This window comes from Zootoca vivipara, chromosome 13 (genome assembly GCF_963506605.1).
Source record: "Zootoca vivipara chromosome 13, rZooViv1.1, whole genome shotgun sequence".
Lineage (NCBI taxonomy): Eukaryota > Metazoa > Chordata > Lepidosauria > Squamata > Lacertidae > Zootoca > Zootoca vivipara.
This window is the reverse complement of record NC_083288.1, coordinates 17,225,892-17,370,070: the sequence shown is the minus strand read 5'-3', so window position 1 is coordinate 17,370,070 and position 144,179 is coordinate 17,225,892. Positions and strand designations below refer to the sequence as shown.

Genomic DNA, 144,179 nt, shown 5'->3' with positions numbered 1-144,179 from the left:
TTACTTTTGCTAGGAGAGTAATTGCAGACCAGCTACACTCAGAGTGCCATGGAGGCTGCACTCAGACAATTGGCGGGCTAGTTCAAATCCATGTGAAATTCAGCCCCTCCTTCTTCTTTTTCTTTTCGCCTTGAGAGTTGATGCTGCTGCAATGACAGCAGAAGCAACAAAAGGCATATCCCTGACCGGGCTCTAGAATTCAGCAGCTATTAACTTTAGGAATCCTATCTCTCTTGATCAGCCCTGCATCCCCATCCCCATTGCCTAGATCTTCTTGCCTCAATACCTTGCTAGCATCTGTCGGAGATGGAACTATAAACTGTTGGTTGTGCGTGCAATTTTCCCCTGTGGTGAGCTGTCAGAAATGCAGTTTGGAGCACTTTCCTGGCTGCAAATAATCTTAGGCTTTGGAAGAGACCTTTTGTCAATGTGGCCCGGTTATTGGACTCTCCTAGACAGGAAGAGCTATACGGATCTTCCTGTTTGTTCTGGTAACTTGCCTGAGCAACTAGATTTATAGACTCTGGTGTGTTTCTGTGAGTTCCTTACTCTGATACTCAGTTTGACTGTCACAGCTGCCTACTGCTATATGCCCCCTAACAATTTCCTGTAACTTCCTTTTACGGCGGCCTACCTACACTTTCTTCGGCTTCTCCCCCACCCCATATTCTCCCTTCCTCTTCTTCCTCCTCCCCTATTTCTCAGTACCTTTTCCTGATCCTCAGCCTAGGCCTGCATAAAACTTTTGATTCCAGACAAACTGACAGTTTCCCCTTCCTTCACAGAAGCTAGACTGAAAACTGCAGGAGCAACCAGCCTGCTATGCCATGCCAGCCTGTGCCAGAGGTTTCACTACCCCCAGCATGTTATAGATGTGGGGAGGGGGATCAAAGGGCAAAATGGGTCCCTCCAGGCTTCTGTAGCTGACCCTCAGGACTCTTCCCAAATCACCTCTCCCCAATCTATGCCCCACTCTGGCTCACCCCCTCCATGAGTATTTTTGCCTGGCTGCAATGTGCCCTTGGACTCTGATTGCGCCTATTGCTTGCTGGGAAAGAGGGGTGTACAAGTATGTACAAACTACTTACTGTACAAAGGTATTTTAATATATATATATATATATATGGTTGCTCTGCCTGCTTTTGTGCTGTCCAGCACTGTTCAGCTGCTCAGGGGTGGGTCCTCTGGCTGGAAGTTGTAGACTGACATTGATACACATACCTGACTTTGCTTGCAGTGGTTTCATCAAGCATTATGCACCTTTAGCAAGAGATCTTTCCGCGCTCCCTTTCATAGTGGGAGATTCCCTGATGCAGGCATTCATACTACTGCTAATACATAATTCATATTCCCGTTTCAAGGGACCAACGAAGGCATGAAGAAGCAGCGGCAGCAGCCAGCAGTTTTGCATTTTTATTTTTAGAACGCCTTTGTTGTCATGTAGTTCATGCTGGAGTCTTAGCGTCTTAATGATGTATCCCAGCGCAGAGCAAGGGTTCGCAACGGGTAGGCGAACAGAACTGCCTTGCAAGATCCACCTCTGTCTTTGAATAATGAAAAGGGATACCAAGCTAGAAACGGGTGTAGCCCCATGGCTTGCAATGAGATTAAAAACAAGCCCATTCAATAGATTCTTGGATTCTGCACAAGCTTCTTGTTTCTTTTTAATAGCCCTCCATAGATTTGACCTTCCACTTCTCTACAGCGTTCACTCATCCAGCTCCATCATCCTCTGCCATCTGGGCAGCTCTCATGTTCCCTTCTGGCCTGAAACTTTCTGCCAGGACTTTCTGTGATGCAGCCTCTCTTATGTCCTTAAACCCCTCCCCAAAACCAACCATGAAGTCTTGGGTACATCTGATACACACACACACACTTACCCTACTACAGCTGTTAAACCAGCATACATGAACTGCAGCAATAGCATCTTGGTCTGGTCACTCCGATCTTCTTTCTCCCCTTTTATCATTTCAATCGTGACATTCTTCAGATTGCAAGCCCATTGGGGTTAGGGACCTGCTCCCACATTATTGAAGCACCATGTACCATGATGGCACTAACATGCATAAATCATAGTAGCACAATGCTCCTTTTCAGCCCAGTTTTGGGCAGAGGGGAATTGCACAAGTCTTAGTCGTGCATAGAGTTCTCAAGCTGTTGGAACAGAATTTGAGGCATCTTCTTATATGGGTTTCTGAGGAGCTCTGCCATCCAGCCACCAGCCAGACCAAATGATGCTTTGCTTCAACAAAGTTGGCAGATTGGATTCTTGGACCATGCCCTATGCCAACCACCAGTCCTAGGGATAGCATCTACGAAGATGGCCTTGAAAAACCACAAAACCAGTCCTATTTTAAATTGTATTTTGAGAATTGCATTCAGTTCTTCCATGGGTGGGGGAACCTCAGTTTTGAGTGCTGAATGAGACCCTTCAGGCCCACAGAACTTTTCTGAAACCAGCACCACTCCAGCAGTGTTTCAAATTCTGCATGTTTTTACCTACCTTGCTTGTCTGATTGGAGAATGAAGAAGTGTGCGTGTATACAGCAATTGGCATTCCATACAAAGGTAACTTTTGCAGTTAGTCTTCCACCTGTTTTGGTCTCTGGCCCTGCTATATCACAGGTCATACAGACCTTGGAAAGTTGCCCAGAATGGAATGTGGTTCTCTGGTTGATTTCCCATCTTTGCACTACATCAAAGGCTTTGGGTTTCCAACCCACCCACCCCCCACCCATTTTTATTTATTGGTGATATCCTCTTACTTTAGGAGTCTGCTGGCACTGACAGCAATAGTTGGAACTGAAGCTTGATTTCTGATCTGTGAACATCTAAAACAGAAGATCCATAAACATTCTTATGGCTACAAAATAAAAAGATGTGGTATCTTGAAAACTAGGTTTGAGATACCTGTGTTCTTGCAGCTTCCCCATATGGTTCTGGGATCAGCCTCTCACTTCCCTATTTGTAAAAAAGGGAAGTGTTATTAAATCCCCATGTACTGTGCATTTAAATCAAACTGCTTACATCAACATAGCCAAAATATGGCGAGCTGTGTCTGAAAGGGGAATAATAATAATTTATTATTTATACCCCGCCCATGTGGCTGGGTTCCCCCAGCCACTGTTTTTTTCTTTCTTTTTTGATGGGTTGCGTGGAAGAGATTTAACACTGCCAAAAGCCCAAATCTCTGGTTTCTACACCACTTGGCATTTTCAAATACGCATATAAAAATGCATGGCGTTTCTGGACGAAACCAGAGACTGCAAAGCACTTTTATGTTAGCAATTGAACTGTAAGAACGTGCCACTTTTGATACTTATCAGTCTTGCAGTTGGAAAAGAAAACAAACCTGCCAGGGCTGAAAGATATGAGCTTCTGCTGTGGCCCCCCTAGCGGTATCGCTTAATCAAATGCTGGTTTGAGGCTTCTTCCATCCCCAAAGTTTTAAAACCAAAGCGATCAGGATGTCAAATTTCTTATCCACTTTCATGCAGCTGATGCAACCTGCTATAATCAAACAAGTGTTCTCATTCTGGCTTTATCAGATTTGCTCTGCAGTCTCTCAAGTAAAAATGGAATTCATTTAGATTGCATAAAATGGATATGTAATATGTGCCCTTTAGCTGTGAACGGTCAACACCAGCTCCCTCCTGCGTGGACAAGATTTACTGCCGAACTGAAAGTTGCTTGTCGGCGTGAACTCAATGAAGATGGTTATGAAACTTTCCCACAAGCCAAATAAATCCCACTGCCTTCAGCACTTACCAGCAGAGCAAACTGGTGTTTTTTGTGTGTGTGTTTTAACCCCTTCAGAGAATAGGGGAAAGTGTGGGAACTGGTGCTTACTAGTGGGCTGCATTGTAAATATTACAGTGGCGACTATCCTTGGGCCTGATCCAGAACTGCCACTGAAAACGGTCGAGACGTGATGAAACCTCCAACACCCTGCCTCCATGCCATGCATGTGTTTTCAGAGAGATGGCCTCCTGGGGAAGAGATCAATTTCTCCACTTGTTTAAAAAGGAAGTGATAACACACACAAGACCACAACCAGAGCCGACCAAAACGTACAGCTCACCCACTGCACAATTTCAGTGATTGCCCAGGAGCATATATGAAGTAAGGCATGGTTTGTATTCTGAAGCCTTGGTTTTCTGCTTGTCACTTACAGTCCACTGGTGAGGGCTGAATTTACTGTTTAATTTGCAGAATGGAAATGTTAACTAACCTACCCATACTAAGCGAAATACAGTAGTACCTTGGAAGTTGAACGGAATCCGTTCCCAAACTCCGTTCTACTTCCAAAACATTCGAAAACCAAAGCGCTGCTTCCGATTTGCTGCAGGAAGCCCCGAAAGTCCTGTCAGACATTCAGCTTCCAAAAATACATAGTTCACAAACCAGAACAGTCACTTCTGGGTTTGTGGAGTTTGGGAGCCAAAACGTTCGAGAACTACCGGTAAGCTGTTTGGTAACCAAGGTACGACTGCACCCAGCAATGCATGCCCGTTTATGGAAGGATGGATCTGATGTATCCAGTGTGTAAAAAAAGCGACATCCGGCAAGTAGCCACCCGAGTTACTACATACGGAGATAAGAGAGCTCTTGCTGCCGTGCGAGATTTCACGGGAGGAGAGATGTATCCACTGACACTCCAATATTCTGGTTCTTGACCCCAAATTCAACCCCTCCTTCCTCAAACACAACCTGCCCTTAAAGACAAAAAACCCACCAACACAAATGCTTGCTTGATGGTTAAAAAAATTCTGGGTTTTTATTGGTTTTGCTAGACAATGCTAAAAAAAAAATCCCTCCATTCTGAAAGGCAGGGCTTGAATTATTTAAATTTTGATCCATTTGTTTAAAAAAAAGGGGGGGAGGGGGAAAGAGATCATGGCAAAAAAATATATAATCATTTGTAAATTCACCTTTATGCCCATGTTCAAGAGTTATTTACTTCCGAGAACATATTTCTAAGGCAAGGGTGTTTATGAAGGACAGTGAGAGCAGCCAGACTGAGAGATGAAATGTAGACAACAAATCTAAAACTGGGGTTTTTGAGGTTAAGGTCGATAGGAAAACTCCAGAATGCATTATAGCAATATGGTTTGAATGCGTACAATAGAATTTAACACCTCTTGGAAAGCAGGCAGTATTCAGCAAATAGTTACTGCACTACTCACAGGGATGAGGCGAATCGTTACCCCACCTGCCCCCCCCCCCCAAAGGAGCAGCACACCAGCATATTTGAATCCTCCACACAAAACAGCTTCTGCACCAGATCTCAATTACAGTCAAAACTGAGAGGTGACAGCAAACAGCCATTTTCACAGTGGCACTTACAGCTCTACATCGCTGCAAGGATTCAAATATCACATGGCAATGCCACAAGGGAAATTTATTCAGGAGCACCACTCAAATCCAAAAAGGATTCACTTAACTATGCTGCATGGTAGCATGGTAAAAGACCCCAGGGAGGCTGACTGTTTCCTAAATGGGTTATTTAAGACCAGAGCGAGGAACCTGTGGCTCTCCAGGATTTATCGGACTCCCAATTCCCATCATCACACCCAGCCAGCATGGCTAATAGCAAAGGATGATGGGAGCTGTAATTCCAACAGCATCCGAAGGACTAGACGTTCCCCAGCCAGGATTTAAGAGGAAGGAAAGAGCCAGTTCAGTTAGACTGGGGGCTGAGCGCTGCCATGTGTGGACTCGGCCCACACCCCTTCAAGTGCCTCTCCAGCCCTTGGTTGGGCCGCAAGGGTGCCAAGCACGCACCATCACTCATAAGCTCTACCCAAGTAATTTTTACCTACGGAGCGCCAGGGATGGTTTGGAACTACCCAAGGAACCACCCACGAAAATGGCGTTATCTGATCTCCCAATTGCCATGCCCTGTGGGAAGAGTAAAACAACCCCAACGGTTCTACCGTACAGAGTTGTTGGTCGGGGACAGTGCCGACCCGGTGGTATCACTAGAGGCCATGTATGGAAGGGTAACATACAAGCTCAGCTTGTGACAAGACCACAAGGAGGAAGCCTGCGACTCAAGTGCATGCCCCCCAAAGAGTATATAGCCTGCTGAAGCCCTCACTTCAGCATACATCTGATTTCCAGAGTCACACATACGAACACTGACAACGAAAGGCTTGATTGTTCAGCATGGAGATATATGTGTGGGGTTGGGGGGTTTTTTCTGCCATGATCCCAGTTCAGAGTACTGCAAGAAGCAGAAAATATTTAAAGGACATTTTATATATATATATATTTATTATATATATACTTCGAGATAAGAAAAATAAGGCTAATTCAAGCCTTGCCCTGTGCAAACAAAAACCAAACGAGAGATCGCCACTCACACAAAGGTCCCGATTACATTACCACAGTCAGCTTGTTATTTTCTGTTTTCTCTATTATTATTTTTAATAGGACAACTGGGGAGCTGAATTCTCCTATGGTTCAGGAGGAAGAGGGGCGGTATGGAATTGATTTCAATTAAGCTATATATTTTTTTAAAAAAATGACCTGGGAGGGAGAAAAATCTCAAATACAAGACAGCTGACTGTTCTAGGGTTTGGGGGGAGGAACCGGGTGGGCAAAAAAAGTAAAGAGTCTGTTAGTCAAGTAATGAATGAGCTTTTAAATTATTCTCTTGTTTTTTTGAAGTCTAAAGTTCAGAAGCTGTGGGTCCCATCATTACAGGGCCGCAACAAAATAGAAGTGGACCCCCCCTGCCCTCCCCCGACCTCGTTTTGAAGACGTCTGTGTCATCTGCTGCCGCGTGTTCGAAGGGCTCCCCCCCCCACCCCCCGCAGGAGCAATCTGTAGCAACCAGGAAGGGCAGGTGGGACTCAGGACGAGAGGGCGCTTTCCTTCTGTGTTGGCTGGACTTGTGAACGCTGCATCACCTTTTGGCTTTCGACATCTCTAAAATGTTTCTCGACCTGGATGGAGAAGGAGGCAAGGGAGTTAGTGCTGGCCAGGCGCAGCAGGTCCCATATCAAGAAACCTAATAGTGGGTGATCTTAGCTGAACTGCAGACTACGGCGGGATTTACAAGGTAGCCTATAGCCAATGACGACTCTTCTTCCCGCGACTGCACAAACAGAAAAGTCCAAGGCCTTTAATTCCACCCAGGGCCTGAGCGTACATGCCTCCCCACTCCACTGCCACACGGGCAAAAGTGCACTCTAGGAATATGCACAGACACATGCACACAAATGACACAAGGGTGCCAATATGATGTTGTCACTGTCCGAAGTTAACTCGAATGGAGCACACTGGAAATTCAACTTTTACCAGAATGGAAATTCCATTATGTTTTATGGACAGAATCAATAGTCCAAGTTTTAAACCACTTTCCATCTCACCAAAGAAACAGCATGCACTTGGGACAAAATGATATCTTTAGCCAAACAAAACCTAGCAGCGAATGCTGAAGGCAGGTGGGGGACCTGGGCAATTCAATGCAGAGTATGGATGCTGGTACAACTTGAGTCAGTCTTTTGAGTCATACCTCTTTCCTCCTGCCCTCCCACAATCCACAGGCATTGGTCTACTTACTATTTTGCGTACATGACTTAGGGCACTCCCCTCTTTGCCTTTACAGTTTTCCACTTGGTATGGAGGGGCAATGACAACTTCTTCCATCACGACTATATTCTTCTCTTGCCATTTACAATCTTTAATGCTGCAGGAAGCAACAGAGGGTTTCATTTTTACCAACAAGAACAACACAAAAAAACTTAAGTTACTGAAAAGCAAAACTACAAAGAGGGAAGCAGGAGGTGGTTAAGAGCTGCCATGCAGCTACCCCAATGCCTTCCTCGTTTGCATTATTGTAGTGCCAGTACCATGAAGACCACTGCACAGAAATGGGTGCTTGAACAGGTCAGGGTTTACATTAATAATAAGAACGCCGGAGAAGGCAGTGGGAGACCATGAAACTTTATATGCAGAGGGAATGGGGCCAGGACAAAAGACCAAAGAAATCAGGCTGTGGTAGACCCATAAAAGGATCCTGAAAATGTGGATTTCAAAGAGCAGAGTACAACATCCCTCATCCACCAGCCCTAGTCCAATTAAAAGCACTTCATTTCCTATAGTCCAGGGATCAGCAAACTTTTTCAGCAGGGGGCCAGTCCACTGTCCCTCAGAGCTTGTGGGGGGGGCATACTATATAATTTGGGGGGGGGGGATGAACGCATTCCTATGCCCCACAAATAACCTTGAGATGCATTTTAAATGAAAGCACACATGGAAAAAACACCAGGCAGGCCCCACAAATAACCCATATATGAAGAGTTTGGATTTGATATCCCACTTTATCACTACCCGAAGGAGTCTCAAAGCAGCTAACATTCTCCTTTCCTCCCCCACAACAAACACAGTGGGGCTGAGAGACTTCAAAGAAGTATGACTAGCCCAAGGTCACCCAGCAGCTGCATGTGGAGGAGCAGAGACGCGAACCTGGTTCCCCAGATTATGAGTCTACCGCTCTTAACCACTACACCACACTGGCTCTCTGCCACACTGGCATTTTAAATAAAAGGACACATTCTACTCATGTAAAGACACGCTGATTCCCGGACAGTCCACGGGCCGGATTTAGAAGGCGATTGGGCCGGATCCGGCCCCCGGGCCTTACTTTGCCTACCCATGCTATAGTTCATTGCTGTTGCTAGGTCTAAGTGCCATGTTCAGATGGCAAGGGAACAAAGGAGTTTCCAGTGGACACCTCAGTGGTGGAAATGCCTCCCAAACGAGTCTCCAGAGCCCAAGACTGTGCATTTTTTGGCATTATACAAACAATAGATTTAGGAGGCTGTTGGGAGGCCCAACAACCTATTTTTGTCCCTGCTTAGTCAAACATTACTCCACCCCTGGCATCACGTCCCTAGGCTGGTTCCATCCTGACTTTTACACACTGAGTTCAGGCATATGACATGGAGCCCCTATTCACAAGCAGCTGTTTGTGCGCGGCAGCTCCTCTGACATCTGCACTCAATGCAAAGATGTCAGGCAGCATGGCTGGCGAAGGGATGAAGTGCCAGGGGCAACACACCAACGCAGACCTGCTTCATCATGCAAATGTCCTACACCCAGGTAACACATAAATAGGGCTAGGAAATTACTTCTCTGGTGATCAGTCCCGAGCTTTGTTCAACAGTTATTAGTATTCAATTTGCCAAAGTTTCCTCCTGCCAGCAGGGGAGAGTTGTTTCCTTGAAATCATCTATGTGAACTTATTTCAAGGACCGTCAGCAGAAAAAAACTGATTATCAACAGACATATCATTCCACGAGTAAGGAATTTTTTTATTTAAAAAAAAAACGGGTTTCCAGACTAATCCACAACAAATTGAATAACTCAATTTGCAACAAGTATTTAATATAATAAGCAAAGGTGAAAAGGGGCCCATACTTCCTTTCCAGCTTTATAGCCTCAATTAACTGATTTTTATTTAAAAAGCTCTTAGATCCTAAGTCGATGTTTCAAAATATGTTAGACTAGTCTAAGCAATCCTCTTGCTCCCAATCAACTGAATTGCAATACCCATCTGGAACGGATTAATCCACTTTCCATTACTTTCAATGGGAAAGTTCGCTTCAGTTTATGAACGCTTCAGTTTATGAACAGACTTCCGGAATCAATTGTGTTCATAAATCGAGGTACCACTGTATTAGCTGATATACGTCTGCAGAATTGCATTATTTTGCTCAAAACTTTGCAGAGCTACAGCGATCAGACCATATTAAATTATTCTAGGGGGGAAAGGAAGTGTGTAAGGTATTTTAACTACAAACTGTTTTATAAACAGTTATAAAACCTTCACTGGTAATGCATTTCAATAACTTTTCAGAACTTATCACACATGAGCACATGTCTAGAAACTGAACACTATTTCTAGCATGGCCTCTGTTATGATTAAGATGCAATTCTAGAAGCCTGTCAGATAGGAAAGTGTATTTTGGAATCTATGAATAATAAGCACGGTACTTAGGAATATTGATAATGCTATTTCTCAGGTTACAGTTGGTTCTTTTCAGATGTACCTATTATATTTGTAGTTACAGGTAGGTAGCAATGTTGGTTTGCCGTAGTCAATAAAAAATAAAAAATTCCTTCCAGTAGCACCTTAGAAACCTACTAAGTTTGTCATTGGTATGAGCTTTCATGTGCATGCACACGAAAGCTCATACCAATGACAAACTTAGTTGGTCTCTAAGGTGCCACTGGAAGGGTTTTTTTATTTTACTATTATATTTGGTTTGTTTACAGATGTATTTTACTGCTTAATGGAAAAGCATTCTTACTGAATCCACCAACTGTTCTACCATACTCGGTGATCCATCTTTCATTGAATTCCAATGAATTAATGAGCCGTATTTATTAACATGTATTAAACTGCATTATTTACATGCATAGCAGATTATGAACACAGCATCTGTATATGTAAATACATTAAAAAGTGCACGTGATTCAAGTTATTACACTGTGTATCACTCTTATACGCTTTTTGCAATACAGGACCCCTCCCCCCCCCAAAAAATACAAGATTGATTTCTGTTCGCTGGGTTACATTTTGTAGCGGGAGTTTACACATAAGTCATGCATATCAAGATGTTAGACACGACACTTTTCATTAGTGAAGAACTATAAGCTTCATGAAGCGCTATTCATATCATCCATGTAGCTGGGGGAAACCGCAGAGCAACTTTAGGGGGCATGTAGGAGGAAGAGAAAGTTCTGTTGTGCAAGGAGAAACCCTCGCACTGAGAGAAGATTCACATGGGCGCTACACCAAATGCAACCCCAAGTGTTTTTTCCCCCTGGCTCAAATGTGACCTTGAACTCTGATAATGTATCTTGCCTGCCTGGATAGAGGATAGTGTTTGTGTGCATGTGTGCTTGTACAATTCCCGTAATCCCTGCCCACTGGCCCTACTAGCTAGGAATGATGGAACAGCTGGAGACCCAAATCTATGGAGTATTAGTCTTCTTGGGACCCCTGATGCAAGCCATATGAGCCAGGACCATGTTGCATTAAAAGGACAATCTACACTACAGTAATCAAAGTTATTTGCACTCTGAATAAATTATCTACCTGGCACATTCTACTTTGACCAGCCACAGGGAAGCAGATTTTCAAAGAATTAAAAAAGTAAGGAAAATATGGAAAGAAACTTCCATTACCATCTGGTGGAACCACATATTTTGGCAAGGGGTGGATGCATTTGACAGCGATTTCTGCATTTAGTAATTGGATTCAGGCCCCTGCCCCTCCTCCCCAGCTGCCTTCAAACTCCACATGTTTCCTTCCCATCCCTAATACTTACGTCTTGTGTATAGTCTGGAAAAGCTGCTGTCCTTCCAACGAGACCCCAGCACTAATTGCATATGCCTGGCTCAGCTTTTCTTCCTTCTCCATCCGTGCTTTGTTCGCAAGCTGCAAAGGAGATACCAGAAATGCAGAGATCTTAATCTTGGCAGCAGACACCCTAAGCCTTAAATAGAGGTTTTTTTGTAGGAAAACAATTTTTGCATGACAGGGGATGCCACATATTCCATCTCATGAGCCGACACATCCCAGCTACTTGAGTACCCTGCCCTCAATGATGCAAAGCACACAGTAGCTCTATGGCAGGCACCCCCAAAACTCGGCCCTCCAGTGTTTTGGGACTACAACTCCCATCAACCCTAGCTAACAGGACCAGTGGTCAGTGATGATGGGAACTGGAGTCCCAAAACACTGGAGGGCAGAGTTTGGGGGTGCCTGCTCTATGGAAATCACAACCTTTGGAAGTAATTACATTTTTATTAATGAAAGAAGAGGAATTGGGTAAACATGAAAGAAGAGGAATTGGGTAAAGTGACTGTTACGGTTTGCGAACTATTTTTGGAAGTCGAATGTCCGACAGGGCTTCCGCGGCTTCTGATTGGCTGCAGGAGCTTTCTGCTGCCAATCAGAAGCCACAATTTGGTTTTGGAAGTCAAACGGACTTAATATCTTAATTACTTAATATCCCCAAGTATAGAGAATATACTTTAAGTTGGCATATTCTGTTTTTTGAACAGCAATGCCAGTGATGAGGAATCCTCCTTAATGGGGCAGAGGTTTTCCTCCAACAGCTACAAGAACCAGGAAGGGCAAATACACTTAGCAAAATTATAGCACTGTACAGACAAGTCTGAAAGGCAGTAAGCAGAGAGAGAGAGAGTGTGTGTGTATTTCAGCATGATACAGCACCCATTTTGTTTGGTTTTACATGATGCCATAACTCCTCTTTTTGGAAGGCCAGGTGGCTTTGCTCTTAAGTAAATGTGATATTTCTACTCTCATGATACTCAAAGTCCATTGCCTTTTAAACTATGTACGGTGAGATTTACTACAAGAGTGAGCAAGATGCATGTATATGGGAACCTTCTTTCAACCTTCCACACTCCAGCCCTAAATAAACCATGTATAGAAGGACAAAACTTGGGGAATCTCTAGCCACTACACAAAACCTGAGTCTCTTCTCATGGCTCTTGCAATTCTTTTTCAATTGCTTCCACACCAAAGTAACCAGAGCTGGGAGTTTGTAAGGGGGAGTGAAGAGGCTCAATACTGGGTCACCCTGCAGGAGACAATCTTACACAGGAGTGGAGAAGGGGTGCTAAGAAAGAAACAGTAACTAGAATCTTGTAGACGTGAGGCTGCCCATGATGGGAATACAGGTAGATGAGAAACCTGTTTCCAAACTTAACTTCACCATTGTTTAAAGCAAGGGCTGTTTTATTTTTATTTTCATTGTAACCAATTACAGACACTCCCTTGACAATTCTGAACTCTCTAAAAAAATGTTTGAAATAGTACAAAAAGGGGCATATGGATGGCTCATTGCATCAACCAAAGGACCGCAATATGGCTAACCATGCCATGCTGGAATTCACAATGCAGCCAGCTTGGTTAAATAGAGAATGAGAGAATGTCATCCGCAAAGGATTCTTACCTTGCTAACATTGAGAGAAGCTAAAGGTGGGGGCGTTTCTGTACGGTCATTGATTATTTTCACATCTGAAACGTACTGTAAGTTTATAAGCAAGATATCTGCGTGGTTAGGTTTGCCACTTGAAGAAGGGCATTCTGGAGGAAAAGATCATTAAGGAAACAAATCCAAAAAATATATAATGTTAATTAAACAGCTCAAAGAACAAATACCATTTGAAGAAAGTGTGTTTACACATGTAATGCCTAATTGCAAAGATCCACTTCCAAGGATGTCCCTGCATGAGTTTTATGCATGAAGTTTATGCTTTACAGGCGCAGTTGTTGTAAACTTTCTGTGCAACAATATAGGGAGCATGTTACAATAGGTAACATATTACTGTAACACGTTACCACAAAGCAACAGTATCCTGTCTACAGAACGGCCAGTGAAGGGCTGGCTCACTCCAAATTCATGACAAATTTACATCCCAGGGATGTGAACACAAAACTAAACATAGGAACAGGTAAAAATATGAATGTTCAATGTACTGGGCACTTTTTTTAGGCACCCAGAAGGCTGCTGGTATTAGTTACTTTTGCAGCTTGCTAGTCTTGCCATTCAAAGTGCCCAGAGATATACTGGTGCAAATGGCTTTGGGGTGTTCTTATTTGCACAGCTGCGGTCAAATAACCCAGGACACGCATGCCAGTGTTACTTATAAGGCAGACCCTTGCTGCATTCAGGACACAGACCTTTCTAGTCCAGCATGCCACTTCCCACAGTGGTTAAACAGATGCCTACACAAAGCCCACAAACAGGACAGGAAGGCAACAGTTCTCTCCCACCCTTATTCCCCAGAAACCAATACTGAAAATCATGTTGCCTCTGAACAATTCCGCTTCACTGGATGAACCTGGGTGTAAGCCATTAAGATTAGTAGCCACCGATGGGCTTACCCACCATGAAATTGTCCAACCCCGTTTTAAAGCAAAGCTGGAGGTTACCACATTTTATGTTAGAGACTTTCCTTAGTTAACTATACACTGTGCAAAATAGCCCTTCCTTTGCTCTGTCCAAAGCCTCAGCTTTCCATTGGATGACAGCAGGTTCTCTTATTGCAGGGCAAGGTGAAAACTTTTTTCATACCCGCCTTTCCCAGAGCACGTAGAATTTTATCAATCCAACTTCTAGAAACGGAGGACATATGCCACGCTCAAAGCATGAACACTTAACTGGGCTCTCAACAACAGACACACATATGAGGCACCCTGCCCTGGCACAATGCCATCCCTGGGAGAACCCATCAATTTGCAAAGTGATGGATTCTTGCAATTGGGAAACCAACAAAAGCTTAAGTACCTGAGCCCAATATGCTTTATAGCCTAGGAATCTACTTTTACTGCCAGCATGGAAAAGAAGCTCCATGGATCTTAACATTTCCCAGGGATGCTATTCAAAACCAAGGCGCTAAAAAAAAAACAACCCCAATAATCATGTGCAGCAACATAATCCAGCATCAAAACTTCCTCCCTGCCCCCAGGCACATCAGGTTCACCAAATCCTTATCTGTTCCAGAGGCATTTTTGGGGCCATCTACATTTCAGGCCCTATTTATTGTTGCTGCCTGAATGTGCTCAACACAGACCCCAGGGGCTTTGTAAGGAACACATCAACTCTTCTTCAGCACTAACCTTATCTCAACTGGCATCACTGTGGGCATGTTTGTAACATACACACTCATCACTTTAGGACAGCCACGTTAAGTATTTTAGATTAACCTTAACATGTGCAAGCCATTGTCTAGCATAGAAAAGGTTCATTTCATTTCAAACACCAAATTTTTCAGCGGGTTCAGGCCACACATTCAGGCTATACTACCCACCAAGTGTTGAGAAATCACCTGAAGCACATGCCTCCATGCGGCAGCCCAGAGTCAAGTTCAGAGGGGCTTTCCCCGTCTTTTGTAATATGGGGATCTTCCTACATATCCTGCCCTGGCTTCTATTTTTCTACACACTAAAAAGCTGATTTCTGACACGCCCCACCATCCACCCCAGCCCCCATTCCTGCTTCAGCCTTCCTCCTCTCAATAAGGCCGCCACAAGCTTCCATTTTCGCTCCTGCCCACGAGCACCCTTTTAAAGTTTCCCTTTCCTAGATTTCACCTAGCAAGCTTCCCTAATCCTCCATTGGAAAAACAAACAAAACAGGATTGTTCCCCACCTCCCTCCCGTCTTGAGATCCCTGTGGCTCACGAGAGGCAAGATATACCCTCCAGGCAGCAAAATATACTGTACCCATATCTATCTAGACCTATCTAATATAACACACCTATACTGTACATACATATACATACATATACATACACACACACACATATAGATAGATAGATAGATAGATAGGTACACACACACATATATATACACGCGCGCGCTCCCTTTCATGCTAACAAGTAGCCCCCCCCAAAAAAAATTCTATTTCCTTTCCCCCTCCCCAAACAAAAAACCAGGCCGGCGGTTTCCCTCCGTCTCTTTGGTTCCCTACCCCAGCCAAACCTCAACCTTCCCAAACACAACCCCACCGACTCCCCCAGATCAGGCCGACCTAGGAAAGCTCACGTGCCTCCTCCCTCCACCCGAACATACAGCAGCCCCATTTCCCTGAGCGCCAGGCCAGGGCCCCGGCAACCAGCTCTCGCCATGCCCCCACCCCACCCCGCCCCGCCAGCGCCCGTCCCCCTTCCCACCACTTCCACGCAAGCAGCAAGGATACTGAGCGCCAGCATCTTGCTGGAGTAGTCGAAGGCCACCACCTCGCCCTGCAGCCGCTGCTCCTGGCAAGTCTGGCACGACACCTGGCTGCCCACACTGAAGTACTCGCCCGGGGCCGCCATCTTGTTTCAGGCCCAGGCTGCGGCGGCGGCGGTGGAGGCGGCGGCGGCACCCTTCGCGCCCCCGCTGCGCCTCAGCAGCCTCTGCCGAGGGGGGAAGGACCGCAGGGAAAGGAAGGAAGGAAGGGCGCGAGGGGAAAAGGGGGCGCCGAGAGTCCACCCGGCGCGCCAAGCCGGGCCCAGGGCGCCTGCTCGCCTCCTTTCAGCCCGCCTGGCTGGGTCAGCCTAGGCGGAAAAAAAGGAGGCGGAGGCGGAGGAGAAGGAGGGAAGACGAGGAGTGGCCAAGGCGACGGAGGCCCCGCCTGTGCGTCGCGTCGGTCGGACCCCCCTCCCGCACCCACGCACGCAAGCGACGTCACCGCGTAAAGGGAAGGCGATTGGCTGGTTACGGAGAGGGAGGTTCCACTAACGTTCGAGAGAGGGAAGACAAGGGAGTAGAACTCGAGTGCTGCGTGCGTGGGTGGCCGGGCGGGGCGGGACGAGGCGACGTCAGGAGGGCGGGGGGGGGAGGAGAATCCTAGTCAATGGTAGAATCGGGAAAGGTTGGGGGTCTCCCAAGTGTCATCTAGTCCAACCCCGCCGTGCAATATTGCAGCTTTGGGCCTCGAGGTTGCGTGTGGGTTGCCAAGGAGGTGCGTGAGGAGGTGGAGCTGGGAAGAGGGAGGGTTAGAAGCGCGGTGGCCCACCCTGAGGTCAGAGGCAGGATTTATGTTGGGGGTTGGGGAGCTTTGCTTTAGTTAAGTACAGTATTTTTATTTATTTATTTATTTATTTACTTGATTTAGGGGAGGCAGCTAACCAAGCTATAGCTTAGGGCCCCACTCTTGGTGGCCCAAAAAAAATTAAAGGGGAAAACTGGGTGTACATTTCCAAAATATAAGATAAAAAACAAATGAAATAAAACCTACATGCAGCAACAGTGTTTTGTGTTGTAAGTCATGGTAGCCTGCTGCCTAAAATATCACTGGTTTGCTCATTTCTATATATGGGGTGCCTACATGCACACGAAAGCTCATACCAATGACAAACATAGTTGGTCTCTAAGGTGCTGCTGGAAAGAATTTTTTTATTTTGATAAAATACATATTGTCTTATGTGCAAATGGCTTTAGATACCTATTAGGTCCATAAATTACCATATAGCATATATTCAACAAAAAAAAACCCCAGCAACAATATGTTTGTTTGTTTGTTTATAAATTTCTATACCACTTTATATTTTTAATAAAAATCTCAAGGCAGTTTACATAATATTAAATTAATCAATAAAACTAGCCGGATGGTGTTCCTCTGGCCTCATGAGGAACCTCTTTGTAGGGCTGGGTGTTGACAAAGGACAGCTGGATATATAAAGGGCCCCATTACCTTCAGTATCTTGGGGCCTCATCAAACCTAAATCCGGCCCTGCCCACCCTGGCTACACCTGTGCCTCGAGGGATTTTGCAGCAGGGCACTTTAGGTGTTTGATAAGAAGCAAGTGTGAGTAGGTTGTGTGACACTCTGGCTGCACCCCTAATACGGTAATATTCATTCATTCATTCATTCATACCCCACCCATCTGGCAAAAGGCATCATACACAGGAAGAGGTGGTCTGCAGCAGAAATTTGAGGGTGTGTCTTGTCTCCTGTCTGACAAGATTATGGTCATCTCAAAAGGATGGCTACTGTTATGTACTGAGCTGAATCCTAGAACAATAGGATTCAGAATCTCAGCTACACTGGCCAGGAAATGCAATTAATTACCTGGCCATTGTAGCCATCCTTTTGAGATGGTAAATACCTCAGTTCTTGAATCCAGGTCACAGGCCTACCCTATTCAACACACCCTCAAGACAGGATTAGAACTATTTGTAAATGAAAGGACTATTGGGAAAGGTTCCCCAAATATACTTTATTTGAAGAGGAAACATTTTAGGAGAGCCAAGATGGCTTCAGGATTGCTCTCCTGTCCTATTTCAGACGTGGTTTATCTACTTACACATGTGTGTTTACCTTATGTACTTATAAAACATATATTTTATTTTTGAGACCTTAGAATTCTTATAATGATACTGAGGCTTACTTCCAAGAAAGGTGGCGCAATGGGGCAGTGCGTCTGGCTGTTAACCAGAGGTTTGGTGGGCAGGATTCCTGCATTGCAGAGGGTTGGAGCAGAGGGTCTTTGGGACATGGGTGGCGCTATGGGTTAAACCACTGAGCCTAGGTCTTGCCGATCAGAAGGTCGGTGGTTCGAATCCCCGTGACGGGGTGTGAGCTCCCCTTGCTCAGTCCCAGCTCCTGCCAACCTAGCAGTTCGAAAGCACCTCAAAGTGCAAGTAGATAAATAGGTACCACTCAGGCGGGAAGGTAAACGGCGTTTCCGTGCGCTGCTCCGGTTCGCCAGAAACAGCTTAGTCATGCTGGCCACATGACCTGGAAGCTGTACGCCGGCTCCCTCGGCCGATAACGCGAGATGAGTGTCGGTCACGACTGGACCTAATGGTCAGGGGTCCCTTCACCTTTAAACTGAGGATCAGGCTGCAAAATGGCAGGGCTATGCACAGTTATAGAGTAATGGTACAATCCTAGCCATGTTTGCTTGGAAGTAGATCCAAGGAAGGGCCAAATGTGACGGGTGTACAGGTTAAATCCTACTCCTTTGCCTGCGTGCACCAGTTCCTAGAAGGCACCGAAATGGTACAGTTAAAGCAAAACAGGCAGAAGGAAAAATGCAAACTATAAAATGCCGTAATATAATAAAATATCGATCAGAGAAAATTGAGTGGAGGCAGGATCCAGGGAAAGCAAGGAACATCTTTATTTTTCAGTTGCAACAGCATCTCCACCCCTTGCAAGGGGGTGAGGACTCAGAACAAAGGTGTGCAAGAACTTTTAACGACTTTAGAAATTCCCCAGCCCCTTAGCCAAAGACCACCCAAGAGGCATCATACATGTGTCACAGAAAGATAACAGAAATTTGAGAGTGTGTCTTGCCGCCTGCCTGACAAGATAATGGTCACTGATTGCATTACCTGGCCAGTGTGGTAATTCTTCTGAGATGTTAAACACCTTAGTTACTGAATTCAGAGCACAGGCATACTCTATTCAGACACAAAAATGTGCCCTTAAGGCAGGATTTGTAAGTGAAAAGAAATACAGGGAAAAGGTTTCCCCAATATATTTCCTTCTGCAGAGAAAATATTTGGGGTCATTAAGAATGAAGATGGCTTCAGCATTGCTCTCCTGTACTATTTCAGATATATGGTTTATATAACCTGTTTCCGTGTGTTTTACCTTGTGCACTTATGACCATTTATTTTTTGAGACCTTAGAATTCTTATAACAGTAATACAGATTGGGGGGGTAGGACACACCTGTAGTCATTTCAAATCGCATTTTAATAAAACGCTACTATCTATCTATCTCTCTATCTCTCTATCTCTCCAACTCTCTCTCTCTCTCTCTCTCTCTCTCTATCTATCTATCTATCTATCTATCTAGCGTAAACGATGCACAGAGCGATCTAGAAAGACACCAGAAAATAATGCATGTTGCGAGATAAAACGAGCCAAAACCCCGCGAAACCTGGAGAGGCCAGCGTGAGTTCAGATGAATGTCCCTTACCCCGCCCGGTAACCAAGCCGGATGCCGGGTCCTCTGTGCCTCTGAGGTTTCTGGGAAATGTAGTTTTTATCATTCAAAGTCGTGGGCTAAGCGGATCCCGGCAAGTGCAGGTAATGGGAGTGGGCGTGGAGCGAATGGGAAATGCGATGGTGGTGGGAAGGGGCGAGCTAGGAGGGTCGGAAGAGGCAGCGGAGAGCTATAAGGGAAGGGCTGCTGGGGGAGGAAGGGAAAAGAGCAAAAAAAAGGGATAGGGAACTTTCCCTTTCCAGCGTTGTTGTTGTTGGTTTGCTCATTTCTATATATAGGGTGCCTACATGCACACGAAAGCTCATACCAATGGCAAACTTAGTTGGTCTCTCAGGTGCTGCTGGAAGGATTTTTTTTATTTTGATAACATACATATTGTCTTATGTGCAAATGGCTTTAGATCCCTATTGTTGTTGTTGTTTAGTCGTTTAGTCGTGTCCGACTCTTCGTGACCCCATGGACCAGAGCACGCCAGGCACTCCTGTCTTGCACTGCCTCCCGCAGTTTGGTCAGACTCATGTTTGTAGCTTCGAGAACACTGTCCAACCATCTCGTCCTCTGTCGTCCCCTTCTCCTAGTGCCCTCAATCTTTCCCAACATCAGGGTCTTTTCCAGGGAGTCTTCTCTTCTCATGAGGGGGCCAAAGTATTGGAGCCTCAGCTTCACGATCTGTCCTTCCAGTGAGCACTCAGGGCTGATTTCCAGGTAGCTAAAATGATTTGCAAAGGCATCCTTTTAATGGAAGCAATGAGGCTTAGCTTTTTTAAAAGTGCAATCGATTATATGTTTCCTAACATCACCGGCCCAAGACTTTGGGGGAACATGGAGGGAGGGGGGGACCCAGCCATGTTAAGTTTACAACAAATGTAACTCCTGGCATCCATTGAAGAATATTTTGGGGGGTTTGTCGTGGGTTCGCCGCTTTTTCCTACGAATTTTGGGAGTTGTAGTTGTGCCAGGAGGTTAAGCCTATGGTAGACTCCTGGCCATTGCTATGTTGCTATTTCCAGCGTCCCTTGCAGGAATCCACCGGGGTTGGACTAGTGTAGTGTCTGCCAAGAGCCCATAACGGACCAGGAAGTGTCTGGTTTCCTTGCTGGCGGCTGCTCTCGCCCTGTTGCTTTAGCCAGAGGGAGTGCCGGATTTACGTACGTATAAGGTAAACAAGCTATAGCTTAGGACCCCACTCTCTTGGCCCCCCCAAAAAAATATTTAAAGGAAAAGAAAACGGTATACATTTCCAAAATATAAGATAAACAACAAATAAAATAAAACCTACAGACAGCAACAGTGTTTTGTATTGTGTATGGACCTATTAGGTCCATAAATTACCATATAGCATATATTCAACACAAAAAACAGTGACAATTTGCTGTTGACAAAGAACAGCTGGACATATAAAGGGCCCCATTACCTTCAGTAGTTTAGGGCCTCAAACCTAAATCCAACCAGAAGTTTCCAAACTTCTTTGAGTCCACAGCTCCTTTGACCAGTTACATTCTTTCTGCGTCACACCCTTTGGGGATCAGGAGCCCAGTTACAGCCCAGGCAGCCTCTCACCCTTTTTCGAACACTCCCCCCTGTGTAGGGTTCCCTCAGCCTCCTCTCCTTGGGAGTCCTCTGGGCAACTCCTGGTCTCTGAGATGCCCCACCCCACCCTCCACCCCAAGGAGAGATGTCCCCCAAGGCACCATTCACCCGCGGAGCTTATAGCTTATAGGGTGCCTGAAGTGCATGCCTGGGGAATACAGTGGTGCCTCGCTAGACGAAATTAATTCGTTCCATGGGTCTTTTCTTATAGCGAAAAATGCACTGATTTTTTTTCAACTTTTTTTGCCCATAGGAACACATTAATTGAATTTCAATGCATTCCTATGGGAAACCGCGATTCGCTAGACGAATTTTTCATAAAACGCATTCATCTAGCGAGGCAAGCTCCGCTCGAAATATCCTTTCGTTAAGCGGAAATTTCATTAAGCAGGGCATTCGTTAAGCGAGGCACCACTGTAATTGAATCTGGAACCTGGAAGTGCATGGCTGGGGAATCATTGAATCTTGACTGTTGTCACACACTAATACTGCAGAATTCTATCCGTTATACTGTATTTTATCTGCACAATCGGAATAAATTTCAGGAATCAAAATGCTTTTTCTGTGCACCCTGAGCGGGAGCAGTGAACAGCGTTAAACTTAATTGTTGCAGTTACAGGTAGGTAGCCGTGTTGGTCTGAGTCGAAGCAAAATAAAAAAAATTCCTTCAGTAGCACCTTAAAGACCAACTAAGTTTTTATTTTGGTATGAGCTTTCGTGTGCATGCATTACCAAAATAAAAACTTAGTTGGTCTTTAAAGTGCTACTGAAGGATTTTTTTTTATTTTAATTGTTGCAGTTTGTCTTCACTTATCCCAGCCCCACTGCCCTACTCAAAGTTGTGAAGAATATTCTTAAGTTATGAATGGTCCATGTCCCCATTAAGAAAAAGAGGTCAGAATAGGCCAATATATATGTAGACTGCCCCTAGATCAAGTGGCTTTTCTTCTTATAGTTCTCGGAGTTCTTAACCTAGCTCAAGTTAGATCTTTGAACTAGCCATATGTTTAACTGAGAATCAATCACAGTCAGTCCATCATTTGAAAAACAAGACTTCAGAGCCATCTTGCCCCCCCAAATGGCAACTAGACATTCCGTTTTGTTTTGTTTTTAATTATTATTTTATTTATGATTTTCAGTTTTAATACATTTCAATAATTTTACAGTCATTTAACATTTCAAAACTCGTCTTCCTCCTCTTTCTGCGGTTCCTTAAATTTATTTTTTAATATTTTATGCATATCCAAATTAACTTAATTTGCTCATTTATTCATCTACTTTGAATATATATTCCTATAAACATATATACTCTTATTACAGTAATCCTGCCAATGTTCTTTATCTGTTTACAGTTTAATTGTAAATATTTAATAAACCATTTCCATTCTTTTATAAGACGTTCTATTTTGGTGACTATACCCTTGGTTGAAGGAGCCATTTGGCGCCTAGTTTATATATCTGAGTTTCTAACACTGGCTTGGGGATTATGGGTGTTGGGAGTTCAACAACAGCTGGAAGGCCATAGGTCCAGAATGTAGATCTGGGGGAGATCTTCAGGGATTCGGAGTGACGTGTCATCAATATGCTGATGACACCCAACTTCTTCACTCCCCCTGAGTCAGGCATGGTAGACTACTAAGCTCACCAAGATTTCGCAGTACAGTAATAATAATAATAATTTATTATTTATACCCCGCCCATCTGGCTGGGTTTCCCCAGCCACTCTGGGCGGCTTCCAACAGAAAAATGAAATAAAATAATCTATTAAACATTAAAAGCCTCCCTAAACAGGGCTGCCTTCAGATGTCTTCTAAAAATCTGGTAGCTGTTTTTCTCTTTGACATCTGATGGGAGGGCGTTCCACAGGGTGGGCGCCACCACTGAGAAGGCCCTCTGCCTGGTTCCCTGCAACTTGGCTTCTTGCAACAAGGGAACCGCCAGAAGGCCCTCGGTACTGGACCTCATTGTCCGGGCAGAACGATGGGGGTGGAGACACTCCTACAGGTATACTGGACTGAGGCCCTTTAGGGCTTTAAAGGTCAGCACCAACACTTTGAACTGTGCTCGGAAACGTACTGGGAGCCAATGTAGATCTTTCAAGACCAGTGTTATGTGGTCTCGGCAGCCGCTCCCAGTCACCGGTCTAGCTGCCGCATTCTGGATTAGTTGTGGTTTCCGGGTCACTTTCAAAGGTAGCCCCACGTAGAGCGCATTGCAGTAGTCCAAGCAGGAGATAACTAGAGCATGCACCACTCTGGCGAGACAGTCTGCAGTCAGGTAGAGTCTCAGCCTGCATACCAGATGGAGCTGATAAATAGCTGCCCCGGACACAGAATTGACCTGCACCTCCATGGACAACTGTGAGTCCAGAATGACTCCCAGGCTGCGCACCTGGTCCTTCAGGGGCACAGTTACCCCATTCAGGACCAGGGAGGAGTCCACACCTGCCCGCCTCCTGTCCCCCACAAACAGTACTTCTGTCTTGTCTGGATTCAACCTCAATCTGTTAGCCGCCATCTATCCTCCAACTGCCTCCAGGACCTTCACCGCCTTCACTGGTTCTGACTTGAAAGAGAGGTAGAGCTGGGTATCATCCGCATACTGATGAACACCCAGCCCAAATCCCCTGATGATCTCTCCCAGCGGCTGCATGTAGATGTTAAAAAGCATGGGGGAGATGACAGAGCCCTGAGGCACCCCACAAGTGAGAGCCCAGGGGTCCGAACACTCATCCCCCACCACCACTTTCTGAGTAAGCATATCCTCTATCCTGTATGCTAACCCTTCTCCCCATCTTTTCCAGCTTCACCACTATGGACGTATTCTACACCTCTGGAATCTGGTTTGCAGAGGTGCTTCAGAATGGCCTGCCTGGGCTGGAGGATTTCTGGCTTTGGATGACCTTCCTGGGTGACCCAAAGAGCGTCGTCATCATTTATTTCCCTCTCACTTATTTCCTGCTCGACCGGAAGGTTGGCGTCAAAGTCCTTTGGCTGGGCTTGATCTCGGAGTGGCTCAACTTAGTCTCTAAATGGTGAGAGGAGAAGGCAAAGGTCACAAAACAAACGTTCCAGGCTTTAATAACCATTGGGACTTGCTCTTGGTTTCAGGAAAAGGTTGGAGAAGCTGCCACCACGCAAGGCCAGTTGTCTATAGGTCCCAGCTGCTCCTGAAAGTGCGCCAGGCCTCAGGAAATGTTAACTGCATGGCTGCCACCCCCTCTTCTGATGTTAGTAGGCTAAAAGCATCCCTAAGAGCAGGGCCTGTTTCTGACACTGTCTCCTTGGTCTCTTTTCAAAACCACCGCTCTAATTAGTAGTGCGCAGCTGCCATTTTAATTTCCCACAATCCCCTGAAGCCATGTTATGTCCAGGGCATTGTGGGAAAACAAAATGGCAGCTGCAAATCAGTGCTCTAAAGTCACTTCACCTTAATTGGGGACTTTTGGTTTGTGATCAAGTGTTTTCGTTAATTTCGATTCCTTAACAAAGTTCGGTTCCCTAGGTTTTGAGGACGCTGGTTAGGCCTTGGAGCTACTTCGGCCAGAAGGGGATGGTGAGTTAAGACACCTACACCCACCAAGTGGCCTGGCACACATCGCCAGCTTCTAACAACTGCCACTCCTTCCATGGCAATGCTGATTTCAGTAAATATTACCAGGGTACCAGAGTTGGCAGTGTTTGTGGACGTACGTAAAGGGAGATAACCTGCTGGAGTTGCTGCCTTCCATTCATTTGTTTAAATAAGCTACATCCCTCTTTACAATTCTTAGGGATTTTCCATACTAATTACTAAAATGTTATATACGTGTGTGTTTTAAAAGCTCACAATGGCCACATAAGCCAGCCTTCTGCAACCTAGGTTCCCGCCAGATGTTTTGGACTACAACACCCATCAGTCCCACTCAGTGGGACTGGAGGAGGCTGAGGCTCATGGGAGTTGCAGTCCAAAATATCTGGAAGGCACGAGGCTTGCTGTGGGCTGGAAAAGCAGCTGTCGACAGTAAGAACAGCAAATAAAATGAAAAGTAAACTTAAAAGCTCCTTGAACTCGGAAAGCATCGAATCCATTTGTCCCTTGTTCTCTCTTAATATTTTGATCTCCCTCTCCGCAGGTTTTTGTTTGGTGAACGACCTTTCTGGTGGATCTATGAGTCTGGGTTTTCAAGGAAGAAGGAAGTCATCCTCCGCCAGTTCCCTCTAAGCTGTGAAACAGGGCCAGGTCTGTTGCTCGAGAGACGGTTCAAAACTTCAGGCAATCTGGGCTTTTGTGGTTGAAAAATGATTGGGGCCCTTAATTCCTTGTGTGTGGCAGTTGCTTTAGAGAGACAGGCAAGCAGTTTGTCCCACCAACTTAATTCAATGCATTATACTGGGGCAGCATCTTTTGATTTGTTCACCTGCTGTCTTGGGGGATGAATGAAATGTTGAAGTATGGTAAAGGTAAAGGGAAGCCTGACCATTAGGTCCAGTTGTAACCAACTCTGGGGTTGCGGCGCTCATCTCGCGTTGTTGGCCGAGGGAGCCGGCGTACAGCTTCCAGGTCATGTAGCCAGCATGACAAAGCCGCTTCTGGCGAACCAGAGCAGCACACGGAAACGCCATTTACCTTCCCGCTGTAGCGGTTCCTATTTATCTACTTGCATTTTGACGTGCTTTCAAACTGCTAGGTTGGCAGGAGCTGGGGCCGAGCAACGGGAGCTCACCCCGTCGCGGGGATTTGAACCGCCGACCTTCCGATCGGCAAGCCCTAGGCTCAGTGGTTTAACCCACAGTGCCGCCTGTGTCCCGAAATGTTGAAGTAGATGCTGCAATTCCTCTGCCTGCAATGCAGAAAGCGTAGAAAGCAGGTGTGGTGTAGTGGTTAGAGTGTCAGTCTAGGACCTGGGAGACCAGGGTTCAAATCCCCACTCAGGCATGAAGCCCACTGGGTGACCTTGGAGTCATTCACATCTCTCAGCATAGCCCACCTCACAAGGCTGTTGTGAGGATAAAATAGGGATGGGGAAAAAAACTGCCCAGCACATTTTTGTTCAGAAGTAGCTAGCCCGATGGTGATGGTTCAGCATTGTTCTGTACCTGTTGAGGCCCACGATCCATCTGCGGCTCATTACTAATCCTTGGAGCCTCCTGGCTCTGTTATTCCTTGCTGTTGCTGCCTATTCACTCACCCGCTCCCAAGTGAGCAATGAGAGGAGCAAAAACGACCTCCCTGTGCCTTGTCCACTTTGGGCGATGGCACCGATTGGATGCCAGAAGGAGAGGTCAGCAAATGGGTGGTAGCAGAATCAGTGGAGAAGAGGAGATAGACCCACACAAGGAGGAATGGGGCAGTGAGAACAACTTGCCCAAGGACCCCAAGAAAACCTTGAAGCCACGCTGCTGAGGACCCTCACACATTGCTTGTCTCAGTCATGTGGTAGTGATTCAGAAACTACAACTAATCCAGATTGCAGCTGCCAGATTGATAACTGGGAGCGGCCGCCGAGACCATGTAACACCGGTTCTAAAAGATCTACATTGGCTCCCAGCAGGTTTCCGAGCCTGTTGCCTTTGTCCATGGAGTTTTCTTGGCAGGGATACTGGACTGGCTTGCAAGTTCCTGCTCCAGGTGGATCACGTTTAGTCAAAACTCTCCACTATGACCTGTCCATCTTGGGTGGCCCTGCACGGCATAGCTCATAGCTTCTCTGAGTTATTCAAGCCCCTTCGCCACGACAAGGCAGTGATCCATGAAGGACTGCAAGAAGATCAAACCTATCCTTTCTGAAGGAAATCAGCCCTGAGTGCTCACTGGAAGGACAGATCCTGAAGCTGAGGCTCCAATGCTTTGGCCACCTCATGAGAAGAGAAGACTCCCTGGAAAAGACCCTGATGTTGGGAAAGATGGAGGGCACTAGGAGAAGGGGACGACAGAGGACGAGATGGTTGGACAGTGTTCTCGAAGCTACGAACATGAGGCAGTGGAAGACAGGAGTGCCTGGCGTGCTCTGGTCCATGGGGTCATGAAGAGTCGGACACGACTAAACGACTAAACAAGAACAACAAGGTTTCCGAGCACAGTTCAAAGTGTTGGTGCTGACTTTTAGAGTCCTAAATGGCCTCAGTCCTGTATACATGAAGGAGTTTCTCCACCATCATTCAGTCTGGAGTGAGGTTACAGGAAACCAGGCAGAGGGCCTTCTCAGTAGTGGCGACCTCTCTGTGGAACACAGGTGCCAAGGAAATAAACAACTACAGTGGAACCTCGGTTTATGAACACCTCGGTTTATGAATTTTCGGTTTATGAACGCTGCGGACCCATCTGGAACGGATTAATTCATTTTCCATTACTTTCAATGGGAAAGTTTGCTTCTATTTATGAACGCTTCAGTTTATGAACAGACTTCCGGAACCAATTACACCCATGCTTCCGTTTATGAACGCTTCAGTTTAAGTACTCCGCGGACCCGTCTGGAACGGATTAATCCACTTTCCATTACTTTCAATGGGAAAGTTCGCTTCAGTTTATGAACGCTTACTCTGCGGACCGTCTGGAACGGATTAATTCACTTTCCATTACTTTCAATGGGAAAGTTCGCTTCAGTTTATGAACGTTTCAGTTTATGAACAGACTTCCGGAACCAATTGTGTTCATAAACCGAGGTACCACTGTATCTGACTTTTGGAAGATATCCGAAGGCAGTTTTTAATGTTTGATGTTTCACTGTGTTTGATGTTTTTATTTTAAAAAAATTATTTGGTTTTTCAAATTAAATTTTTACAGAGATATATCAAACATAAATCATAAAAACAAGATCCCAAGGAATCTCCTGGACTTCCATCCTCCCCTTTGTGAGTCCCATTATTACTCATTTCCTCCCGCATATTTTATGATAATCCAAACCCTTTTCTTCTTCCATTATGTCCAGAATGCAGCCTTAAACCACAAGCGATATTCCAATCCTACTAATGATTTTAATTGTCTACAGTGGTCTTTAAGATAAGTTATAAATTTCCCCCATTCCTTATTAAAATTTTGGTCCTCCTGATTTCTGACTCTTCCAGTCATTTTAGCCATTTCAGCATGTTCCATCAACTTCATCGTTTGATGTTTCAATTTGCTGGAAGTCACCCCGAGTGGTTGGGGAAACCCAGTCAGATGGGTGGCATATAAACAAACAAAATATAATAATGAATAGAACATGTAAACATAGGAAACTGCCTTATGTCATGACAGACGTTGTACCATCTAGGTAAGTATTATCTACCCTGGGCAAGGAGAATCTGTGGCCACCCAATGTTATTGGACTCTCCATCTTCCCTGAATGTTGGCCGTATTAGGTGGGGCTGATGGAAGCTGTAGTTCAGAAAACTCTGGAGGACCACAGGTTCCCGACATCTGGACTAGATGAGATCCAAAAGTCCTTCCAGCTCTATGATATCCTTGGCATTAAATATCACACATACCCCGCAAAATGCTGGTACAGCTGTTTTGTGGCTCAGAGCCATGGGGTTTAGGACACATAGGGGCTAGTTGGGGTTTCACAAAATAAATTGCTTTGAAGGCCAGTTGCCTGCTAGCCTATTAGCTTTGCACATCCAAGCAGAGGCAGGTTTGATTTCTACCCAAAGCCTGCTTTCAAGCGCAGAGTTATTAGCTGTGTAAACATTGGCGAATTTTTCTAGGCTCCTTAAACTCTGCGTACTGGAGCCATCTCAAGAAAAGTCTACTTATCGGCCCATTTAGCTGGGAAATGTGGCTGAAATAACAAATCAGTATAGCTTCTGATCACTGCAGATGGTGACAGCAGTCACGAAATTAAAATACGCCTGCTTCTTGGGAGAAAAGCAATGACAAACCTAGACAGCATCTTAAAAAGCAGAGACATCACCTTGCCTACAAAGGTCTGTATAGTTAAAGCCAGGCATTCCCAAACTTCGGCCCTCCAGATGTTTTGAACTACAATTCCCATCATCCCTGACCACTGGTCCTGTTAGCTAGGGATCATGGGAGTTGTAGGCCAAAACATCTGTAGGGCCGCAGTTTGGGGATGCCTGGTTAAAGCTCTGGTTTTCCCAGTAGTGATGTATGGAAGTGAGAGCTGGACCATAAAGAAGGCTGATCGCTGAAGAATGAATGCTTTTGAATTATGGTGCTGGAGGAGACTCTGGAGAGTCCCATGGACTGCAAGAAGATCAAACCTATCCATTCTGAAGGAAATCAGCCCTGAGTGCTCACTGGAAGGACAGATCGTGAAGCTGAGGCTCCAATACTTTGGCCACCTCATGAGAAGAGAAGACTCCCTGGAAAAGACCCTGATGTTGGGAAAGATGGAGGGCACTAGGAGAAGGGGACGACAGAGGACGAGATGGTTGGGCAGTGTTCTCAAAGCTACGAACATGAGTTTGACCAAACTGCGGGAGGCAGTGGAAGACAGGAGTGCCTGGCGTGCTCTGGTCCATGGGGTCACGAAGAGTCGGACACGACTAAACGACTAAACAACAACATAGCTTCTGTTGGGGGCCTTTTTGTTTTTTGGTTTGCTTCCCTGACCATTGGGCATGCTGGCTAGGACTGATGGGAGGTAGAGCTCAACAACATCTGGAGGTCCCACAGGATCGCCATCCCTGATCTATAGATCTCGTGGTGGCATGCAAGCTCCACCCGCTTCCCCGTTTTGATTGCACAGCAACTGTGTGAAACTGATTAGATTGATATTGCGTTTGCTCAGCCCGTGGGCTTCATGACCAGGTGAGCACTTGAACTCGGACCCCATCCGTATTGTACATTTGAAGTAGGGTTGCCACCTTTGTTCTGCCAAAATACAGGACAGGGTGAGGGTGGGGTGTCTCTGCTTAGAAGTCCCACAGGTTCCCCATCCCTGCTTTGGAAGAATGGCGAGATAAACATGCCACAACTCAATAAGCCCCCCAAAAAAGAGCTTAAACAAATAAATAAGAGGTCCTCGAAGGGAGCTTAGTTGGGCTCTGAATGAAGAAAGATTATGTCCTTGCGGTTCGAACAGAGTTGAGTTATTGGCACATTTACAAATAAAAAAATTAAAATCGCATGCCCACTTGTTGGACAGGAATAGTTGGCCAGCTCTCTCTCTCGGCAAAATGAAAAGCTGGCCTGCGGTGAAGAAGATTGAATGCCACATCTGTCAGGAAGTTCAAACTCTGACGTAGAACGGAGCTGCTTGTTTGTGTACTTGGCTAATAAACTTAGAGGTGCTGTGAGGGAGGCAAATAGTTGAGGCCTGACAGTTTCATGAGGCAGCACAAACATTGGAGAAGCCAGCAGGCTGACTGTTCCAGGCTGGGTGGTGTTGTTTTTATTTATTTTTTTAAAAAAGGTTTCGGTAAAGGTTTCTGTGGATGTCCCATGTTTGCTTTGCTGCATTGTGATGGCCAAGCGCTGCATGGTTCTGAGGTAACCGTGGACCTTCAGGAATCCGCCTCAGACTTTTCTGAAATCGCCTGGGCTGGCGGTTTTCACTGGGACGCCTCCTGGTAATTCTCTGCTGTCGTTTGATTCGCCCCAGACCAGCTGCCAACAGTGCAAGGGGGAGAATCTCCACTTAGACCACCAGGCCTGCCTCCAGCCCTCCACCCCACCCAGGCCATGCCTTGGGTTACAGAGTTGGCAGGGACCAAAAGGTCGCCTCGCCTGTGGTTTGTCTGTTGCAAAGCAGGGCAGCCTCCCAAGCATGCTGATTAAAAGAGAGAAAGAGAGAGGGAAAAACCCCTCACCCAATGCCTTTTTTTCCCTGCAGGAAGCCCCTCTGGCCACTGCATGATCACAGGCACGGCTCTGTGGCCAGTGGTGACCACTTTGACCGCACGGATATCGCAGCACTCCCAAAGGTATGTTCTCTGTATCTCGGCCACTCACATTCCCAGTCCTCCTTCCCATTCCCCATTCCCCTCTTACTTTACAATAGCATTGTATACTTTCTTTCTTTCTTTCTTTCTTTCTTTCTTTCTTTCTTTCTTTCTTTCTTTCTTTCTTTCTTTCTTTCTTTCTTTCGTTATTTATTACATTTGCATTTCGCCTTTCCTCTAAGGAGCTCAGGGCAGCATCCATGGGTCTTTCCACTTCCCCTCTCCCCCCCCCCTCACAGCAACTCTGCAAGGCAGGTTAGCCTAGGAGCGACTGGCGGTCCAGGGTTCGAAACTTAAGATATTTAAGTCAGGTGGCCAAAAGGTTGCAGTCGCCAAAGCGGAATATCTAGTTGCCATTTGGGAGCATGAGACAGATCTAAAGTCTTGTTTTTCAAATGATGGACTGGCTGTGGTTGATTCTCAGGTAAACATCCGGGTACAGTGGTGCCTCGCTTAACGAATGCCCTGCTTAACGAAATTTCCGCTTAACGAAAGGTTTTTTCTAGTGGAGGTTGCCTCGCTAGACGAATTCGTTTTACGAAAAATTCGTCTAGCGAATCGCGGTTTCCCATAGGAATGCATTGAAATTCAATTAATGCGTTCCTATGGGCAAAAATAAAATTCAAAAAAAAATCCAATGCATTCCTATGGGATTCGCTAGACGAGTTTTTCGTTATAAGAAAAGACCCGTGGAACGAATTAAATTCGTCTAGCGAGGCATCACTGTAGTTCAGACGACAACCTTGAGCGAGGTTAAGAGCTTTGAGAACTTAAAGAAGAAAAGTCACTTGATCCAGGGACAGTCCACATACCATATTGGCCCGAATATAAGCCGCACCTGAATATAAGCCACACACCTGAAAGTCGGGGGGGAGAAAAAAAGACAATACCCGAATATAAGCTGCTCCCTACCTTGCTCTCTTCCTTCTTGGGGGAGAGGACTGCGGAATATGCGCAGGGCGGGCGCCGCTCCTGGTTCTGTTTGCCCCGAGCTCCTGGCTGCATGCTGAATAATTTTTTTAAGGTCGCTAATATAAGCCGCACTTTTCATGGTCAGCATTTGGGGGGGGGGAGAGAGAGGTGTGGCTTATATTCAGGCCAATACGGTATATATTGGCCTTTTTCCGACCTCTTTTTCCTAATGGTGACACAGACCATTCATAACGTAGGAATGCTCTGCACAACTGTGAGCAGGGCAGTGGGGGTGGGGTTCGTGAAGACAAGCGACAGCAATTAACAATATAACATTGCTGCTGCTCAAGCATTTTGGTTCCTGAAATTCATTCTGATTGTGCAGATAAAAATGTAACGGATAGAATTCTGCAGGGTATGGGTGTAAACTGTCCTGATCCAAGGATCCCCAGTCATGCACCTCCAGCTAATTTCGAACACTGGACTGACCCAAGGTCAGCCAGTGAGTGAGCTTCATGTCTCAGCGCGGAATATGAAGCCAGGCCTCCTCCTAATTTTACACAAATAAAAAATAGGGTTTATGTTCCTACACTTGATTACATTATGTAATGTTGGTGCATAAGATCAAAACAGGTGCAGTGAATTTTTGAGCTGACATTGGGTGGGTCGGTCAGTGGCATGTGTCAAGAGGTGGTCAACTTGGGCCCTCTAGACCAGGCATAGGCAAACTCGGCCCTCCAGATGTTTTGGGACTACAACTCCCCTCATCCCTAGCTAACAGGACCAGTGGTCAGGGATGAGGGGAGTTGTATTCCCAAAACATCTGGAGGGCCGAATTTGCCTATGCCTGCTCTAGATGTTGTTGGACTACAACTCCCATCAGGCCTAACCTTGAGCTTCCTGCAGGAAAATAAAGGCAAAGGATAAATTTGAATAAAAATAAATAAAACCCCACTCCCCTTCCCCCTTTTTTTGCCTCTTTCAGCTGGGTCGTGAAAGCTGGGCCCTTTACATCTTATCTCGTCTTCCTGCTGGCTGTAGGCCTCTCTCGTATCTTCATCCTCGCTCATTTCCCCCACCAAGTCTTTGGCGGCATCTTGACAGGTGGGTACACTGTGGCAGCCGGCGGCCATCTCAGCTGTCTGTGCTTTGATACTCCCAGCATCCTTTGCAGAAGGGCCTTGCTTTGTGCCTTCATGAGGACCGTTAACCGTGCTATATGTCCAGTTTAGAGATGCCAGTGAACGTTCCCCCCCCAGCCAGGCTCAGAAATGAACCGCAGAGTCTTGTGGGAAACAATCCTGAATGAGGGAAGAGGTGACCTTTGACCGCTCAGAATTTTTCCCCAGATCCGAAGATTTCCCAGTCTCGATCATGAAAAGCTTTTTCCTTCCCTCTTTAATTAGGGCGCTGAAATCAAGAACGCTCGAGGGGCAAACAGGGGTAGGCGTACATGTGCCAAAGGATCTGTGTATAAACTCCAGTTCTGGTACTGGGGAGGTGGGCAGGAACCCAGAGGGACATTCGGAGGATGGATGGCGGCTAACAGATTGAGGTTGAATCCTGACAAGACAGAAGTACTGTGTAGGGGGGACAGGGGGCGGGCAGGTGTGGAGGACTCCCTGGTCCTGAATGGGGCAACTGTGCCCCTGAAGGACCAGGTGCGCAGCCTGGGAGTCATTTTGGACTCACAGCTGTCCATGGAGGCGCAGGTCATTTCTGTGTCCAGGGCAGCTGTTTATCAGCTCTATCTGGTACGCAGGCTGAGACCCTACCTGCCTGCAGACTGTCTCACCAGAGTGATGCATGATCTGGTTATCTCCCGCTTGGACTACTGCAATGCGCTCTACGTGGGGCTACCTTTGAAGGTGACCCGGAAACTACAACTAACCCAGAATGAGGCAGCTGGGCGCTTGGTAACTAGGAGTGGCCCCCCAAGACCATATAACACCGGTCCTGAAAGACCTACATTGGCTCCCAGTGCGTTTCCGAGCACAATTCAAAGTGTTGGTGCTGACCTTTAAAGCCCTAAACGGCCCAGTATACCTGAAGGAGCGTCTCCATCCCCATCGTTCAGCCCAGACACTGAGGTCTAGCACTAAGGGCCTTCTGGTGATTCCCTCACTGCGAGAAGCGAGGTTACAAGGAACCAGGCATAGGGCCTTCTCGGTAGTGGCACCCGCCCTGTGGAACGCCCTCCCATCAGATGTCAAAGAAATAAACAACTATCTAACTTTTATCTAACTTTTAGAAGACATCTGAAGGCAGCCCTGTTTTAATATTTGATGAATTATTGTATTTTAATATTTTGCTGGAAGCCGCCCAGAGTGGCTGGGGAAACCCAGCCAGATGGGTGGGATTATTATTATTATTATTATTATTATTATTATTATTATTATTATTATTATTTCCTCTTAATTATTTAGCTTCCTGAGCCACTACTTTGCATCTGGCTACCCTCGGGGGCTCCTCTGGGTTCTAGTGAAAGCCAAAGTAGATCCTAAAATCTGCCGACTCCTGGCTTAAATACGGAGGGCAATAAGGAGAACCCAGCCATAGAGTTGGTAGCTCTATGTTGCGTTTCCCCTTTTTCTCATTTCTCTCCCCCCCCCCTTCTCATTGCCTGCCAGCGATCATCCTGGGCTGGCTGCTAGAGTCCCGCGTCCCGCTAGAGAGGAAACTCAGCTTCTTCATGTGGACTTCGCTGTCTCTCTTGCTAAGCGGCATCGGGACCTATTGGGTGTTGGCCGCTCTCGGCGTAGATTTTAGCTGGTGAGTTCCTTCCACCAAGGAGGCGGGACTCTGGGCTGCCGGGGCATCTACGTCCTCCTCCCTCCCCCCCCCGGGATGGCGGTTGCTGTTTTGTGCCTGTGACTCCACATTCCACACACTTCCTGTGCATGCTAACCTTTCATCTCATTGGCGTCGTGCATGGAGGTGCAATCGGCATAGCAAAAGGATACCTGCATAGCTGGGAGCGGGTGGTTTTTTGGGGTCACGTAGCTGGTTTTCTAAACACCCTGCGCTGCTCCATTTCTCCTGCCTCTGAAAACGTCCCAAAATATGGCTACAGTCACCGAAATCAAAATGGAGTTGAAGAAAACCACCTTCTGGCTTCAAGAAATCTTAGGATACCTCTTAAGTTCTATCCCAGGTGCTAGTTCCCTTCCATCAGTGTTACATCCCAAACCTGGTCCCCCCCCCAAGCTGTTTTTGGACTACAATTCCCATCACCCCTGACCACTGGTCCTGCTAGCTAGGAATGATGGGAGTTGTAGTCCCAAAAAACTGCAAATCGTAAAACAGAATTACTATTTTCAATTACATTTATATAGTGCCCTTTGCCCGAAGATTTCAGGACAGTTCACAAGATAAAAAGAATACAGGATAAAAGCACAAAATAAAATAGTTAAAACAAAAACAAAACAAAAAACCCACCTCCCACAAACACATTTTAAAGAATAGTAAGCTATCCTATGTGAGGGACGCGGGTGGCGCTGTGAGTTAAACCACAGAGCCTAGGGCTTGCCAATCAGAAGGTCGGCAGTTCGAATCCCCGCGATGGGCTGAGCTCCCGTTGCTCGGTCCTTGCTCCTGCCAACCTAGCAGTTCAAAAGCATGTCAAAGTGCAAGTACGGTAGATAAAAAGGTACTGCTCTGGCGGGAAGGTAAACGGCATTTCCATGTGCTGCTCTGGTTTGCCAGAAGCGGCTTTGTCATGCTGGCCACATGACCTGGAAGCTGTACGCCGGCTCCCTCGGCTAATAAAGCGAGATGAGCGCGCAACCCCAGAGTCGGTCACGACTGGGCCTAATGGTCAGGGGTCCCTTTACCTTTTTAAGCTATCCTATGCACTATGCAAATAGGTACAGTGGTACCTCTGGATACGCACACCTCTGGTTGCGTATCCTTCAGGATGCAAACACGGCAAACCTGGAAATATTTTTCCGGGTTTCGCCCCATGCGCAGAAGCGCTCTACCATGCTGAACACACACGCAGAACAGGCACCTCTGGTTGCAAATTCCTTGGGATCCGACCGGAGCTCCGGAACAGATCCCATGGGCAACCGGAGGTACCGCTGTACTTCCTTTTGCCTGCCCTGAATCTTCCAACATTCAGGTTCATTATGTGGCCCAGAGCTCCAGTGATATACTTTCGGTGTGCCATGCGTAATTCCATTCCCCTCTGCCTGCCTGACCCACGTGTTCCTCTTCCTTGCTCTCCCCCCAGGTCGATCGGCCTCGCCACCAAGTGGTGCACAAACCCAGAGTGGATCCGTATGGAGACACGGCCCTTCTCGTCCCTGTGCCGCGACACGGCCACGGCCCTCGGCCTCGGCCTGGCCTTTCAGTCATCGTACTACACCCAGCTCAAAGGCGAGAGGCTGGGCTGGCCCCAGAGGCTCTGCTGCGCCATGCTGTCTGTCGTGGTCCTGCGGCTGCTGAGCGACGTGGCCCAGCCGCAGAACGTGGCTCTTTGGTACGCGCTGACTTTTGCAAAGTATGCCATCTTCCCGTGGGTGGTGATCGCGCTGCTCCCCAAAGCATTTCACGCGGTGACCTCCGGCGCAGGGCTGCCCCACAGAGAGTAGCCGGCAGGAGAGACATAGGCAAGGAAGCCCACAGCAACTCTTTCCTTTATCCTCGGGGCTCTGTTCCTCCCAGCGTGCGGTAAGATTTTTCCATCAGAGGAGAGATTTCCTCCAGGAGTAGAAAGAGTATGTTAATTCAGGCTGACCTAGTCTATAAAACAGCCCTACCAAAAAACCCCACCACCTCCCCTTGGATCCCCCTTTGTCGGGCAGAGAATCCCGTTTTTAAAAACCACTGCACGCTTTTCTGCCGCTTAATTGGTGTTGAGGCATTTTAACACCCCCAAAGATTTGCTGTGACTGCAATACAGTGGAACCTCGGTTTATGAACACCTCGGTTTACAAATTTTGGGTTTACGAACGCCGCGGACCCATCTGGAACTGATTAATTCACTTTCCATTACTTTCTATGGGAAAGTTCGCTTCAGTTTACGAACGCTTCAGTTTATGAACAGACTTCCGGAACCAATTACACCCATGCTTTGGGTTAAGTACGCTTCAGGTTGAGTACTCCACGGACCTGGGCCGTCTGGAACGGATTAATCCACTTTCCATTACTTTCAATGGGAAAGTTCGCTTCAGTTTATGAACGCTTCAGTTTATGAACAGACTTCCGGAACCAATTGTGTTCATAAACCGAGGTTCCACTGTAGCCCTTTCTAATACATACCTGTGGAAATAAGTTTCATGTACGACCGCAAGACATAAACATTGGGAGAATCGAACTCCCTGATTTCCCTCAAATGGGAAACAGGCCACCTCATCACCCATTCCTTTCCACCCAAGTCCCAGTTGCCTAGGAAGCATCGTAGTCGCAATATACTGGCACAGCCTTTAAGGCTGGCTAGCTAAGCCTTTGCCTCCCTTCAGTCGTGGTCGGCAGATTACATAGCAATCATGACTGTACGTGCATTAGAAAAATAAAAGAAACCCACCAACTTGCTTGCGCACAACGGATTAGCACCCCATGTTTCTGTTTTGCAAGCAACAGCCATGGTTTTAAAACAGTGCTGGCAATCGTGAAAAGCCATACCTGCATGGGCGGGGGGGACTGACTACCTTGGCATTTTGGGTCCAGGGCACTAGAAAAATTGTCTGAGTAACACTGCCTAAGGCAAGTGTGTGAAACCTGTGGTTCTCTTCCTGTTGCAGGACTACAACTCCCATCATCCATGACCTTTGGTTGTGCTGGCTGGGGTTAAGGCCAACATAGGTTTCCCCATCTGTAGTCTTAAGACTTCCTTCCCTTTGTTTCCTCCAGTTTTTGCCAAAGCTTATCTATCTATCTATCTATCTATCTATCTATCTATCTATCTATCTATCCATCCATCCATCCATCCATCCATCCAGTGCTTTTTTTCTGGGGGGACGCATACCCCTAAACATTTTGTGAATCTAAGTTTGGCCCCATTGAGGGGCAGTATTTCAGCAGGAGTAGGAAAATGAAAGTACCCTAGACATTTTTAAAAGAAAAAAAGTACTGTATCTATCTATCCTAAATATTGGTATCATAATAAAGTTTGCTGCTTAATTGGTAATTGCTGCTTAATAAAATTCACAGCTTGTCATGTCATTTGTCAGCACATGCTTTTGAGATAGCAAGAAACGGAATCTGAAGGAGTTGCTATACTTTTTTTTTTAAAAAAAATGAGCACAGGGTATAGAAGTATTTTATTAAAAAGAAAGCTGTTGTTGCAAATAAGTTTTCACAGCATTCAGACTGTGTTTTGCACTGCCTCCCTCCGCCTCTGGCATATATCCACTAGCGAGAACTGTGGAAAAACAGACAAAGCTTGCAGCCAAGGAGAACCAGTGGGGATATTATGGGAGTCCTGGGGCAAAACCTCACACGTGTACAAGTTTTGGGGAAGACTGGTGATATACTAGCAGTGCGCCCGCCCTCCAAATGTGAATACTTCTATATAGACAAAGTGGCACACGCAGATGGATGGTATCGGCAAGACTAAGCTTGCTCATTGGGCACAGAATACTGGATGACTGGGAAAAGGTGGTGGGAGAGAGAGAAAGAGGAGGAAGGAAAATGGAATCGGGGCGGGGGATGCATGGATGGGTCAAATCCTGAAGTTCAGCACCCCCACCTTGCACTCCGTTGTTTTAGGTCCCATTTGTATTCCTGCTTTGTGAACGTTTTGATTTTTTAAAAAATCCCAAGAGAGGCATAGGTTGCCTCTTTTCTAGTACAGTGGTGCCTCGCTAGACGAATTTAATTCGTTCCACGGGTCTTTTCTTATAACGAAAAATTCGTCTAGCGAATCCCATAGGAATGTATTGAATATTTTTTTTGCCCATAGGAACGCATTAATTGAATTTCAATGCATTCCTATGGGAAACCGCGATTCGCTAGACGAATTTTTCGTAAAACGAAAATTCACTAGAAAAAAACCTTTCGTTAAGCAGGGCATTCCGTTAAGCGAGGCACCACTGTATCCCTAGCAAATAGCTATCTCGGTTTTGTCCCCATTGTTGCCTTTGGAAGGTCCACTTATTAAAACGGCGCGAGTTCAAATCGTCGTCATTTTCCAGGATCCAGCTCCCTCCACAGAGCCTCCAGCACAGGGGGTAGGTAGCGAGGCGTCCTCCGGGTGCTACATTTCTCCCATCAGCCCCAGCCAACATGGCCAATGGTCAGGGATGGTGGGAGTTGTGATCCAGCTAGATCTGTAGGACACCATGCTTGCATACACACCATACATTTAAAGCACACACCTTCTACTAAAGAATCCTGGGAACTGTAGTTTACTTGTTGGCAGAGCTGCGATTCCTGGCAACTTTAGCAAACGATGTTTCCCTGGATTCTTGGGGTATGTGTGTGTCATGTGGCTTAAATGCATGGTTGTGTACACAGTCCCAAGTTGGCTTTTCTCGTTCTAGAATGATATTCAGGACAGACATTCACACATTTTAGCCGCTGGGTCCTGCTAGAAGTGGACACAAGACTCACATAGAAAAAAAAAAGCCCAGACAGTTCCTCCACACACCAATTCTACAACGGGATATTGCCAGAAACAATTTTATTTACACAAGGACAAACATTGGAACATATTACAAAATACTCAACTGAAAATTGTATCCAGAGCGAGATAAAACAGAGAGAAAGAGAAAGAGACAGAAAGCAGGAGGGGGAAAGCAGGAAAAATAAAACAAAATTACAGTTATTCCCACTTGTGGGGGCATCTTTCAACAACATGAGAAGGGGGCTGGTTAGAGGATTGGGGTTGTTGTTGTTGTTGTTTTTGACGAAGTCCCTCTTCCCCTCCATGAAAACAGCCCCCTTGGCAACTTAATACTGGTGTGGAATCCTCCACAAAACAGGAGCTGTAACACACACACAAACACACAACTTGTTCCATGCTGTTGTCCTAAAGACTCATGGCTTTTCGAAGGAGTTGCTACTCTTGGCCAGTTCTGACTTCCCACCCTCCTCCCCCTAGAAATAATTTTTTTAAAAAAAAACCAAGATGAAAAATACGGCTGGTGGATATTCGTCTTCCCACCCACCCTAAAAAAACAAGGTGGAAAAATGTAGACGTGACAAGCCCTACCTGCGAGTTCTGCGGAACACACACTGCCTGACCTCAGATTTAGCTGGAGTCTCTATTGCTCTAGGTGAATGAGCCGTACAATCCCAACGGTGGGATTTCATTTTATACCTGCATTAACAAAAACTATGAACGTAAAGCTACGTCGGTGCAGAAACAGGCGTATAGGACACAAAACAGATGCAGCGTGGAAGGGCGGGGGGGGGGGAACGACGACCGCATCGAGCAAGCTGGAAATGCACATGAAAATCCATGGCTCACCCTCTCCCCTCCAACATGCCGCTGTGCTTCACATCCACATGTGGAAGCCCCAGTTTAGCCATAGGGACAAGCAAGCAAGCATGCAGCCTTGCACAGAGCTCTGGGCCTGCACAGTGGCTTTCCACAAGCCCCTTGGTGGATAGCAGCACCTGCGAAAAGGAGATGTGGGTCGGGGAACTACATGCTCACATGAGGACAAAGGAAACGCCTGCATCTCCTTTGTGGGTGGACAAGGAGGACTTGAGCACTCTGGGCAACTGCCTCTCTCTATGACCTGCCGCAGACCTGACCACAGCAAACCCCACAGCCTTGCTTAAAATAAGAAGCTTCCTCGTTGTCCCTGCTCTTTATTTCACCTCTGCTGCCACTTCATTCTGCACTAGCAGACATCATGGCACACCTTGGGTTGTGTCAAACCAGTGAGCTACCTTGACGACACTTTAGCTAAGGACACTCATTGGGTTCGATCGGCAGAGGCGAACTCGCATCCCTCCGGGTGCTGTTGGACTTCATCTCCCATCAGCATAGCCAGTGGTGAGGGATGATGGGAGTTGTAGTCCAATAGCACCTAGAAGGCTGCAGGTTCCCTGTTGCTGTGTTCAATCCACTGAAGCAGTTTCCCAAGCTTGGACTACAATTCCCATAATTCCTGACCACCGTGTCCTGCTAGCTACGGATGATGGGAGTTCTAGTCCAAAAACAGGCAAGAGAGCAAAGTTTGAGGAACCCTGCACTAAAAGCCTCACCGATTTCAGCGGGAACTATGTCAAGTCATGCCAAACAACCTCATTGCAACTTGAGTCTGGATTCATGAGGATGAGGTTTCCTCAAACACCATGTTTGAGGTTCCTCTGGCTCTTAACAAACTTTTTCTGGTGCCATCAGAAAAAGGAAGGCGTGTGGGATATTTCAAGGTTCCTTTCTGGAGGAGTGGGTGAGGAGGAGCTCCTCACAAAAGAATTTTGATTGGCCAATGACAGCAGCATTCAATATTGGTCATACGAAGGCCGTCTGCCATTGGGGGAATGATGTGGTCTGTACACACATACCACAGCCTGGTCAATACAAATTTTGATTGAGGGCATTCAGGAGCTAGGCCTGGCCTAGCCAACCGCTCCTATCTTTGTAGGGCATCATGCCTCACACCCAGGAACTTGGATCTCAGGTAACCTTCTCTATCCACAAGCACAATTCAAACTTGCAACTGGAGATGGGAGGGCAGACCAGCAACATATAAAGTGTATGTGGTTTCATAGCTTCATTCCAGGCCCCCAAGGAAGGCTTCCTCAAGAAACTGACACAGCTCTTTAAAGATGATAAATCCTCACTTTCTTCTTACATTTCCCCAAATATCACCAAGAAAGTTCCTTGATCCTCCAAAGGGGCATTTATGGGGGTATTTTAAACTGGAAGTGTGATGGATCTATCCAAGCAAATTCTTGCATATACACTGATCCGCTCCACCTGCCCTGCCCTGCCCTGCCCTGCCCCGCCCCAGCCCCAAACCCCCACACTTTTGCTGCTGATAGCAAGTGGTTCAAAATGTTAACTAGAGGGAAAACAGGGAAGTGCACTTATTCCAGGATTGCAAGGGAGAACACGGCAAGCACCCATCAATCAATTAATCGGTAGTAATTTATTTAACTGCTTTTAATGTTGAAGTTTAGGTTGCTGAAACTTATCTAAAAGGATGGGCATTGTTGCTGTTATTTCCACTGACTGAAAGTTGGAAGAGATCTAGTAGGCTGTCAAGTCCCAACTCCTGCTCAAAGCGGGAGAATCAAGAACCCAAAGCTCTTTTGAGGTACAGTGGTACCTTGGTTCTCGAACTCAATCCGTTCCGGAAGTCTGTTCGACTTCCAAAACTTTTGAAAACCAAGGCGCGACTTCCGACTGGCCCTGGAAACGCCAACAGCCGAAACAGATGTTCGGCTTCCAAAAAACATTTGCAAACTGGAACACTTACTTCCGGGCTTGCAGCGTCCAGAAGCCGATTTGTTCGTCAACTAAGCCATTCAGGAACCAAGGTACCGCTGTATTTGAAGTGCACTTACAATTAACTAAGAAGTTTAATATTCAGCCCAAATTTACCCACTTGTAAGAAGTCCGTTAGATATTTGGGGGAAGCCAATAACAAGTATTTGCCCTCTTCTGTGTGACAGGCCTTCAGGTATTTGTAGAGTGATATCACAAATATCTATCCATCTATCTACTGTGAAGCTAGTGAAGATGTAGAGTGCAAGACCTTCGTGACAGGGGCGTGCAGATGGGCGCCTTGCGGGATGCACTGCATCAAATTTCTGCAAGCTACGCAATACAGATGCAAAGCCTGCATGGATTTCGCTGCTTCTCCACACAGCAGAAATGACAGCTTAGGCAAGCCATTCAGGGCACTTTGCTGAGCCATCCGCACTGGGGAGGCTGCAAAACCACACACCACATTGTACTCCCCTTTCACATCTACTGGGTGTTGTACATTTGACTAAGCATAAATTAAGGACAGGTGAAGACGTGCGTTACTGGAGCAGCCGAGTCATAACGGAAGCACAACCACTGTATTGTACACAGATGCAGAAGTCCTTGCACAGAATCGAGCTCACGGCAATGCTGTACTGTGGCGAACAGTGCCGATTGGCCTGTACTTGGGATGTCACTAACCTTCCTTCTCCCCCCCCCCAATTGCCATAGCTGCTTTTCAGATGCGGTTCTTTTCAAAAAAATAAATACATGAAGCGAGAGATTTAAGCAGTGCTTTTTTTTCTATGAAAAAATGTTTAGGGGTACTCTCATTTTGACTCAAGGAAATCACCATTTTATAGTTCAAAATTGTGGGAAATAAATACAGTAAATGGACAGATTTAGGGGTATGTGTCCCCCTGCATCCCTCCAGAAAAAAAGCACTGCATTTATATGAATAAATGTTCATGCTGCTCTCGCTTTATTTCTTACAAAAAGACTCATCCGAGGACTGGAGGGAGAAACAGCACAGCCAACTTGAGCTCACTGTTCAAATCACTGATCTGTCAATGACACTTGGAAGGTATTTGGGAAATACCAGGCTCACTCGGGGGGGGGGACGCACCCACCCACCCACCCCATGCAAAGTCCTGTTTAAAGGTGCACCTGTCCACTCTAAAAAGGTACCAGTTGGAAATGTGGGAAGCTCTCAAATGAACCTACCCTCAGGAATTGATCCAATCCCTGTTCTGGAGCAGTGGTGGCTATTGCTCACTGAGGCTGGTAGGGCAGAAGGCAGAGAGGTCAGCAGAAGGTGGAGCCACAGCCAACTCATTCTCGTTTTTGCCCTGATCCCCTTGCCTGCTGAGTTTTACAAGGGCAGCACCGAGGCCAAGGAGGAGCAAAGTCGGGAGCACGGTGCCGCTTCTTGCAGCAACGAAGGGGTGCTACCATGAGAAAGATCTCTTCTGAAAGCCCAAGCAGAGCTATCTATGGGTGCTGAGGGTCATCTTATGCGATGGCCTTTTTAAAAGGCATGGGTCACTCACGAGCCACAGCGGCACATCTCCTGCTGTTGCACTTATTGGCTCATTATTTTGGGGGACAATTAATTATATACCGGTTTCATTTAGTTTAAGCAGTTTACAACATATGTTAAAACATCTTAAATAAACAGCAACGGTGATAATAATGGGTCTGCCTGGTGCTTCAGAAGTAGAGGGGGGCATCACCTGTCTTGCAATGACGGCTGAGACAAATATAAAAGGGTTTCTTAAGGGCTGTACCTTACGTCATACGGTACCTAGACCATCCGATGGCCCTCACCGGCGAGAATACATTTCACTGCTTTCCCCTTCTCCCCATATGGCTTATTTTTCCTCACTATTCCTGCAAAATGTACACCTGTGCATATACATGTTTTTTTAAGAAAAGGTATGAAATTAAGAACTGATCAGAAGTTAAGGGGGAACACTGCCATATCTCTCACCGCTCAGCTATCTGGATTCATGCTTAGATGGTCCTCAGTATCTAACATACCACGCTGGGTAATTTAACCACAGAAGTTTCTCTTTTGCCAAGGAAGGGAGGAACCCATGGTGCTCCAAATGCTGTTTGCTGATGACTCCCATCATCCCCGGCTATTGGGGGAACCATGCTGGCTGGGGCTGATGGCAGTTGTACAGCAACACCTGGAGGGACGCAGGTTCGCTCATCCCTGCTCTGCTGCATGAATTCTAAACCTCATCCACGTGAGGATTTTCTCTCCCACCTTTTATTTTCCAAGTAGACCTCTTGCTGGCTTTGCACGCACACACACACACACACACACACACACACACACACACCCTGCCTGTTCCTGCCTCTCGTCATGTCAGTGCCGCAGTCTTTGAAGGGTGGACCGCAACCTGCAAAACCAGCAGCCAAACAAAGACAAGGCAAGCTTAAATAAACAAAGAAACCCAAAGGCAAAAGCTACCTCGGGGTGGCTCTAATTTAAGGGGGGTCCGGGATGTTTCGGCCCACAGCTACAGACAGGGGCCTGCTCCCAGCCTCAATGCCTTTTCCGTGACTTATCTCTCATTCTTGTGTCTCTAGTCAAAACAAAATAGGAGGGCAAAAAACTGCTGTATGGGGAAACAGACCACGCCGAGCCATTAATTTTTTCCCCACCTCTTAGCCTGCTTTCTCCGCTGGAACTCGGAGACCCAAAGCAGCTGAAAAGACTCCATACACGCAAGAGCAGCAGCATGGCAAAACATGTATAACCCTGGGCTTCATCCCACAGGCAGTAGTGGGTGGTGCTCTGCTTGTGTCAGGGAACAGGAGCTTGTGGCTCTCGCCGGATATTGCTGGGCTCCACCAGCCCCCAGCCAAGCATGGCTCAATTGTCAGTGGGAGCTGGGAATCCAACCAATTCCCCCATCCCTGAGCTTAGGTACTCTGGAGACCAACCCATGTTTGTTTGTTTTTAAAGCAGCAGAAGGCTGGGCACATGTACATTCACCCACCCACTGCTGCACCTATTACTAAATGCTTCCTAGTAGTGGCCAGAATTTCCATGTTGATGGGTCAGGTCTGCTGCATCCCCACGTCCCTTCTCCCTGGCATGGAAGGCTTTCTGCACGCTGGGCACTGCAAGGACCTCGCCTTCAGGCATGGGCAGTGCCTCATAGATAAACCAAGGCAATGAATGTCTTTTCCGCCCTGTGCAAGTTCTATAGCTCCCTCTACTGGCTGTCTCCCACAGCGCCAAAGGAAGGAAGGAAGGGAAGGGAAGCCCCGCCTACTAGGCACGCTCTTTTTGTTCATCATGGCTAGGTGTGTGGTCACCTCCATCATGGGGTGGAGCATCCCTGCAACCCTCCACCTCTCCCACACGGGACCCTTGGATGCATAGCTGCCAAGTTCCGGCCTGAGAAATAAGGGACTGGACCGGAAGTAGCAGGCCGGAAGTAGCGCTGCCACCATTTTGGAACTGACTGGGCGGAGCACGCTCAGAAGCTACTTTTGATGCTGCTCTGCCCAGTTCCAAAATGGCCGCCGTGCCAGAATAAACCGGGGGGAAACAAAAAAAAATCTGTTTTTTCGGATGGGAACGGCTGGAAAAACGGGGGTTTCCCGGGGAATACAGGAGACTTGGCAGCTATGCTTGGAGGGACTAAACCAAAGCAAACCCAGAGGATCCCGAAAGCAGGCCCTGGCAAGGATAACAACCGTAAGTGCAGCTAAAAAACACATCACAGTCTCACATTCCACACAATGTCCCCCCCCCCAAAAAAATATCCCAGTGCCCTCCCCCACCACGCACAGCTTAGAAATCCCATTGCCCTGAATTAGTGAAAACAATACCAAGCTCCATATTCTCCCTTGTTGCCTTATCCCTGCTAGCAACTTTCCAAAGGAAAGGGGAGTTTGGTGGTACAAGTTAAAAAAATACTATTAAATAATACATCTGTAATAAAATTATATACCTTTTTTTTCTTTATATCCATTTCTTTTAAAAGCTAAAATTGCTCTATGGTTTTTTTTATTCCCCCACCCCAAAACATTTTTCTTTTCTTTCTTTTTTTGGCTGGTGAAGTGACAGCAAAGAAATTCTCTCCTTTTTTTCCTTTTCTTTTTTTCTCCTTTTTTTCTTTTTCTTTATGAATGGACAAAAAAGTTTCATCGAAACAAAGTTTGTGCACACGATACAAGAAATCAAATTATTTACAATAAATGACGAGGAATCTTTTGAACGATGACGAAGGGAAGTAGGAGGGGAGAGAGAGAGAGAGAGAGAGAGAGAGAGAGAGAGAGAGAGAGAGAGAGAGAGAGAGAGAGAGAGAGAGAGAGAGAGAATCCTCAAGAAAGCATTGGTCATGAAACAATCAACATAAGCAGTTATCTTCATTACAAAAGGGATTTAATGACACACGGCATGATCCAGCTAAGGTAGATGCACACTCGTAAACAGGCCTGTACGGAGATATCGCTTGCCAGATTGGGAATGTAGGCACCAAATCAGATTCTGCATTGCATTGCTCTGAATGAACATCCTAGTGCAGAGCTTTCCAAACTTTTCAAGTTTGGCGACACACTTTTTGGACACGCATCATTCTGTGACAGAATCATTCACTTCTGCATCGTTTCGTGACACGGTAATTCAGTTTTACTAGCAAACCGGAGGTTAAACGAACCTCTTTCCAGCCCCGGGGGGAGCGCTTGTGCAACACACTGCAGCCGACACACTTAACGTTGTCGCGACACACAGTTTGGAAAGCTCTCTCTCAGTGTATGTTTGAATCAATACAGCCACCCACATTGTCCCCAGACTAGTTTGCTTGATAACCATTTGTTTACAGCTGGATCAGGCCCAATGCGCATTGGTGCTGGGGATTTACACATGATTCCTTCCCACTTGTACAGGATGATCTCCCTTAGAGATGGTTAACTTAAGCAGGGATGGTGGGAGGGAGGGAGGGATGGAGGAGGAGAAGCAAGCCTCACAGGGAATTTAAGGCATTAACAAAAACGACTTAAAGGCACACTTTTTATTTTCCTTTCTCCTCAACCTCGGGGGGCTTCTTCTCCTAGAGATTAATTCAGGAGGACTATACAATATTGAGGAACACCTTGTTTTTTACAGCTGAAATGGGTCAGGAGAAAGATACGCGATTGAGGCAACATAGGTAGGATTTAAACCCAAAACCATTTGGATCTAACGTCACAGGGGATGGGGAAGATGTGAGAAACTGCCAAAGGGTAGGAACTGGAGAGGCAGGGGGAAAGGCATTTGGGAAGCGGGGTGGGTTTGCTTTCGGATGCCCATCTCAATGTGCAAAAACCCGGAGGAGAGAAATGGCATTTCAGGACAGGTTCGGCAAGAAGGGGCAGGTCCGGCCCAGCCCAAGAGGCAGTACAGGTGGCTGCCTAGGGCAGCAAGAGTCCCAAGGGTGCTCCAGGCGACTTGGGAAATCCCTAAAGGGGGATGCGCAACTCCCCCCCTCCTGCCCTAGACCCTTGAGAGGTGTGGAAGCAATTGCATGCTCCCTCCCCAGATTTCCTGACTGCAACCTATCACGCCCCCTCACTCCACGAACAAGTGAATGGAGCAAAATAATAACAATAATAATAATAATAATCCACTTGCATGAAGTTAAGGGGAGAGAATCTGAAACTGGGACAACCTCCAAGGAAGAAATGTAGTGTGTGTCTTTGTGTGTGTATATATATGTGTGTGTGTGTCAAAATTATTTTTTTGTTACCTAGGGTAGCAAAATGGCTTGCACCAACCCTGAGAAGGGGGTGAGTTTAGCGGCCAGGGAGGCAGGGGGAGCAGGAAGGAGAGGGAATGATGTCTTAAGAATGGAACAAGAGAGGAGATGCTTGCATGAAAGCCCCTACCTCACCACCATTCCCCTCACAAAAATCCTTAAAGAGTTAGGACAAAATGGTGATGCTGGTGAGAATAAATGCCAGGAGACTGACGCGATCACGCACACACACATACACACATGGGCTCGTTTTGTCCAGTGCAACTCTTTTTTTTCCTTTTTTTTAATAGATTAAAAAAAAATCAATTCGTAGTTGTTGTTGCTGCTGCTGCTGCTGCTGCTGCTGCTTTTTAAATGGACTCACAGAATTACCAATTAACCCACAGAGTGACAGCTACACAAATCAAAGTCTTGGCACTTCACAACACGGGCTCGGCCTCCATTGGCTCTTCTGCTGGCCTGGAGGGAGAAGACAATAGGACAACTGGTTACTGGCCTCCCATTGGCCCAGAGGCGGACGCAGCTATTGGGGCTTTACAGCTGTGATGTCAGAGAATGCTCAACAAATTATTTCAACTGCCGAGGCGGAAGGGGCCAATCGCAACGTGCTGAAAGTCAGCATGGTGGTCAGGAAAACGGAAGGCTTGTTCAGGACGAAGAAAACGGCCTTATACACAGAAACACAGGAAAGCTGGCTTATACTGAGTCAGACAACTGGCTACTCTGGCTGGCAGCAGCTCCCCAGGGCTTCACCTGAAGATGCTGGGGGCTGAAGCTGGGATTTTTATTTTTATTTTGCTTACAAACCATGTGCTCTACCACTGAGCTATGCTCCCCGCACCCTGGAGAGACAGATTTGGAGGTAGGAAGCAGTTAGGCAAGGCCAGGAGTTGGGAAGCTAAGTGGAAAGAGCACTCAGAAGTCAGAGGCGCTAAGGACAGAGACAGGGGAAACCTGTGGCCCTCCAGATGTTGTTGGGCCCCAACTTCCACCAGCCTTCATCCAGCATGGCCAATGGCTAGGGATGATGGGATTTGTATTTCCACAGGGCACCGCATTGACTACCCTTGACCGAAAACACTTGTGATAAGATGCCTGCGCCCTCTGATACGCTTCCCCCCTGATCTAAAGGAGCGAACGTACCGGACATCGCCGTCTGCTTTGCCCTGCTCTGTGTCCACTGACAGCGACGCCATGGCACTGACTGTCTCGGCCTCTTCTGCCTCACCCTTCTGCGCCTCCAGCAAGGAGCAGCCGACCATTGCTGCAGAGCACTTTACCGAGTTCCAGTGCTTACCTGGGACGAAAAGGAGCAATGCGTCAGGCAGGAATTGCCTGTCCCATTTGAACTTCTGGAGCTGCCCTCCCAGAACACTCATGCAATTCCAACCTCTCTTTCCATCTATGCACAAAAGCCTCCCTCCCTTCCTCTCTCCCTCCCTCCCTTGCAAAGTCTTTGGACACAATCCCTGAACTCCCCCCAACCACAATCTCCTACTACAGGGGTAGCCAACTCCCAAGAGACTCTGATCTACTCACAGAGTTAAAAACTGGGAGTGGATCAGATGTTTTAGCCTACAACTCCCATGATCCCTAGCTAACAGGACCAGTGGTCAGGGATGATGGGAATTGTAGTCCAAAATATCTGGAGGGCCGGTTTGGGGATGCCTGCCTTAGACCAAAAACTGGGAGTGGGGGGTTCAGGTCAAAGCTGTTGAGTTTTTTTTTAAGGAAGGGAAGCCCTGTTTTGTGGGGTTTAGGTCAAACTTGTTGAGCTTCTTTTAGGAGGCAGGGAGACCCATATTTGTTTAGGGCTTCAGGTCATAGTTCAGCTTTTTTTAGGGAGGAGGAAAATTTTGGGTGAGCTTCTTTTAGGGGTGCCAGTGATCTAGCAGTGATCTACCACAGACACCCAGTGATCTACTGGTAGATCACAATCTACCTGTTGGACGTGCCTGTCCTACTATAACCAAACCTGGGTACAGCAGGAGCCATCAACTTTTTGAGCCTGTGGGCACGTCCGCAAGCTGGAGAAACTGTTGTGGGTGCACATGTTTAATGCCACAACCTTTACTTAACTTCTGTCCTTGATATCACTTGTGGGAACAGCTTTCAACAAACTGTCCCCAGAGTCTCGCCATACACTGAACAATGGCAAGCCCATATTGGCCACAGAGGGCGCTGCTGTCACTCGTCTTAGGGCCATAGTGAGAGGATCAGGGCTGTCTTAAGCATATGCGGTGCCGGGGTGCAAAGATCCACCTGGCACGCCCCCCCCCCAGGTTGCCCAGTCCCAGGAGGGCAGAGCCGGCCGGCCGTCTCAGCGTCTCGCTGGCTCAGTTGCCCCTGAACTCATGGCGCAGAGCCGCCTGCAGCAGAAGAGCCCACCACAGCGCTCTGACCGATAGGTGGGCTCTTCCCCGGACTCAACTCTCGGGCCCCGGACTCTTCGCCTGGGGCCTGGGTGCCCCACACCCCTAGCGCCTATGGGTAAAACAGTCCTGGAGAGGATCAATTCAGTCGTACCTTGGAAGTCAAACAGCTTAGTTCCTGGTTACAGGTAGGTAGCCGTGTTGGTCTGGTCGAAGTAAAATAAAAAAATTCCTTCAGTAGCACCTTAAAGACCAACTAAGTTTTTATTTTGGTATGAGCTTTCGTGTGCATGCACACGAAAGCTTATACACCTGTATCTGAAGAAGTGTGCATGCACACGAAAGCTTATACCAAAATAAAAACTTAGTTGGTCTTTAAGGTGCTACTGAAGGAATTTTTTTATTTAGCTTAGTTCCTGAATGTTTTGGCTCCTGAACGCCACAAACCCGGAAGTGACTGTTCCGGTTTGCGAACTATTTTTGGAAGCCAAATGTCCGACGGTGCTTCTGTGGCTTCCGACTGGCTGCAGGAGCTTCCTGCAGCCAATCAGAAGCTGTGCTTTGGTTTTCGAACGTTGTGGAAGTTGAACGGACTTGCTGAATGGATTCCGTTTGACTTCCAAGGTACGACTGCCAGTGCTTAAGCAAACCCCTATCTGCAACGTTCCGTCTTTTTGTTAATTTGATATCAGAAATACAACAAAATCTTACTCTGGATTTCAATGACGTTTTCCAGTGTGGCCACAGCATTTGCATTGGGCTTCTGCCGCAACAGAGCTTGATTCATCTGTTCCAGCTGCGTCAGAGAGAGAGAGAAAAAAAGAGAGCGCTCGGTTTCTATGCCGAAAGATCTGAGGACTCAAAGCTGACCGGAAGTTGTGAGTGGGGAAGCAGGGGAAGGAAAGGAAGGCAAGAAACAAAAGTGCAAAGCAAAGAACAGGGGAGGCCGCAGGTGAAAGGTCAAAGAGCAAGGCCTGATGGAGCTTCCTTTCCTGTGAAGCCTTAGACCAGGCACCTCCAAACTGCGGCCCTCCAGATGTTTTAGCCTACAACTCCCATGATCCCTAGCTAACAGGACCAGTGGTCAGGGATGATGGGAATTGTAGTCCAAAACATCTGGAGGGCCGGTTTGGGGATGCCTGCCTTAGACCAATGATGGGGGGCCTGCGCAGCTCTCTCGTTTTAAGAAATATAATTAAATTCTTTATTTTGTACAAAAAATTACAAGAATTACAAGGGGAAAAACCCAAAATACAATAAAAAATAAGTAATCAATGCATAATAGGAATTAATTTTCACCCATCCCACCACCCACCCCGTAGTGCTTTCCAGCCCATCTTATATTGCGCTTTTAAGTTCTTTGTTCATATATATACACCTATATCCATACTACCCATTTTTGATATTCATTTGTTTGAACCTTCACAAATCTGCTGAGAGATCAGCATTCTCTACAAAACTTGCTGTGCAATTTTGTGCAACACAAAACTTGCTGTGCCTATGCAGCTCTCTAGATATTGCTGGACTCCCAACCCCGCCGGCCAAAGGTCAAGGCTGATGGGAGTTGTAGTCCAACAACATCTGGAAGACTGATGGGAGTTGTAGTCCAACAACATCTGGAAGGCCGCCCAGGTCCCCCACCCCTGCCTTGGTCCCTTTCTCCTTCTGTCAGTACTCATAACCTTATAAGGGGGTTCATGCACTCGGAGAAAAAGGGCAAGTAAGGGTTATAGGTGGGCTGGTTAATTTTGGATAGGGTGCTTGTCCTGCACCTGCAAGCATGAGTCAGCAAGTATGTGAGAGTGACTCAGCACAATCTAAAGTATAATACACTTGAGTTTGAAGCAAGTTTGCTCTTGGCCAGAGCTTAGTCTGTGTTGGAAAGCGGCAAGGAGTCTGTATGCTGCTCGAAGGATTTCATATAACCTATAAGCTGTGGAACTGCATTATACTGTTACGAAAGGGACTGACCCTACCTAGAACTGTCTGGTGTTTATCTGTTCCTTTGGCACACTCTGCTGCTGTGTTGAATGAGCAACTCTTCACACGCCCCAAAACAAGGCGTATCCTTCCCCTTTTTACCTCTGCCCTCCTCCTCCTTTGCTCACCCCATGTTGAATTATTCCCATTATTATTTTAATTTGTGAATCTCCTTCGACATACATCTCCCAAGGGAATTTACAGAAACATAAACAGCTTTAAAAAATGTCACAAACCATACTAGTATAGGTTTAAAAACAACACATAACAACACCTCAGGCAGAGGCCTTTTCATCAAGCTGGAAAACCTTCAGATTTGCAAGCTCTGCCTGTCCTCAAAACACTAAGTGGCACTGCACAATCTTTTTTTTCTCCATGCAATTTTTGGCTGTGTCCTAAACTGCAGCAGTCAAACACACAGCTCCCTGTTTTCTGCCACCAAAGATGGGCAGAAAACTTCCAGCTGTGCCTTGTGGAGCTGCCATCAGCAGGACAGACGTCCGAATGCATATATAAACAGAAACTGGCGGGCATTCATGTGCCAGGACAGACATGCCTTTCTCTGCCTTTCCCACCCCACGAAGCAAATCAGTGCCAGGCCTCTTTTCAGAACCTCGGCCAAAGATTGCCCCAAAACCTTTGGGCATCGTCCCAAGCCAGCAGGTTGAGGCTTCGGGACTGCTTCTTCCCCCCGTGCCAGCTGCACTCACCTCAAGGCCAAGCAAGGCGGAAACGCAGGCTTCGGAGGCATCACAAATGGCTGTCAGATCGTGACCTCCTTCCAGCGCCAGGACGACACGCCCACCCGCCAGCTTCATCAGCTGCTTGGTCAGGTGCCCAAAACCTGTGTGGCCGGGAAGAAAGCAACAGAAAAAAACAGAAAGATGAAAAACCATCATTTTCTGATTGAGATGCAGCACTCCTCCTTCTCCCTCAGTTAAAAGAGACTGGAGGAGGCCACTAACGCTCACCTTGAAATCTAAAACAGTGGTCCTCAGAATTTAACAAGCCATTCATAGCAAGGGAAGAGAAGGTAGGTGGCCAGTAAGGTCCACTTTTGACTTGCATTCATAGGCTACCTCAAAATATTGGGGAGGTGGAGGCTAAGTGGCTTGAATGGATAAATAATAGGTGAGTTGGTGCTCCAGCTAGTGCAAACACAAAGAAGCCTTAGGTCACTCATTATATTGAGTCCCGTGCAATTCTCGGTACAATTCTGTGGCCGTTGGGATGCATTTTGGTTTGCCTGCTGATGAAACTGAGTGTATGATGATTGATAATATTGTCATTTATCTGTTTTAGACTACAGTGGTACCTCGCAAGATGAACGCCTCGCACAATGAAAAACTCGCAAGTCGAAAGCGTTTTGCGTTGCGTGAGGGACTCGCAACATGATGAGGTTTTCTATGGCCGCTGCTTTGTCTTGCGAAGCGCGGCCATAGAATGTAGCGCGGGAAGGCGGCAAAGGAAGATCAGCTGTCAGCGCGGGAAGCTGACAGCTGATCTTCCTTTGCTGCCTTCCCGCGCTACAGCTGGTTCCCCGGGGCTTGCAAAGCAGGCAGCGACAAGCCCCGGCAAGCAGCGCCCGAAGCTGAAGTGCAGCAGGCGCTGCTTGCTGGGGCTTGTTGCCGCCTGCCTTGGCAAGCCCCGCCGTGCTTCGGCACTGGGGGACGGAGCCGAAGCGCGGCGCGGCTTGCCGGGGCTGCCGCCACCTGGCTTCCCCTTGACTCGGGGAAGACAGGCGGCGGCAGCCCCGGCACCACCACGCTTCGGCTCCGGGGGACAGAGCCGAAGCGCAGCGGGTGCCGCTTGCCGGGGCTTGTCACCGGGTGCCTTCCCCGAGCCAAGGGGAAAGTAGGCGTTGACAGCCCCCGCACCGCTGCACTTCGGCTCCGGGTGACTGACGGCGGCGCTTGGTCGCTTGCCGGGGCTGTTGCCGCCCGCCTGCCTTCCCCGAGCCAAGCGAGCAAGTGCCGCCGCCGCCAGTCCCCCGGAGCCCATTGGAACGCATTGATTAATGCGTTCCTATGGGAAACCGTGCTTCGCAAGACGAATTTTTCGTAAAATGAATTGACCGGTGGAACGAATTAAATTCGTCTTGCGAGGTACCACTGTACTAAGTAGTAGTAGTAGTTGCCTGGACATTGTCTTGTTCGCCTCTGTATACTTCCATCCTTATTCAGACACTGTGGTAGATTGCAGTGTTTGGCTGGTGATATTGTGAGGCTTAGCTGCTGATAACATTGCAGTGTTTAGCTGGTGAGTTACCCCAATGTTTAGCTGGTGAGCTATTGCAATGTTGAAAACCAGATATCGCCTAACCCTTACACACATTGTGATTGGCAATATATTGCCAGCTCAAATATTATGAAACAATTATCACGATGTGAACCTCAAACCGGTTTTGGATGATACAATATATTGATATATTGCCCAGCCCTAGGCAGTGATTCCCAATTAGCTAAGTACTTTAGATCGCCTGTTTTTCCTAAGTCAAGCCATGGAACTGTTGTATATGAAAATGTTGATATCTCTGTGGTAGTTTATGTCATGTGAATGGTGCCACGGACCCGCTGGGTAGGTTACGCAGAACCCCTGGTGTCTGCAGACCCCCAATTGGGAACCACTGCTCTGTGTGAATGGCTCGTTCTATTTACAAACCGAGGCGAGGGGGCCTCCCCTCCCACATGACCCACACTCACATTTGGCTGTGACAGAATATCCACCCAGTGGGGACAGGTGTCCCTCCACAGCATCGAAGCCAGCAGAAACGAGGACCACGTCTGGGGAGAACTCATTGGCTATTGGCATCACCACAGTCCTGGGAAGACACAGAACAGCCCTTAGAGGTCTCTTAGGAGGAAACACGACAGCGACAGGGGGAATTCGAGCCATGCCCACCTTCCTACTTTTCTCGTTTCCCCAACACACTGACTCAATCTAACACCCATCTCTGCTGAGTCAGGGGGTTGTGGGATTATCATGGAATGGGGACAGAAAGGTCTACTGCTTTCTAGCCCCAACAGCAGCTTCCTCCTTGATGCCTCCCTACCTAGACTCCTCCCTTATGAATACACAGTGGAAGTGAGGAACAGGTTTAAGGATTTAGATTTGGTGGACAGAGTGCCTGAAGAACTATGGATGGAGGCTCGTAACATTATACAGGAGGCAGCAACGAAAACCATCCCAAGGAAAAGGAAATGCAAGAAAGCAAAATGGCTGTCCAACGAGGCCTTACAAATAGCGGAGGAGAGGAGGCAAGCAAAATGCAAGGGAGATAGGGAAAGATACAGGAAACTGAATGCAGATTTCCAAAAAAACAGCAAGGAGAGACAAGAGGGTCTTCTTAAATGAGCAATGCAAAGAAATAGAGGAAAACAATAGAATGGGGAAAACCAGAGATCTGTTCAAGAAAATTGGAGATATGAAAGGAACATTTCGTACAAAGATTACCATAATCAAGGACAAAAGTGGTAAGGACCTAACAGAAGCAGAAGACATCAAGAAGAGGTGGCAAGAATACACAGAGGAATTATACCAGAAAGATATGGAGGTCTCGTACACCCCAGGTAGTGTGGTTGCTGACCTTGAGCCAGACATCTTGGAGAGTGAAGTCAAATGGGCCTTAGAAAGCACTGCTAATAACAAGGCCAGTGGAAGTGATGATATTCCAGCTGAACTATTTAAAATTTTAAAAGATGATGCTGTTAAGGTGCTACACCCAATATGCCAGCAAGTTTGGAAAACTCAGCAATGGCCAGAGGATTGGAGAAGATCAGTCTACATCCCAATTCCAAAGAAGGGCAGTGCCAAAGAATGCTCCAACTACCGCACAATTGCGCTCATTTCACACGCTAGCAAGGTTATGCTTAAAATTCTACAAGGCAGGCTTAGGCAGTATGTGGACCGAGAACTCCCAGAAGTGCAAGCTGGATTTCGAAAGGGCAGAGGAACCAGAGACCAAATAGCAAACATGCGCTGGATTATGGAGAAAGCTAGAGAGTTCCAGAAAAACTTCTACTTCTGCTTCATTGACTATGCAAAAGCCTTTGACTGTGTCGACCACAGCAAACTATGGCAAGTTCTTAAAGAAATGGGAGTGCCTGATCACCTCATCTGTCTCCTGAGAAATCTCTATGTGGGACAAGAAGCTACAGTTAGAACTGGATATGGAACAACTGAGTGGTTCAAAATTGGGAAAGGAGTACGACAAGGTTGTATATTGTCTCCCTGCTTATTTAACTTATATGCAGAATTTATCATGCGAAAGGCTGGACTAGATGAATCCCAAGCCGGAATTAAGATTGCCGGAAGAAATATCAACAACCTCAGATATGCAGATGACACAACCTTGATGGCAGAAAGCGAGGAGGAATTAAAGAACCTTTTAATGAGGGTGAAAGAGGAGAGCGCAAAATATGGTCTGAAGCTCAACATCAAAAAAACCAAGATCATGGCCACTGGTCCCATCACCTCCTGGCAAATAGAAGGGGAAGAAATGGAGGCAGTGAGAGATTTTACCTTCTTGGGCTCCTTGATCACTGCAGATGGTGACAGCAGTCACGAAATTAAAAGACGCCTGCTTCTTGGGAGAAAAGCAATGACAAACCTAGACAGCATCTTAAAAAGCAGAGACATCACCTTGCCGACAAAGGTCCGTATAGTTAAAGCTATGGTTTTCCCAGTAGTGATGTATGGAAGTGAGAGCTGGACCATAAAGAAGGCTGATCGCCGAAGAATTGATGCTTTTGAATTATGGTGCTGGAGGAGACTCTTGAGAGTCCCATGGACTGCAAGAAGATCAAACCTATCCATTCTTAAGGAAATCAGCCCTGAGTGCTCCCTGGAAGGACAGATCGTGAAGCTGAGGCTCCAATACTTTGGCCACCTCATGAGAAGAGAAGAATCGTTGGAAAAGACCCTGATGTTGGGAAAGATTGAGGGCACTAGGAGAAGGGGACGTCAGAGGACAAGATGGTTGGACAGTGTTCTCGAAGCTACGAACATGAGTTTGACCAAACTGCGGGAGGCAGTGCAAGACAGGAGTGCCTGGCGTTCTATGGTCCATGGGGTCACGAAGAGTCGGACACGACTAAACGACTAAACAACAACAACAACACCTAGACTCCTATCAAAAAAGGTGCTAGCTAGGATAGGGCAGCCGCCCACAACCTGGTACCCTCCGGAAATCCTGGGCTTGAGCTCCCAGCATCCTCAATCAGCATGGCCAATGGGGTCATGGATGATGGGAGTTATGGTCCAAAACATGTGGAGAGCACCAGTTTGGGGGAAGCCAGTGACAAGGGAAGGACCAGACTTCTGAGAGGAGAGAGAGACTGTGCTGGCCATCAGGCAATGGCTTTTCCCACCTGCTTTATTGTTTTATATTATAATTTATTAAATTTGTATACCGCCCCATACCTGTAGAACTCAGGGTGGTTCACAGCTTTGCCCCACCCTCCAGCCCTAAGAGCCTTTCCCAGACCATGAATTTAAGAACAGCAGAAGCAGCTGAGAAGAGAGAAGAGGAGTTCAGGGATTTTTTTTATAAAAAAGTTGTGTGTCTGTTTCTCAATTGGATCCTTTTGCATGGTTTTGTATGTATCGTGGTATTTTACATGTTGCGACTTGCTGTTATTTTTTATTGATTATAGCTTATGGTGATTATTAAAGAGTGAATTTCTGTTTAATTATTGCTTGCTGATATTTTATTGTGCAGTATGATAATCTAATGGATTATTGAATGTTACTTTGATATAAGTTGTTTATTTTAAAGTTATGTTTTTATTACGACTTCTTTGTATTGGATCAGGTTGTTGTAAGGTGTGTGGTCTTATGTTGGGTATTTTGTTTTTTTCTTCAGCTTGTACACCGCCTTGTGTATAGCAATATAGAAAGGCAGTATACAAATTAGAAGTGAAATGATTATTATTTCTACCCTGTGTACCCAATAGCAATTGCAATCCTCCATGTGCCAGTCCTTTATGTGATCATAACAGGTAAAAGTTAAAAGGTAAAGGACCCCTGGACGGTTAAGTCCAGTCAAAGGCAACTATGGGGTTGCGGCGCTCATCTTGCTTTCATGCCGAAGGAGCCGGCGTTTGTCCACAGACAGCTTTCCAGGTCATGTAGCCAGCATGACTAAACTGCTACGGGTGCAAAAGAACACCATGATGGAAGCCAGAGCACACGGAAACGCCATTTACCTTCCCGCCACAGTGTTAGCTACTTATCTACTTGCACTGGTGTGCTTTCGAACTGATAGGTTGGCAGGAACTCACTCCACCATGGGGATTTGAACCACCGACTTTCCATTTTTTTAAAAAAAATAAATAAACTTTATTTCTCGTCTTAAAAGAACAACATATCAATAAACAAAAAAGAATACAAACTTATAAACAACAAAAAAAATGGACAGACAGATAACTAATACAATTTTACAATCCTGCAATAAAATCATCCATGCACTCCAATTAAAATTTCTTCCAAACCCTTTATATATCGCTTTCCTTATATTTTCTCCTTTTACTTGCATTACCCTTTTATTATTATTCTACTATCTCTAACTTTCTCCATCCTTACAAAATATCGATATAGATATAAATATAAATGTAAATATATCCCCATGTGGCTCTAGTCCCAACAAATCGCTAACTCAGTTTTTATTCTCTTTTTCCTAAAATACACTTCTACACATTCCCATTCCATTAGAGATTTCTGTTTAGATATGTTTCTGATTATTGCCGTCATTCTTGCTAGATTAATAACCACCGACTTTCCGATCAGCACGCCCAAGAGGCTCAGTGGTTTAGACCACAGCACCACCCGCGTCCCTTGATCATAACAGCACCACCTGCATAAAAGGAGCAGTCTGGGCGGCAGGCCTGTGAGAACGCTGAAGTTTGCTGGTGCACACAAAACCCTTCGGGGGAAACCCTCTCAATGTGGAAACCCAGTGTGTGGGCACCCCTGGCAGAGAAAGCCCCATTCCCAGTTAGGGAGAGTGAATGCCAGCAGGCCTACCGGAAGGCAGTCAGATACTCCACGTCACCAATGGGAGGGTCCACTCCACCAGTCCAGGCAATGTTGATGTTGTAACCTGCACCCATCCCACTGCCAACCTGGAAGAGAGAAGCCTCGTAAGTAACAAATGCTGGCTCTTATTCGCAGCTTGGATCATGCACCGAGCTGCCAGTGGGAAGGGGCAGTGAGAGTGGCAGAGAAGGATTTTTGTTGGATTCAAGACTCTCCAGATGGAGACGAAGTCTGGGGTTCTGGCCTGTCAGTGAGAGAGGGAGGCCAGACCTCAGTTAGAGACAATCAAATTGTGGTTGAAAAAGATGACTGGGACTGGTTTGGTGTCTCTCTAGTGAGAGAGGAGGGACACAATCCAGTCAGAAGTCTCATGATAATGGGGGACAAGGAAAATGAAGATATGGGAGGGAGACAGGCTGAGCATTTAAAGCAACAAAAGGGGAAAAGTGGAGAATGGTCTGGAATGGAGTGGCTCAGGGAGGGTGTGGGGTAAAAATGTATTTTTTGTGAAGTTTTATTTAAAGGACGGCTTATGAAGTTTAAGAATTGGAAAGGATTAAGGTTCAAGGTCTAAGGATTACGGATCTGGGGGTGGCTCTGAGGGAACTGCTACCCAGGAGAGGAAGGGGGGAAGAATTAAGAAGTATTGTAAAACTTTATAAAGAGGGAGGATTTGGGAATATGATATATTTCTTAGAGAGAAACTAGAGGCTAAAGGATGTAATTAGAAGAAGTTAAGAGGGTTACCAAAGTTTGAACAAATAATAGTAGTGATGTAAGATTAAGAATTGGAATTGTTTAATTATTCGTGAGTATCGTAAAAGCTGTATAAGAGAGAGAGAAAAAAAAGAGTCGGGCAGGGGGGACGGGGAAGTCGATGATAAGATGTTAATAAGATTATGTGATGTTTTTATATTTTCTTTTTTTTTTTACTTTTTTATCGTTTTTGTACCTTTTTTTCTTGTTTTTCTTTTTTAATGTATCTTTTATAAAATCAATAAAAATATTATTAAAAAAAAGAGAGAGAAAACAGAAGAACGACAGAGAAGTGAAAGAGAGAGAGAGGCATGGGTAGCAGAATGCAGGACACCTGCTGGAGAAAATGCCGGTCCGTCTCAAATGATTGGGGTCAGAAGAGACAGGACACACATACAGGTGAAACTCGGGAAATTAGAATATCGTCGAAAAGTGCATTTATTTCAGTAATGCAACTTATTATTTTTTATTTGTCTTTTAATTTTTACAAATGCTTTCTTTTGGAAATTCCACAGCGATAAAACAAATAGTTACAATAATACAAAAATAAACACCGCTATTACATTTCATTAATTACATTCCATTTATTATTGACCCGCCTAACGACAAATTATGACAATTACAACAAATGAAGGCTTGACATACCTTGCTTTGCATGTCATGCATCTATCTCATATATTGGTTTCACCTTTTAAGTTGTGTTACTGAAATAAATGCACTTTTCGACGATATTCTAATTTTTCAAGTTTCACCTGTACATGCATGGATTTCTGTGAATTCAGCACCCTCGGCAACATTCCAACCTCTGCCCGTCCCAAGCCATTTCCTGGACTACAAAACCTTTCCCTGAACAAAATGACAAAGTTAACTGATTAAAATCTTCTCTCAAACAGTTCTTGGGGGATAAACCTCTCTTTCTACCTGCAATTCTTCCCTCCTCTACAGAGCTGCTTTAGGTGCATTCTGATGTAACTCCTTATAGGAGCCAGTGTAGATTTCTTGGTCGCAAAGCAACCTCTGTTCGCGCCCTGCTTTTGCATCCTTTACTGATGCATCTACGAATGCTTCAGGGAGTTAAAAAGAGGGTGTTAAAAAAAAAACACCTAGGGAGGGATTTCAAGCTAGATTCAGCACCAACATCTTGATTATTGCAAAACCAAGCTCCAGAGGTGAATAAAGGTATGCCATCACCCAGGGCTGGATTGAGGTTTGATGAGGCCCTAAGCTACTGTAGGTAATGGGGCCCTTTATATGTCCAGCTGTCCTTTGCCAACAACAAATTGTCACTGTTTTTTGTGTTGAATATATGCTATATGGTAATTTATGGACCTAATAGGTATCTAAAGTCATTTGCACATGCAGAATGTAGGCACCCTATATATAGAAATGAGCAAACCAGTGATATTTTAGGGAGCAGGCTAGCAGGCAGGGCTCATTACTTACATCATAGGAGCCTACACCAGCGTTTCTCAACCACTGTTCCGTGGCACACTAGTGTGCCGCGAGACGCTGGCTGGTGTGCCGCGACGTGCGGCGACGAGAAGGGCGATTTGCATTGTCACGTGCCTGGCGGCCGCCAATGAACAGCACTGACCCACCGGAAAGCAATATTTCTCCTCCTCTTTCCCAAAGCTCAGTGCAAACGAGCCTGGCGGCCGCCAATACACAACACTCACCCGCCGGAAAGCAATATTTGGCAAGTGTTTCTTACAGTCATAATTATAATATAGGGCGGCACAGAGTTAAATTTTTTAACTTTTTTAATGGTGGTGTGCCTCGTGATTTTTTTCACGGAACAAGTGTGCCGTGGCCCAAAAAAGGTTGAGAAACACTGGCCTACACAACACAAAACACTGTTGCTGTATGTAGGTTTTATATTATTTGGTTTTTTATCTTATATTTTGGAAATGTACATCCAGGTTTTCCCCCCTTTAACTTTTTGGGGGGGCTCCCAAGAGAGTGGGGCCCTAAGCTATAGCTTGTTTAGCTTATACGTAAATCCGGCACTGCCCTCACCTCTTCAGGAGCTCCACTGCCTGGGAAGAAATTGCCATTGTCGTAGCGGTGTAGAGAAACATAGAGCACATTGGGGTCACTGTAGAATGCCTGCTGGGTGCCATTGCCATGATGGATATCCTGCCAGAGAAGAATGAAACCGGGAAAGAGGTTAGCCAATAGGGACACGTCAACCCAAGCCTAAGCAGCAGCTTCAGGCGCGGCGCGGAGTGAGAGACCCTTACCCAGTCCACGATGAGGATTTTGCTAATGGCAAGCTTTTGCTGGAGGAGCTTGGCAGTAATGGCAACAGAGTTGAAGAAGCAGAAGCCCCTGGGAAATGAAAGGGGAGAAATGAATTATCAGAAATGTCAGGGGTGATGATGATGATTACTTTGCTTCATTCACTTGTTTGTGGAGTGAGGAGGAGAATATGTTGCAATCAGCTACACATTAGGAAAAACGTCCTAAAACACACAACCAAAGAATGCTTTTTGGGGGGGGAAATTAAAAACAGGTATACATCCATGCACATGAGCATTCCACAATCCCATCACATCCTGTTCACCACTAAATTGTTTACGCTGGCCCAGATACCAGACTTTGCTTACCATAAAAATATAAAAAAACACCTTCAGTAGCACCTTAAAGACCAACTAAGTTTTAATTTTGGTATGGGCTTTCGTGTGCATGCACACTTCATCAGATACGATGAAGTTATCTGATGAAGTGTGCATGCACACGAAAGCTCATACCAAAATTAAAACTTAGTTGGTCTTTAAGGTGCTACTGAAGGAATTTTTTTATTTTGTTTCGACTCAGACCAACACGGCTACCTACCTGTAACATAAAAATATAGAACAGCTTTGCCACTGGCTTTTTTGATAATAAACACCATGCCCAGTATCAAGAGAAGGGTGGGCAGGAAAGCAACAGCACAGACAGCAGGCTTGGCCACCCCATTCATGGACTCGGGCATGTCCAGTCAACTAAGATACTGTATCTCCGGGAAGCAGTAATGCAAGTTAATTGTTGCATTATTGCAACATTCAGTGCAATAATTGTTGCACTGAAATCAATGGGACTTACAGGTGAAACTCGGAAAATTAGAATATCGTCGAAAAGTGCATTTATTTCAGTAATGCAACTTAAATGTGAAACCAATATATGAGATAGACGCATGACATGCAATGCGAGATATGTCAAGCCTTTATTTGTTGTAATTGTAATTGTTTGTCGTTAGGCGGGTTAATTATAAATATAATGTAATTAATGAATTGTAATAGTGATGTTTATTTTTGTATTATTGTAACTATTTGCTTTATTACTGTGGAATTTCCAAAAGAAAGCATTTGTAAAAATTAAAAGACAAATAAATAATAAGTTGTATTACTGAAATAAATGCACTTTTCAACGATATTCTAATTTTCCGAGTTTCACCTGTAAACTAGTCAACGTGACCAACATTTCACATTGATTCCAGCAGGAATTCAAAGTCCGAATCCAACTCAAAGGTTTGGTCCAGGTCCTTTCTTTTCTGAACTACCTAATCCACTGGAAAGGAGGATAGAAAAACTCCCAGATTACACTCAGTGTAGCAGTGACTCAGCAGGCTCTTTAAAGAATTGTGTTGGTGCAGGGCATAAGTGGAATTAAAGGGGGCGGGGTGGAGGAGGTGAGCTTCTCCCCCCCACACAAAACGGGCAAAGCTTTGACAAATTTGCATAGCCCTACTCCTCGGATCTAGTCGGAGGAAGTAACCCACTCAGAATCAGCCCCGGGTGCTCACTGGAAGGACAGATCGTGAAGCTGAGGCTCCAATACTTTGGCCACCTCAGGAGAAGAGAAGACTCCCTGGAAAAGACCCTGGTGTTGGGAAAGATTGAGGGCACTAGGAGAAGGGGACGACAGAGGACAAGATGGTTGGACAGTGTTCTCGAAGCTACAAACATGAGTTTGACCAAACTGCGGAAGGCAGTGGAAGACAGGAGTGCCTGGCGTGCTATGGTCCATGGGGTCACAAAGAGTCGGACACGACTAAACGACTAAACAACAACAACAACACTCCTCGGATCTAGTCTGAGGAAGTAACCCACTCAGAATACCCTCTGCCACAGATGGAGGGAATCTGAGTCTCAGATAGGCAGGAAAACTAGTAGGAAGCTCCCCTAAGAAGCCCTGAAAAGAGATGTGTTTAATTCCATGATGAGAACCACACTCAAATAGGAGAGGACAGGATTTCAAACCAAAGCAGCTTATACAACACAAACAGAGAGAAACACACATAAAATAGTATTCATGCAGTGAGAAAACCACCCCATCTCATCTTAACCATTGTTTTTAAAAGAGGAGGATTTGTTTGTTTCTAGTTAATAACATATATCCCTCCTCCTCATTTATGCTACACACTCACATGGCTGTGGATTCTTCTGCATGGTGACCTGGTGGCCGGATAATAGCAAATCCATTCTGCAAGAAGAAAAATATACAAGTGCACAAGTTCACACATGTATTAATCTTTGCTTTTTGTTCTGATTCACAACACTTGGACCTCAGGGTGTTGAACAAAGTGTGTGTGTGTGTGTGTGTGTGTGCGCACACACACACACACACACACACACACACACACAATCTTCCTAGCAACCCTATGAGGTAGGCTAGGCTGAGAAACGATGGTCGGTCCTAAGCCACCCAGTAAGCTTCAGAAGGGTATGTAAACCTGGGATAAAAAAGCCCATTGATTTCAGTACCCAAAGTTGGGTCTGCCATCCCTCCACCCACAGAATGAGATCATGGAGTGCAGCAAAAATGGGATTCGGGGAAAAGATGCACACCAAGATGCCTAAAGGAAAACCAACTTCCAACCAACGGGTATTCTACGCATGCTGCTGAGATACCGGTGCTTACATGAGCTCTTTTTAGCAGCTGCTTCTTATCGGAGCTAACTGACATTCTGCCCAAGCTCAGAAACACACAGCTTAAATCACTGGGATTTTTGTACACACAGCAGCAGCCAAAGTGAGCTGGAACCAAGCAAGGTTCACATGAGCGTAATTCTTCCATGTCCAACCAGCTGTGCTTCAGAACAAGAATTAGAGTTGAGGGAGGAGAGGGCCAGGGGCTGCAACATGGAGAAGCTGCCCATTCATCGGGCCTGACTTACCTTAAGCTCCCCAGACGCCACTTTAAAGGCCAGCTCCACCAAGCAGCCAACAGCCATGCGGACCGCGCTGGACGAGTGCATCTCGTTCCACACTGTGTCGATGTCAACCTGCCGTGGAAGGTACAGAGCAAAGCATTGGCAGAAGCTAAGGGCTGCAAGAGGGGAGAAGAGCAGTATCGTTCAGCTTGCCTTGGTTTGGCGGCAAGGGAATGGGGCCTGAAGGAAAGGCACACACTCCACACACACACATGGATTGGCAGCAGCGAGCCTTTGCTGCGGGAATGTACAGTCAGCTCGAATTGGGTGTCTCCGCCAATGCTTCATTTAATGTCTTAAGCATGATCAGTCATTCACCTGAACATGCTTGAAGTGTGGACAAGGAGCAGAGGTGAGCAATTTAGGGTGATGACTTTTTTACAACCTCATTTCTCTGTATCATAATTTGATGAGCTTTCATTAAAGATTAGATAAAATCTTACTTTCAAAGAGATTTGATTAAAAAAAACTCACGCATAAAATGATTTTTAATTTTTTTTAATCAGTTTTTTGACCATTTTTGAAGTCACTGTAAGCAGATATAAAATTGAACCCAAGCTTTAGAGTCACATATATACAACATTATATAGGGTCGTCAAACACACAAGGAAGCTTTTTTTAGCTGCAGTAACAGTATAGATGCCACTAGAGGACGATGTTTTGCTACCTCTCCTGTAGGTTCTTTTCCCAGCATGCCCGGCAGGGTCTGCTGGCTGAGTTTTGAGGTCCCAAAAAGGGGCTTTTACCTTGCGCAGGTGTGACATTTGTATACCCTATGTTGCTAAGAACACTCCCCATTGTGGAATGTGGGGGTTGTGTCCAAATTTGATACGAAATATATATGGAATTGTTAATACAATTTTATGAAATGGTAAAACGGCATACAAAAAAAAAACTGTTTGTGCGTAACCTTTTTTAATATTTCAATGAAATATACCTCATTTTAGTCATTGATAGGCAAAAGTTCATCCATTTGTGCTACAGGAAATAATTTTTGAGGGGAAAAAATGAAAAAGTCATCACCCTGGTGCACACACAAGTCCCACCCCCAATGTCCTCCTGCACATCAGCTCCCAACACTCCCTGGTTGCATGGGAAGATCTGCAGGAAGTGTCCAATCATGTTCACTGGAACGTGAATAGACTCCTCCGAGAGATCAGAGACCCTGTTTGATCAGTGTCCCCGACTGCACAGAGTTCTTTCTTCTCATGTTCAAGTGAATGCAAGTAGAATCCCCTTGCAGACCTTCCCGGGGACTGAGCACGGGGGGCAATGCAGGGCTTACCTGTGTGCCTTTGCTCCCTGTTCACAGATACAGCATGCCCATGTGTCAAGGCAAACACCTCAACACACCTTTCGATTCATCTCTATTTGCCACATTTTTGTTCTCAATTTACTTTTTGTGTTTAAGAAAGAAAAAAAAACACCCAACAGGATCAGGGTTTGTTTCTTCTCCTCCCCATCCCAATTTTTAAATTCTAAAGACCAAGAAGAAAGAGCGAGCTAATATCTTAAAGGAAATCCTGAACCCTAGCACGCCTGCCAGCATGCTAACCATGTTCACACCATCGCCCCCTCCAGAAAATATAACTTGCCCACAAAGTGATTTACCAAGGAAAGGTGGGCTCTTATTTAGTAGTGCCTGAAAAAAAACGTAACGTGTGAAAAAGTATAAAGGAGTGTTTCATCAGGATGGTGAGAGGGACAACGTCATCCCTTCCCTTCCCTAAGCATCAACTGCTGACTGCCAAATTCCTTTGACGGCCACATACTCACCCCGATTCCACCACATGGGAGGACGGCATACATCTTCGGCGTAAGGGGACCTGTACAGAGAGGGATGGAGGAGAAAATAATAAAACACACAAAGCAGGTAGCGAACATGTCCTTCATCCGCATTCACTTTGGAGAACCAGGTCCTTTCCACCAAATAGATTTACTCATTTATTTCACATGATTAATCAATGAAGCAGTTTGCATAGCACGTACATTTTACATATGGTAAAAACAAACTTACCCAGCCGTTTTGGATATATACATGATAAAAACCAGCAGTTTTAGGTATATACATGATAAAATACAGTTGCACATTAAAATCCATGTCAAATTTAGATGTCTAAAGGTAGGCTTGTTTTAGAGTATTTTCGCAGGTGCCAAAAACAATACAACAGATGTCCCTGCCTAATATCAAAGGGCAGGGAGTTCCACAGTGTAGGGGATGCCACAGTGAAATATCGATTCCTTGCACATGTGGAATGAACTCGTAAAAGTGCCAATTCTGTGGATCAAAGCAGCTGAGTGAACATATATACTACTAGTATCTTGAGGCCCATTAAAATAACGGGTGCTAGAGCGTGTGTCTCGGCAGCGGCCGCGGCAAGGCCGGATCGCAGCCCCGGCGCCCGGCTATAGGAGAAGCCGACGACGACGACTCATGCCGCCCCGCCCAGAGAGGCAGGCATAACGGGCGGCCGGGCAGAAACGGAGGGAAAGCCCTGGGACCACGCAGGCGTCGCCTCCATCGCCGCCTCCACCGGCGGGGATGTGCGCACCGAGGGCCCCAGGCTCCCCCGGCAGACCACCGAGCAGCTGAAGAGGCCGAGCGCTGAGCAGGCAGGAGAATGGGGTGCGGGAAGATGGCGGCGCCGGCAGGGCTGGCGGCTTCGTTGAGCATCTCGCTGTCCCGCAGCAGCAGCAGCCGCTCTCGAGTGGGAGGCGTGAGGAGAAGCTGCCAGTGGCTCGTTTACTGGGTTCTGGTTCTCTTCATCGGTGGGGAGAGTGCGCGGTGTGTGCGTCCAGTTTCTGCGTCCAATCCCTGTGTCCGTGGGGCACATGCGCAGTAGCGCAAACCCAGGGGCACAGGGAATACTGGACGCAGAGACACAGGGATTTTATTATATAGGATATGCAGTAGGCTGGAATCAAGCTGCTAAGGGTTTTATACACCAACACTTTCAATTTGACCTGGTAACAAACTGGCAGCTGGCACAGATCTCTGAGCAGAGGTGTTTCTATGCAGACAGGGTTTCATTTACATCGGCAGTTAGGCTACAACACTCTGCACTAAGTGCAGCTTCCAGATCAAGGACAAGAGAAGCCCCGCGCGGACTGCACTGCAGCAATCCCATCTTGAAGTCATTAAAGCCTGCACTACTAAACAACAACAACTGTGACCAAGCTATCCCAGTCCAAGAACAGCCACAGGTACTGTACCAGCTGAAGCCGATAAAATTACGCACAGCAAACTGCACCCACGCAGTGCATGTATGCATTCAGAGATGACTATTCATTGCCATAATCACAGGGCAATTCCCATTTCACCCATCAAATTCAGGGAAACTTGCAGCTTTTATATGAAGAGAAAGTTTCTAGTCCCTAAAGATGCAGAGGAAAGGTTTAAAGCGGAAATCACGTATTTTTCGCTCCATAGGATGCACCTAGTTTTTAGAGGAGGAAAACAAGGGGGAAAATGCTTTCTTGAATTGTCCTAGGCATAGCAGCCAACTCCTAGAGGCCTAGGTGCCTTTGCCCCCCATCATATATTTGAGGAAGCTTCTTTTGCAAAGGGGGAAAGCTCCATTTTTTAAGGATCAGCTCACAGCTGTGCATCTTTTTTGCAAAGGAAGAAAGCCCCATTTTTTAGGATCAGCTCAAAGTTGCTGAGTTTCCTTGCAAAGGGAAAAAATCCTGTTTTTATGGGGTTCAACTCATAGTTCTGCAGCTCTAGGAAAGGAAAGGGACCCATTTCTACAGTTTCCAGACAGATAATCTAATCAACCAGGCACATGTCTCCCTCTGCAGACAACAATTGAGGCCTAGGCAAGGGGCCGGGAAGGGAGCTAGCTCTCTTATCTCCCTCCCTGATCTCTTGCAACCAGCTGCTGAGCGGATTCCTTTCATTCCCTCTTGTTAGCCTTTAGCTCTTTTTTTTTAAAAGCAGGATCTGCCTTTAGCCCCTGGGCAATTCAGCTCCAAGGACCACACATTCGCTCCATAAGACACACAGACATTTCCTCTTGCCTTTTAGGAGGAAGAATGGAATGAAAAATACAGTAGTGTTTGCTTAAAGCTTTGATATTAGAGGCCTTGCAATGGACTGTACGTCTTCTTCCCCAGACTTAAGCCAAAATCTTCCGCCTTTGCCTACTACACAGAGAAATACAATATCATGTACACATCATGGTTAAAGAAATCGTTACAGATTATGAATCAAGAAAAACAGAATCATGTGATCTGCAGGATACTGTACCTAGCAATTTCTTGCTGTCGAGCTTTTGCCGGTTAAGCGGGCTAGTTCCATATAGTAACGTGTGATGTTCCGAATGCACTGTCTGGATCTCGTCCAATGTGGCTTTCCGACCTCGAATCCTCTATTAGCAAAGAGAAGAGGCAGAGATTAGTGCAGAAGGCACCTTCCAGAAGCAACATCAGGTTTGCTTCTGAAGATGCTTTTCATCAACGCGTCATGGTTGGGATGTATTAACTGTATGCCAGTTTCTATCTAGAGAAATGTCAGCCTGGAGTACTGTTGGGGAACCTGTGGTGACACGAGCCAAGCCAACACAAGGAAACCAGCAGTAACAGGAGACAGGGACAGAAGGCGGAGCAAGCCAATCGGGCACCTGGGGTGGCATGTGTGCCCTGCGCCCAGGGGTGGGGCCAGTCGCCTGCAGGAGCGGGGCGAGCCAGGACAGGACACTCTGCAGGGCCTCCGAGTCTGCCTGCCTCCTCCCACTCCGCTGTCCTACAGGAGGAGGAGGCGGGCGGACTGTTTGGGGCAGCACGGAACCTGCGGGCGCCCAAGTTGCGTGGCTCGGGCACACTGCAGGCAACCGTGATGAGTGCCACCCGGCATTTTGTCACCCGCCTCAGTGATGACACCCGGGGCGGACCAACCCCTCTGCAACCCCCTTCCTCCGCCCCTGTACAGGGAGACTGAGTCTAGCCAGGTGTGGTGCAAAATAAAAAAATTCCTTCAGTAGCACCTTAAAGACCAACTAAGTTTTTTATTTTGGTATGAGCTTTCGTGTGCATGCACACTTCTTCAGATACACTAGTTCTTCAGGTCTTGTCAGCCACACACTGATAGTGTCCCATAAACAACACTAGTTGCCAACCTGAGCCCAAGATGATGAGGACGGCGATAATTTATTATTTATACCCCGCCCACCTGGCTGGGTTTCCCCAGTCACCAGCAGAAGCATCTAACAATGATTTAAAAACATAACGCATAACACTTGGCAGAGCAATTGCTACTTTAAAGAACGACAAGCAACCCATCTGCAGCCAAAGACTCTCCTACTAAGTGGCTGAGTCCGCTGAGTTACATTCCATGCAATGGAAGAAAAGGCAAGGACCCAGTGAAGGGATGGACAGGCAGGAATTCCACTGCCCTTGAAGAACTGCTGAATCCCGACCAAAGAGGCCTAACTGGAACCTGCTTCTATACAACTGATTGTCTATTTTCCCATTTCTACGTCAAGGAAGGTTAACAGCATCAAGTCAGTGCAACTAGGCAAACTGCTTTTTATGTGCGTAAGCATGGAAGCATAAAGCATCAGAACGGCATGGCAACAGTACGCAGCTTGCATCTTAGCATTCAATAGCTTTCCTGTAATATCCAGAGTGAGTACAATCTGGATCGTAAATATTCCACCACAGATATTCAAGTATGCATTTTTGTTTTAGTTGGTCATAATAAAATGCATTTGATTGTGTTGCTTCTTGCATTGTGTCCTTTCACCAGGCAGAATAAGGTTGGTGAAGACGGAGCTTGCTCATTACCTTAAGGTTGTTGGTGAAATAGATACCTGTGCACCACCAATTCTCTGGGGGAGTCACGATAGGCTGCAATCCTAAGCCAATTTAGTTTGGAGCAAGCCCCACTGAGTTGAATAGGGCTTACTTCTGAGCAGACATGGCTAGGATCGCTCTGTGAGCCATGAAATCTAAACTGATAAAAGTAGCAGAATCCGGAGTGCCATTATCAGGCTTATAAGAACACCCCTATGCTATAAACTGTGGGGACCCAGGTGGCGCTGTGGGCTAAACCACTGAGCCTAGGGCTTGCTGATCAGAAGGTCAGCGGTTCAAATCCCTGTGACGGGGTGAGCTCCCGTTGCTCGGTCCCAGCTCCTGCCAACCTAGCAGTTCGAAAGCACGTCAAAATGCAAGTAGATAAATAGGAACCGCTACAGCGGGAAGGTAAACGGCGTTTCCGTGTGCTGCTCTGGTTCGCCAGAAGTGGCTTTGTCATGCTGGCCACATGACTTGGAAGCTATACGCCGGCTCCCTCGGCCAATAATGCGAGATGTGCGCGCAACCCCAGAGTCGGTCACGACTGGACCTAATGGTCAGGGGTCCCTTTACCTTTACCTTTATGCTATAAACTGAAGGTGCTTTCACAGAAGAATACAAATGCAAGTACTTTTAAAATGTCTCATTTGCCCAGAGTGACTTCACACCCACTTGCATCATGCACCTTCAAACATTTAACGCCTTCACACTCTTAGAAATATTGCACCTTTGGAGAAGAGGTCAAGTCCTTAGGAAGAGACCCTACCGTTGCTATGGTGAAAACATGGAAACTGACAAAACGATGATGTCTAGTTTGTGGCAAAAGGATGACCCAGATCACCTGAACTGAGTAACAGCCACATTTCCAAGGACTGTCGCTTTAACTTTAAAAATGGATGTTTATTGTTTCAAGCACTACATCAACCACATTCACAGGGTTGTGGTTATTGTTTTTCCATAAAGCCACTTGGAGACAAGAGAGGTATTCTTAGCATCACTTGTGATAGCACCCTGACATTGATTCCAAAACGCTTCAAGACTCAGAAGCAGCCAAATAACCTGGTTTCGATTCCTGTGCTTCTCTCATCCATTTTGGCACACTCTCATGGTCTCTGATCCATTTGAATACACGGACACAGGAGTCAGTGACGGTGCTATGCTATCGCCCTGCATGGGCACATCAACACGACAAACCTGGGTGCTTTCACATGTGGCCTAAATTAGTTGGCTACATGTGTCATGCCACTGGGGAGGGAGGGGCCATAGCTCAGTGGGAGAGCATGTCCCAAGTTCAGTCACTGGTTATCTGCACCCAAAAAGGTCAAGTTTACAGCTTGCAGGAAAGGAAGAGCCCTATCTGAGAGCCCGGCAAGCCACTGCTGATGGAGAGCTAGATGGACTAACAGGCTGATCTGGTATAATGCAACTTCAGTGGTACCTCTACTTACGAATAACTCTACTTACGAATGTTTCTACTTACGAATGGAGCTCCGCCCGCCATCTTGGATGTGGTTTAGATAGGATTTTTTCTCCTTACAAAATTTTAGATAGGGTTGCTTCTACTTACGAATTTCTTCTCCCAATGCATTCCTATGGGATTCGACTTACAATTTTTTTCGACTTACGAATGTGCGTTCAGAACGCATTAAATTCGTAAGTAGAGGTACCACTGTTCTTATTTTACAATCAGTTAAAAAAATGATTCAGGGGGGGGTGTTTGCTTGAGCCACAGGCTATAAGAATACAATATAATACTGAAGCACAATGATCTATTGCAAGTACTACGTAATGGTGCAGATCGGAAGCCAAGAATGAGTGCTGACACTCCTTCCTCACCCCTCACCCTCCTCCTCCTGCTTGCTGGCTTTAGTGCAAAGACCTGGCTTGAATTATTGGAGTACGCTGTTATGCATGAATCAAGGAACTCTCACTTATAAGTCATGTTAAGTGCTGGGACTAGAACCTGGGTGGGCAGGAATTCAAATCTTCACTCAGCCTAAGCTACCGCACAGGGTGTTTGCAAGGATAAAAGGGAGATTCGGGTAGGACCCCCCCCCCACACACACACCACATTGAGCTCCTTAGGAGAAAAGTGGGATGTAATCAATTAATTATTTTAGCAAACTGGGAAAATAAAGCCTAGCTCTTTACGTACCAAAATGCAAAGACAGAATGACCAGCGAGTGAACCATTAAAAAATTATCACACTGTAACAGCACCTGGGCCTTGTGTCAGAAAGACTTAATGCACATATTTGTGTGCGATCGTGATGCATGGTAGCTGAGAAGTCAACAAGAAGCCAGTCAATTCACCCGTTTTAAAAGCAGATTTGTTCATGAGTATATATGGTCAAATAATGCATTGTGCCACATTTGCACCTAACACCACATTTCCTAAGATCCACAGTTTCAACTCATGGTCTGAATCCATAAACAACATATTAGTCTGACCTGGAGTCTCCGTTCTTCCTACCAGGAAAACTTGTAACAAAGTGGGTTCTGTTTTACAAGAGCTGATGCCACAATAAATCGACTAGTCTCTGCCGCTTTGTGTGTTTGATCTTTCCACAAATGGGCAGATCTGATAACAAAAAAATACCCAAACAGGGCCCTACGCAATTTGGCCAACAACCTCCCCATCACTGGATTTAACCCAATTTCTCTCAGGAACTCAAGGATCCTGTTACATGCAGAGACATCAGTTCTACACAGCTTCCCCCCACACCACCGCCCCAGTTTGCAAGTGTTAAGGAAGTAAATGAGCAAAAAGACTCACCCTCATAGCTAAATTTGAAGATGTGGCAGACATGAAGAGATTGCAAAGATGTTTTCCCCAGGAACGTTCAAATGCATAACTGATGTGTTCAGCCCAGGGGGGGAAGTCAATACTCTTATAAAGTCAATACACGTTCCTGCATGAAAAACGTAACAAAGTAACCTGCTTGAAAATTACTGGGGGGCAGGGAGCAATGGGGAGGGGGGGGGAGAACATATATGTTTTTCATGCAGGAACGTGGGCTTTCATATCGTACAGAAATGGGTATCATAGGTTTGTTCCTTCACTCTTAGGTATCTGCAGAATAATGCGCATGAACTGACGTTGTAAGAGTGTTGAGTTTCCCTGGGACGCACTGGACCATTCTGGAGAAAGCACTGTGTCTATAGACAGTGGAACCTCTACTTACGGACATAATCCGTTCCGGAGGTCCGTCCGCTGGTCGAAACGGGACGCTAGAAGAGGCGCCTTCTGCGCATGTGCATTCGGGGGTAGTGTGCTTCTGCGCATGCGCAGACGGCGGCACACACAGATGACAGAAGCCGCTTCCGCGTGTGCGTAAATCGCCGCAAACCCGGTGTCTGCGAGACGAGACGTATGCAAGTCGAGGTTCCACTGTACATAGGACCTATCCTTGGGGTGTGTGATATATATTTACGCGCACACACACACTCGTTTGTACCTGAGATGTTGGTTGTGATTTTGCAGACCTATGTTTCTTTGTTTCAGGGTGGGGAATGATCTTCTTAATCAGACATTCCAGGTTTGTGGGGGGAGGGGGCGCCTCCTGACGCTGCAAAACCATTCCCTAAAGTAGTGTTTCCCAAACCTGGGCCTCCAGCTGTTTTCTTGGACTACAGTTCCCATCATCCCTGACCACTGGACTTGCTAGCTAGGGATGATGGGAGCTGTAGTCCAGGAACAGCCAAGAGACCCAAGTTTGGGAAACACCTGCCCTAAAATTTGCTCACCCTTTCAGCCCAAGGCCTTGTTAGGTGCCTTACCATTTGCTGGCAGAAGGTTTCCATTCTGAAGATTCTTACCTCACACTTGCTTAGCAACCCTGTCTCCTGTAATCTGGACCAGATACTCTGGATTCTCCCAGCATGCTCTGGGTGAACATTAGTGTTTCCGCATGTGCACTGATGCTTCAGCATGAAAGTGTCATAAACTAAGCCTGTGAGAGAGGACAGGAAAGAAGGATAGTGGGGCGGAGCGGGGGAGAGAAAGAGAAGGGAAACTAGTGAGATCATGGCAATGCTGGAATGATTCACAAACCACCAGTGCTTTGATTTAATCTGAGTGGCTTTTGGAACTAAAGGTGCAGGAGTTCAAAGGAAATTGCACTCTCCGTGCTGAAAGCCGTTCTCTCCCCCCCCCCAAAAAAAACACCTGGGGTATAGGAGGCAGTTATGTCCTTTGTGTGGAAGGAAACACACTCTGCACATGCTCAATTGCATTCAGTATTCCATATGAGTCAGCACAAAACACAGGGCAAAAAAAAAATGGGGGGTGGCTGGTTCAAAATAAATCCTGCTCCTTCGACTGCCCTGCCCTACTGAAGGAGCCCAGGTGAGCTCCGAGTGAGAAACTTGCTGTGACAAAAGTCAAAAGCAAACTGAATATTTTTATGCCTCTGCCCCCAAGACCACCTCTCTCAGGCTCTACTCCCCTTTGCTGACCAGGGGAGAGGCGCTGTTTTCTACTTGGCCTTGGTCACTACATGTTTTCGGCCTGCCCCAATCACTGACCAATCCTGGCAAGGAACTCCCTGGGCCGAAGAACAAGGAAGAGACCCCCCAAGGAACCTGAAACATCCCAGCGTTCCGTACTAAAGCAAGGCTCCTCCTACAACACCTCAAGCTGCCCCAAAGCACACCCAGGCTCAGCCTGCACGGCGGTTGACAGAGTTGCGCCCTGCAGAAAGGAATGAATTTGACGCAGACCTCAGCTCCAGAGCCGTGAAACAGTGTTTCTCAACCTTTTTTGGGCCACGGCACACTTGTTCCGTGAAAAAAATCACGAGGCACACCACCATTAAAAAAGTTAAAAAATTTAACTCTGTGCCGCCCTATATTATAATTATGACTGTAAGAAACACTTGCCAAATATTGCTTTCCGGCGGGTCAGCGCTGCGTATTGGCGGCCACCAGGCTCGTTTGCACTGAGCTTTGGGAAAGGAGGGGGAGAAATATTGCTTTCCGGTGGGTCAGTGCTGTACATTGGCGGCCGCCAGGCACGTGACAATGCAAATCGCCCTTCTCGTCGCCGCACGTCGCGGCACACCAGCCAGCGTCTCGCGGCACACTAGTGTGCCGCAGAACAGTGGTTGAGAAACGCTGGAGTAAACAAAAGAGTATTCCCAAGCACGTGCAGAATGTCTTTTCCTTGCACACCCAGAACAGGAGCTTTCAGAAAAGGGAATGTTGCTTCTTGATGGGCAGGTATATCCCCCTTTGTATACCCAGTCTCCGCGAGAGGGGTCTATATCGGCTCCTACCTGTAGTGAAAAGGTGCTTGACCAAGGGCTCAGCTGTACTGCTCTTCAGGCTAGTGCTGGCAGGCGATGACTGGGTGCGGCCAAGGGCTTGGTGGGGCAGAGTGCTGATGCTCAGGGGCGTCTGGTAGAGATGAACGGGCCGCAGTTGGTGTGCATCTGCAAACACCTGCCAGAGTTGTGCACAGGAGACCAGCCAAAAAAAAGTGGGGGGGGGGAGAGAGAGAAAGAACATTCAAATGGCTCTGTTACCTTAACACTTAAGCAGCTTAAAATGTGTGGTCAGGTTTAGCCAAACTGTACGGGCACCTACGAGGCAGACTGTGCTCACTGATCCATTTGTGCGAAAACTTCCTCCCAGTACATACAGAACTGCATACATTCTGCACTTTGAAGCCTCAGATTTCTGCACACCAAGAGCGACTTGGACGGTGTGTGCTCCGAACAGCTGTAGCTTGTAATAAATTGTACATGTTGCAAACATAGGCATATGACTGCTTGCTTTAACTTCTTTCCCCTTTTCAAACTATTGCTGGGGAGAAGCACGGAGCCAACTTGGGTAGCGAGATCTCACTACTCCCAGCAGAAATCCTGCTTGCCCTGTGCCCGCCCCCATCCCCAGGTGCTGTTCTGCACACCCAAGTCTACCTCCGCTGCCAAAAAGGAGGGCAACTCGCTTTGAAAAACAAAACATGAAAGCCGAGAGTCTCAGGACGCCGAATTCTCTGTCTGAGATGGGATTCTAAGGACTAAGCTTTTTTGGCACACAAACCAGCTGACCGCAACCTATGCAGCAATTTCATGCAACCCCCGTGAGCCGGATGGTCACAGACCCCAATGTGCAAACCTGAACTGGGGTTGTGGGTAGAATATGCATTCACAGTATGAGCCTACGATAAAAATGCTCTTCCAGCTAACAGTGGTTTTATTTATGGTACACATCTCTCATTAACCCTAAACACTGGACTGCTGTAGACATGTTTTCCCATAACTGTTACATCCAACAGACCCCTTGCAACACTCACATTGCTCTCCTGGCTAAGCTTCCAAGATTACACTCTTTTCAACCCACACTACCCTCTTCCAGTTTCTTTACAAAGCCTCTTCTCCACCCCCACCCCCACCACCCCGCTCCACCCCTGCAGACAGAGCCTTTCATCTGCCTGCCAAACACACATCCCTGTGTGAGGCTGATGAAATAATTAGGTGCGCAGAAGAAATGAAAGAAGGAAAGACAAGTGACTCATCCTTAAGGAGGACGTAGAGAAGCGGAAGGGATGCACATAAGCAAGGGCAGAAGGGAGGGTGGCGGAGAGGTGGGAAATGAGTCACTTTCTCTTCGGGAGTCTTCGCCACCGCTGGCGTGGATGAATGGGGGTGAGGGATGTGGGTTGGAGGCGGCCTTCCGCCTCCTTCTCCAGGCTCATGTCCTTTGGCAATGCGCTTCCCCGATGCTCTGGGGCTTCTTCTCGCCTGCTGCTCCTGTGCCACCTTAGCTCTATGCCCTCTTTTGCAGAACAAGAGAGCTGAAAGGATTGAGAGGAGGCGCCATCCAGCCCCTGCACACAAGGAGAGGCTGGCTATCTTCTACTCACTCGTAAGAACTTAAGGGCAGCCCTGGTGGATCAGCCCAACGAGAAAGGTTGGAACAGGCAGCTTCCTGGCCCGGTGGGCCTATGTGGAATTCTGAAAAAGTCCCGAGGCATGGGTGCGAAAAGGAACAGAGCAGGAAGTCTCTCATACACTGTGGATGTTTGAGGGGGCAGGCACAGGTGACCCCTGATTCATGGGGCGCGATTTCAAGCCACCCTTCCTTTTTATACGCCTCCACCCTTTGAAAGAGACTCTTCCCACACAGATTTCGACAACAGATTCGTATGGCGGCCTCACCTGCCTGTAAGTCACTCCCAGCTCCTCAACCTCCTGCTCCTCTTCGAGCCTGTTCTCCCCAGCTTCGTCCTTCAATCGGAGACAGCCCTGTTCTTCCACCACGCTCTCCTGTTCCTCCTCTTCCTCTCCTCCTCCGCCTCCTTCTTCCTCCTCTTCCTCTTCCAGGTCATCCTGCGTGCCCTCGCTCTCTGTTGACCCGTCTACCACAAAGGGTCCGTGGCTGAGGCCTAGGCCCAAGGGCTCTTGTTGCTCTGTCAGCTCCTCTTCGGTCTCTTCCGGGTGGGTGGTGGGGGGCGGCGGCAGCTCACCAGTCTTGGTGATGATCTGCAAACGAAGCGGGCGAGAAAAGGGAAAGAGGACTTGAACCTGCTGAGCCGTGATGGCCAATTTGCAGCTGGTGGAGGGTGGGAGGGCATATCGAGCCACCGGGGAACCAGCACTCAGACCGAAAGGAGTCTCTGAGCCCCAGTCCAGCCTCCTCAGCTGGTAGCAGAAAGGAAACTTGACAGAAATACCTGTGCATCTCAAATCCCCTATACTAGAAAAGGGAGATGCCAAGAAGGGTGTCACAGTCCCGGGGAGCAGGGGGTACTCTGCTAGCCTAGCATACAGCTGCCACTATATTCACCATCGTTCAGTCCAGACCCCGAGATCTAGCTCCGAGGGCCTTCTGGCGGTTCCCTCACTGCGAGAAGTGAGGTTACAGGGAACCAGGCAGAGGGCCTTTTCGGTAGTGGCGCCCTCCCACCAGATACCAAGGAAGAGAAAGAACTACACAGCTTTTAGAAGACACCTGAAGGCAGCCCTGCAATGGGAAGCCTTTTTAGATGTAATTTTTAAATTAAATTTTCTGTTTTACAATTTCAAACAAACATTTTACATACTTAAAATATCAACAACTTCCCTTCTTCTCTTTCCACGGTTCATTCTGCATATCTCATAGGCCTGCATACGTATTTTACAAAAACTATTCCAATCGGTATTCCATTATTACATCTGTCAAAGATTATTTACACTGCTGAATTTATCTTAAAGCTGCCAGCGTTTTCTGCTGTACACAATTATTTCCCATAAATGTTTTCCAGTCTTCTTTGAACGTATGTTCTTCTTGCTCTCTTATTCCATACATACGTTACGTCTGCAAGTTGCGCATACAGTGGTGCCTCGCTTAACGAATGCCCTGCTTAACGAAATTTCTGCTTAACGAAAGGATTTTTCGAGCGGAGCTTGCCTCGCTAGACGAATGCGTTTTACGAAAAATTCATCTAGCGAATTGCGGTTTCCCATAGGAATGCATTGAAATTCAATTAATGCGTTCCTATGGGCAAAGAAAATTCAATGCATTCCTATGGGATTCGCTAGACGAATTTTTTCGCTATAAGAAAAGACCCGTGGAACGAATTAATTTCGTCTAGCGAGGCACCACTGTATTCTGTCAACTTAAGCTGCCAATCTTCTTTCAGTTGGGGCTTCGCTCGCTTTCCAAGTATCGGGGAGTTTTAAATGTTTGACGTTTTATCGTGGCTGGGGCGACCCAGTCAGATGGGAGGCGTATAAATAATAAAATTATTGTTATTATTATTATTATTATTATTATTATTATTATTATTATTATTATTCAGGGCCACCTGACGTGCAACTGTGATAAGTGAGCTGTCTCCTCCTCCTGCTCTACCCACCTTTCCCAGCTGGATCTGCTGCTGTTTCTGCTTCTCTAGGAAGTGCTGGTGTTGTTGCTGCACAACCAAATGCTGCAATGCTTGAGGGCTCTGCGGCAACGGCGACGACTGGGTGCGGCTCAGCGGGCGGTGCCGAGGTAGCTTGCTTACCGTCCGCAGGGTGGAGGGGACACGCTCCCCTGTCACCAGAGGAGACTGGCCGTGCAGAGGAACTGTGGGGGAGGGGGGAGAGAGAGGGAGGCGATCGTTTAGGCACTTTCGACAATATGCCATCGCAGTCTGCTTCAAAAAGACAAGTTGCTAGTCCTCAGGGTTTGTTTTCATTCGTATGAGTGGTTTCTGGCAGTGTTTTTTTTTTAAATAAATAACATTTTAAATCAAATTTTCAAATTTTACAAATTCATCTAAAATTCTCTCCCCGGCAGAGAAGGCCCTAGGGCTTTTTAGCGAGGCAAACACTTCTGTGATTCGTTAAGTCGCCCTTTTTTGCTTTGGTAGCCAAAAAGATAAGAAAGGAGACCCTGGACAATGTAGCAGTGAACTGTAAGGGAGAAGCAGAGATCTAAATATAGAGACTCTTATTTGTGGTGTGGCACCCGTTTTGCCTGTATTTATTTTTCATTCAGATTTGTCATGGCCAATGGCTAGTACAATAAATTTATTTGGCTTGGATTTACATACAATCAGAACAAATCTCTCCTATCTCTTGACTTCCCACCCACAGTGTTCTTTTATACCCTTACAAAGCTGCTGTGCTACTTATATTTTATCCATTATATACATTAATTCTTAATGGTTAAACTACAAGTTCTCATCTGCTGCTCTACTGCAAATCCCGCACACCTTTCAATGTAACTGCGATATTTTTTTCCAACTATCCCACAAAATATTTCCATTCTTCAGAGAAACCTCTCCCCCTCCCCTCTCATTTTGTTCTCTTAATTCTCACAGTTACATCTAGCCATCTCAGCATATTCCATCATCTTCATAAGCCAGTCTTCTCCTGCTGGGACTTTCCATTTTGGGGCATAGACCAGGCATCCCAAACTGCGGCCCTCCAGATGTTTTGGCCTACAACTCCCATGATCCCTAGCTAACAGGACCAGTGGTCAGGGAAGATGGGAATTGTAGTCCAAAACATCTGGAGGGCCGAAGTTTGAGGATGCCTGGCGTAGACTGTTCTTGCCGCAGTTTCTGCAGCAGCGCGGGTGCACAAATCAATTTGTGAGCTTGAACTTCCCTATTCCTCACAACAATTCCCGCTACAGTATTTACCGGGGGTGGGGTGTGTGTGTGTGGCAGGTGACATGGAAACAGCAGTTAGAAAGTTTCCCTTAAAGTGCACCTGCAGACCAGCTGCCACCTTCTACCAAAGAATATAGTACTCTGCTGCCTCCTCTGATGATGTCAGCTGCCTCTTCTGATGACGTCACTGACTTCCACTGGTTCAGCCCTGCTCCTGCAAAGCAACGCTCCTGCCACCCCACCCATAGCTGCCAAGTCTCCCGTTTTCCCTGGGAAATCCCCGTTTTCCCAGCTGTTCCTAGCTGAAAAAACAGATTATTTTTTTTGTTTTCCCCCGGTTTATTCTGGCGCGGCGGCCATTTTGGAACTGGGCGGAGCATGCTCAGAAGCGACTTTTGATGCTGCTCTGCCCAGTTCCAAAATGGCTGCAGTGCGACTTCTGGCGCGGCGGCCATTTTGGAACTGGGCAAAGCAGCATCAAAAGTCACTTCTGAGCATGCTCCGCCCAGTTCCAAAATGGCGGCAGCGCTACTTCTGGTCTGCTATTTCCGGCCCGGTCCCTTATTTCTCTGACAGCAACTTGGCAGGTATGACCCCACCTCCCAGCTGGTTACTACCAACCACAGTGGTTAAATGCTACATTCCACCCTGTACAAGCTTGCCTGTGTGTTGCACCAATATGTTGCCGTTATCACCCCCCCGCACTCACCAGCAATTAGCGTGTTTTGCTGCCGAGCCTGTTCCAGGAGGAGGACGTGCTGGAGCAAGGAAGCATGGCCGTGGTTGTTCGTCTCACCCTCGAGGGCCACCCCCAGAAGGCAGCTGGGGATGGACGACATGCTCAGGAACTTGCTGGTCAAGGCCCCGCCCTGGCGCAACTGGATGGCCTGCCGTTCAGCTTCCTGGTGCGTAGAAAGGTTCGGGGAAGCCTAATGGAAGAAGCAGGGTGGATAAAAATCAATGGTGTTTTTTTTTTAAAAAAAATAAATCAGATTTTTTTATTAAAAATTTTTTAAATCAGATTTTTAAAATGAAATGCTTTTGGATGAAAAATCTTTCTAAAGAAAGTTTTCTATTTAAGTTACAATAGAGTCCAAAGGATATTCACCAGGAAATAAGGATTTGTTTTAAATTTTTCATGTTTGCTAAAACTCAGTGTTGTTGTTTTTTTTTTTAAAAAAAAGTTTAACCACATCAGTTAACAAACGTGGATACATATGCTATAATGTTATTGTTTTAGTTAAATAAATTGTTTAAATTGTTATTAAGGGAAATTATTTTCTCCTTCCAATAAAGTACAGCAGAAAAGTTGCCCAAATATAAACAGTTACCTTGTTAAACCTCACAATAATTTCATACTTATCTATGTATTTCTAATAGTATAACCCAAATCAGTAATTTTTGCTATAACTGTAAAAACTACATTATTATTATTATTATTCCAAAAATGAAACCTTCTTCTAGTTGTAAATATTAAGATTATACCAGCAAGAATGAGTCTTTCTTTTTAAAAAATTAAAAAATTAAATCAAGTCATACTGAGTAGTGATTTAAATCGTGATTTAAATCGATTTGATTTAAATCGGATCCACCCTGGGAGGAAGCCAAGAGGGTTTGCTTTAATCATAGACAAGAGTGCGGCAATGGTCAATAGCCTCCCTGAGATCCACTATCCACCACCACCATTTTGAATGCTAAAACCGTGACAAAACATTAACCTGGCTTCTATTGCGTCCAGAGTTTACAAAGGCAAACTGATTTCTTTCGCTGCACATGCAATGGTTGGGAGTGTGTGTTTTGTTTTAGTTTTTTGGCCCACTCCATCAACCTTCCCTCATATATCGATTTAGGATTATACCCAGATTCTCCATGATTCTAGGCTGATCCTGAAATGGTTTGCTTTGGCCTATGCACACAAACACCACACACAAGCCCTTTCTGTGATTCCCCTTCCCAAAATCAACAGAAGGTGAGAAGCGGCTATGGAGTGGGCTTGCAGGAGCCACAGATTGAGTCCTGGAGATGGTTCTATAGTAGTAGCAGTAGTAGTAAGTAGTAGTAATAGAAGCAGCAGCAGCAACAGGGCTTAGAATGGTGGCGATTATATATTGCACTAAGGCAGAGCTTTGCATAATGCAGGCATCCCCAAACTGCGGCCCTCCAGATGTTTTGGCCTACAACTCCCATGATTCCTAGCTAACAGGACCAGTGGTCAGGGAAGATGGGAATTGTAGTCCAAAACATCTGGAGGGCCAAAGTTTGGGGATGTCTGGCATACTGTGTGCCGTGACACACTAGCGTGTCCGCTGAAGTTTGTGGGTGTGTCGCACAAACGCCCCTCCCAGGGCTGGAAGGGGGTTAGTTTAACCCAGGTTTCCTCAACCTCGGCCCTCCAGATGTTTTTGGCCTACAATTCCCATGATCCCTAGCTAGAAGGACCAGTGGTCAGGGATGATGGGAATTGTAGTCCAAGGTTGATAAAACCTGGTTTAACCTCTGGTTTACTAGTAAAACCGAATTACTGTGTCGTGAAATAATGCATGTCTAAAAAGTGTGTCACCAACATGAAAAGTGCACTAAGGCATCCAGCAAATAGCCTCCGAATTACTCTCTTTTTTTCCTATACGGTGGTACCTCGGTTTTCAAACACAATCCGTTCCGGAAGACGGTTCAAGTTCTGAAACGTTTGAAAACCGAAGCGCAAAGGGCCGGCTGCAAATGCAATTGAGAAAATTGAAAAGCATGCCGCAAAAGCCGTTTGAAAACGGAAGCATTTACTTCCGGGTTTTCAGCGTTTGGGTTCCGAAACGTTCGACAATGGAGACGTTTGAGAACAGAGGTATCACTGTATATTATTTCTCTCTGTGTATATGTGTACACACACACACACACACACACACACACACACACACACACACACCACACACTATAGGATACAAGCATATCAAAATGTATTCAGACCCAAATAATCTGAAAATAACCACCAGTAACAAGTAAATACTACAGGCTAACTACTGTAAAGAAACTCATAAATTCACCAGGTATTATGTTACACCTTCCCCTTCTCACAGAAATACCTCCAGCCCAAAAGAAGGCACTCAAATTCAGTTAAGATCCCACTTTAGTGGAGACAGACGGGTTAGACAAAATTCACACCCATTTTAAAAGTCCCGCTGAGAATCAGAGGAAGGAGAGGCCGTTCTGCACTGTCTGGCGCTGTGTTAGGGGAGCAGCACTCAACAAAATCAAAACATGGCTGCTCACAGCACGCACATGCACAACTGTAAGCTCGTTCCTACTCTGGGTTGAGGAAAACAAATCACAGCAGAGACCAGCAGAATGCGAAGTCTGCCACTCAGCTATTTCCAACTCCTTAGGCTGAAAATAGCCAAGCTGTAGACTGGGCACGAGTCCTGCGTGCCTAAGCCTGAGCCAAGTTTGGTGCTTGTCATCAGAGGAAAGCAATAAATAGGTTACAGCTGGGAACCAGTTGGTTTAGGAGCTTGTAAAAAAAAGAAGAAAAAAGAAAAAAAAGTGTAACACAAAGCAGAAGAACCCATGACAAGGGCATTTTAAATACTCGTTAGGGTGGACTCCTCAAATACTGGGGCCTCTGCAGTTTGTGGGGTGTCTGATAGGGCAGGGGAGAAATTAAGGTAGGATTGGAGCAAGAGCCAGGGAGGTTTTAACATCTTATTTTTTTTATTTATGTTTGTAAGCATACGTGTATCACCAACTCTCATAAAATATCAAGACGGTGTTGCATAAGCAGCATGTTGGATTGTCAGAGTGGTTTAGCAAGAATAAGGTGGAGGCAGTGTAAGTTGCAATTGGGGAAACCACTTGAAACATCTGTTTCAATTGCTCTTGTTTGATTTGCTCACGGAAAACAGCTGAAAGTTTGCAGATTTTTGATAATAACAAGCCTGATTTGCAATGGTGGGGGTGTCGAATAATTCCGATTGCAACTGTACATGTAACATAAATGACCCCTGAAGCCATTTTATTTGGCCTCTGTCACTCCTGCCTGCTTCCCCCCAGCTACCCCCACACCCATCAGGGTACGACAGAGAAAGTTTGCCCACATATTTGCTTGTAAGAAGTGTCTCCAGGCCTTGTAAGAAGGAAAGAAGGCAGGACTGGAAGATCAAATGCTTCACATACAAATCCCGAGAGATGTAGTGCTAACACCACAACTATGCACCGTTGCGCCTGAAAGCAAATGCCTGTGTGAATAGGGCACTCCGTAACTGTGAGGCTCGTGCTGCTAAATGGCGCTAACTCTGTTATAGAGCCTGAGGGAGTCCGTCTTGTCCTAAATGTGTCTCAGCCTGGCATGTGCACGATGAGGCGACTGAGGAGAGAGGAGTGACGCCTGTCCTTTGCTCATAACTCTGCAATGGTGGCACTGGCAACTAGAAATATTCAGGGCCGGTTTCCCCCAACCTGGCACCCTCCAAATGCTTTGCACTACAGCTCAGCGTGACTGTGAAATGCTGGGGCTGGTGGAAACTGCAGTCCAAAACATCTGATTTAGAGAAAGTTAAGACGTGAAACCCAAACCCCGCCTGGTTTCCTTTGCCGTTTTGTGCTGGGGGCGGGGGGGGGCAACTGGCACCTTCCCCTTCTATAGGAAAGCCAGTTCCTCCGAGGTCCCTTCCTGTTCTACCATGTCCCCACTTAACCCCAGAACTTGAGCCCACTCTTCCACTCCTAAAGCCTTGCTCTCTCTTCTCCCACTCCAGCTCCGCTATTGCTGCTCCCATTCCCAGCTTCTTAAGTCTCACGGTTTCTTTCCTCGGTGTTCCTTAACCTCTGTATTTCTTCCCCCTTCCACCCCCTAGCCTGACTCAGGCCCGTCCTAGCCATAGAGGCTAGTGGCGCGGAGAACCACAGCGCTGGAGGGCACTGGAAGGGCGCCAAGTGAGTGCAGGGTTCCGGCGATCTGGCCAGGACTGCGCTTCACTAGCTGAGAGGCTGCGCTGCGTCTCTCTCCTTCTCCGAGGACTCCGCGCTGCACCTCCTTCTCGTTTCCCCAGCGCTGGGTTCCGCTCAGTCAAGCCTCGCCACCAGCGCGCGCACAGCGCCCAAGCAGCTCTTGCTGGTCCCGCGGTGCGTGCGCTGGTGGCGAAGCTTGACTGAGCGGAACCCAGCGCTGGGGAAACGAGAAGGAGGCGCAGCGCGGAGTCCTCGGAGGTGGCCTCCCGCTGCTGCCGCGGCCCACTTGGCACTCCCGGGCCCTTGGAGAGGTTCTAGAGGGGGGCGCTGGAGGGACCTAGCGCCAGGGCGCTGGATGGGCTTAAGACGGCCCTGGCCTGACTCCAGGCTTTCCCAAACTTGGGTCTCTCTCCAGCTGTTTTCGGACTACGATTCCCATCATCCATGACAGGTGGGTTTTGCTAGCTGGGGATGATGTGAGTTGTAGTCCAAAAACAGCTGGCGAGACCCAAGTTTAGGAAACTGCTAGCTAACAAAGTGAGGCTTCAGCAGAGGGTCTTGAATATAAAGTGAGGGGCTCGGGTCATGAAGCATACATACAGAACTCTCAGCGGCCTGGCAGAGATGCTGGGGCAGATCTTTCCACATCTTCCCTGGAGTTCTATGCGACTTGAGGGAAGGGGGAAGTGACATCAGCTCACTGTCAGCCTGAGAGGACTCTTGTCATTCTACATTTTATATAATGTAGTTGTTTTAATACAGTCGTACCGTGGATCCCAAACGCCTTGGTACTTGGATGTCTGACAGGGCTTTTGCAGCTTCCAATTGGTTTGTGAATGTTTTGGAAGTTTAATGGACTTCTGGAACGGATTCCATTCGACTTCCAAGGAATGACTGTACCAAGACTTGGGTCTCCAGACTACAACTCCCATCATCCCTAGCTAGCAAGACCAGTGGTCAGGGACAATGGGAATTGTAGTTCAAAAATAGCTGGAGAGAGAACCAAGTCAGTGACGTTGGGTTTCTTTGGCAGAAAGGTGGTATATAAATCCTACAGCTAAAATTAGTGTGCAACTGGTGCCTAGTTGACGTGTGTTCATTTTGGCACCTGCTTAAAGCACTTTTGTTTAGGCAAGCCTATCAGGACATGTGGAAGTGACGTGCAATTCTTCTCTTTTGAGCTACTGTTGATTTTAATCATCTTCTGGATGCTTTTAAATAGCTGTTTTTAACTGTTTTTCTACCGATAATTTTAAGGTTTGATTTTACACTGTTGCAAAGTGCTAAATAGCTGCCGTTGCTTCTTAACAATCAAGCGCTACAGAAATGCTATTTAATTAATTAACCAAAATAACTACTTCAGTACCTGAGTATTTCTGGCTTTCAGCCTCTGGGTCCTAAGCAGAGGCTTGACTTATTACAATTGTTCTTGGTTAGTTGCCTTCCCTGCAGTAACACGGCTCACCACTCTTGCAGGACAAAAATGCTGTGCTAGGTGGGCTGTTGGCGCCTGGGCATCGGTGGCCAGGTGTGGTGGTGGTGTCTGAGCCAGAGCCACCCACTGTATGGTTTCTGTTACGTTTTATGGATAGCATGTACTCACGCTGAGGTGTGAATTTGTCACCGTGACGGTAGCCTGTAGTCCTAAGGAGATGTTGGGCAGAGACGGGGAAGTGTACAAGCTGAGCTGGCTAGCTGACCCATCCATGGTGACAGCTCGGTGTTGGGGCAGCATCTGCTGTATATAATTGCAGGGAAGGGAGGATATAAGAAGAGACAGAAGGGTAAGAAACTGCAACAAAATATGAGAGGAGGGGGGGAAACACAGCCATGTTCTCCCAGCTCTATTGGTTTGATCACCTCTCTAGCATGGCAAGAGACGTCTGGGACGTATGCTTGTTTTTTCAATTGGTTTTGAAATGTATACGCCAACGAAGACTTCTGCGGCACTTTAAAAGACTGAATGTATCCACGTGGTGTGTCCGAGAGGCAAAGGCACCACAAAAATTACCAGCAGGTACCCAGCCCAATACTGTGTAAAACCATGGATGAATTCATGAGTCAATCAAAGAAGGCAGGCCCCCACTTCCACATCAGCAAAAGGCAATTTGTATTCAGTCTGCATGGCTGTGGAAGTGGTAAAAGTACCTTAAGACGTAAATTGCAATCTGTGTTCAGACAACCACTCCCAATTAAGTCCATGTATCTATTTATCCACCCATCATTTGCGTACACAGCCCCATCCTTCACCCAAAGGTGTTTATAAAAAATATTGCCATTAGAATAAGAACAATGTACATTAAATGTACATTAAACTGCCTCACATGAAGAAGAAGAGTTTGGATTTGATATCCCGCTTTATCACTACCCGAAGGAGTCTCAAAGCGGCTAACATTCTCCTTTCCCTTCCTCCCCCACAACAGACACCCTGTGAGGTGGGTGGGGCTGAGAGACTTCAAAGAAGTGTGGCTAGCCCAAGCTCACCCAGTAGCTGCATGTGGAGGAGCGGAGACACGAACCCGGCTCCCCTGATTACGAGTCTACCGCTCTTAACCACTACACCACACTGGCTCTCAATGTACTTTTACATTGTCGTTTGTATGAAGATATACGTTTGACTTTTAGTACACCTGTTTTGCAAAAGTCCATGAAAGAATCTGAACATCATAGTTTAAAACTACTGCTAGAGGATAAGAATCCCAAGACTACATTAAATGTAGCCAAATTTTGAGCGTCTGCAATCAATCACAGGAAGCAAGTGGTATCCCATAATGATCCAACCCCTAAATGTTAACTACAGGGGGTTCGTTAATAAGTAATTTTAATTTTATATTTAAATCCTTGTTATATTTACACTGCCCTTTGCGTTTTTGTTATGTTTTATGATCTGTGATATTGTGCGTGTTGATGCTAGTCTGCGACCATATTAATAAATTCATTCATTCATACATTTTTTAAAAAAAGTCACAAAAAGGTTGTTACATCTGCTAACAAATTCCAACTCACTTCACAGCTGAACCTTTAAACGTAGTGATCTATGGTCAGTTAGGGAACACCCTCAGGGGTCTCAAATGGACTCACATGGTTTTCTGAACGTTGCCATTTTTAACGTCTCATCTGAATCCTTTTATTTATTTTTTAATTTTCATACCAAGTGACCTTTTTTAACTATGCAAACAGCAACAAGCTTTGACATTACGCAGCTCTGGCCATGTTTGTAGATATAACAAAGCAAAATAAATGCAGATGTTACCCCGAAGGCGCGCGGCGGCACTCTAGAACAAGGTGAAGGTGACATAAAATAGGAAGAAGGCACTGCCCAGAAACTTTCCAGGTTTGAATCAGCTGAATCAAGTTAGTTACAAAGATCCCATTGAAATCTATGGGACTTAAGACAAACTTTTCACATTGTTTGCAATGAGAGAGATGCACTGCATGTCCAACCTCAATCTGCACAACATGAAATCTCTACATGGTGCTTAGTAAATTCTAGATGCTTTGTAAGTGCATAATAATAATAATAATAATAATAATAATAATAATAATAATTGTGTCCCAGCCATTCTCAGCTGCTTCCAACAGATATAAGAAGACAATAAAACATCAAACATTAAAAACTGGGCTGCCTTCAGGTGTCTTCTAAAAGTTGTGTAGGACTCCTGATTTTGCTCAGAGCTTGATAGTAATAGAGCTCCTCAGATATTCTTGGTGTTCTGAGTTCTAGTAATTTAGTTGGAGCAAAGCCATTAACAGATTTATCACAAGAAAAGAAGCTGGAACTGTTAGAAGAGCTTGACATACATACAAGAAGAAAGTCCCAACCGGATGGCTTTCTCTGGAATAGCGCTCTCTCTGGAACTTGTCAGAGAGGCAGTTTAAGGACCATAGATTCCTGGAGCAATAGAATAAAAAAAGTGGCAAGCGGCAAGCTGCTGTGTTAAATGGAAAGCTAAGGTGGGAAAGGAAATCCAGCTTGCAAATACAAAGGTTTATTCTCTGCTAGACTTGATATTTCTAACACTTGAGCCCCATTTGCCGAAGAACTGAAAAATATCTAAGTGGTAACCAATTACTTTACAAAATATGCATGAACCTATTCTACAAAAGGCAGCAGCTACCCTGTTGTGAGAAAAATGGCCATAATGACTAACAAAGTTATTAGTTGTTACAAGACTCAGTAAGGTGCAGTGCACAGGGGTGGCACTGTATAAATGAAATGAATAATGCGAATTCCCCAGACAAATCCACAGTAATCAAGAGGCTAATTCTGTGTCTCAATCAATTACTGAAATATGATCACTGAGGCTAAATCATGAACCATCCCAGTCCATCCTAGAGGGATTCCTGGTGTGAGAATGGATCACATTCTCCTGGATACACTGGGCACAACTACACAAGCCATGATACAACTGGGGAACCCCAATGTGTGTTTCGCAGGCAACGTTTACTACCAGTTGATCTATCTCTTGGAATCACATGAGTGGTGCGCACCAAGAGAACAAGCATGTATTTTCTGCAATTTATATGCCTCCTTGCTGCAAAACACTCAAGATGGTTTACACCAATAAAATAGGGATCAAAGGGACATGGTTTTTTAAAAAAATGGAATGGAGAGAGAGGAGGGAAACAGGCAAGATAATGTAGGTACCAGGAACCTGGTAGAACGCTCACTGCAAGACACACTTATGGAAGGAGAGGAGCCAAATGGCCACGGGGCCCCAGCCAGACTAAAGCAAGGGGTCTGGCTGTGTCACCTCCCCCCTTGATGCAGCCAGGTGGAGTGTGCTCTAAGGCAGGCATCCCCAACCTTTGGCCCTCCAGATGTTTTGGACTACAATTCCCATCATCCCTGACCACTGGTCCTGTTAGCTAGGGATCATGGGAGTTGTATGCCAAAACATATGGAGGGCTGGAGGTTGGGGATGCCTGCTCTAAGGGAGGCATCCTCTGCTAAAGAGAGTGAAAAGCACCAGCTGGTTAATAAACCAAGATGGGATGCTAAAGTAGTCATGTCCATCATTAAATGAGGGGTTTAAGTAGGTAACTTGAACCTGCCTGAATCAGAGACAGTAGCTGAGATACACAAAAGGCTTTGCAAAGCAGGCAGAATGGACCAAACCCAGCAAAACACAAATATTAGGCTTCAGACTCTGCCAGGTATCCTTCGTATGAGTGATCCTCATTTGACACCTCTCATTTGCTCTCTGGTTCTTCCAAGTTATGAAAACTGCAAGCTAACTGATGGGGTTACAACAGCCATGTATTTCTTTGGCTGCTGCCAAAACCTTTTGGATCAATAAGGATCCCCAAGGCGAAATGCATAAAATAACAAAGTACAGTCAAACTTAGGGCTGCTTCCAATACACAGCATTGCTTCTGATACATACGGTAGCACTGTGCTTGGGCAGTCAACACTCCTATCCAAGCTCCCAGTTCTCATGAGGCCATTGTGGCTATTTACATCCCCTTCCATCCCATCTCAGACCCCTTGGCTGCCAGCTTATAGTGTGGCTGTATGGTACTTAATACTATGGCTGCAGGTCTTTTCACTGCATCAAGGGAAGGCAGGCACCCGGTGCTACAGCTATGCATCAGGTGTGACACCGAGTGATTGCAGTTAGATGTTTGGTTGCCTGGTTGCCCTCTTCTTACATTCTGCCTGACATCCTGCCACTTTTGGGACATCACACTTCTGCTAGCATATATCAGGTTGGAGGAACAATGCATGGCTGATGTTACTGGGGCTGTTGTTGTGTTGTTCAAGTAGGAAAAACAGGGCCTCTTGCACTGTTTGGTTCCTAGATTTGTTTCTCTCTTTGATAGACCCTTGAGAAGCCATTTCAGCTGAGCAAAGGAAAGTGTCACCCAAAGCTATGCAAAGAAGGTATAGTTTTCTTGCATGTGTTATAGATTCATATGGCTCCAGTGGAGAGGTTGTATCTGGGAACCAAAGGTGACAATAAGAAGTGTTATGTCACTTTCTCCACTGATTGAATATTGCATAGCAGATAACTCCTGGCCTTGTAATCACCTTCTTCTTCTTCTTCTTCTTCTTCTTCTTCTTCTTCTTCTTCTTCTTCTTCTTCTTCTTCTTCTTCTTCTTCTCTGAATAGGGTTGGTATATCAGTTTATTAAATGCTTGAGTCAAGTTCTTCGAACATGGATCTTTGTCCAATAAGTTTGAAACAAATGCAGTTGTGCTGCAGGGCTTGCCAGTAGAGATTTGTGGCATGCTCTGGGTGGGTTTTAGGTATAAACGATGATTTCATCAGAGCACTGTGGTGTCCAAAAGGTAGATCTATGACATGGACTGTTCCACACTCAGGTGAGCTGATGACCCTCTGGGCCCCTTCCAGCTCTAGAATTCTATCATTCTATAATGTTAGAGTCGGAAGTAATAAAAATCCTGGTGAAAATTCTCAAGGGTGCCCTTCCACTGGACCCAGGTGAAGGTGATATTAGTACTACATCTCAGGATCAGAGAGGAACTGAAGAGGTTTCTTGGGACATCCTAAGTGCACAATGACCAGCAGATGGCGCTTCTTCTTATAACAAAGGGGTGTCCTCCTTAAGTAGTCCGGCTAAGTCTTTTAAGTGACTGGGGGAGGGGAGGGTTGACCAGCCATATGGGAGGCAATTACATACCCTTCTGATCTGCAGCTTAGCCAGGCAGATGTCAAGATGGGAAGAAAGAATTCCACTGTGTGTGAGAGAGGGGGGGGGGAGAGGTGCCCAAGCTCTTTCTCCCATGCACAAGGATGATCACTCTCCTAGTGAAGTCACATGAGGGGATTCCCGGGTTCTCCTCCTCTGCTTTTCTTTCGAGAGAGGAAGTAGCTTCTCTCTATGGTGGCACAAGGTTTGCTCATGAGCGGAAGCATTTGCTCCTTTGAGAAGCACAAGGTGGGAGAGTGTTGTCATGCATCTGGTTGGCCGCGGTGAGAACAGGATGCTGGACTAGTTGGGTCTTCTTACGTTCTGGATGAATCCTCACCTTAACACTTCTCTAGTGCTAAACAGAAGTGTGTGTGACCATGGCTCGTACATGCATTAACTCAAATGGACTACAACAAGGAAGTCTAAATCAGGGGTAAGGAGTGTGTGGCCCTCCAGATGCTGCTGCTGCTGCTGCACTCCAAATCCCAACAGCCCCAGCTAGCACTGCCAATGGCCAAGGATGATGGGAGTTGTAGGCCAGCAACATCTAGAGCAGGCATCCCCAAACTTCGGCCCTCCAGATGTTTTGGACTACAATTCCCATCATCCCTGACCACTGGTCCTGTTAGCTAGGGATCATGGGAGTTGTAGGCCAAAACATCTGGAGGGCCGCAGTTTGGGGATGCCTGATCTAGAGGGTCACAGGTTCTCCACCCCCGGTCTAAATCCTTTAAATCCTCAGTAAAGGTAAAGGGACTCCACAGCACCATCTGGTGTCACAGTGTTAGAATGCATAAAAAGGTAAAGGGACCCCTGACCATTAGGTCCAGTCGTGACCAACTCTGGGGTTGCGCGCTCATCTCGCATTATTGGCCGAGGGAGCCGGCGTACAGCTTCCAGGTCATGTGGCCAGCATGACAAAGCTGCTTCTGGCAAACCAGAGCAGCACATGGAAACGCCGTTTACCTTCCCGCTGTAGCGGTTCCTATTTATCTACTTGCATTTTGACGTGCTTTCGAAATCCTCAGTAAGAGCCTGCAAATGGTAAGAGAGAACTAAAGGCGTTCACCATCTTCTGTGGTGTTGGCGGCTCACTTCAAAAATCGTGCCAAACCATGGTTTAAAGGAAAGCTATGTTTTTGGCTGAACTGCTAATACATGACATGCAACTGATGAAAAACCAAGAGTCACTAACCTATCTGAAGTGGGCTTGCAAGTCATGGTTTGTGCAAGATTCAGGTAGGTAGCCGTGTTGGTCTGACGCAGTCAAAATATAAATTAAAAAAATTAAAAATTGTCCAGTAGCACCTTAGAGACCAACTAAGTTTGTTCTTGGTATAAGCTTCCGTGTGCATTCTGAAGAAGTGTGCATGCACACAAAAGCTTATACCAAGAACAAACTTAGTTGGTCTCTAAGCTGCTACTGGACAATTTTTTTTTATGGTTTGTGCAAGTTATGGTTTGGTGTCGACAAACTATAGTTACAGCCAGAGCCTGCTGCATCACAAAGACAAAAGTGAACATTTGAAACAGAGTGCTGTGAAGGCAGGGGGGGGACATTTCTAATGCATGTTTGGAAGCTCCAAGCAGTTTTTGTATTCTAGAGTTGGCGCAAATCATGGTTTAGTGAGGTTTCTGAACTGAGCCTCTGTCACAGAGTAGTGACTGTCTGAGTTTCCCTGTGGCTCTTTTCTTTTAAAGGATCTAGTGTTTTGTTTTATTCGGCACCGTATTAACGAGAGAGAGAGAGAGAGATTGTATTTTCACAAACGCACCTAAAAATAAACTGAAAGTAAGACACAATTCACTGAAGAATCCTTCTCCATTTATGAGTCACTCCATAGTAACTAGCAAAAGTGACTGGGAGCCGTTTCTAGTTTCTACCGGTGCTCTTCTGCTTCCATCCACTTGCAAAGCTCAATGATCCACTGACACACACACAAAAGCAATCATCCATGCAAAGACAATTGTGTGCACCTCCCACAGGGATGTATGTGCACACAAAAAAACGCACACACTGGCAGCAATCACTAACAGTTGCACACACACAGGCAGTTTGGTCAGCTTCGGCAGTGCACAATTGCACATATCAATGGCAAAGACATTTCCATCCAGATTAAACTGTTGCTGTCCCGCTTTCTTAGAAAACACGCAGCAGCTATCCCATGAATTCCTTTGCACGGAGTCAAGCGGGGTAGAGGGTCCTGCCTTTGAAAATGTGACTAGTAAATTATTTGACCAGACTCTTAGCAGGCTGGGGGAGAAATGTGGGTTGGTGGAGGAAGGATGCACAAAAATACCACTTCTATCACTCATGTAACCGCAAAACGCATTGTGGTTACATATTTCAAAGCTACGTATTTGCTGTGATCCCACAGAAGCAAGTAAACCACACAGAGAGAGTATTTTGCATGTAATTCAGCTTCCTGAGAATTTCAGGTGTGTGTGTGTGTGGAAGGGGCTGGTGGTGTACAGCTTTTTTAAAAAAAAACAACAACAACAACCACATGTCTAGCCTTTAATACAGGGGTGGGAAACTGTTTCTGGCCGGTGAGCCAAATTGCTTCCTCTCCCTCTGCCCTGAACAGGCCAAGTTTGACAGGTGGGCTGCATCTTCAGAACCCCCATTCAAAACATGGGGGAAGACAGCCCTTTGACGTCCGATGTAGGGCAGGTGGACGTGGCTTGGCCAAAAGGGAGAAAGGTGTGACGGGTCTAATTAGGCTTGCGGGCTTGAAGTTGCCCTCCCTTTCTTTAATCCATCACCACCATCGTCGCTACTACAAATCTCTGGCACAGAATTTCCTGGCTCAAACTGGGCATGTGCCCAACTGATCTCTCCATTCTGAACCATGCTGGAAGGGAAGTTATGGGTGGAACAATAAGATATGGAGCTGACAAACTATCCGGAGTTTATTTTTTATTTTTTGGGTGGATTAGGACAGGGTTTCCCAAACTTGGATCTCCATCTGTTTCCGGACTACAATTCCCATCATTCTTGAGTGCTGGTCTTGCCAGCTAGGCATGATGGGAACTGTAGTCCTTTGTCATTCGGTTCTCTTATTCTAGCGGTTAACTTTGCCAATTCTGCATAATCCATCACCTTGCTTATCCATTCTTCTTTAGTGAGTATTTCTGCTTCTTTCCATTTTAGTGCGTAGAGAACCCTAGCTGCAGTTGTAACATACGTCAACGACTTAATCATATTTTTTGGGACTTCTATCCCTATAACCCCTACAAGAAAAGCTTCAGGTTTTTTTTTGTATAGTAATTTTAAATATCTTTTTAATCTCATTATATATTGTCTCCCACAATGCCCTCACCTTCTTACAAGTCCACCACATATGAAAAAAGGATTCATCTATCTGGTTACACTTCTTCAGTCAGCAAACTTTCCAAGCCCTATCTGGAGACGTGGGGGGTTGAACCTGGGACTTTCAGACCCAAAGCAGATGCCCTACCACTGAGCTAAGGCCCGTCCACCCTCCTTTCCCCCCTTATTACAGTGGAACCTTGGTTCCCGAACGGGTTAGTCGCTGAACAAATTGGTTGCCAAACAAATCGGCTCCCAAACGCCGCAAACCCGGAAGTAAGTGTTCCAGTTTATAAACGCTTTTCAGAAGCCAAACATCCGATCTGGCTTCTGCTTGAGTGCAGGAAGCTCCTGCAGCCAATCGGAAGCCGTGCCTTGGTTTTCAAACAGTTTCGGGAGTCGAACAGACTCCCGGAACGGATTAAGTTCGAGAACCAAGGTACCACTGTGCATTGCTTTCCCACCCTTCCTCCAAGAAGCACACCAGGAACATTTGTCCCATTTTTATGCTCACAACAACCCTTTGAGGAAGGTTATGATAAGAGAGAGGCAAGCAGAAAAATCACCCAGCAAGCTCCACGAGTGGATTCAGAGTAGCAAAGGACAGGCTGAAAATGTAATGGCAGGAGAAAAATCTACATTCACAGATAAAGAGAGGGAAACCTATATGGTGTTTGCAGAAATGATACCAGACCAGTTCATAAGCTTTGCAGCCGTTTCTCCACCTGTCTTCTTACCTCAGTATGAATATTGGGCACTGAGCCAGTAAGCCCGTTTTCTGTGATGGCGCTGTTGGAGCTGTTCGGGGAGCTGGGTCCAGATCCGGGGGCACTGTTGCACATTGAAGACACTGCAAAGAGAGAGGGTGGGGGGGGGGGGGAGAAGATCACCACTATTTCAGTCCCTTGTGCTAAAATTCAGGCTGTTGAGCATTTCAGCTTTAATTTCGAAACATCATCAAGTTTCAAGTCTTCATGCTGGCAGAGAACCACCTGAAAATTCACAGTGTCAGTGACCAAAGTAGTTTTTGAATTACCGGGCTGCCTTCCCATTCATCTGCCTACCCAATCATCTTTGGTCCATCCTTTGACATCTTATGCCTGCTTAGCAGTAGGGGGAGATCAGTAGCATAGCAACCTATCGGGTCTTCAAGGGAAGTTCGTCTATGACAACATTTCCAGTTTTTAATAAATACACCATACCAGATATAAAGGTGGTGTACAGCCAAAGGAAAAAGAAACAGGAATCCCTGGTGCACTGTAGAGTTTCCTGGGTCGCACTTTGAAATCTGGTTGTCATATCTGAACCACAGATGTTTAGTCTTTCATGATTCAGAAACTGGAAAAGGGCTTCACGTATGCCAGACATGGTGGCTCCCTCCACACAAAAGCCAGCGAAAAATCCCCCAAATTTCTTCCAAAGCTCAAATTGCTGGGGAGGCCCACGTTTTCGGGAGTAAGGAAAATTTAGAATTCTCTTCTCCCCTCTGCCCTGCTCTGCTATGTTTGCAATTTTACATTCACCTTTCTAAATCAGCTAAAGGTATTTTGTTATTTCCAAAAAGAGGTCTAGTTTTGAATGATGAATCTCAGCCCTTCAAAAGCTCATGTGCTTATATAATAGTGGATTGCCAGCCTGCCGCTGTCCCCTTTGCCAACAAAAAATAAAATTCCTTCAGAAGCAGCAGATGCTTCTGGATTATAACCCTCTTGTCCCCAACCCCCACTTGCACTAACAAAATAGCTAGCAAACAGATTACAACCTTCTGGATTAATATATTAATTTATCAGCAGCACATCTGAAGGGGATAGGGAAAAAATCTTGGGTGCATTCTTTATTTAAATAACCCTTCACTTTCATAACCTTCTTGGCTTTCCTCAACCCCTAACATCACTATGAATTTTATAAATCTTTAAATGGATACTTACTTCGATAGTTACAGGGTCATACTAGAGAAGGGAAGAGCAAGATTTGACACGAAATATAAAGTTTGAAACAGAATGTAATGTTCAGCTCTCCTTTCTTCCTCTGAGAAAGATATTAAAGCTTAACATTTATTGACGCCTGAGCTCTGGGAACTGTGGCTTGTTTAAAATACAGTCACTGGCAGCATGCCAAGATCAAACCAAAGTTTCAGAAGTTAGCTTGCTCTCAATCCATAGTTTAAACAAACCACGGTTTTCAGTGCTGACATCAAAGGGGAAATGTGGTTCATTAAAACTGTAAACTTCTCCTCCTCAAAGGAAGAGAAGAGAAGAGAAGAGAAGTGGGGTGGGGTGGGGTGGGGTAGGTGGAGTAGGTGGGTGGTTGTGCAAGCCTGAGACACTCTGCAGCTTGTTCTTAAAGTGGGAATTCAGAGTTTGCTGTTTCTAAGTCATTATTTAAACTAATTTGCCGCATTCCTCCTTGAATCCCAACTTTGTCCCTTCCAGTCTGTTATCTCAACCTCTCCCTCCCACTTTGTGGCACACAGCCCCCACCTGAGCCCGTATGAAGCTTTTGAGGGTGATATTTTAACCTTGTCTCTTCCCTCCCTTCCTTGATTTACTGGCCCAACCTAGAAAACTCAAAATAAACAAATGGGAGTCAGATACCCATTTGAAGCTAGTAATTAGCCGTTGTGCCCCCTTTGGGCCGAAAGGAATATGCCTTCTACACCTCCGGGAAGGAAGTGAAGTGGAGATTAATGAATGAATGAAGAAGATTCCACATTTTGAAGAAACACTATGGGATCTTCTGGACACCCAACTAAAAGTTACCTCAGAAAACCCAAATCCATGTTTGCCAAGGTATTTGAGGGTGGGGGAATTAGCTGGAGAGGACTGGAGAGTGCAATGAATATTTCACGTTTCCCATGCCCACCTATTTCTCATGCAGATGCCACCAGCCAAAGCTATTCCCTCCCACTCACCCCGCCCTGGCTGGGCTCACCTGTAATTTCAATTGCTCGCTTTTTGAAGGTGCTGATGACGGTCCCATCTTTCCTCCGCAGCAGGGGGCTGCTCCGCCTCTCTGCAACCTTCTGTTTTAACCGTGAGCGCACTTTTAGGTTGGGTTCCGAGGCTGGGAGGAGGAGGAGGAGGAGGCGGCACAGGCACATGAGGGAAAGGTAAGAGAAAAGCAAGACAAGCAGTCAAATTGCTGGCTGATACCCTCCATGCAAATTCCACAAGAACAGGCCAAATTCCACAAGAACAGGCCAAATACATATACAGTACCTAAGTCACACAGAGGACCAACATGCACAGAGAGCTCAATGCATGCAGGAGTATCCTGTTCACATCTACAATGGGCAATGGTCAGCATTTGCAAGGAATTCCTCTTTGTGCATGCATTCCACAACTAATGGAAGAGAACATGGAGGCCCCTGCTCACGGGGAGCTGTGCCTGTCTTGGTGCCACAGTAGAAGGTTATAGGTCTGTCCAAGCTTCGTCCGCCAATGTCTAAAAATCCGACTAAAGTTCTTCATGCCCAACTAATCAGTGTGATAAGCCCCACCTCCTTCTCACCTAAAGAACTTCCATCATGTAAGGATGACCTGATGTTATATTATAATAGTACCATGAAAGAAGTAATTACAGTGATAAATGATATTGTTATAAGAATTTTGAGGTCATATATATATATCTAATAATTGTTCATAAAACATGTACATGAATGTACAGAAACATGTCTGAAGCAGCACAGGAAAACAGGCCTGACTGACACCATTTCGACTCTCTCTGACCAGGTGTTCCTCTGCAAGGAAGAAGTGGGGTGGGGGGAACCTTCTCATTGTCTCAGGAATTAAAGTGATAATCCCTGGCATCCTGATACCTGACTGCCAGACAAAAGGGTGTGATTAACTTGGCTGGGAAACAGGGAAATGTAAATATCTCTCAATTTTGTTGATTAGGTTTTGGGGGCAGGGGGCAGGGTCCAGGGTGCTCAGATTACTGCCACCAGACCTCCCCTTTCATGATGTACCTATGATGAATCTAGGGAGGGGGGGTCTTGGGCTACACCCCTTCTGTGACATATGGATGATGCTTCTGGGGGGTGGGCTGAAACCAATTTCAAATCTCTTTTTAAGGGCAAGACATCTTTGTTTGGGGTTCCTTCCTTGTTCTCCTGTGTGAGAGGAAGGACCCTGTTGCAACAGCGAAAATAAAGGCTTTGCTTCTCAAACTTCTCTGGTTGGCCTCTGTTATATTCTCCAACCGATGGAGAACCCAATAAGGGAATAAAGGCAGATTTTTGCCTATATCAATATGCAATGTAAATCAGAATTTAAATGATTTAAAGATGACGAGAGCTGGTGGAGGGAAGTCACACGGGTGTGGTATTTTATGTTCCTTTTGTCCTTACTTTTTCTTCTTATTGCTTTGGTTTATTTTGTGGTTGTGTGTGTATCTTATTGTTTTGTTTGTTTGTTTGTAAGTACGCCTAAATGAAACGTTTAATAATAATAAGAACTTCCACCCCTTCCTTCAAAAGCACAAAGAAAATTGTGCAAATCCAGGAATGTTCCTGTTTTCTTTTACTCAGGACACACTACATCGCAGATATGCATTTGTCACCTCTCCCTCACTTGATTGAGCCCAGCTCTTCTAAAATTTATCTTTCTTACTTGTCGGCAAGGGGGATCCAGTCTGATAAAATTGGCCAGCTTGCAATAAGCACAGAACCGTTTTGTGAATTTCCAGAAGACTTAAGCTCTTGAAAGAAGTTGGCATGGTGTGGAGTGTTGGATTGAGCATTGGGATTTTGACCTGGGTTCAAATCTCTGCTCAACCATACTGGGAGACACAACGAGTCACCGCCCTCAAGTCTAGCCCAGCCCACCAGAGGAAGGGCCATAGCTCAGTGTTAGACCACATGCCTTGCATGCAAAAGAGCCAGATTCAATCCTTGACATCTCCAGCTAAAAGGATCACAGCTATCTCGTGATGGGAAAGACCTCTCTGTGCCTGAGAGCACTGCTGCCAGAAGAACAGTAGCTTGCACTGAGCTAGACAGATAGCCTGACCTGGCATAAGGCTGTTTCCTATGTTTCTAAGGAGCTTTGTTTCCGCATAAGCAGCTGGGTTGTTGTCTTTTCTCAAAGCCTGTCTGCGGAGAAGCTCTTGTAAGGTTACATAATTAGCACCCAAACATCTGATTTTTTTTGTAAAGCCATGAACTCCATCTAAAAGTAGGCTGTTCGCAGAAGCTGCCTGCACTGTAGGTTTTGCAAATCCCAATTGCTCAAGAATATACAAGGCACTTGGCACACACAGGAAGTGTAGGTGCTTATCGTCATTAATATCTAGAGAGGAACTGAGATTCTGCATGGGAGGGAGCCTTACATTCACCCACCTGAGCGTTTGGAAAGCTCATCTTAGTCTCCGATAATGTTCAATAAACTAGCTTAATGAATGTCTCTTCCCCCATATGTGTAGCTCTTCCGACAAAATCACACACACACACACAACCCTGGTCTTTTCAAGCCAGCATACTCAGAAAGTGCAGAAAGCCCCTTTCCACCCAGGGGCCTGGATTTCATCAACACCACCCACTACCCCCACCCTGGTTTTCTGGTTTATCCCATCACCAAGGGGGTTTGCTGACCAGTTTTCCGGAGTGGAAAGTCGTCTCTGCTGTCATAAGTGCCGAGTAAAGGTAGTTTACAAGAGGGTGGCGTTCCTGGGCTTCCTGTCTGGGGAGGGGAACTCTGGTCCAATGAGGTATGGTGAGCCCCCCTGTAGAAACAGAGAGAGAAGTTGACCAAGTTACAACGGTGCGGACCAATAGGGTCCTATGATGTAGCAGAGCCAACAGACTTCTTCTGATAGGTCCTGCTCCTTTTTTTTCCATCCAGGACGGACAGCGCAACATATCGTAACTTGCTATTTAAAACAGCAGCAGCAGCAGCAGCAACAACAACAGATTGAAAAAGGCAGATAAGAACAGCAGAGTTCTCGTGTTATAAGGGCACAAATACCCTGTTTCTCATATTTTAAGACATACCCATAAAATAAGCCATAGCAGGATTTTTAAGCATTCAAGGAATATAAGCCATACCCCGAAAATAAGACATAGTGATAGGCGCAGCAGCAATGCCGGCCGCGGCAGGAGGAGGAGGAAAAAAATAAGACATCCCTTGAAAATAAGCCATAGTGTGTTTTTTTGAGGAAAAAATAAATATAAGACATGTCTTATAATATGAGAAACACGGTACAAATATGCCCAGTCATTTTGCAGCCTAACTGTGCATAATATAACACTTGTCTTATCAACAATGCAAATGTTTCCACTCACTTATAATTCAACCTGCTCTCTCTCTTATCTATCTATCTATCTATTTAGAGCAGGCATCCCCAAACTGCGGCCCTCCAGATGTTTTGGCCTACAACTCCCATGATCCCTAGCTAACAGGACTAGTGGTTGGGGAAGATGGGAATTGTAGTCCAAAACATCTGGAGGGCCGAAGTTTGGGGGTGCCTGACCTAGAGCCAAGGCAGGAAGTGAGAAAATAGCAGTTTACAGCAGCCCAAATCAGTTGTCTTCAATCCAAGCACCGAGGTTATTTTATAGCATTCAGAGTCTTCAGTCTGGAAACACCCGCAGAAAACTAAGTTTTGGTTCTGTAAGCATCCGGGAGGGGGGTGGCTGTTTCCCTAGAGAGCTGGCATGTGAGCAGTGGAATTTGGCTATCTCTTGGAATGGTTGGCTACACCTCATTATGTATACTTGCAAATAATAAGGAAAACTACAAAACTTGCTCTCTCTCTATAACCTGTGACTCCGCTGCTTTTCCATTCAGCATGATTAAGGCGCCTATGACGCCAGGAAGCTCGCACACTCCTACTACAACCAATGTAAGAACAGCCCAATAAAATATAGCTTTCCCCCCATATTTTTAATCTTCCATGACTCCCTGCCACTGAAAGTCTTCCAAAAGTATACATCTGAGCATTTTGCAGAAATGTTTCTTCAGATTGGCTTTTAAAAAACAGGCTTTGGGGAAGTTTTGATTTGCTACATTATGGTATGTAGTATTTTATACCTTAATGGCTTATCTTGCTTGATCAGCAAGGTTTCTTTCGATGGAGCAGAGTGGAAACGAAACCAAGAAAATTAACAAGAAGAGAGGCCAGGAGTGCGAATAGACATAGCATTATTTTGTCTTTCTGCCATCCATAAAGTTGACAACAGTCAACTCAGGGTTCTATTCCTGAATGTAGGTTAAAGGGACTGGGGGGGTGACCCAAGAGGTGAGATAAGAATATCCACTGTGGGTGACTGGGAGGGTGGGGGAAGGGATAACGGTCCATCTGTGATCAGTTCTAAGCAGGCTAAATGGATTACCGCTCTAAGCATCCATGGTCCAGGAAATTCAGTGGGTTATCAGTAGGCAGAAGTTGCAGGTGGAATAAGTCAGAGGGCAAGCAAGGCCTAGGGGAGAGAGGGCAGGATGGGGTCAGTTTTATAGGTCAGGGTGGGGAAACTGAAAAGTGTGTGACTCCCTGCTGCCAACACAACGGCCAAGAATGGTAAGGACTCAAGGGAAGGATAGAGCCAGGCAGAGGGAAGCTCAGAATGATTCGTTTCTCCCCACTACTCTCTGGGGTGTGGTGGCCACTGTCGCATGCTGACAGCTTCTAGGGACATATTCGGGAGAAGAAAAGGCTAAGGAGTAAACCCTACACAAATCTGGAGTGGAGTCCCCAAGGCAGTTGGATGGTGTCTTGTATGCCTCCTTCCAGCAACTCCTGCGGTCGAGTTGGCGCCCAGCGTATTGCTCTGCTTTCCTTTGGACCACATAAACGAGGTCGAAAGGGGGTCTTGTCATCTAGGCAGCACAGGACCTCCACAAACTGCCCAGGCTTGCACCCCGGGGAGGTCACTTTGGTGCTGCTAACACAGCAAAAACAATACAGGAGCCAGCAATTATGAGCTACCAGTCTCTGCAACCACAGGAGGCGCTGCGGTTCTCCAGCAGTTTGACTTCACTCCTGGAGACGCACACTTCACTGTATCTCAAGACAGATGGATGCCAACAAACTCCCAGGGAGTTTATGGATGCTTCAGGCTTTGATAGTTACATGGCTAAATTCAAGACTAGCAACCCCACAGCCGACTCATTGCAATATTTGGATTGATATCTAACCCTCGTCCCTTTTCGTGTCCCCAATATCCCTTGACGCCAGCAGCACACAGGCCCATTTCTCACCGAGGTGTTTCCCTCAAACCTGCTCACTTCCTTGGCCCCCAAACCCACTCCCTTGTCTGTGGTACTCTCTGTGAAACGACCATCTGAGACAGAAACTTTCATGAACAGGTATCCTTAGGCGGTGGGCTTAGAGGCAAGTAAAGTCATAACTTAGAGCAGCTGGCTTGGGAACTGAGCTATCATCCCTGCGACGAAATTGATGGCTCTCTCGAGAAATTTGACTTGGCTGGTGGCTACACAGTTTACGATGAGGATGTTCTGACGCTTTCCAGCGCGATGATGTTTTGGACAGAAGAGGAAGCACACTGGTGCCTCACATTTCCTGTTCCCCCACATCTCTGCACTGCCCGAAATAGAACACTTGCCTTTGTGTTCACGCGCCTACACACACACACCTCCTGGCTTGGAGTGGAGGCGGGGTGTGAAAATTCTATTCTGGGCAATAGAGAGATGTGGATGTGCTCTATCACATCTAAATCAGCTCTTGGAGAGACAACAGGAGCAGCTCGCCTTGAGTAGGTATGATTTGCACATGTAATTAATAGAAGAGCAGCATTGTTGCGATCAGACCAGAGGCCTATCTAGTCCTGCATGTTGTTTCCTGCAGTAAAGCATTAATGCAATTGCCCTCTCCTGCTGTTATTCCACAGCGGCATGAATTCATAGGCAGGGTGGTACCATACAGACATCATGACAAGCAGCCACTGATAGCCTGACCCTCCACAAATTTATCTCAACCCCCCCCCCTTTTAAAGCTATTTAAGATAAGATAACTGAAGGTCTAAGGGACCCAGGTGGTGCTGTGGGTTAAACCACAGAGCCTAGGGCTTGCTGATCAGAAGGTCGGCGGTTCGAATCCCTGCAACGGGGTGAGCTCCCGTTGCTCGGTCCCAGCTCCTGCCCACCTAGCAGTTTGAAAGCACATCAAAGTGCAAGTAGATAAATAGGGACCGCTCCGGCGGGAAGGTAAACGGTGTTTCTGTGCGCTGCTCTGGTTTGCCAGAAGCAGCTTTGCCATGCTGGTCACATGACCCGGAAGCTGTCTGCGGACAAACGCCGGCTCCCTCGGCCTATAGAGCGAGATGAGCGCCGCAACCCCAGAGTCGGACACGACTGGACCTGATGGTCAGGGGCCTCTTTACCTTTACCTTTAACTGAAGGTCTACGCACAAGATTACTCCTTTAAAAAGCAGGGCCATCTATAACACCCTTGGTCCCATTTACTAAGGGTGCATGCTGAATAATATTTAAGTTATCTCTTAGCATAACATTGTACTCTCAATCAGGGTAGCTACTGGATGGTCAAAGGGTCGCACTATCCACTCACTACTAACATGCAAGCCCCCTATACACACACACACACGAGTCAATTTTTTGGCAAACCAGAGACAGATGTGTGGAAGGAAAAGGGAGTCTCCCAGATGCCGAAACATAGACTTTGCGACTTCTCTCTTGAGATTACTACATTCGTTCCAGGAATGCCCAGAGGCAAAGGTGGTAAGACCTACCAGCATTTGGGGTGCTGAGGGAGGGAATGGTTCAAGCCGCCTGCTGTTGCTGGCTCTTTAGACTTGCTGAGAAGAAACTCCTGAAGTTTCAGCTTCACTTCGGTACTGGCAATGGCACCTGTGGAAGAGTTAGGAAAGCACTCGTGGATAAACCCGTCTGGGACTTTCTATCCCAGAAAGCATGATTCATTAGACTAAAGAATGAGAGTTGTGCTTGTGCACACACAACTGTGGTTTAATCTCTGACTACAACCTGTTTGCCTTTAATTTCCTGGTTTCTAGTTGGAGAATAAACCACAGTTTCCCAGTTTTGATGTAGCGAGAAACTATGGTTGGACAAGCCTCTGAAACATTGCATTGTTGGCACATGAGAAGAGGAGGAGGCAGCCTGCAGGCACACTTCCTTGTTCTTGGTCCAATCAACCATGGTTTATTGATCCAGCAGAAGAAAGTATGGTATGAAAGACTCCTTAAATTCCAGAATTAATTCCAGAGCTATCCAACTTCCACACTGCACTTCCCACGAGTGCAAGGTATATTTCCCCATGGCAATGGTAGTGACCAGCACACTATTCCCCATAATGCAATGCTTCACTATTGCACTGTATTCTGGGATAACTGCCCTTCTCACCTCACCCTCCAGGCTGCCCTTTTGTTTGCAATCCTCTCCACCTCAATCAAGCACATGATTGAAAAAAAACCACCTCTCCTTTGCCACAGGTGGGGATTGTCTATGCGGCTGTGTCACTGAGGCGTCCCTGGAAAGCTCCACTGTTGTTTATTTATTTGTCAAAACTTCAATCTAAGGGCCAAATCAGATGCAGCGATGGCTCCTTGTGAACCAGCCATATTCAAAATATAAATACGTATCACAGACCGAGCAGCAATCTGAATAGGTTCTTAAGCAGCCATGCTAATTTTCGGCCTCTTCAAGCAAGACAGTTTGAGGCTCCTCCTAAATGAACCTTGGCAACCACAGGTTTGTGCAGCTGCTATAAATTCCATTGCAGAAATTCACAACCCTCTTTCATTAAAACCACAGTTCAAAGGGCTTTTGCATGGGGGTGACCAGCCCTTCATTCAACATTGCCTAAGGCATATGGAGGCATGGAAGCTAAAACTAGAATGATACTTTTAGAATAGCGCCGGGGGGGGGGGGTTCAGCCAGAACTCAGTTCCGACACCTCTCAGGTGGGTGCCATTGCCATTCAAAGAGAAGAAGCTGGGCATTCATGGTGAGTTCTGGCACATATTTTTCTAGAAAAATAGCAGCAATTTTAACTGTATTTCAGGGGTCAGCAAACTTTTTCAGCACTGTCCCTCAGGCCTTGTGGGGGGCCGGACTATTTTTTTTGGGGGGGGTGAACGAATTCCTATGCCCCACAAATAACCCAGAGATGCATTTTAAATAAAAGGACACATTCTACTCATGTAAAAACATGCTGATTCCCAGACCGCATGTGGCCCGGATTTAGAATGCGATTGGGCAGGATCCGGACCCCAGGCCTTAAGTTTGCCTACCCATGCTGTATTTTATTCTTTCTACTGTGCTGTTTCTGGTAGTGGGAAAGTGGGAAAATACTTTAGCCCCCCCCCCCCTTTCCAGCTCCATCCTCCGAGCCCTCAGCATACCAAATCTAACCAACGCAACTCGATACAAACGTAAATATATATATATATATATATATATAATATTTATTACTCTCTTTGCTCTTCTCCTTATTGCGTAAAATAAGTAGCTGCTGCTCCAGCCGCTGCTTCTCCAGCTCTTCCTGCCGCTGCTGTTCTCGCTTGCGCTGCTGCTCCAGTTCTTGCTGGCGTTTTGCTGCTAACATCTCCTGCTGTTGCTGCAGAGGAGAGAGGGGGAGGGAGTTAGTGGGACTGCAGGGGACTGGGTGTTTGTCCCCCAGCCACCCACCCACCCTTGCTGGCCTTCGCATGCAAAACCCAGGCGTAAACATGTGCAATCTTTTGATGCAGACTTCCAACTTCATAATAACTGTAGTCCAGGGGCTTTCTACGCAGACTTGCTGACCCCTCTGCAAAAGGAGACCTTCAAAATTCTGCTCATTCCGTGAGCCAATCCAATCACTCAGGTCTTCTTCCCCTGAGGCTCTGCCTCCTTTACTAAAAACAGGGCCTTCGCCGTAGCGGCACCTCTACGCCTTTCTATAGGAAATCCATTTTGTTCCCGCACACCCTGGTTTTTGGAAGCTCAGCATGCACACACTGTTTTGGTTTAGGGGCAAATGATTTCATTGGCTGCCGGTGTTGGAATCCCTCTTGCACAATCTTAATTAGCTGCTTTATTGCCTGCTTGTTATAGGCTGTGGGAGGAATTCAACATGGAGCCGATTTTGCCACCAGCGCAAACATTTCAGCTTGCCAAACAGAACCATCTCCCCTCCCTTCTCACTGCATGCTGTTCTGGGGGTTCTCCCACAGAGATGACCTGGGGAGGGGGTGTAGAGGGGGTAGGAACCCCCACTGCACTAGCAGGACTCATTGTGCCAGCTCTTGTTGTGCAACTGTTTTCTTGAGCCCAGCCCTTTTCTGCTTTGTTTACTGCTGTCAGCTGCCTTTGCTGGGCAGAAAGGCAAAATATAAATGTTGCAAAACCAACAGATCAATTAAAACTTAAATAAAAATAAGCATCCTCTCCTGGGAAGGTTCCATGTTATTCTTGTGCTGTTTTTTCCTGGGCTTTCACTCCCCCCCCTTTCATTTTTAAAAAGAATTAACAACCGTAAAAAAAGTGGGAGGAATCCAGATCAGGGGACACAAGTAGAGGTGGTTGAGTCTTACCCCCCCCCCACACACACACATACACACACACACCTGGGTTTTCCTGCCAAATTCCTCTTCCCCCTCCCTGGCTGCTATTTGCTCCCATAGCTGCCAACTACAACGGCACTTTTGGAAGCAAATAACAGTTTCAATGCAGAGGAAGAATTTGACACTGAAATGATGCAGGGGGGTGAAAGGGGAGAGATTGGGGACTTTGTGTGGTTGCTCTCTCTTATAAAGAACTAGTCTCATTCAGCCCGTTAAGAAAACGGGTGCTAGAGGTGCGACGGGGGCCGCGACCTTCCCTCCCTTTCTGTGCTTGGCCGCGGGGCGCGCCAGGAACGCAATTAAACAAAGCGCTCTCCCGCCGTGTCCCGCGGCCGAGCGTAGAGAGGGAGGGAAGGCCGCGGCCCCGTTGCTCCTCCCACGGGCCAGGTAGGGTTGTCAGGAGGAGGCGGTGGCAGACCAAGATGGCGGCATCGGGCTCCCGCAGCCCCGGAGCCCGATGCCGCCATCTTGGTCCGCGGCTGCAGGGGAACGGGAGGCAGAGGGTTCAGGGGGGAGAGAGAGAGAGTGTGTGTGTACGTCCTGCCTCTTCGTCCAGTCCCTGTGTCCGTGGGGCACATGCGCAGTAGCGCAAACCCAGGGACACAGGGAATACTGGACGCAGAGACACTTGCACTTTATTATATAGGATAAGCTGAGGGGAGACAATCACATGGTAAAAAAAAAAATCTGTTCGAAGCCAGAGAACTAAGAGGGCAGGTATATATAATAATAATAAAAACTCAAAGGAAGTGAAATCAAAGTTGAAAAGGTGCCATGATGGATGAGTAAGTGGTTTTATGCACACAATCAGACTTAACCTCTGACAAAACTGTAGGTAAGTTGGGATGAGGAGATGTGGGACAATGGCTTGAGACAAAACAAGATGCACATTGTTTGTCCCAACCCCAGAAGTTAGCATGCTCAGGCAGTACATAATGCTGATGACTTCTGTATTATGCAGCACTAATTTTCAAGTTTGAGCAGTAGGCCACGGAGCACAACATTAGTTGGGAGGATTTGTTCAGACATAATGCTAAACCAAGTTTAGTGTTATGAGAATGAGCCTGAGAGAGCCTCAGGCTGCCAGGACAGTTAACGATGGCTTGAAGCCGAATTGCTTCGACAAACCATGGTTAAAACTACCGGTAAGCACAGTCCCTGTTGGGACGTAACCATTGTTAGTTTAAAACCAGGGGGTTCCTACATTCCTCCTTGTGGCCAAATCAGAGGAGAGGGGAAGAATGCAAGCCTGAAGCTTACGTAGGCTCGTTCTCATAGCTCTAGACTAGGGCTTATTGTTACCATCACACAAAGGCAGTGTGTTAGTCACTGCTTTCCAAGTCTGAAGCTCATAAACCATTGATTCAGCTCTAGTTGCAAGGCATGATTCTCCGCCCCCTTTATGCTCCTTCAAGTATGAAAGCGGTGTGCGTGATTCATCGTTTCTAGTAATCTGTATTCTCGAGCATAGGCAAAACGCAATATACAACAAATGAATGAACATAACGTAAGAACAGCCTGCTGAGTCAAGCCACGGGCCCATCTAGTCCAGCATCCTGTTCTCACAGTGGCCAACCTGATGATGGCTGTGGCAAACCACAAGAGCACTCTCCCCTCTCGCAGCCTCCAGGAACTGGAATTGAGAAGCATTGCTGCTTCCAACTGTTGGAGGCAGGGCATAGCCACTGTGGCTAGTAGCCGTCAACAGCTCTCTTCTCTGTGAACCTATCTAAAGGTAAAGGGGCCCCTGACCATCAGGTCCAGTCGTGTCCGACTCTGGGGTTGCGGCGCTCATCTCGCTCTATAGGCCGAGGGAGCCGGCATTTGTCCGCAGACAGCTTCCGGGTCATGTGGCCAGCATGACAAAGCTGCTTCTGGCGAACCAGAGCAGTGCACGGAAACGCCTTTACCTTCCCGCTGGAGTGGTCCCTATTTATCTACTTGCACTTTGATGTGCTTTCGAACTGCTAGGTGGGCAGGAGCTTGGACCGAGCAACGGGAGCTCACCCCGTTGCAGGGATTCAAACCGCCGACCTTCTGATCAGCAAGCCCTAGACGCTGTGGTTTAACCCACAGCGCCACCTGGGTCCCTATCTAACCCTCTTTTAAAGCGATCTCCAAGCTGGTGGCCATCACTGCCTCCTTGGGGAGCAAGTTCCATATTTGGACTATGTGCTGCCTATCAGTCCTAAATCTTCCAACATTTAGCTTCCTTGGATGTCCATGAGTTTTAGTTCCACTTTCTCCCTGCCATGCATCATGCTATAAACTTTTTATTATGTTGCCTCTTATTCGCCTTTTCTCTAAATTAAAATGTTCCAAACTGCTTCTTACTACGGGAGCCGTTCCATTCCCATCCACATTCCTGGGGATCATTTTGGCGGCCCTTCCCCCCCCCCCCAAGTCTATACAACTGGTGGCCATTTATTATGCCAACTGTTTTGGCAACCCACAAGGGTACCTAGGAAGACATACTGCAAGCCGCAAACGAAAGGCAATAAAAATCACCTAAGATGCAACAATCAAATACTAACAGCGCTATACTAAACAGAGGAAATAGAGACAAGCGACATAAATATGCGGCGGCAAGGTCCCTTCCTCAAAACCCTTAGCCCCCATCCTCTACAGCTAACCAGCATCCCTTCAGGTGTTGTGTGGACTCCGACTCCCATCAGCCCCAGGCAGCGTGGCCAATGGCCAAGGATGCTGGGAGCTGCCGTCCAGCGCACGCCAACAGTGTCAATACAATAGCTACCGAAGCAGCAACAAATCGCAGCACCTGCCCATGAGAAACTAGGGAAAGCTTTTCAATCCAGAGAAGTCTTGAGTAGGCAAGCTTGATTTCAATTTATGCAAGCTGCCTTGAATGGGGATTCAGAAAGGCAGGTAGAAACCTTACGAATAAATGAACAGCAGACATTGCAAACTTCGTTAGGGAGGCAGCACAAAGTGAGGAGGGGGGAGAAGTACCACACCCACTGGCTTCAGACCTTCCCCCACCCCAGCCAGCCTGTGGCCCCTGGCAGGCTACCCTGAGGGAAATGTGGCCCTCGAAGGGAAATGGAAAGGTTTCTCACCCACATTCCAGCAGAACGCGCTGGTACACCTGGGCTTGGGTGGAAAAAGAGAAACAGAGTAATTGGTATGCAGGTGTGGCTCTCACTCTGTGGTACGCAGTCCCTGGTGCTGTGCCCAAACATTTCCACCTGAAAGGATTTCTGCAGGGCTGGGGGCCCCGGGAGAGATATTCCCAGTCAGAATAGGTGGCGCCGAGCGAGGCGTATGGACTACGTGGCCGAGAATCTTCCTGAGTTCACCTCCAGATTACCTTGAGGTGCTTCTGCAACTGGACTTCGTGCTGCCGCGTGAGGTGCTCGTGCTGCTTCTGGAACTCGGCAAAGAGCAGCTGCTTCTGCAAATGCTGCTGCTGTTTCAGGGCCAGCAGTTCCTGCTGCAGCTGCTGCTCCCGGACGGCTGGGTCCACTGCGGGCACGCTGGGCCGGGCATCCATCCGCAAGTCCACCGGGCTGGTGCTGCTGCTGTTGTTGCAAGAGCTCTGCATCACCACAGGAAGTACTGGTTTCAAGTCCACAGCTGGGGATGAGAGAGAGAGAAGAGGGACAATGGCTGCAGCGGTGCAATCTCTACACAACAATGAGGGCCGAGATCATGGGGTGGCAGTGTGTGTGTTGTTTTTTTAAGGGAGCAAATAAGAGGCCATTTCTGTCCAACCAGAACCAGATACACACAGTTTGCCCAACCATTTCATGTGCTCTGGAAGCCAAAAAAATGATTTGCCAGCTGTCACGATCTAGGCCAGGTATCTCCAACCTTTTCAGATCTAGAACCCACTTTTAACCAAAGCATGCATTTGGCAACCCATTTCTTAAATCTTTTACCCTAATTGTTCAAATGGTGGTAATCAGTGCTTTTCTTCTGTGGGGGGCCGGTACTGCGTACCCTTGAGTACCCCCAGAAGAAAACCACTGGTGATAGTGCTCCTGTCACAACCCACCTCATATCAGGCCACAACCCACTGGGGATCCCCTGTCTCCATCAGCTGGAGACCAGTGATCTAGGCTGCTCTAGTGCTGTGGAAAGTTCTAATAAACATAATGCCTGTAGCATTACATTCCAGCATGGAGTGCTCTTGCTCAAGTTTCCAGACTGCCATGGAACCATTGGCCATGCTGCGAGTTGTAGTTCATGAACTTCTGGAGGGTACCAGGTTGGGGGGACTGCTGGTGCATTATTTACTCCTAAATCTGGTAGGCCAGATTTTGGAAACCCTCTTGCTTTTATTCTGCCTGAGTGGAGCCCTGGACCCCTGCTCTAATGGCATGACAGCAGGAGTTTCCCTCCTGGTTACTTCTGCTGCCACTGCTCAGGTCAAAAAGAGGCGTTTCTTGGCTTAGAAACATCAGACGGAAGCAAGCTAGGGCGTTGTGGGGCCTTCTCGACAGACATCTCTACCAGCATCTCCCTTTCTAAAGCAATGTACTGCCACGACCTTTAGGCACCTGGCCCATCCAATGCCAGGGTATGCGCCTCTTTCAGCTGCTGCACCTGAACTGCCTTAGTCCGTCCAAACATCAAGTAAGATTGCCAAGGCCGTGCATCTCCCTGCACAGTACCTATCGTGCTGTGTGGACCTTTATCAGCTGAAGAACCACTACAGAGGAGGAGAAGGAAGTCCCAGGTGACTGGGGTGGGGGTATAACATTGCAGGAGGAAGCTTTCAAAAGCTAGTGTGTGCCCATAAGCCAGCCACATCTGAACCCCACAGGGCACTATTGGCAAGGAAGTGTATTGGGGGGGGGGTGATGGGATGCCATCCATGTGGAGAGTGCAGCCTGCATTCAACCACCTCAAGTTATGTGGAATGTCAGAGATCAGCACTGATGAGGCCCCCAGAATGCACCAACTTCAGGAATCGCACGCTCTGTGCACAAGTAAAGAGAGGCACCACACAGCAGTGCTTGTTTTCAAATCCGGGACTACTCTGGCATACATACGGCTGTTTCAGTCAGGGTACACTGGAGCTTATCCTTAGAAGCTAGTCGCCAGTGCTAGTCCCCGCTGCCGAAAAAGGCTGAATGCTCTAGCGCCCGTTTATTAAACGGGCTGAATGACACTAGTCTTAGATAAAGAGGAAGGCTTTCCAAACAGATGGTACAGACCTTAGGCCTCAGTACCTCTTTCTTTCCCCTTCCTTTTTTTTTTTAAAGAAGCACCATCACAAAGCAGTGCCTCTGTGGGCATTTTCCAATCTTGCGCAGGCCTTTCCACCCTCCCCCCCAAAATCACCACCGCTGCCGCCACCATTCTTCTGTCCCAGGCACCAGATCTGAGTCACCCGCAGCCGTTTTTTTGGCACACTGTGAATGAACAAGGCCTTTCGTGACTCATCAGATGCGTACCCTCCGCTTCCACTCCTTGCAGGCTGTTGTAAAAAAGCATGCGCTGTTTATTTCCTTTTAATATGAAGTCACACGTGCGTGCTTGTGAGTGTGCGTGCGTACAGCCCCAGCCCCACCTTCGATCATGACACTCATACACTCCCCCCCCCACAAGCCATTTCACCCTCTCCAGAAGAAGGTGCAAGAAACCAGCACTGCAGCAAGGATAAGTAAGGAGCCTCTGCAACAAGCAGCCGACCAACCATTTCACCAAGCAAAACCCTCCTCCTCCTCCTCCTCCTCCTCCTCCTTTTCTGGGGTTCTGTCATAATTATAAACAGGAGGGGGGGAGGAGGGGAGGGGGGGAAGCCACAAAAGACGACAAAGAAGTCAGGGACTAAATATAGAGGAAGCCAAACAACAGCTGCTTGCAGAAAGGAGGGGGAGGAAGAAAGAAAGAGTGGCAGTCAACCGAGAGGTGAGAAAGGCAGCATGGGGGGGGGGGGGGAAGAGGGGAGGAAGAAAAGGAAACTTAGGGATTAATGAATGCTTGTTTTCACATGCTAGCATCTATTTAGATTCTGAACCAACCCTGCAAAGCAAAATAGAAAGCGGGATGGGGGGTTAAGACGGGGAGGCGGGTACAGCACCAAACTTATGAAACGGGGGCGGGGGGGGAGGAAGCAGCACTCCCCAACTGATACTGAATTAGAAGGTTTGTTCCTGAACAGTAGAAATGTTCAAAAGCCCAATGCATTCTGGTAAGCGTCTTCCTTCAAGGGTTCCTGGTGCAATATGAGCTCAAGGGGAACACAGGAGGGAAGAGTCCAGTTTGTGTGTCTCCCACAAGCATCTGGTTGGTCACTGTGAGAACAGGATTGGACCACTGGCCAACCCAGCAGGGGCTCTTTCTTACATTCTTATGAACCTATTTTCCCCCACCCCCTGCAAGCTTGCAACAACAACAACAACAACGAAAGGCACAGCATTACATAACATACGCTCTCTTCTTTGCTTTTATTCCACATCTCTCAAGGCTGATCCAAAGCTTTTGGGTCTCTCCACTAACGCAAGTGTATAGCTGGCTTGCTTACACCCGTCACTTCTTGCTATTTGTTCTGTTTCCTGGTTATAGTATGCCATGCCAAGCTCTTCCTGTGGTCTGAAGAGTGGAAGATCTGCGGTTTTTGCCTCACGGCAAGTGGATTGGACTCTTTGTCTATTCTCCTCTGAAATTACCATAAGTTCTGTGCCAAGAGTGGGAGAAAACAGGCGTGTACGTGTGTGTGTAGGGAAATCGAAGTTTGCAGGTAAACAAGGCTAAAAGCATGCACCCAATAAGATTTCATGTGGTGGATTATTAAGATAAAAAGGAAGGAGGGGAAAAGAGAGGGGGGTGGATAAAAGAGTGCCCTATGTCCAGGAACTTTTGCAGGACAACACACTGGCAGGCCCTCTATCAGCTGGCCCTAGTGGCTGTGTTGACACTGTGACATTCAGCATGAGCCCCATGCGTAAAACACTCAGATGACCCAGTTCAGGCAAGATGATTTGACGCAAAAATCAATGGTCTTTATCTCCTTATCCAGGCTCTGCTGTAGCAATGGCAGGCCCTATCTTGCAATGTTTTTTTGAGTTAATGGTCATTCAGATGACCTTTTCCACCACTCTGCACATCAAAGTCAAATACTGTACAGGTATTTGGAAACCTGGCCTGGAGGAAAGGCTTTTCCTCCAGGTGTGGCCAACACGTCTCTTTTCAAGCTCGCCTTTGTTGCGGTTCACTATATCAAAAGCTCTGTGAGTTGTGTTCAGAAAGCATTAAGCCAAGACTTAATTTGAGCCAGGCCTCAACTTTTTAAAAATAAATAAATACTGAAAGTATTGAAGAACGAAGAAGCAGAAATGCCTTGGAACATGCTCAGAGTATCTTTTATTCACTAATGACCAGGGGTCAGCAAACTTTTTCAGCAGGGGGCCGGTCCACTGTCCTGGGGGGGGGGGCGGACTATATTTTGGAAAAAAGCAAACAAACGAATTCCTATGCCCACAAATAACCCAGAGGTGCATTTTAAATAAAAGCACACATTCTACTCATGTAAAAACACCAGGCAGGCCCCACAAATAACCCAGAAATGCATTGTAAATGAAAGGACACATTCTACTCATGTAAAAACACACTGATTCCCGGACAGTCCGCGGGCCGGATTTAGAAGGCAATTGGCCGGTTCTGGCCCCCGGGCCTTAGTTTGCCTACCCATGACTAATGACCAGGCCCGGCTCGCCCATTGACTCTAGTGGTGCAATGCACCACGGCGCCTGGGCGATCAGGGGGCGCTGAGGGGTGCTGAGGGGCGCCCCAACAAGTGGGGGAGCTTCGCGGTGGCCTCCCTTTTCCCTCCACCAGCCGCGCCACGAGAGCAGGGAGGAAAGCGAGCGGAACAGGGGCACTAGGACCCTGTTCCGCTCTGCAGCGCCAGGGTCATCCCTCACCCCGGCGCTGCGTTTCATTGGTAGAGGCGACGCCACATGGCAGCACCTCTACCAATGAAATGCAGCCCCTGTTGGCACAAGGAAATGGCCGTGGACCCAGCAAGCGCCGGAGTTGCGGGAGACGGCCGGGAAGGCCCCGGTGCGGCGCAGCCTGCCCAGGCACCCCGGCCCGCTGGGAGAAGGGAGGAAGGCCGCGCGGAGCAGCAGCGCCCCTCCCCCACTCAATCCGGCGGCATCGGACAGGCAGGCAGCCTCCGGCACGGCACGGCCGTGCTGTGAGGTGCGGGGGCCGCCATGAGGCTCCTGCCGCCCGGCACGCCAGGTAAGAGTTTTTCCCTTTTTTTAAGAGGGGGGGGGCGCCCGAGGGATCCCTGCACCAGGGCGTCCGATGACCTTAAGACGGCCCTGCTAATGACTAACCACATCTTGTAACCAGCCTAGAAGTCACAGGCTCTAATTGGGGGAGGACGGGACATAACGCTCTGCACATTCTCTGAGGAACTCTTCTTTATTATTACTTAACGTTCTCCTAGCTTGATGTGCAAAATCCGGCTCAGAGGCGAAGTTGAAGTGGCTTCCGGCTGAAATGAGCTCCCTGCAGACATGCACAATTCTGAGACTGCTCTGCCTTACCAAAGTTGCTTCAGGTTGAAGCCCAAGGTAGGTGTGTGTGTGTGTGTGTGTGTGTGTGCGTGTGTAGGGGGGGGAACCCCAAATGTTCTAACGTTTGTGCATCTCTCCTCATTTATTGCAGCCTCCACTTGCATTCCTAGCAGGATAAACCGCATAGTGGAACGAGATAGAAAGACCTTGAAAGGGCGACATGGAGTATCGTTCTGAAATCTTGTGCGGGGGGGGGGGGAGAGAGGAGAAGGAAGGTGGCGTAGGAAGGGAACAACACATCAGAACAGCTCCTTGCTCTCTCCCCCCTCTCTCCTTCCTCCTCCCCAAGCCCCAAACAAGCTCCGCGGTCAATCTTGCCCATTCCAGGATTGCAGCAGGTGCCTTTGCTGAATGAACCCTCTGCAGTTGTGAGTAACTGCCTCTTAGACGCAGTGTCATTTGTATGCGAGTGAGGGGCCCTGCACAGCTGAATGAACAACCTGTTCTTAATCCAAACAGGAAGTTGGGGGCGGCGTGGGACGGGGAAGGATGATTCAGGGGATGGATGGGAGAGACGGGCGCCCTGAATACTAATGCAGCCTCTCTCTTCACTGCCACCCCCCCCACACACCCGATTTGCTGTAGCGTGTGCTACTGCGATGCAGACAGGCGGCAAGGCGGCAAGACAGATGTCTGCAGTCTTTGACTGAAGCTGAATGTGCCGCTGACCATCTAAGCAAAGAGGAAGAGGGGATTTTTAGGGTCACCAATCTCTCTCTCTCTCTCTCTGACACACACACATTTGTGTCACTGTCCCTTCATTCAGGAAGCTCAGAGTAGTATCATGTGTGCCGCGACCCCCCTCTCAAATTGGTCAGGTATGATCCTGTTTTAGATTCCAAAACAAAAACCACTCCACGTTCCTCCTCTCTGTACCGTTCTCGGGGGCCTGTGTTCAGTTTACACATTCGCTCCATCAAATCCACGAAATCCGGGCCATGAGCAAAAAGATCAGGAGCAAATAAGATTGTGCAGTACCAACACACCGCAGAGCAAAAGAGGCAAGCCACTGGCGAAAGCAAAGCTTGGCTTCCGACAACTGATGCAAAGGGAAGAGAAATGTCTTTGGGGTGTTTGCAGGATGCCCTTCCGTTCCTATCACATAACTGGATGCATGTCATATCCATACCATACATTTAAAGCACTCTAGGACTGCTTTAACAGCCATGGCTTCCCCCAAAGAATCCTGGGAACTTAAGTTCCTCAAGGGTGCTGGGAACTGTAGTTCTCTTGCAGAGCACTGTAGAGAACATAGTTGTGCTCTTTTTGAATGCCCCTGAAAAAGACATTTACTCTGCAATGCATTGCACCAGTATTGTTGGGTTGTTGTTGTTGTTTTTTTACATTTTGTGCACCCTTGAGATTAAAAAAAACAGGACAATTGCAATGCAAACTAAATGAATAAACATCTTCTATGCATTTATACCATGTGATCGGAATAAGGTTGTGACCAAATCTTTTTTTGGGGGGGGCTTGTTCTTCACTTTCATCCTTCCCATAACCACATTTCCAAATAGTAAATTGCTGCTGAATATGTTTGAATAGCACTATTGTGTAATAGTGGAAGGACAGATCGTGAAGCTGAGGCTCCAATACTTTGGCCACCTCATGAGAAGAGAAGACTCCCTGGAAAAGACCCTGATGTTGGGAAAGATTGAGGGCACAAGGAGAAGGGGACGACAGAGGACGAGATGGTTGGACAGTGTTCTCGAAGCTACCAACATGAGTTTGACCAAACTGCGGGAGGCAGTGCAAGACAGGAGTGCCTGGCGTGCTCTGGTCCATGGGGTCACGAAGAGTCGGACACAACTAAACGACTAAACAACAACATTGTGTAATACGACCCGAATCTATGCAGAGGCCAAGCATTTTATTAAATACCCTTCAGTTTTTAAAAACAATAAAGCCATTGCAGGATAACCTATTATAGGCTATGGCAGAATAAATACAGCATAACAGAACCTTCCACAATCTGGGATGGAAGGAGGCTCAAGCAGTTATTCTTGTTGGGGAGGTCCTTATTTTCATCTATGAAATTTTCAAGATATTCCAGGAGGAATAGAAACTTGCATATATATTTTTTAATTTCAGATGTTCATCTTTGACATTCCATAGCTCCTGAACATGTTCAGTCCTTAACGGAATGTGTTATATTTCTATATAAATTATAGTATTTTTAAAATATATTTGCATGTATACATATAAATTAGAATACGTATGCTTAACTGGCCACCCTACTTGCAGAACCAGGACTTGTGTTTGTGTATGCGTGCACACACCCACACCAATGATTATCCAAATTGGATTTTCCAATCAGTGGTTTTTCCAAAAATGTGGCAGGCAAGTACTTTCTGTCTACTTCCACTCTTATTAATCTAATCGCTGGAGAAGAAAAATGCCAGTATTAAATGAAGAAGGCGACTTACACACTACTAAGAAAAAGAGGATATGCACAACTGAAAGAGAGAACAAAAGAAATAATAATCTTTGCTTATGTTATTGTATAGGCATAGGCGCATATTTAGAAATTCTGTACTTAACTCCAATGTATTTACACTTTACAGAATGAAAACAGTTGTTTGTTTGTTTAATTTATATACCGAAGATTCCAGGGCAGTTCACAACAGAAAAATACAAAATGAGAATACAAAACACATGATAAAACAAAAACAAACCAATAACACACACAAACACATTTCTAATAAGTTTTCCAAATCACTCCAAATAAATTGTTCAATCAATTTCAATTTGCACCCCACCTCAAAACCAATCGTTCCTTTCCAATTGATTTTACACCAATGAAATGCCCCCCCCTGCTTGAAAATCAGGTCCACTTTAATTAATGACCTCATTCATCAACTATAATTAAACCCTCCATACATTAGATTCAAAACAAATAGGGCGCACCAGTCTTATTTGAAAGCCTGGGTTAGTAAAAGTTTTTAGGGTTTTCTGTTTAACAAAGCAACCCTGAGTGAAAACAAACATGAGTTTTAAATGGGATTAATTGCTTGAATTAGAAAAAAAAATTAGGGCAGGCTGGGAACTGGCTGCTGCACAGTACAAACTGAAATGTTGTAGGCAGCTCTGTGTGAGCATCCCAAGGTTGGAAAAAAAAGTTCCAACAGTGGACTGAGGCAAGAGATTGGGAGTTATCCACACACCTGGTCCAACCCTCCTGCACAGGACATTATATTCTGCAAGACACTATATGTGTGTGTGTGACTATGCAGAGAGCACACAAAGATGCAATGCACACACACACACACACACACACACACACACACAGAGAGAGAGAGAGAGAGAGAGAGAGAGAGAGAGAGAGAGAGAGAAAGAGAGATCTTGCAGCATATAACTCTACCCTCCATGTGCACTCTGCCCATCATAACAATGGGAGTTTCATACTGTATTTCTCTCCATGTACAGTACATAGCTGGTTCCAAACGTTCTGTCCACACCAGAGAGACTGACCAAGAAACAAACCTGATTGGTCCTTCCCCTGCCGCCCTCAAGCCACTTACTGGATATTGGAGGGCCAAGTCCAATCAGTTCTGGTAGTCATTTTTGCCTGTTTCAAAATACCCCCTTTAAAAAATAAATAAAAGTCTATTTTTTTGCTAATCCGATTCAGTTCCTTAACAGTAACGAGAGCTACAGACCCTTGAGCAGGCACCCCCAAACCTCGGCCCTCCAGATGTTTTGGACTACAATTCCCATCATCCCTGGCCACTGGTCCTGTTAGCTAGGGATCATGGGAGTTGTAGGCCAAAACATCTGGAGGGCCGCAGTTTGGGGGTGCCTGCCCTTGAGGGTTATAAGCCCAGTAACAGCAGCTTCCATGGCCAGCCATGGAAGCTGCCACTGGAGTCATAGAACTGTAGAGTTGGAAGGGGCCATGTGGATCCTTTAGTCCAACCCCCATGCAATGCAGGAATTTTTCGCCCAATGTGGGGTTCAAACCCACGACTCAGAATAGAAGTCTCATGCTCTACCGAAGGAGTCCCTCTACCCCCAAGTCCCGCCACCCCACCCCTCAAAAGTGATAAGACAGCCGTAAAATTGTATATCTAAAAATAAATCATACTCCTTGCCCCTCATTCCCACTCCTCATGAACCCTAGCATTTGTGTCCTCCCCGCAATACATATAACCCATCCCCTCTCTTTCCAGAAAACATTAAAAAGGAGTGGGGGGGGGAACCCAGAAGGTAGTAAAAAAAGTTTGGTGGGACCTTGTGCCACCGCAAATTTGTTAAGTTTTTAAACTTTTGTAGGCCAAAGCATACTTTATCGGAGGCACGGCTTCTGGCTTAGGGAAGCTTAATATGGCACGGGAAATTTGTTAGTCTTCAAAGTGCCACCAAGCCCCTTTGTTGCTCACACGGCTTCTGGCTTAGGGAAGCTTAATATGGCACGGGAAATTTGTTAGTCTTCAAAGTGCCACCAAGCCCCTTTGTTGCTCAAAGGAAACACAGGAAAAGTGGAGCACATGATGCAATTTCAGACACCGAAGCAAATTTGCATCTTCATTTGGAGACCGTATTTTGTCTCCTGCACAACTACGCTGCCTCTTTTCTCTGTGCCCACTGTCGTAATTTCGCCCCCTGCACCCAATTATCATTGCTTTATTCGTCTTTCTCTTCCTGACACCACCCCACCCAAAATGAAGACATGTACAGTGCTTTCATGATTTCTGAAGGCTGAATCCAATAGTTCGTACTAGTGTGCATTTGATATTTACATCTTTTCCCTCATGCCACACAAACCGGGGGGGAGGCAAGATTCCTTGCTGGCAAACCCAGATTGTGTGGAAGAGCTCCATCCTGCTGAGAATCTATTTTCAGGCGTTTTATAACCCACCTCGAAATTCCTCAGCCGATAGCCTTTGCCAAATTCTGGTTTAGCTGCTGAGGTTTATGGTTGTCGTCACCACAAACACTCGATGTATTTATAGCTCTTCTACAGGCTTCGCTCCCAACTTGCCTTCGGTGGGTCCTCCCTAGCTCCACTCCAAAATATTTCTCTCCATTTTCCATTTATCCAGGGCAAGCAAAGAGGAAGGCACACAGACACTGACCCACAATGTACTGAAATTCCAGGTTTTGCCCTCCCTTCTTGCAAGTAGGCGAAACAACATGTTCTGCTTTCGCTGAATGCCTTCAAAGCCCAGCTGCTGGTTCACCTTTGCAAAACAGCACTGGGGAAGCAGAAAACTGATAGGCAAGAGTAGGGCGCTTCACCCTTATTCCGCTGTCTACTTTCCCCCTATAGCTGCAGGAATATGCAGCCATCCCGCATACAGGGATTGAACCTGCAACCTTGGGTGTTATCAGCACCATGCTCTAACCCAGGCACCCCCAAACTTCGGCCCTCCAGATGTTTTGGACTACAATTCCCATCACCCCTGACCACTGGTCCTGTTAGCTAGGGATCATGGGAGTTGTAGGCCAAAACATCTGGAGGGCCGCAGTTTGGGGGTGCCTGCAGTCTAACCAATGAGGGGGATGATGCAAGCAGGGGCAAACTACACATTATACTGCAGGCATATGAATAGATGCTCTATCTTGGAAAGCATCCCAAGAAAGGGATCATTTGCATTCGTGAGAAACAGGAAGGAAGCAAAGAGCTTAACTTGTCCCCTACAACTTCCTTCCCCCTCCATGCAAGCTGGTTTTACCACCCCTTGCAGAGTTCCATTTGTGTTTGCAAGGGAAGCCTAGAACATTGGAAAGGCAGAGATTTTAAGGGAAACCAGGTAGAAGGAGAAGGAGTAAACATTATTTTCTTCCCATCCCTTCTCCGACACAAGGGATAAGAGAGAAAGGGCCATCAGGAACATTTGTTAAATGCGAATGAAGCTTAGTCTGTAATTTGTTCCAGAGGACAAAGCTATGAAGACACAAAAATGGTAGTATAAATGCTCTCTCTCCCAAGCTTTCCCCCTTGTGGGAAGCCAGCAGTGCTTGCAAAGGACAGACTTATTGGTCTCTTTGGAGAGAGATTTGCGTAGATAGGAAACCCCCACAAGAAGGCTCCTGTGGTTTTAATTGATAGCAAGGGGGAAAGCCAGGCTTTTGTTGCAAGCAATTAATTGCAACAGGCTAAGGGAGTACATGTTCTTTCCCCACCCCACCAACCAACTTTTCCTTAACATAATAAGAGTTTGCAGTGACTCGAGGAGGAGGAGAAAAAGAGCGTTAAGTGCCAAATTATGTCTTACTTCTGGAAAGGCTTGCTCACAAACATACACCTGTCAAAGTCGTATAAATGCAGGGTTCAGGGTAAGGGTGCCAGACCTCTGGGTTTGACCTGAAGTCTCCAGGTTTCCCTGGTTCCCTCCAGGTGATGGGCTTGAATCTCCAGGTGGGTGAGTCAACAACAACAACAACAACAACAACAACAACAACAACAACAACACAGTGGTACCCTGGTTCCCAAGCGGCTTAGTTGACAAACAAATCGGCTCCCAAACACTGCAAACCCAGAAGCGTTCCAGTTTGCGAATGTTTCTTGGAATCCAAACGTTCATTTCAGCTGCTGGCATTGTTTCCAGGGTCAATCAGCCAATCAGAAGCTGCGCCTTGGTTTTCGAACATTTTGGAAGTCGGACGGACTTCCAGAATGGATTGAGTTCGAGAACTGAGGTACCACTGTATAATAATGATTGTGCATGCAGTTTGCCTTTCTCCCCATTCCCAATTAACCTCAATCTACATAGCCAACCTCCAAAATGTCCCCAGGGTCCTCCTTCTGTGACATCACCAGGGGCCGCCCCTAGGTCTCAGCTTCGGGCCCTCAAATCTCAGGATCTGGGATGCTCCTGACCAGGCAACCCTAACTAAGGATGCTTGTGAGGGAGAAGGGGCACCTGCTGATTCTTCTCTGCAAATTATCATCACCATCAGCTTATTTGCATGCTGCTTTCCCACTATACTGTATTGTGCTTGAAGTGTCTCACGATATATTAAATGAAGATTCCAAATCTCAGGAATAACAATTATTATCATTGGGTGGGAATCATGCTCAGAGCAGACTTCCTGGAACTATATTTCAACAGGTCAAAGTGCACGTCAAAGTGCAAGTAGATAAATAGGTACCGCTACAGCGGGAAGGTAAACGGCGTTTCCGTGTGCTGCTCTGGTCACCAGAAGTGGCTTTATCATGAGTGGCCACATGACCTGGAAGCTGTACGGCCAATAACGCGAGATGAGCGCCGCAACCCCAGAATCAGTCACAACTGGACCTAATGGTCAGGGGTCCCTTTACCTTTACTTTGAGTGTGACTTCGTTGGATAATTGACTTAGTGCCAATTAAGTAAATACTGTGGGCTGGGGGGGGGGAATCTATAAAGCTTCATACAAATAAGGCCAGCCTAAGTTAACCACCTAGCACTAAGTGGGAGAGGAAATTAAAGCTGAACATATAAACAACTGACTAGGATCTGGGAGACCAGGGTTCAAATCCCCATTCAGCCATGAAGCTCACTAGGTGACCTTGGCTCAGTCTCCAAGTCCCAACCTAGCCAAAGTCACGGGGCTGTGGTGAGGATAACATGGAGAGAGGGAAGAACCAAGTACGCCACACCTTGAGCTCCTTGGAAGAAAGGTGGGATGGAAATGCAATAAATAAATATATAGTAGAAGTAGTATGCAAGGCCAAAAAGATCTCTACTCCACAAGGCCTTCCACAAAGGTTCACTACAGGTAACTCTGCAAACGCTGGGTGGCAACTACAACTCTCACTTGCCTCCCCATCCCCCAACGTACATCTTTTAGCACATTCCCCCTCATAATTAGGCTTATTTCTTGTTCCTGGGAGGAAAAAGACAGGTTACAAATCATATCAAGGGAAGGTCCCTTCCGGTAGATAATCAACAGGTGAGGGAAGACTAAGCGCCCCCACCCAATTCAAGTTGCTTGGGCCTTTAAATACCAGCAACAAAACCTTGAATTTGGCTCAACAGCTAATAGGTAGGCTGTTGTAAATATGCATTTGTGTACTGGGAGCCAGGGAGCACTGTCAAGGCCCAAGTGCTCTGCAGAGCTCTTTGCCCCTACCTATAGCAGTGCAGAAATTTTATCATACAAAGATGTAAAATCCTAGGTTTTGCAAACACTGATCCATCTAGCAGGGTATTGTCTACACCAGGTATATTCAAATGCCTTTTGACCCAGGATCCACTTTAGTCCCAAACTGCATTCGGGACACATTTCTTAATCTTTTACCATGGTGGCCATGATCCTGTTGTGATCCACTAGTGGATGCTGACCCACCAGCTGAAGACCAGTGGTTTACACTGACGGAGAGAAGCTCTCCCAAGTAAGTATCTTTTCCATCACTTGAGGTTCCTTTAACTGGAGCTTGTCAGGGACTGAACAGGAATCTCCTTTATGCAGAGCATGTTGCTCCAACACTGAGCTATGGCTTTTCCACAAGGCTTTGGATTCCAATGGTGATATTTTGTTTGTGTAAATACAGAGTAACTAACATCCCCAGCTATAAAGGTTAGAAACTTTGGCATCTATGCAGAAAAGTGTAAGAGTTTGAGGTTCATTTTTACCTTCACAAACTCACACCCAACTGCTGCTGACTCTTAGTTAAAAATGAACCAAGGGATTCTCCTAAACCAGAGTTACGGGTAACATAGGCCCCTTATCAAGAACTCCAGTGCAAAAAAAAAGACCCGGGGAAATTTGCGTGCCAACCTGCCTCCCACTCTGAAATCTGGCTATCATTCTTTCTGCATCAGACAGTTTAGAAATATACTTAATTCTTAATTATTGCTAATATTATTTACCTATTTCATAGAACCAAGAGTGTGTGTGGTGCTCTACAGAGTTTTGCTAACAAAATAAGAGGCTGGGGCTCAGTTGTGGAATATGCATTGTGAATGCAGAAGGTCAGAGAATTTGAAGGGGCCTTTTATGTCATCTGGTACCCTTGCCTGATGCTGGAAACCCAAAGCCAGAGCATTCCCACAAAATGACTGTCCAGTCAGTTAAGGGACAGAGTTGGAAGACACTCTGAAGGTCCTCTAGTCCAACCCCCTGCAATGCAAGAATCTCAGCTAAAGTATCCATGTCAAATGGCCATCTAACCTATGTTTAAAAACCTCCAAGGAAGGAGAGTCTACCACCTCTGATGGGAGTCCGTTCCACTGTCGAACAGCTCTTTCAAGTCAGAAAATTCTTCCTGATGTTTAGTTTCTTGTAACTTGAAGCTATTGGTTCTGGTCCTAGCCTCCAGAGCAGGAGAAAACAAGGTACAGTAGCTCCATCCTCCACGTGACAGTACTTTAGTGACTTGAAGATGGCTATCATATCTCCTCTTTTCCAGGCTAAACATACACAATTCCCTCAACCAAGTTTTTTTTTTGGTATGAGCTTTCGTGTGCATGCACACTTCTTCAGATACGTATCTGAAGAAGTGTGCATGCACACGAAAGCTCATACCAAAATAAAAACTTAGTTGGTCTTTAAGGTGCTACTGAAGGATTTTTTTTTATTTTACTTCGATCCAGACCAACACGGCTACCTACCTGTAACCACAATTCCCTCAACCGTTCTTCATAAGGCTTAGTTTCCAGACTATTGGTCATCTTCATTGCCCTCCTCTGCGCATGTTCCAGCTTATCAATTTCCTTCTTAAATTGTGGTGCCCAGAACTAGACACAGGCCACTAATCCCTTTTTGTTATTGTTCCAGAGTGGAGAGTACAAGGGCAAATACAGTGGTACCTCGAGTTACAAACGCCTCAGGTTACAAACACTTCAGGTTACAAACTCCGCTAACCTGGAACAGTTACCTTGAGTTGAGAACTTTGCCCCAGGATGAGAACGGAAATCGTGTGCCGGCAGCACAGTGGCAGCAAGAGGCCCCATTAGCGAAAGCATGCCTTTAGTTAAGAACAGTTTCAGGTTAAGAACGGACCTCCGGAATGAATTAAGTTCATAACTAGAGGTACCACTGTAGCTTAACCTGGCATTAGAATAGAACAGAATAGAATAGAATAGAATACTTTATTACTGTCAAAGATCAGCTCTTGTAAAAAATCCCTTTGGAAGAACAGGTCCAAGGAGCATAACATATATGTGACATAAAAAAATTCCTTCAGTAGCACCTTAAAGACCAACTAAGTTTATATTTTGGTATGAGCTTTCGTGTGCATGCACACTTCTTCAGATACAGTGAAATAGAAGTCCCCAGGCACTTATGTAGAGAAGGGGTGGGGAGGGGTGGGGATGGGGAGGGGAGATCACTCAGAAGGGTGGTGGAAGTGGGTGATTGACTGACTGATAGCTGTTGATGACCGAAAACGACGGCAAATTTTTTTATTTTGCTTCGACTCAGACCAACACGGCTACCTACCTGTAACTAGATATATGTGACACTTTGTACAACAATAAAATTGAGATTTGTAAATGCAATGTGCATAGGAATGCTTAAAACTTAAGCCTTAAAACTTAATAGGCTGCCGCAGAAAACTGGGCCTAGGTCGCTCGGGAAACCGTATTTTGGGACGTTCAGACGGGCTGGTTATTCTCAGTAGAAAGTCTGTGTCTGCATATCTGGACGCAGAATCTAGCAATCATCCTGGTTATCTTCTGGTCTTTGCCTAGCAGGAGCAGGTTGTATAATTGCTTTTCCGGGAGGCCTGCTGACCTCACCAGTATGGGGTCCAGGATCTCCCTCCATGCCTCTTCTTGGAAGGGGCATCTGAAGAAAAGGTGCTCTGGGCTTCCTATTTCCCTCAGAGGGCAGGCGCAGAGTCTTTGGGCGAATGGGATTTTTTTGTATGATCCTTCCAAAACAGGCGTGGGCAAGGCTGTGCTTCTGGCAAGTGTATATAAGCCCTTCTTGCTTTTTTTTGATAAGGGAAAGGAGAGGTAGGGTGCCGGAGCGGCTATGTATCTCTCGATTTCTCCAATTTTATATTCAGGGCACCTTGAGCAGTCCTGTTGTCTCTCAATATCTATGAGTCTTTGTCTAACCGTGGCTTTTGCTTGGCCCAATCCCAAACTTAGAAGGGCTTGGGGAACCTGGCATTATTTATTTATAAAATGCATATCCTGCCCTTCTGGACCAGCTGCAGGGGCTGGCCTCAGTGTGCACCTGCCAGGGCCAACACTCCAACAGGGGACTGTTTCGGGACTCCCCGTGCTCAGCTGCTTCTCCTGTTGCCCATTAATGCTTGTTCACCTGCGCTCTCCAGGCCCCCTCACTGACAGTTTCTTACCCAATGGTTCCTCAGAACTTGCATGACCACCCTTCAATGGCCAACGGGCATTCCCAGGACAGTCTACAACAGCATCCCCAAACTGCGGCCCTCCAGATGTTTTGGACTACAACTCCCATGATCCCTAGCTAACAGGACCAGTGGTCAGGGATGTTGGGAATTGTAGTCCAAAACATCTGGAGGGCCAAAGTTTGGGGATGCCTGGTCTACAAGAAGAGCAAACAAAAACAAAAAAACCCCCTGCGAATATTTATAGAGTAATAAAGCAAAAGAACGGCACAGCTTTAAAAATTTTTTTTTGCAAAAAACCTCTAATCGATAAAAGCTGGTGGCAGCTTGAGATAATTAAAAGGTTTAAAAGTTAACGTTTTAAAAATAGAAAGGTTGAAATAATAGCCCGGTAGGCACCAGTGTAAGGCAGCTTTCTCTGCAGCCAGGGATGAATGAGATCAAATACAGATACACATGCTTAAGCTTGGTTACAGTTGGAATTAAGTCAAAGGCCTTGTGGAGAAGGCAAGCTTTTAAGGAGGGATCTGAAAGGGGAGAGGTAGCCTCATGAACTCTGGCTGCCGACAGCAGCTATCCGGAGGTTTCAGGCAGGAGTCTTCCCCAGTTCTACCTGGATATGCCAGGAACTGAACCTGTGACTTTGTGCACGCAATGTATGTACTGCTGTTATATATATATACAGTGGTGCCTCGCTTAACGAATGCCCTGCTTAACGAAATTTCCGCTTAACGAAAGGATTTTTCGAGCGGAGCTTGCCTCGCTAGACGAAGGCGTTTCAGGAAAAATCCGTCTAGCGAATCGCGGTTTCCCATAGGAATGCATTGAAATTCAATTAATGCGTTCCTATGGGCAAAAAAAAAAAAATCGAAAAAAATTCAGTGCATTCCTATGGGATTCGCTAGACGAATTTTTCGCTATAAGAAAAGACCCGTGGAACGAATTAATTTCGTCTAGCGAGGCACCACTGTATTTATTTATAACCCACTTTATCCCTGACAGGGACTCAAAGTGACTTACAGATATTAAATGATCACTGAAAATTCAGGTGTAGAATATTCCTGGAGGACAAATCCTCACAGGTTCCCCTATAGAGGTTAACCTGCTATAGAAGCAGTGCTCGGAATTAGCCAGGCGCCAGGCGTATTTTGCTCTCAAATTTCAACCACTTGCGACCAAGTGAAGATGCCTGGGCGCCAGGATGGCACCTGATATCACCATCTGGAGGTGCATGCCTGGGGAACACAAGCTTACTCATACCAATGACAAACTTAGTTGGTTTCTAAGGTGCTACTGGAAGGAATTTTTCTAGCTTAATGTTGTCATCTGAACTAGCCAGATGTTTAACTGAGAATCAATCACAGTCGGTCCACCATTTGAAAAATAAGACTTGCCCAAAAACGCAACTGGACATTCCATTTTGGCGACTGTAACCTTGGTTTAAGGAGCTATTTGGCACCTAGCTTATATGCCTGATGTTCTAACACAGTATAGAAGTTCCCCACCTCCCAACTACTGCCTCGTGGTGGCTCAGGTCTGCTTCCACGGTTGAAGCCAGTGATGGTAAGCACTGAATACCACTGGCTGGTAAGCAGAGGAGGCAAGAGCAATATTGGATTCAAGGGTCCTGCTTTTGGGCCTCCCATAAGCATCCGGTTGGCCACTGTGAGGATCCTTGATGAGATGGGCCATTGGCCTCATCCAGCAGGGTCTTCTTACGCTCTTACCTCCCACACCCAGCTTCTGAGATTTCAACAAGAACCTCATGTTTCCATCCCTATCTTTGCTATCCTAAGAAGGGGGAGTGTTTTTCCACCGCCACCGCCCCAATAGTTTCTTGAAAATGCAGAACTGCACAGATCCAAAGATTGTAAATCAAAACATCTTTTCAAAGTTTTGCTAGTGACTGAATAAATGACTACACCGGTTGATTCCTTGCTTTCCTGGTCCTGCCCAAGCCATGCATAAAAAGTTGGCATCACAGCCAACACCTTCCCATCGAACGTGCTGAGAAATAGATTTTCCAATGGACAGATATCGCTCTTATGTGATTGTAATTGTGGGGCACCGGAATCGTTGCGTCACATAATCCTTGATTGTGCTCTTCACTCATCGGCCATGAGCAAGTTTCTTGTTCCATATCTAAAGGGAATTGCTGATGATTTGAATGAAGCCAAACTGAGATATCTACTAAATGATGAAGACCCCTTAAGATCACTCATGGTTGCCAGATTCTTGATCAGCGTCCTATCCCTAAATAAGAAAAACGGACTCCTGTGTGGCTCGGATAACCCTTTTAAACCATGATTTATGTTTTAGGATGTAATTAGGTGATATCAACATTGATGTCTTTTATTAATTTATGAGCAGAGGGCGATGTTTATGTTGCAAATTTATTGTATTGTATGTTGTTGGTTTTCTGTTTTTGTTTTGTTTGTTTTTTGTAGTTTTTGGCTGTTTTAAATTTGGAGGTTTAAGTACATATATGTTGGTATGGGAAATTGTTGTGTGATGGGCCAATGGCCGTAATAAATATCAATCAATTGGCACCACAGCAATATGGAAGAAACACCCAACGCAGTACTCATAAGAGTTAGAATTCGGGCTGACAACAGTAAGCAGCTTAAACCTTTACTCTAAAAATACCCGCCCTGGTATTCTTAGACCGGCATGCTTTTTTACACAGATTCCACACACACATCCCCGCCCGCCCTGTTGCTCTCATCATAAACTATTCACATTTGCTCAAAGTGCCAATGGATGACCGCAATGGTAAGGAGCAGATGGGGAACCTGCAGGATTTTAGTTGCTGCTAGACTACAACTCCCGTGAACACTGACCAATACGGCTGATGGAGGTTGGAGTCCAAAGATGTCTGGAGAACTATGGGGTCTCCATCCCTGGTGTGGAGGAACCAGCATGGGCATGAGGCATGTGTAGAAATAGGAAGGGTTTTGTTTTGTTTTGTTTTTAAAGCCATTTCACCACTTCTAGAACACAGGTTTCAATTAATAAGCAACAGCAGGATACATAAATAGTGTGAAAATGACCCTGGTTTCAACAGCAAATCAAAAGCAATTGCCAGGCTAGCCGCTGAGAATCAATCTGTGCAAGAATTTATTTATTCAATCACTAGCTAAACTTTCGCCTCTGCTGTTTAGATTTCTAACCAGAGGCTGAATATATTCTGTGTTTCCATGATGGCATTGCAAACACGTTCCGAGATACTGATCTGAGACTCCAGCGTCTAAGCATTCAGAAACAGGCCTCCTAAGAGTCTTCATGGCTTTTGACTGTTTCTTAGCTGGTATAAAAAAAGCAAGTTTCTGTACGTCATAACTGAAGGGGAAAAACATCGTGTCTCGGCAAAAGATGAGAAAGCACAAGGGAGCAGAGTGAAAATGTCAGTGCTGTTTTGGCAATTGTGTGTACGTGTGAGTGTTGTGGGCACGCACAGACACACATGCGTTTCGGTGTCTGTTCAGCCCCTTTTCCTTCTTCCATTTGCCATTGTTCCCTGAAACCATCCTTCAAAACATGTAGTCTCAACCTTCAATCACCTCCCTCTTTCCAACAGTTGCTGGCAAATGAAATGTACTTTGAAAATTAGCCAGGATCTTTGGAAGCAGAACAAATTAATGGAAATCAAGCAAACACAAAAGTTATATAATTTGCCTAATTTATTCTGACCATGATTCTGGAATTCCTTGGGTCAGAATCTCTACTGGGGAGGGGAGAGCAAAATAATACCTAGCCTCCTAGCTGAATCACAGATCCAATGTAAAGCCTGAAGGTTAAGAGCAAACAGCTGTTCCTGCAGCACACTACACAGAACGTGAAAGTGACTCAGAGTGCAATCCTATACTGGTAAATCCACTGGCCGTACGATTTGCTAGAAGCCCTGCTACACAAGCAGAACCCCCTATATAACCACTGTCTCCCCCCCCCAGCTGCAAAATGTATGCCTGCAGAAGATGCCCAGGTGCATTGGCAGAACAACCAAAGCAGGACAAGGGAAGTGGACAGCAGAGGAAAAGAGTGTACAACTTGTGTTGTGTATCCTATCCTTTGGTCCATAGCTATGTTCCCAACAATGGAGAAACTCTACACCAGCCTGAAACTTGGCACAATAATTTCCCTCCCTTTGACTTCAAAATGAGGGGGGTGGGATCAGAAAAAAAGCTGCCTCCATTCAGCACCCAAAATCAACACACCGTCACCAAGACCATAAACCACAAACAGGGAGACCATAAATCTTGATGGTGGGATGTGTGGCATGGGGCTATATATCTCTGGCAAATGTTCTCGGAGGATACTATAGAGCAGGCATGTGCAACCTGTTGATGGCAAATCTACAGGTGGATCGTGATCGAAGATCAACAACTCTGGGCAATGATAATGAGTAGATCACTGCAGTTTTTTTTATATACTGAGTAGACCTCAGTGTCTTGGAAGTTTGGGTGTGCCTGTTATATAGGAACTCAAATCAGCAGTTCTGGGCGCCACAATTGAAGAAGGAAATTATTTTTAATGTGTCCGTAAAGCTTTGCTCTCTCTCCTGAGGGTGGTGTGAGGGACAGGGCCACGGGCCTCCCTTGGCTGTACCTCTGTCTGCTACTTAGTTCTTGCACACCTTGCACATTGTGGGCATGGGAAGGGGACGGTGCAAGCCCTCATAATGGCCTGTATTGCTTGGTTGCCTCCATGCCCATGGAGCATGTTGGCATTGTCACCAGTGCAGTCCCTGGCTGAAGGCCTGTGGCTGTGTTTCCAGAGGCGTTGCCTCTGTCGTTTTCACACTGCCTCTATCCTTTCTGGTGTTGTGTTTTCCTCTTTCCTTCCCAGGCTGAGCACAAACTGGAAATGTCATCTGTTCTGTTGGCGTGGCAGCAATGTACCCTAGCATAATGTGCGTACAGGATTGCTCTGCCTGCATAGTTGGACAGGCGTAATGACCTAGTTCATATCACAGCCAAATCCTCAGTGTTTCGCACTTGGTATTGAACAGAGGGAGAGAGGGATATTGTTTAATTAAATAGCAAGGAGGCAGCTGGGGCAGTTTCAACAAGAGGAGGAGCAAGACTTGTGGATAGACAAAGGAGAAGCACACGTTAAGAGTTTGGTGGCAGCCAGTTTTCGCTAGGCACTTTACACATCCTGAAGACTGATTTCCGTGTGCTTGGCTTAGACCCCAGTCAACATTAAGACTCATCAGATGGCCTCCTTAGCTCTGTTATAATGGAAGAAGGATCAGGGCCGGCTCATCGTAGACCCCCGGTGGCGCAGGGCACCATGGCGCCGGCCCGCCAGGAGGGCGCCGCGAGCTGCGCCCACCCGCTGGCTGACCGGTCCGCCGCGCAGCTGCGCCTGCCCGCCCGCCTGCCGCGCAGCAGCGCCTGTTGCCCACCGCGCTGGGAAACGGGGTGGGAGGGTGCCGGAACGGGGCGGGAGTGATCCGGCGCACTACAGCTCCGGGGGCGCTTAAGACGGCGCTGAGAAGGATGTATGGAAATTCCCATTTGCAGACACCACCACCCCTGAACACACACACACACACACACACACTTTATACAATTAAATTTAGTCCAGCATTTTACAAAGCAAGTCAGGAAATTCTAGTTGTTGCTTACTCTCTGTTGTATCATCATAATTGCTCTTGGCCACTAACACAGGAGTTAAACATGACAGTTCCTTAGAATAAGGGCCCATCAAGGTTTTCTGACATGAGATTGAGGGCAATGTGTAGTTCCATTCCTTCAAATAAGTCCGCCCGTCCCCCCGAACATTTCATGTGCCTCCCTACAGTTTAAAAGTCTCATGTAGTTTCTTCACCTATCCCCATTTAATTACATGGCCTATCATTCTCTCAGGTCTTTCCATTATCTTTTTGAATGAAAACTACTAATGTTTCTTATTTAGCCTTCTTTTGTCTAAGCCAGAGATTCCATAACTTTTCCTCCCACGGACCACTGGAAAATTGCAGGGGGTCTTGGTGGCTCACTTAATGATTTTTCTGCTTCTTGTAGCAATTGCAGTGCACTGGGTTAGATGCTGTATGATTTTTAATTGTATTTTTTTTTGCTTTTTTTTTTTTGCTTATATGCTGCATTTTTTTGTATTACAATTTGAATCCATTTTAATTCAAACAGCAACACAGTACGTACAGTAAAAATATAATACATTCCAAGAAATAAAAGCAGCAGTAAAAATACAAGTAAAGATCAACATGAGTATTTAATGCAAAGGGTGCATTGTCTCCCTTCTTCAACCACAAATCCACAGACACATTGTGCACCATTGTGTTTGAGAACATTTAGCATAAGTGCAGGGGTCCCCAATCTATATTTCCTTTCTAGATTTTTTTTATGTGGGAATATCCCCCTTGTTCCCAGATCAGCACAACCCAATGTTACGTATATGGACACTTGGGCCTCCATAGCATTGCACAGTATAGATGCCTTAGCAATGTCACACTCTCTGCAGATACACAGAGATGAAAGAGATCCAGTGGCAGAACATTATGTACCGAAAGCAGGAGTAGCCAAAATAGTGCCCTCCAGATGCAGTTGGACTCCAACTCCCATCAGCCCCAGTCAGCATGGCCAATAGTCATGGATGATGTGAGTTACAGTGGTACCTTGGTTCTTGAATTTAATCCATTCCGGGAGTCCGTTCGACTCCCAAAACGGTTCGAAAACCAAGGCACGGCTTCCCGAAAATCTCCATCCAGAAAAGCTAAAGAAACAACCAAACCTCACACACTAATATATGTTTTTATAAGGTTACACATATACACAAACTCCAAACATATGGTCAACTATGAGATTCAACAACTTCCTTCCAACCTTTGAAATAGCAAATTTTCCCAACAAAGATGCTACCTATGACTCGAACCTGGCTTATGTTTTACAAAACAACAAGGAAATCAGACAACTTCCCTTCTGTTCCAGCTTCTATTACAGATTCCAAGACTTCAGTCTGGTCTACGCATGCAGCAGAATGAGGTGATATAATACATAAGGGATAGAGAATGCTCTATCACCTCAAACTGCAGGTAGGAGTTGCATTTTTTTCATGCTCCCCTATGTGAAAAATAAACGAATTTCTGCAAATTTACTAAAAACATAGCACCCTAACACACCGAGGGAAGTAGTGTAATCTGGTATGTTTCCTGCTGTGCAGGGAGTAATTGCTTGCAGGAAGACTGTTGTTGTTTGTGCAGGGGTACACGACAAAAATGTGCTCTCCCACCTGTAGTCTAAAGTGGTACAGTCCATTCTACTACCTCATTCCCACCTCATTTTGCTGCATGTGTAAGACCACAGCTTGAAATCTCCCAAGGCAGGAGATTACATAACTTCCCTAGGCAACTCATTTCTTTGCTGAGCTACTCAGCAGGCTACAATTACGGCACAGGTACCAGTGTTACCCTGATGTGTTCCAGAACAAGCACGTAAATTGCACAACTCAACCAGGCACATATCTTTGAACACCTATTTCCCTAGATGCACACACACAGAGATGTTTAAATCTGTTTACACACTTCTTTGTGGTGCGCACACTGGAGTTTCTCAATATGCAGCGCTGCCCCAAGAACCAATAAATTGTTTTAACTCCAGCAATATGCTAGGCATAGAAGGATTGCTAGCAGATCTATCCAGCTTTTTAAAAAACAAAATCTGCAAGAAATAGTTTAGCTGCAACAGCCTCATTCAGGCACAAGGCTCTCCACACCGTGACATCTTTCTGGGTTTACAAATAAAGGCACAAAACACCTCCATTCCTTCAGAAAGACTCTTGTTTTTGCCCTTTTCCTCCAGGAACTCCTGTGCACAGTAATGTAAGGGTCATTATCCAAACCCCAGCCCAATGCACAAAGGAGCATTTGGCCCTACCTCCCCTCTGTTCATGAAACAGACCCCAGTCCATCACTACCAGAAAGCATTTGTGCCACAGCAAATACTTGCAGAATAAATAGTTCTGGATGATTCAAATGACTGAGCCACGTATTACAGAGAAAGCGGGAAGGAGGTATCTCGAAACCACACACACAAAAAGTAGGACCACTCCTTCCAACTGGCTAGGGACAAGCACTTGGCAATACACTTGTTATTATTGGAAGCCCAGGAGCACATCCCACATGGAAACCTAGGCATTTCTCCCCACACCATAGATGCGTATGCAAGTTACTTGTGCTCCAAGCAGGAGAAGCTTGAGCGTGTGGCCCTGGTTGGTGAAGAGTGTGTGCCCATTGCATCTATATATGGGAGAGGTCATCACCAGCTCCCATGGCAGGTAATGTGTTTTACAGCCAAGAGCTGGCAGGAAAGAGAAGGGAGAAGAAATACTCCAGGAGCACATGGGGAAATGAATTATGCCCCGTATATTTATTACATCAGCTTGTTCTCATACTGGACTTTTACTAGGTAATCAACAATGAGATAAGGATCAAGACCTATGTGTCTATGTCCTTTTACAGCTCTGGGGAAATAGTTCGAATTCCTATGAGACCAGCTTCACATTTTGAGAAGTCTGAGGTACCTGGATGAAATGCCACACCACCTTCTACATTGTGCCAGTTCCTGATGCCCAAGATTGAAGAACAATCCCGAATCTAATGGGCTGCAACTGAAACTCCAAATGTGGTATTAGCCTTTTGCACTGAAGTTGCGACAGGGAGATCCACCCCACCCCAGAAGCCTATCACTTAGGAGACTAGCCCAGTTAATGCCCCAGCAAACACACACACACCCTTCACAACATTTGCAGACCAAAGACTATGGAAAAGAAGAATTAATATTCCTGGAATTAATATTCAGGTGTTGCTCTAATGGTGCTGAGCAATTTCGGAGGTCAGGACGTAGTTTTACATTCATGTAAGCTGCACAACATATAAAATAGGAACAAGCCAGGATTAACTGTGATGCTAAGTACTGCACAGAACAGAGCTCAGCTCAACTGTGATTTAATAACCCCAGATTTCCTAGTGTGAAATGCATTTCCATCTTTCCCACTTCAGCTGGATTTATTTACAAATGCAGTTCGGCTCAGAAATGTGGCTGTTCCCTTGCTCTGAGACAGCTGGAACGTTTCTTGGAGTAAGACAGACTCTCACTCCCTTCCAGCAAATACAATCCATGTGCAGAAACATGCATGTCGGCTAACCCTAGTATGCCAGCAGATGACAGAATATGACTTATGGGCAAGAGATATGTGAGAGAAAAGGTTCCCCAATGGATCAAGGTGCACTGCTGCTAAAAGATGACAGGCAGGAAGCCCCTAGTTGTTCCTTTCCTTTTCCTATTTTATGGGAATACAGAAGGAATACAGACTAGACTACAAATCAATCCCAACCAGAGGAACATACTGCAAACTTTAGCTACAAAGAGATGGCCATATAACTTTCACTTTCAACAAAAGAATCTATTTTGCCACTTAATATCAAAATGGGCCCACCAATGCCAAAATGTTTATCAGATTCTGAAATTCAAGCCTTCGCTATTTTGCATTCTGCAAAGGCTGATCCATATTATATAGCAAAATAATAAAGCTGAGCCTGAAACAAATGGAGATGCCCTCTGCACATGCTATGGAGCACTCTTATTATTTAAAGTGCTCCGGGGTGAGCAGTAACTTTGAAAAACAATTCTGGGTCCTGCCAAGCTACAGTTCAAGTGGTTAATTGCTTTAAAAATAAGTGCTGGACCTCAAGTGCTGGAAACCTGGCATCCTAATTTTCTCATGTAGGGGAGAAACTGAATGTGGTTCGTCCATGATGAGAGGAACACTCTTCCCATGATCAGAGGCACTCTACTTTGCCATGGTTGGACCCTAGTGTTTACAAACTAATTTAGAACTGAACCCATTTAAGTACTCTCCACAAACCTAATATTAATTTCACCTGGAAAATCCATAGCCAGGGGGTACAAACCTATTGAGAAGTCCTAAGTGATAGCACAACATTTTTAAGAATGAACGTTCCTTAGTTTAGGCTCAAGTGCTGGACAAATATTACATTATCTCTAGATGGGGGCAATTCTAGGACTTTGGGATTTGTCCAGCTCTTCTCTCAGCCACACGTGGGCCAGATTCTATACAACACCGCTGAGGTTCAGATGTTCAGGGACACTTCCTCTCCGCCCCCCCCCCCCGCACTAAACATATCAACCACCTCATTATGTCCCATTGTCCCAAGTACCAGACCAAACCTCAAACACCTTTGACTGCTGTACTTTAAAAATCACGACCCTTAAAGCCCCATTTCACAGACTCTACATGGTACTCACCTGCCACAGGTATGGCGTGGATCTGTGCCCGTGACAGGAGTTCCAGCGATGGCTCGTGTCCAGAAACTCCATCTGAAGAAAAACACGATTCAGTTTCATAAATTGTCTGCAACATCTCTGGCAGTCCCCACACCGAGGATACAAGAAGCATGCCAAGGAGTGATTGCAAACACTGCCGTTATTCCACTGCAGCTTCCCTTTATGACAATCCGTCGTTGCACAACCAAAGGCTTCAGGGAGGTGTCTCCTTTTAGGCTATATTGCCACCTCAAACCATCCAACATCCCCTCCCATCTCAAGCCAGCCACGAAGAATACACACACATCTGTCCTCCTTGTGGAAGCGTCTTCTTCTTCTTGGGAAAAAAAGTTAAATTGTTTTGCAGCAACAGCGGCAGTGGCGAGGAAAACCCCAAGAATAAATCAAAGCCACCAGGGAAGGAAAACAAAATAGTTGCAGATGAAAATCTCCTTGCAGGGGAAAGAAGTGGAAGGGATATAACTATTTTCTCAACTCCAGGAGGAAAGGGTAGAAGAGTCATAAGATGCAGAAGGAGGCAGAGGTGAAATAGATGCAGGGGGGAGGAGATAAAAACGTTTACATCTCAGGTGTGGCTCAATTCACCGGGGAGGGAGGGGTTGAAGCAACATCTCCTCAGGCATGAAAAAGAAAAACCCAAAAAGCCAGGACAATGAATCTAGTCTCTAGCAGAGGAGAGATCTAACAAAAAAGGAGAGCCCACAGCTCTTTGGCACTCTCACAAAAGGCCCCTTTTCGTGAGACGCAAGGCTCCCTTCTTGCGATTGTTTCTCATCCCTGCCACCAAGCGAGATGGCTTCTGCCGGGGGTGACCTGAAATAGAACGTAGGGGAGGAGCCAGCTATAAATAAACCCAGCCAAGCTCTCTGGGAGCTGGGATGGTTCAGGCAAGAGGAGCTGCCTGCCTATCAGAAGCTGCATTTTCAACCACAGGGGTCAGTGGAAGAGATTCCCCGGGGAGGAAAGGCTGTGCCAGCTGCCAAGCCAAGAGAAGGGGAAGCAAGGCAAGAACAAAAGGGGGTGGGATGGCTGCTTCTGTGTTGTGGGTGCCACAGTCTACCTACAGATGGAGCCTGGCTGGTTCATTAAAGCCCAGTGATTTCAAATGTGTATTCCTTGGGAGGGGGGGCATGATTTTAAAAGGAAAAAGGAAAGCTAAGGGTCACAATCCTACATCAACTGTTAAGAGATATTAACGATGTGTGTCCTCTTCAAAACAAAACAAAACAAAGAAAAACATTGTGGTAACTAAAACGTTATATCCAAATAAGTCAGGTGTACAGTTATGGACAACTTATGTATATCGAAATTTGCACTGAAGCTGCAACTTCCCAGCCACTGGAAATTCGCAAACTCCAAAATCTCTGGTTCCTGAGATTTCACAAAGCATTGCACTGCTTATATTCAACAGTTAGGAGCCTGATTATAAAAGCAAACCAAAAAAAAAAAAAACCACAGAGAAAGAGACAGACAGACAGAAGGTAAGACTATCATGTGAGGTATAAATTGTTGTCAATGGCATTAATAAAGCATGCCTTCTTATTTCATGGCATATCTTGAATTAGTTAACTGATGCTGTACTGGCCCATCCTTGTCCCTCCCAGTTAATAACTAACAGTAGACTGGTGTGCTGCATCATAACCCGTGTGGTATCCAAAGAGTGTGGTGTCCAAAGAGTGTGGTGTCCAAAGAGGTTTTTGAAACACTTGGTATTCCTTCCACCAGCTCTTACCGTATTAACACAAGCCCTGTGCATGTGCATCCCTTACGGCATGGGTAGGCAAACTACAGCCCGGGGGCCAGATCTGGCCCAATCGCTCTCTAAATCCAGCCCACAGACGGTCCGGGAATCAGTGTGTTTTTACATGAGTAGAATGTGTCATTTTATTTAAAATGCATCTCTGGGTTATTTGTGGGGCACAGAAATTCGTTCATATTTTCCCCCAAAATATAGTCTGGCCCCCCACCAAGGTCTGAGGGACAGTGGACCAGCCCTCTGCTGAAAAAGTTTGCTGACCTCTGCCTTACGGTGCAATCCTACACGTTTAACTCAGAACGTAAGTCCCCATTACGTTCAGTGGTGCTTATTCCCAGGTATGCATGCATTCCATACCATATACATGGTAAGCTCGGGGGTGGGAGTAGGGGAATAGCTTAGTTGCAGGGCATATACTTTGTATGGAGAAGTTTGCGGGTTCAACCCTGGCATATCCAGGCAGGGTTTGAAAAGACCCCCTGCCAGCAACCCGGAAGAGCCATGGCCAGTCAACGCATGTGGACAACACGAGCTATGTCTGCATGTCACAGCTTACTGCACTCCTCTGATATCAGCAAGCCAAGACCCCTGACTTAGCATTACACCCATACAGTGGCTTGTTTTGCTCGGGACAAAAACACAGAAACCCCAAAACAACAAAAATGGTATCAAAAATTATTTAAAAGCAGACAAAACAAGACTGCATGCAAAACAAACATATATTGTTTCTTATGCTCTTGCGGAGTATTCTCCTTTGTTTTGGTTGCTTTTACTCCAAACACATTATGATGTGAAGAGTAAGGTTTGTTCTTGGCTTACCCATCATGGTTTGTTTGGAGAAAAACAAACCATGATCACAGGTGAGTGGCAAACTAGGTGAAATCTCCATGCTCATGGTAAGCCATGGTTTACTGTGATGTGTTGACTAGGTTATGGGGTCAATCTTCTGACAAAGTACCTTAGTATGTTACAGGCACCATCTTCAAATAGGTCGTCCTTATTGTGTGAGAATCACAGAACTGCAGGGGTGGAAGGGAAGGATTCTAGAACCCACAGTTCTCCTATGCATATGTACATGTACTGTACTTGTATTTTTTAAACAAAACAAAACAGTGACCTCCTAGTCAACACTTTTTCTTTTGCTTGCCATGCTCAGTTTCCTTCTCCAATCTGGTGAGCATGTAGATCATTAACCTGCCAATCACATTGTATTTCTGAGGTGCTTAGAGCACCCCACCATCCAAGTGTAGGACAACTGCAGAAATTTGCAGAAATGATCTACTGAATCCTTCCCCACGTCACACCCCTTTTTAAAGAAACACCAACATATCCGACTTCTGACCCATAAGAGATTCAGTTTCTTCCAAACCATTATATCCCTCAAGCCTCACAGTTGCGCTCATAATAATATCAGTGGCTATTCCATGGGTTCTCTCCATGTTTTCTGGCAGACAACAGGAGACTTCCACTGAAATTTTTGGAAGTTTTAAGAACTCCATTCTGTTTGCTTGGATTTTTGCTAGCCATGGGCCATGCCTATGCAAAACCCATCACATGGGAATTCTCCTCGGGGGAGAGGAAATAGCAAGGAGCCCTCATTCCTCTGGATTTTAATCTGCCTCAGATATACCAGCTGGATTGCATAGAGAAAGGAAAGCTGAGGATAATAATTAAACTGCCCCCCCCATTTGCATTAACAGCAAGATAGAGTGGATCATATGACACAGATTTGAGGCCTACAGTTTAAGACAGCAAGTTTAAGCTGCTGATCTCCTGCTGGGCTCCCTTTTTTAAAAAAAAAGAGCTCTCATTCACCTGGCCTTTGGACATAACTATCCTCTGTAAAATGGCAAGCACAGAAAAGGGTTGGTTTGCCCCCTGGCCTTATAGATTAATAATAATAAATAATAATAAACTTTTATTTATACCCCGCCCTCCCCAGTCAAAACCAGGCTAAGGGTGGCTGACACTAGTAAAATACAGTAAGATGTAAAAAAAAGAAAAACAATTAATTAAAATACAGTTTAAATTTTAAAATGCAGCCTCATTTTAAAGTAGCCCAAATCAAAACCATAAGGGAGGAAAACATAGGGGTCAGACTGAGTCCAGCCCAAAGGCCAGACAGGTGGAACTCAAAGAGGCAGGACTCCCAGGCCAACCCAAGCAGAACAAAATGGCAGCCACCCCACTAGGGCCAACTCGTGTCTTGCCACACCATTCAGACAGCAACACATGCCTTCATCTTAAGCAGTGTTAGAAACTGGGACAGAAAAGCTGGGAGCCAAATGGCTTCTGGGACCTGGGTTGTGGGCGACAAAACATAATATCTAGCCGCCATTTGGGGAGGGGGGGTGTCAGCAACATTTTTTATTTTGATCAGCATGAACTAATATGCAATTCATGCGACACACTGTTAATATCACATTTTAAGCAGAAAATGTTGATACATGTTTAATTTGGTGTTTACAATAAAAATATTGGCACCATACTTCAGTTTTCAAAACTCTTTATTGTTAAATTCTTTAACATATTGTCTATCCTTAAGATATACTTTAAGGCTTCAAAGCACAAGTATTTCAGTAATGCTTGAGCGTCAGACAGGCACAACAAATGGCACCCAAACTTTTTGAGTTGCTCACAGATGGAGAATCTTTAGGCGCAAAATGCACCTGGCGCCCTGCTAATTTCGAACCCTGATCTTAAGCAGAGGCCAACTTTTACTGTGGTAGCACCCTGCCTGCTGGAGGCATGCCCCCTTAGTGCTAACTGTGGGGTATAGGGAAACAAATGTGCTCAAAGCTTTTCATGAATGTTTACCTTTACTTTTTAAAGCATATTCAAGCCTTTAGCCCTCTTGGTTGTGAAGATATAAGTACGGTAAAAGCAGGCAGGCAGTGTTCTGTCACGAACTAATACAAATAAATAACTTCAGATACCATACAATTATCCTCCTCCTCTTTAGGCCCCTTCATCACAAAACCTCAGGCTGCAGGCCTCCCGAAATCCTTTGCTATCAACAGCAAGATCTTAGACGACTCTGTACTGAAGTCAGAGCGGGAGGATTGTCCAGGGAGGAGGTTAGCAATCTTGCTTGCGCAATATCCTTATTGCATAAGATAGCGGGGTTGTTAAATCATGCTCGCAACCCTAAGAGATAGATCACTGCTAATCCTGTTTTCACAGACACAAAACAAAAGATGGAGAAAGGCCTTGCAGTTAATTCAGGGCAGTGGAGGAGTCAAAATCCAACGCTCTTTCAGTTCCCAGGTGTGTGTGTGTGTGCATCCAACCCAGCCAAGATAACAAGATGCACATGGAAAAACAGAATGTCAATCCACGGCATCGCCAGGTGGAGTTGAGAAAGGCTCGTGGCTGAATCACTGAAAAGCCACGGCCCACTCAGATATAAGGGGACTGGTCCTATATAAACTCAAGATTGCTCTTCATATTCCCCACATGCTACAGCAATAGGTCACGGACTGCGTATCACTGCAGGCGTTTGGATATTTCAAGGCAGGTCAAGAGCAAGGCCTGTATTTACCAGCACGTCAATTTAAAACCTAGGCTTTTAAAATAGCCCTGGGTTATTTATAGCTCTCTGAGACCACTCTACCCGCTCCCTCTATCCCCTCCCTCATGT

At 46.3% G+C, this 144,179-nt stretch overlaps 3 protein-coding genes across 4 annotated transcripts; 1 reads left to right on the top strand and 2 right to left on the bottom strand.

The window, feature by feature from the left end:
- Window positions 1–4,751: 4,751 nt before the first annotated feature.
- On the bottom strand, window positions 4,752–16,118 carry LSM12 (LSM12 homolog). The gene is made up of 5 exons (XM_035136289.2): window positions 15,753–16,118; window positions 13,002–13,135; window positions 11,346–11,455; window positions 7,570–7,696; window positions 4,752–6,950 (listed from the first exon to the last, which is right to left on the bottom strand). Exons 1-5 carry the CDS (start codon window positions 15,871–15,873, stop codon window positions 6,858–6,860), a joined length of 585 nt encoding a protein of 194 aa, XP_034992180.1. The 5' UTR covers window positions 15,874–16,118; the 3' UTR covers window positions 4,752–6,857.
- Window positions 16,119–19,523: 3,405 nt separating this feature from the next.
- Window positions 19,524–38,032, top strand: G6PC3 (glucose-6-phosphatase catalytic subunit 3). 2 transcript variants are annotated; one of them, XM_035136376.2, is made up of 7 exons: window positions 19,524–19,582; window positions 23,893–24,123; window positions 25,204–25,310; window positions 30,847–30,937; window positions 32,853–32,971; window positions 34,498–34,639; window positions 36,099–38,032. In XM_035136376.2, exons 2-7 carry the CDS (start codon window positions 23,903–23,905, stop codon window positions 36,457–36,459), a joined length of 1,041 nt encoding a protein of 346 aa, XP_034992267.2. In that variant the 5' UTR covers window positions 19,524–19,582; window positions 23,893–23,902; the 3' UTR covers window positions 36,460–38,032. The 2 variants fall into 2 exon arrangements, with proteins under 2 accessions (XP_034992267.2, XP_034992268.2); XM_035136377.2 differs by lacking the exon at window positions 19,524–19,582 and adding an exon at window positions 20,443–20,658.
- Window positions 38,033–46,559: 8,527 nt separating this feature from the next.
- On the bottom strand, window positions 46,560–140,227 carry HDAC5 (histone deacetylase 5). Its single transcript, XM_035137078.2, is given in 27 exon segments — window positions 46,560–48,454; window positions 49,139–49,292; window positions 51,079–51,163; window positions 53,058–53,191; window positions 55,050–55,168; window positions 59,371–59,468; window positions 62,155–62,274; window positions 62,379–62,466; window positions 64,547–64,602; window positions 65,297–65,404; window positions 67,109–67,158; window positions 69,582–69,702; window positions 74,947–75,080; window positions 76,404–76,569; window positions 78,291–78,614; window positions 79,970–80,181; window positions 81,924–82,143; window positions 87,756–87,887; window positions 96,860–96,972; window positions 99,054–99,185; window positions 101,713–101,843; window positions 105,826–105,943; window positions 107,528–107,672; window positions 111,989–112,254; window positions 138,745–138,910; window positions 138,913–138,992; window positions 138,995–140,227. Coding segments are annotated over 27 exon segments (3,546 nt in total). The 5' UTR covers window positions 139,029–140,227; the 3' UTR covers window positions 46,560–48,414.
- Window positions 140,228–144,179: the final 3,952 nt, after the last annotated feature.

Bases quoted from the DNA above. Each gene is read 5' to 3' on its own strand.
- LSM12 (XM_035136289.2), bottom strand. From the start codon at position 15,873: ATGGCGGCCCCGGGCGAGTACTTCAGTGTGGGCAGCCAGGTGTCGTGC. The intron at 13,136-15,752 runs GTATCCTTGCTG...CTTTTCCTCCAG, and splicing joins CAGCAAGATGCTGGCGCTCA to AATGCCCTTCTTCAAGTGGC. The intron at 11,456-13,001 runs GTAAGAATCCTT...TCTCCTTTGCAG, and splicing joins CTTCTCTCAATGTTAGCAAG to CTTGCGAACAAAGCACGGAT.
- G6PC3 (XM_035136376.2), top strand. From the start codon at position 23,903: ATGGACGTATTCTACACCTCTGGAATCTGGTTTGCAGAGGTGCTTCAG. The intron at 24,124-25,203 runs GTGAGAGGAGAA...CCCTCTCCGCAG, and splicing joins CTCAACTTAGTCTCTAAATG to GTTTTTGTTTGGTGAACGAC. The intron at 34,640-36,098 runs GTGAGTTCCTTC...CTCTCCCCCCAG, and splicing joins CTCGGCGTAGATTTTAGCTG to GTCGATCGGCCTCGCCACCA.